Below are 121,896 nucleotides of genomic sequence, written 5' to 3'. Positions count from 1 at the left end.
CGAACGCCGCGGAGCTCGGCTGCTATGCCCCCGCGCTCCGCCTCGACAGGTCATCGCCGTCGGCGCAGATCAAACTCCCTCATCCCTCGAACCTCGAACGCGTCGCCAAGCCGAGCGTGGAGATGCTCCTCGTGTCGTAGCCGGACGGGACGCTCGGCCTGGCCGTGGCGAGGCGCCACGAGATATCGATCGTTGTCGTCGAAGGACGACAGCGCAGCGAGGCGGCCGCTGTCGTCGTCGTTGTCGAAGGACGACGGCGCGGCGAGGTGGACGTGCCGCGCCGCGGTGGACCTGGCGAGGGTGGTGGAGTCAGCCGCGCCGGAGGAGATGCCGCCGCCATTGACAGTGGACGAGGAGGTCCGGCTCGAGTGCTTCGCCAAGAGCAGCGGCGCGGTGCTCTTCCGGCTGTACCATGGCTGTCTCTTCGAGCTCAGCTTGGCGACAATGGAGGTCAGGTTCATCGGCTACTATTCCTTACCGGCGGGAGAAGAAGCTCGCCGCGCACCTCCGTGTCGTGAAGTAGCTCCGTCCCGCCGTTGTTGTGCGCGTCGGCCATGGATGCGAGCACGGCGGCGGGCGGCCACGAGCACGGCGGCGGGCAGCCATTGTCGTGTGCGTCGAACAGGCCAGCTGCTCACTCATCACGCAGTCTCTGGACATGGCGGGCTCGCGCGGCCACGGATCGAGCACGACGACAAGCTACTACCGTTGCATGCGTTCGTTGGGTTTGCGTCAATGTTCCTCCGCCGGCGGCGGCGGCGGTTTCATGTGGTCTCAGTCCATGGGTTTGAAATGGATTCAATCCACTTAGCTACAATGGTTTGGGTTGGGTTGGTTTCAAACATCCTGCGGGTTGGATTAATTTGGATGTTAGAGATGAGAAAGTGGAGCGGACTGGTTTGGTGGAGTGGTTGCAGAGGAGGTGGATTGGGGTGGATGCGGCCTGGATTTTAACCCATTAGCAGGCTTAATTATACCACATTCGGACATGTATTCTTCTGAAAAGAACAGGGAGACTTGAAATTTATTTACTCATGCTCTGAATGCGATCTGCCTGGGCGGTGGTTGGTTTGTTGTGATTGAGTTGTCATTTTCTTGGTCTTCACAAATTCTGTCCCAGCTTCGAAATCGCACGCATCATCTCCAAATGTTGTGCATCGAACAAGACATTCAAAATTTGTCCATCTATCACATATCAGGTCTCGGTATATATGGCAAGATAAGTGCTTGAATTGTTCGATGACATAATCGAGCTGAGATTAAGAGCTAGCCATATTGAGTCATTGAGGCAGATTAAGAGCAATGACATAGACATGTACCAGATCGATTTGCAAGAGATCAATGATGAACGAACTGGATGCTTGTCTCGATCTCAATTAAGATAGTAGTCGCACAATACTATTGATCGCATTACTTAAAGCAGGCTAATGCTAGATAATCAGAAACTCCTAATACTAGTAACTTGCAAGCAAGCACGAGGAGACGACAGCTAGCTACCCCCAGCAAGACGATTTAATTTTTTTTTTGGAATACGTAAAAGGATTGCGCACTTTTGTATTAAGAGGAATAAAATTTACACAAAAGGCAAAACAAAGAAAAGAAGGGGGTTTGGGAAGAAAAGAAGAAAAAAGTGAAAAACAATTACTTAAGCCTATTATTGTAATTACAATGGGAAGGACGATGTTAATTAACTCTGGAGCATAATTTTATGGGCTGCCATGTCAAAAGCTAGCTGCAGGCTTGCAACGAGTAGTATATAAGAGGCCAGGCAGCTAGATAGCGAGTGAGCATTGAGGCGTACGAGTAGGATGACTGTGAAGATGAAGCCGGTGGTGGCGCTGTTCCTAGTGACCGTCCTCATCGCCTCGCGTGAGTCATCTTAATTACTAATTATCTAGCTCCTCCCTCCTCCTCCTCAGTGCTTAACTATTAGTTTCAGTTAGCCTGTTCAATGCTTGACTATTAGTTTAAGTTATCAAGTTAGCATGAATGCATATACATGCAGCAATAAAAGAAGAAGATGGAAAATACTATTATTATTGCAAATGCAAACAGCTATAGCTAGCTAGAAAAATGAAAAGAAAGAAAAGAAATAAGATGGGATTTAGAAATGGAAATGCAGATGGTGCGATGATGCAGTGGGCGGCGGAGGCGGAGACGTGCAACTACCCAATCTACAAGTGCTAGGGGGTGTGCTACAAGAGAGGCAAGTGCAACGCCTGCTGCAAGCAGCTCGGCTTCCTGGGCGGCATGCTCTGCCTCTGCTGCCACGAGGACGACGACCAGCCGCCGCCCTCCTCCTCCTCCTCCACTCACCTCGCCATCGATCACGATCACGATCACGATCACGCCGCCGGCATGCCATGATCATCATTCATCCATCTATATATATTGCTCATTTGCTCGCGTCTATATACACACACACATACCTGCACTGCAGGTACCAATCTCATCTACTCCCATTTATAGTTGGAGTACATATATATGTTGGCTGGATCATGAGCCACCGGATGTGATGTGAGCAATTAATAATAATAACCACGGATTACTGATGCTGCAAATGATTTTTTTTTTCTGCTCTGCTGCAACTATGATTTTCGAGATACAATGAACAACACATCAGGCAGGCGCGCAATGAGAGGGAACTAGTTGAATAAATTTAATTTTGTAGAGAGAATCTATTTGGAATATCTGTTGCAGGTGCATCACTCCGGTCAAAAACATTTCACCTTTGGGATGTTGTTGCTGTGCTAACTGCTAAGGAAGATATATCATCTTATTATGCCCAAATTTTACAACACCTTGCCTTAATTGTTACTCCCTCCGTATTTTAATGTATGACGCCGTTGTCTTTTTGACTAACGTTTGATTATTCGTTTTATTTAAAATTTTTGGGTAAATATGAAAATACTTATGTCATGTTTAAAGAACATTTGATAACGAATCAAGTCACAATAAAATAAATGATATTTACACAATTTTTTTAATAAGACGAATGATCAAACATTGAAAAAAAGTCAACAGCATCATACATTAAAATATGGAAGTAGTATTAAAATAGCATCAGCCAAATTGTAGTACAGTAAGAGGAAATCATCATATCATTAGAAGGAAGCAAGATTTTTTTTTTTGGGAAATGTGATTAGTTGGCCCCTGTTCTGTTTTCCCTTTTTCTTTTCGGGTGATGACTGGTTTGGTTGCCACTTTGCCTTGACAGCTTAATGTTAAACAATTATAACCCCTTTTCTCTCTTAATAAAATTTGGTCGGTCAATCCTTCGGTCGAACTAGCAAAGAAAAAAGTTTTCATTTTCCAGAATGAAGGAGCATATATAATAAGAGGACAGCCTCTTAATAAGGCTGTGAATTCCTTGTCTGTTGGTAATATAAACGAAAGGCCGAATGGAGCATATACAGCATTTCGATTATTACTCTATTACAAACGAAGAAGATTATTATTGTAATCTCGCTCGAAATGAAAAGGAAAAGGGAAATATACTGGGTAGTTTTACCGGAGAGAGGTGTAAGTAAATTAAAAGAGTCGAGAGTAACCACAAACGAAATCGCCGTTTTGGAATTTGTAGCGTATAGATTTGTGCACGACGACGGCGGCGCCGTCACTGCCCACCACATCAACGCCGGTGAGAAGCAAGAACCTGTCGTTCTTGCTTTTTTCGCCGGCGACGCGGAAGAATGGATGAAGTGAGATGTTGTCCTTCTCCTCCTCCTCCTCTTCCATGAACCTGGCGATGCAGAACCTACCGGAGCCGAGGTGCACGGCGTAGGCCTCCATCAGAAACGATCGCTTGGGCGGCGCCGCCGCCGGCAGCCGGTCTAGGCCATCCAACCAGCGCCTGACCACCGGCACATCGTAGGAACAGAGACGGCAGGAGCAGAGGTGCAGCCCCTTCACCGGCGTGGAGGAGAGCCCGAACCATCCGCCGTGCTCCTCCACGTACTCGCCGCGCCCCATGAACGGCATCCGCCATTCGCCGCGCGCCCTCCACTCCCCAGCCTGCGTGTCGAACGAGAAGGTCCCGGCTCCGTGCGCCGTCACCCACAGCTCCGTCTCGTTCACCACCGCGGAGGCGGTGATGTCGTACTCTCGGCGATGGCGGTGGCGGTGGATGTCGCCGTCGTAGCCAACCTTGGCGAAAGGAGGCGGCGGAAGAGACCGCCAGTACCAGCCCATCCTGGAGGACAGTGAGTCGTCGTCGTCGGGGAGTAGGCCGTAGGTGAGAGCCTCGAAGCAGCCGGGGTTACCGGAGAAGGGCACCCTCTCGATGACGTAGAGGCAGCTATCGCCGGCGGTGGTGAAGGAGATTGGCTCCATCTTGGGCTTGCACGGGTCGGGCATGTAGCGGACGGCGGCGGAGGCGGCGTTGTAGAGCAGACCGCGGCCGTCGACGTCGAGGGCGAGAAGGCTGTCGTCGCCGGAGAGGCGCAAGAAATCGACGTTGCCAGGGCCGACGGACAATGAGGAGGGGTGGAAGGTGATGGCCGGAGGAGGCAGGCCGCCGGCGGCGTCCTCCACGTCATCCGGATCGAGTACGTTGGCTGCTTGCCGACGTGGTGGAGATGAAAAGAGGGCCGATGCAGCGACACGGTACAGCTTGTACGCCGTCGCGCCGCCGCCGCCGGCGTTGTCCACCACCAAATTCACAAACCGCCGCATCTGCTTCTACAATGGTTTTTTTTTGTTTGTTTTTTTCCTTTACACAACAAGAATTCAGGGGAAAATACGATAAAACACAACCGACTGAACGAGGAAAAACCACGGGCCCATCAAAGCCCAAAGTATTTTTCCGCAGGCAATTATTTCATCTATATATTTTCCTCTACAATGAATTATTTCACCGTTCCGTTTTCAAACGTATATTGTTAGTATATCATAGGAAGTGGAATTTTGTCCCTCGAGGGAATATTTTCTCGTTTTCTACATGTCGTTCAAAAAAAATTATAAAAAACATATCAGGATATATCAATATATGATATATCAATGTATGATATATCTTTTCGCAACCTGCGATTTTAAATTTGACTTATACAATTCGAAACAAAAATTCACAAATTTGTTATTTTTGTTTCTACTTGTATAAGTTGAATTTGTATTTGTATGTCTGTGAAGTGACATATTACATATTGATTTATCTTACTATTTTTTTTCATATTTTTTGATGACTTTTTAAGTGACATGCGAAAATAAGGGGATATCCCCTTGGGTGATGAATTGAGTTTTTCATGGTTATTGTTTTTTTGAATGATAGTACAAACATAAGATGGATACACATATGCACACTCTTTCTTTATAAGCACCATCAAAGACTCAACTGGTATATCTTGAGATTCACGAAATCACCGCGTACGTCTCGCTGCGGTTGACTCATATGACGATTCACCATTCATTTTACAAAACAAAAAACATGCATGTGTCATTCATATTATTACAACTTATGTGTACCCTATAATTTAAACATGATTTATGTTTTTTTATATTTACCCTAAATATTTAAATAAGACAATGATGAAATATTATTTCAAAAATCAACAGTATTACACATATTTAAACATAAAGTACGTATCATAAAACTACACATGCTTTTACAACCATCACAAAACTATCGATTGGCATGTTATTCTTCATGCATGATTCATCCATGGAAGCACGATTAGTAGAGGGAGGAGGGCCTTGGGAGGACGCGAGCACGGAGCGGGTGCTTCATGACGGTGGTGAAATCCAGCTCCTCCGCCATGTCCGCCGCCTCCCCCTCCGTCTCCGGCAGCCACTCCAGCTCCCTCACCAGGCTCCCCACCAGGTACTCCGCGTGCAGCGTCCCCACCGTGTACCCGGGGCACATCCGCCGCCCCACGCCGAACGGCATCATCGTTATCTCCCTGCTCCCCGTCACGTCCACCTCCACCTCGCCGCCGTCCATGAACCTCTCCGGCATGAACTCCCTCGCCGCCGTCCACACCACCTCGTCCCGCCCCAACTCCGCCACCCACACGTTCAGCTCCGCGCCCCTGGGCACCACGTAGCCGCCGACCTCCGCGTCGCTCTGCACGCCGTGCGGCAGCAGGAACTGCGCCGGCGGGTGCAGCCGGAGGCCCTCCAGCACCACGGCCTTGAGGTACGGCATCGCCTGCAGGTCTGCCTCGGTTAGCTCCGGCCGGCGTCTCACCTCGTCGTGGACCTTGGCCTGGATGTCGGGGCGGTTCACAAGCTCGGCCATGATCCACTCCACCAACGTCACCGTCGTGTCGGTGCCGGCGTTGAGGAACTCGGAGCAGAGCGCGATGATCTCGTCGTCCGTCAGCGGCCGGTCGCCTTCCTCGGCCACGCGCAGCTGGAGGAGGGAGTCCGTGTAGCAGGGTGGGTCGTCGCCGTCTCCGTCTCCGGCGCGCCTGGCGTTGATCAGCGGGACGTATATCTCGCCCACCCTCCGGCGAACGGCCACGTGAGCGGCCCACTGGTTGCGGAAGAGCCTCTTGGTGATCGCCGGGAAGAAGGAGAAGACGGGGAAGCTGGTGAAGGCGCGGAGCATCCATAGCTCCAGCCGCTCGACCTCCTCGAGCGCCTCCGGGGCAAGCCTGGCGCCGAGGCTCATGTACAGGAGCAGCTCGAACATGGCGCGCCGGAGCAACGGCCTCAGCTCGACGGGCCGGGAGCCGTCGCCGCCGCGGTCGCGGAGGCCGCGGACGAGCACGTCGCGCGCGCGCCGCCTCGCCGGCGCGAAGAGCGCGACGCGGGCCGGGCTGAGCGCCTCGGAGGCGAGGTTGCGGCGGACGAGGCGCCAGTAGGGGCCGTACGGGGAGGAGTTGATGTCGCGGGTGTCGGAGGTGAAGAGGCGGCCGAGCTCCGGGAGCGGCGGGCGGTCGGCGAAGGTGGAGCCGCCCTGGACGAGTGCGCGGTGGGCGAGGCGGCGGTCGGCGACGAAGACGAGGGTGGTGCCGAAGAGGCGGATGGAGATGACGGGGCCGTGGCGCGCGTGCAGGTCGCGGAGGAGCGGGCCGAGGTCGAAGATGGAGCGGCGGAGGCGGAGGAACTTGGCGAGGAAGAGCAGCGGCGACGGCCCGGGAGGGAGGCGCGCCTTGATGCTGCTAGAGCGGCGGCGGCGAGCGGTGGCGAGCAAGACGGCGACGAGCGAGATGGAGAAGAGGAGGAAGAGCCAGGTCTCCTCCATTGTTGGCTTGGCGTTGCTGCTGGTACCCTTGCTTAGCTTAATTTCCTCCAAGACTAAGTACTAACTCTCCTCATATTCTAACTTTACCTTGTGGATATTATTTTGGAATAGCAGTACTAGTAAAAAGTCCGTAATGACTTTTATTTATACTTGAGGCAATAATATAATATTATTCCATCTAGTCTTATCCATCATGTGTTTTTGTCAAGGTTTTTTTTTTTCCTTTCTTACGTACGCAAAGCAAACAAAACAAGAGTGCGCGTTGAGCTTTTTTATTCTCTGGCTTAGCTTTGGTGGTTTCGATAAGTCTCTACGTTGACTATTCACACAGTTAGTTAGCCCATGACCTCTTCACCTTTGTTTGGTTGTTAATGGAATTGCCACGTTCGATCTTATTTTTAAAAATCCAGTTATATACTATATCCTCCATACCCTACGCAAACAACAATAGTTGAGTTTGACATCCATACCCTACACAAACAACAATTAGTTAAGAGTGACAGTTTTGTATGTATGCATGCAGTCGAGAATCCAAAAGGTCCATGTGAGCAACAGGGTAGGGATTGACGGTGTACTGTACACTGCACAGCACGTCCTACTCCTAGTACATCACTTCTTGTTTCCAGAACAAGCCAAACCCGTTGCAAGCAGTTGCGCAACAATAATTATATCAAGCATTGGCTGGAGCAATCTATATGAACATATGAGATACAACAAATAATACGACCAAGCATGATCAAATGATGTAGATAGAATCAGGACATGAATGACTTGATTAGATGAAACAGGAAGACAAAAACACAACATGAAGGATGATCACAAGAAGCACATGCAGCCATAGGCTAATAAAGATCCCCAAGGCTGAGCACAAGTAGCAGCACAGGTGCGCATCAGTTACAATGAGAAAATGAACAAGATAGAAGCAAGTAACAAACAAATACAAGTGTGGATAGGATATTAATTAGTTAGTGTTTAAAGTTGATATCTTCTAGGAATTGCTACGAGCGTACAAGCAACCACCCAGTTTCATACACAACCTGGGGGCTGGGCAAAGCTATCATCCTCTTTCCTGCCTTGGGATCAATCCCCTCCAGCATCCATGACATCGACGGTGAACTCGTACTCCTGATCACGGCCCAGATAATAATCGGACATCAGGTAGATCATGTACTCCTTTCTCCCAGCTTCTGAAGCAGCGGTGAACTCAAGCTTCACTCGAGCCCTCTTCTGAAGTGCAACCCTGATTGGTAGAGCTATCACCAATTACCAGCCACCAGCCTTCTTCCTTGGGCTTTGGGTACCTGGGGGCATGAACTGGCCCCACCTCGGAAGGCAAGTTCGTCATGTCACGCTCCAGGGTCACCTGTACAGTTACATTGTCACCAGCCCTGATATCATCCACCCTCGCCAACTTCGTAAGCCATGTCGACATTGGGGAAACGCTTGAAGAATTCAATGATATCCTGTAGCTGAGGGTTTGATAGCTGCAACAGATCCCGCATCTCATCGATGCTCATCTCAGCCAGATCGAAGATGCTCTCAATGGGCCTCCCTTCATTCTCCTGGCATCTCCGCGCCAACTCCTTGGTGAAATGTGGAAGCTGTAAAAGAACAGAATCACGATCCCATATGCCTTGTGTCACCATTTGACTCAGCTCCATTGCATTAAGAGCAAGCGTAAGCCATCCATTGCTGGAGATAACATCAACCATTGCCTGGAGCAATCTATGAGCAGAAAGGAGTATCTCCCGCTGGTCGGCTGCCAAGATAGTGCGCCTTGAAAAATGAGCTTGCAGCAGCGCGTTGGCCTTGACATGTGGATCACTGTCACGCCCAGAAATTCACTAGTAATTTCTGAACTAATTTGTGCAAAAAATCCTCGTCCAGGAATCAGCCGAGGTACACAAACTGATAATTTAATATACAAATCCATCATAATAATAACGTTACATACTTACAAAAGAAAAAAAAAACAACAGCGGAATAACGATCTAGCGAAGCTCCGGCTCCACTCCCACAGGCAGCTCAACTGGGGTATAAGCCAAACGTCTTCTCCTTCTGGATCATTTTTCTTCAACTTAGGTTGATTGATTATTGCAAGGTGAGCATATGACATACTCAACAAGCCACACAGCAAATATGCAAGTGCACAAGGATACCAAAGGATGGCATAATATAGGCTCATTTGCAAAAGCAGCATTTAGCAAACATTTAGAAGTAAAACAGTAGAGTAATTATTCATCAATTTTAATCAACACTGAACAGCACACCCATGCTGCTCAGGCCCGACCATCCTAAACAACCATACCCGGCTGTACAGATCTAACTCCAAACCAGGAGCTAAGCAAATTATTACCAGTTATAGCACCAATAATTATTGTGAGAGGTGTGAGACTAATCACAAGAAACATTGCTCAACCCGCCCATGACCGCGGGCACGGCTATTCGAATAGTTTTACTCTGGCCAGAGGTGTACCACTGTACCCACAAGACAAAGCCTCAACATCATGTCTACCATGCGTCGCGATACTGGAAAGTACCCGAATAGAGGCTGTGACAATATCCTCTGCACAACACAACTCACCACAGTGCACCGTTCCTGGATCATAATCACCCCCTTATAAAACAAGGCATGGACTCCCCAGCGACCCCCACGAACTTCTCGCCGCTTCTCAGTCTGGCACCCCGTGATGAACCATGCTATACAAAAGGTAAAGCCGTTGCCCACGCTGGCTTATGGTTGGCATGGTTAATGTCTCACAACAGTAGCTCACGAACCGGTCCTTAATTGTCATGAGCACGACCATCAAAACCATGTGCTCACAACCCACCATTAATCAAATTTTAGTTGGCAAGTAATTAATTAACCAATCACGATTGACCATCATGGGTACCATTAAATATAATCATAAGTGATAGTGTAACATTAGTTATCCCAATCATGTGCTAATGTTTCTAAGCATGGCTAAGCAATTATGTCCAACATCTAGCTGAACCAAACCAATATATAAGGTTTAAGCTAATCAATTTATTACCATAGGAAAATAAAGTCATCTTCGGCCATAATTAAATGAGAAAGACTCACCACCCAATGACATTCGAAAATAATGCATATTTTAAAATAAAACAATAGCTTTAAATGGGTTCAACATGCTCAAAGGGTCATTTGGGATTTGTGTGACTTGCCTTACAATAATCGGTCTTCAATTAGTCTTCTTGAACACTTCCGACGCACTCGCGAACCTTCGCAACGATGAAAACGACGAGCTAACACGCAAAACGAGAAAAAAAAACTAATAAAAACCAAATAAACAGTACATATAAAGTAAACAAACATGTAGATCATGATTTTAGATGAATTTAGAGACTTGAACCACTTAATTCCGACTTCATATGAATTAGTTATGAATTTTACAAGATTAATTAAACTGATTTTAGCCTTATACAGCAAAGAATTCACGATTTATTAAATAGATAATGACATCATCGATGACATCACAGCCGACCATGCACTGGTCCGCGAGGTCGCCGGTGTTAGGAGGCTCAGCCGGGCTATCCGAGAGCACCAACGCGGAGAGGACGACGAGACGAACTCACCGGTGGTGACGGTGACGAGAATCGATGACGGAAAACGGCCGGCGACCGTAGGTGACGATGGGAGCAACGGAGGTGTGGACGGGCTTCGTCTTGGCGCTGTGATGCCGAGGAAGGCAACGGCGAAGCTTGGCGTTGACGGAAACAACGGTGGTGTTCGGCCGGAGGCGGAGTAGATCGGATTCAAAGTGACGAAGGGCTTCCGGCGAGTTTCGGCGCAAGGTAACCAGCGGCCGGGATGGAGATCAGCCTTTCGGAGCCGAGGGAAGTGGCAGCGCAGAAGGGCGTCGGCTGGAACGGCTGCCGGTGGCGGAGACAGAAGGCGACCGCGGGTAGGGCGCTACAGGCAACAGCGATGGCTGGGACTTGAGGCAAACGAAAGAGGAGAGGAAGGGGACTCTATTTATAGCCACGGGAGAGAGAGATCGGGCTTGGAACGCAAGGAATCACGCCGGGAAAACCTAGGGTTTGGCGGAGAGATAAACTCGAAAACGAATCCAAATTCGCGTCGTATTCAAGGGGATAAAATCGGATTTTAGAGGCAAGTGCAACGCCTGCTGCAAGCAGCTCGGCTTCCTGGCGGCAAGTGCAACCTCCTCCGCGGCATGCTCTGCCTCTGCTGCCACGAGGACGACGACCAGCCGCCGCCCTCCTCCTCCACTCACCTCCCCGTCGCCGCCATCGATCACGATCACGCTGCCGACATGCCATGATCATCTCGTCCATCTATATATATTGCATTATTACTCATTTGCTCGCGTCCATGAGCCACCGGATGTGATGTGAGCAATTAATAATAATAATCATGGATTACTGATGCTTTTTTTCTGCTCTGCTGCAAATGATTTTTTTTTTCTGCTCTGCTGCAAATATGATTTTTGAGATACAATGAACAACACATCAGGCAGGCGTGCAATGAGATGGAACTAGTTGAATAATTTAATTTTGCAGAGAGAATCTATTTGGAATATATGTTGCAGTTGCATCACTCCGGTCAAAAACATTTCACCTTTGGGATGTTGTTGCTGTGCTAACTGCTAAGGAAGATATATCATCTTATTATGCCCAAATTTTACAACACTCTGCTTTCTTAATTGTCAAAATAGCTGCAGTCAAATTGTAGTACTGTAAGTGGAATTCATCATATGATCATTAGAAGGAAGCAGGAATTTTTTTTTTGGCAATGTGATTAGTTGGCCTCTGTTCTGTTTTCACTTTTTCTTTTCGGCTGATGACTGGTTTGGTTGTCACTTTGCCTTGACAGCTTAATGTCGATCTTGTAAACAATTATAACCCCTTTTCTCTCTTAATAAAATTTGGTCGGTCAATCCTTCGGTCTAACTTGCAAAAAAAAAGTTTCTTTTTCCAGAGTCAAGAATGAGCATGTATAATAAGACTATAAGAGGACAGCCTCTTAATATAAACGAATGGAGTACCCAAAAAGTACCATTCATATACAGCATTATTACTATTATTGCAATCGAAAGGAAAAGGGATATATATATAAAAATGATATATTCACTCCGTCACAAAACAAAATATAGCTAGTTTTACCGGAGAGAGGTATAATAAGTAAATTAGATGAAATTAAAAGAGTCGAGAGTAACCACGAACGAAATCGCCGTTTTGGAATGGGTAGCGTATAGACTTGTGCACGAGGACGGCGTCGTCACAGGCCACCACATCAACGCCGGTGAGCAGCAAGAACCTGTCGTTCTTCTTCTTGTTGTTGTTGACGCCGGCGACGTGGAAGAATGGATGAACTGAGATGTTGTCCTTCTCCTCCTCAACTTCCTCCTCCTCCTCCTCTTCCATGAACCTGGCGATGCAGAACCTACCGGAGCCGAGGTGCACGGCGTAGGCTTCCATCAGAAAGGATTGCTTGGGCGGCGCCGCCGCCGGCAGACGGTCTAGGCCATCCAACCAGCGCCTGACCACCGGCACATCGTAGGAACAGCAGAGATGGGAGAGATCGCAGGAACAGAGGTGCAGCCCCTGCAGCGGCGTGGAGGAGAGCCCAAACCATTTGCCGTGCTCCTCCACATACTCGCCCCGCCCCTTGAACGGCATCCGCCATTCGCCGCGCCCCCTCCACTCCCCAACCTGCGTGTCGAAAGAAAAGGTCCCAGCTCCGTGCGCCGTCACCCACAGCTCCGTCTCGTTCACCACCGCGGAGGCGGTGATGTCGTACTCTCGGCGCTGGCGGTGGCGCCGGAAGTCGCCGTCGTAGCCAACCTTGGCGAAAGGAGGCGGCGGAAGAGACCGCCAGTACCAGCCCATCCTGTCCAAGTCGTGGGGGAGTAGGCCGTAGGTGAGAGCCTCGAAGCAGCCGGGGTTACCGGAGAAGGGCACCCTCTCGATGACGTAGAGGACGCTATCGCCGGCGGTGAAGGAGATGGGCTCCATCTTGGGCTTGCACGGGTCGGGCATGTAGCGGACGGCGGCGGAGGCGGCACTATAGAGCAGACCGCGGCCGTCGACGTCGAGGGCGAGAAGGCTGTCGTCGCCGGGGAGGTGCAAGAAATCGACGTTGCCAGGGCCGGACAATGAGGAGGGGTGGAAGGTGATGGCCGGAGGAGGCAGGCCGCCGGCGTCGTCCACGTCATCTGGATCTAGTTCTTTGGCTGCTGCTTGACGACGTGCTGGAGATGAAAAGAGGGCCGATGCAGCGACGCGGTACAGCTTGCACGCCGTCGCGTCGGCGCCGACGCCGGCGGTGTCCACCACCAAATTCACAAACCGCCGCATCATCGTCTCTATTGATATTCTTCTATTCAAAATTTTTCTTTTCTATATTTTTTTTTTCTTTTGACAAAGAGTATCTTCGATCTGGAAGAAATCACGCACCTTCTGGAGTATGCAGTCTCGCTCGTCCTCACGCGATAGGCGGACCGCCGAATCTCCTCTCCTCGGTGGCGCGTGATCTCGACGGCGGGGCGGGATCTCGGGGACGGCGGGCGAGATCTCTCTAGCGGGCGGCACGGGAGCTCGGAGCTCGGGGAGAAGCTTTTCTTTCTTTTCTTCCTTTTTTTTGTTGGGCAATTTACAGATATATACGGCCATACGGGACAGTTATCTCATCGGAGCAAATCGAGATGTTGTACTGTGGGGCCCATCGCCCGCCGAATTACTTTAGACTGAATTTTTGCCGTATAAACTGCGAGACAATTTATTAAGTCTAATTAATCATTATTAGCAATGTTTACTGTAGCACAACATTATCAAATCATAAAGCAATTAGATTTAAAAGATTCATCTTGTAAATTAGTCGCAATCTATGCAATTAATTATTTTTGTAGCCTACATTTAATACTTTATGCAGGTGTTCAAACGTTCGATGTGATAGGGTGAAAAATTTTAGGGTGGATCTAAACAAGGCCGTGGCAAAATGTGGCATGCATAGAGAACTGTTAATGCTAAAATTTGGTTTGAATATTTAAGTAAATTTCGTTAACGAAATATGACAAGATTTATACAACAGAGATCGAGTTTGAAAAGGAGTTACGAAGACCACGACATGGCAGATAAGTTTTGTATTTATGAATGTTTTTTTCTTTTATCTTTACAAATGTTTGTGTCATGTCTAAATAGAACTCTTATCGGTTTGTGTGTATAAATATGTATACCCAGGGTCCCTATAATTTATCTCATAGCAGGGTCCCTATAATTTATCTCATAGATAATTACAATTACTCTCGGCGCATTGCCATCATTCTTCCCGAGGTTTTTATTTATCACCGACAAAACTTGACACTTGACGCGAGGTTGCATCGACTTTGATAAGTTGCATCTCACTTTTTTGAGAGCCGCGTAATGGGATGCTCCGTTTGTTGTTGGATTGAAGGAATGATAATACTCCATTTCTTTTATATTTTAAGTCGTTTGATTTTTTTCTTAGTCAAACCGAAAAAAGTTTGACCGAGTTTGTAGAAAAATATGGTAACATTTACAATACAATACAAAACAAACATATTATTAAAATATACTCAATGTTAAATTTAATGAAACTAATTTAGTGTTATAGATGTTGCTATTTTTTTTACTTAAATTTGAGCAAACCTAAAGAACTTTGATTAGAAAAAAAAGTCAAACAATTTATAATATAAAACAGATGGAGTAACAAATTGTATTATTGATGGTTTGAAATTCGAGGATATTATTGATGTTTACAGAAACTGTACAATACTCGTATACAGTGTTGTGGAAAACGGTATACGGGTATCAGACAAAGGGTACCGCCAAATGATTAATCGGAATTTGGCGGAAATATAACGTTTTAAAAATATATGTACATTCTCCCTCCGTCCAAAAATATAAACATTTTTAGCTATCATAGCCAAAAGTTATTATATTTTAGGATGGAGGTAGTAGTTGATAATAGTTTTCCCTTTTTGATAAACAAATGCATATAACTAAATATATTCCTTCTATATATATCCTTAAATAGAATAACCATATATGACATTTAAATAAATTCATAATGGATAGCTGTTACTGTATATCTCAATTCTCACGTAGTGATGGGTTTTGTTCATAATGCATGAAATGAATTATCAAGAGAATGTTACATAGCATAAATGACCGTAATCAAAGTCCCAAATAACATGTGTATCGGTTACCTCGAAGAGCTTCATCAAATACAAACTCCAATAACGTGATCATCATCAAAATCAAGGAACTCGTGTTCAAACTTTAGAGGAAATCAGTTCCTTGTCATTTTACATCTTGCTGCCTTATGAGAATTCCGGAAGAGCAAACTCATCAAAATCAAGGAACTCATGTTCAAAACCTTTAGAGGAAGTCAGTTCCTTGTCATTTTACATCTTGCTGCCTTGTGAGAATTTCAGAAGAGCAAACTTCTAGTCAATAGTAGTAAACGGCACGGATTCGGATCAGATGCAGTCACTACTGTGACTGCAACTTTAGCAGTACCCATCATCCAACCATCCAGCACACAAGGGATGGTCTAGATTGGTTGCTCAATTTCCCCCAACTTTTCACCTACTCTCTGACTCCAGCAGATGTGTTTTGGAGGGAAAAGTCTGAGAGGGAGGTGAGAATTGGCGCCAATTCTACCATGGGAAGCATACTTTACCCCCTACTGCTGCACATCACACGCTTCTTTTTCTCTTCTCTGTTCAGCCATGACCGTTGAGAAGGCCATGGAGCAAAACCTGGAGAGGTACAGATCGCGATAGGATCCTTTGTCTTCTGATTTTTGTCTTCTTTCTTCCTGTTTTGTTCATGCATCAAACTTTTTATTCCTCTATACTGTAATGTAACAGATCTACTAAACCTCCCTGTTGGATGCCTCAAATTGGTATGACATTTAATTCCTATGAAGAAGCTTGGGATTTTTGGGTCAAATATGGTGGTCGTATTGGCTTTGATGTTCGAAAGAATTACACTAACAAAAGTGATCTTGATCAGTTAGTAACATCCAGTAGGTTTGTTTGTTCAAATCAGGGTTCTAGAGCAGAAGAAAAGAAATATGCTGTAGCAAAACGTAATCGAACTCATACTCGAACTGGTTGCCAAGTTCGCATGGGCATCACTTTACTCAGGGAAACAATGACATACAAGGTTCATGACTTAGCTGTAGAACACAGCCATCTTCTTCAAACTCCACAAACAAGCCGTTTGATGCCATCACAAAGGAACATTTCTAAACACCAAGCAGTCGAAATTGAGGTGGCGTATGATTCTGGTATTACACCTAAAGCAGCACATGAGTTTCTTGGTCGGCATGTTGGTGGGTCAGCTAATCTTGGTTACACACAGCGTGATCATAAGAATTATTTGCGTTCTAGGCGCCAAAGGGACTTACTTTATGGTGAGGCAGGAAGTTTACTAAAGTACTTCCAAGATAAAATTGTGGAAAATCCCTCATTTCACTATGCAGTGCAATTGGATTGCGAAGAACAAATAGCTAATATATTTTGGGCAGATGCTAGGATGATTGCTGATTATGCTCACTTTGGTGATGTCATCACCTTCGACACTACATTCGGGACAAATAAAGAAAGTAGACCTTTTGGTATGTTTGTTGGCTTCAACCATTTTAGAGAGACAGTGGTTTTTGGTGCAGCTTTGATGTATGATGAGACATTTGAATCATTCAAGTGGATGTTCAATACATTTTTATCAGCCCATAATCAAAAGCAACCTCAAACCATTTTTACAGACCAAGACATTGCAATGGGAAAGGCTGTGTCTGAAGTATTCACTGGTGCATGGCATGGTTTATGTACTTGGCACATATCACAAAATGCAGTAAAGCATTTGAGTCCTCAACAAACAGAAGGTTCAAGTATCCTAGCAGATTTCAGTGCATGTATGTATGAGTATGAGGAAAAAGAAGAATTTGAAGAAGTATTTGATGCCATGAGACAAAAGGTGCGTAAAGTGACTTGGTTGGATAGCATATACAATTTAAAAGAAAAGTGGGCTGAGTGCTACATGTCAGATGTTTTCACAATAGGGATGCGAAGCACACAATTAAGTGAAAGTTTGAATAGTAACTTGAAAGGTCATTAGAAATCAGATCTTGACATCGGCAGGTTCCTTAATCGTGTAGAGCGTGTTGTTGAAGAAAAGAGAGAGAAGGAATTGCAATCTGAATATGAATCAAGAAAGAATTTGCCAAGAATTATGATGATGACACCTATTTTGGTACAGGCAAGTAAGCTTTACACACCTGCTTTATTTGAAGTCTTCCAAGCCGAATATGAGAAATCCATGGCTGTTCCGCCATGGGGGATGAATGGGAGACTTGGATAGCTGCAGGTCTTGTTAGCCCCATGTGTCACTCTGTAGCAACTCATTCTGTGAGATTTTAGCTTTCATTTTATGTCTGAAATGGTGGTGCATTGACGCACCGCGCTACCTTGTACATTCCCTTTCTTACTCTTAATATACATCGGCCGGCTATTCGCCGGCCCGGCGAAAAAAAAGAAATCCATGGCTGCCTATACGAAAGGATCAAATGGAAGTAATGATTTCATAATTGCAATTGGCTCACTTGATGATCAGTTCATACTTGAAGATGAGCACAAGTTGACTGCCAACCCTTTTGATCAGACCGTGTCGTGTAGTTGTCGATTGTTTGAGAGAATAGGTCTACTGTGTAGACATGCCTTGAAAGCTCTTGATTTAGTGAACATTAAATTGTTGCCTGAAAAATATGTATTGAAGCGTTGGACTCGAGAAGCAAAATGTGGAGCTATTCAAGATATGCATGGCAGACAAATAGTGGAAGACCCCAAGCTGAGTACTACTCTTAGGTACAGATATCTGTACCAGCAATTTCTTCCTTTGGCTTCCAGAGCTGCAGACTTTGAAGAATGTTACTTGCTTGTGGAAGAAGCACTTCATGCCGTTAGTAAAAAAGTTGAGGACAAAATAAAACAAACTTACAGTGATGGCATTGCAAAGTCGAATGATCAGTCAACATCCCAGTTAGCTCAGAACTTGGCACATGTCTCTGGTCTGAAGAAAAAGGAGAGCCGGAAACGTGTAACAAAACGGAAAACAAATTGGATTGATAAACTGCAAAAAACAAAAAAGAGAAAGGTAAATATATTTGAGCGACTACTCAAATCTGTTATGCAGCTATATATATTGAGAACTATATATTGAGCCACTTCTCAAATCTGTTATGCAGCCTGAAGAAAAGGCAGAGGAGGAAAACATGCAAACTGATGTGGAAGAACATCAAGAATGTGAAGCAATTAGCAGCTATGCCCAACTTCTACTGGTATGCTGACCAGTTTCTTCAAAGATAAATATATGTGCTAACAAATTATTTTAATTTGGATATTATTTTTTTTTCCCTAGGGTTCTATTGACGTTGAAGATGTCATCTTATCTCAAAAGTTCATTTGAAGAGGTCAATAGAACTTAGAAGGCATCGTGCTGATTTGGGAAGCAGATGATGATCTACTTTTGGATCATGAAAGCTTTTGTTACTGGGTTAATCTAGCAGTAGCATGGCTAGTTGATTTTGAAAGCTTTTGTCTCAGTGGATGCATGACACCCAATTTCAGCGAAAATAGTTAAACTCTAGCTCATTTTGTCAATTATGCGTGCAAGATATTATGAAGTTCAATATAATGAAATGAAGTCTGTGTCTACTTTTCTTTAACAATATTTGGGTTTTCTGAAAGTTCAAGAAAATTCAGATCAAAAGGAGAGAAATTGCAGGCAAAATCTGAACTGAAGCTGTTCTGTGCTTGTTCAAATAGCTAAAATGATGCATGACACAGTTAAATCTGGACCATCCCTCATGTGCTGGATGGTTGGATGATTAGGTACTGCCAAAGTTGCAGTCACTACTGTGACTGCACTTGATCCGAATCCAAAGGGCACAGCTAATGAGCTGGATTGTGGAATCGACCTTTGTCATCACGCCGATTATACGTCTGATTAGACGGAGACGGACGATTTAATCGGTAATGATCGGATTTATGGGTTCGTTACCGACTAATAATGACCGGATCGGCGTGACGTGATGGACTGATCTCCGTATCCGTATTATCGGACGTATTAACGGCCGTTAACACCGTTTTCCACAACACTGCTCGTATATATGTCGGTCGTTTTATATTTTCATATGATTAAAATCTCTTTGCGGACTATTTTTGTGATGATGGGAACCATCATATATGCATACATTAGGCCTAATTGGACTGGCCCATCTGCATTTCCCCACGGCGAAAATAATGGTGGTTTTAAATTGGCAATGAATAACCAGTCATTACTAGTAATATGTCAGTGCTAAACGCTACACTGTATTTCTATTTGTCTTTAATAAAGTTTAAAATTTCATGTTGGCAAAATTTTTTTTTTGTGTTAGCATAAGACATGAATATAACCTCAATAAAATTTCATGTTAACAAAAAAATATTTTTTGTGTTAGCATAAGACTTGAATATAAGCTCAATAAAATTTCATGTTAACAAAAAAAATATTTTTTGTGTTAGCATAAGATCGTGAATATAAACTCAAATAACAGTTTGATATGATACATATATCAAATTAATAGTTTTACCATGTAAAACAAGATAACAATTGTTGGTCATCTCGTTAACGTCTTCTTTTAAGATCTACATGGAACGACAACGAAAATTTGCCGATGCTAAAGTACAAATTTAAAGAAATACAAGTGTTAACATATAGTCATATTATCAGCCCGGTGCAAACTGACACATCTAGAACGCAATAGTATGGAGAAGATAATTACACATTATTCCAATTAAATTGTGATGATGTGCTGTATAAAACAAGAGGACGTTGGTATCATTTATTTATTTTTTTTGCAACTTGGAAGTATAAAGCATAAACATGTATGTGAGCAATCAGATCACACCTCACCAAAGCCGCTACCTGTTGTTAGAAACCATAGTACATATACAGAAAACTAGCATGGTGGCCCGCGCAGATTGCGCGGCTAGCATTATTATATATTTTTATATTATTTATTTTTATTTCTGAATTTTTATATTATATTTTATATACGTGTTAGTTATTAATTATTTTTAATATCAAATTTTAGTTATTTGTAAATTATATATATTCTTATATGGACTCTAGACTCGTCTTTTAATATTTCTTTTAATATCAAATTTTAGTTATTCTATTTTTTTTCTTAATTGTATTTCTATATGGACTCTATACTCTATTTCTAATATTCCTTATTTTTAACTCCAAATTTCTTTCATTTCCTAATTGTATTTCTATATGAACTATATATTCTACTTCTAATATTCCTTATTTTTAATTCTGAATTTCAGTTATTTCCTAATTGTATTTCTATATAGACTCTAGTCTCCTCTTCTAATATTCCTTATATTTTAATTCCGAATTTCAGTTATTTCCTAATTGTATTTCTATATGGACTCTAGTCTCCTCTTCTAATATTCCTTATATTTTATTTCCGAATTTCAGTTATTTCCTAATTGTATTTCTATATGGACTCGTTTATTCCAAATTTTAGTTAGTTTTAAATTCCTATATGGACTCTATACTCTACTTCTAATAATCCTTATTTTTTAATTCCGAATTTGTATTTTTTTTCTTAATTGTATTTCTATATGGACTCTATACTCTATTTCTAATATTCCTTATTTTTAACTCCAAATTTCTTTCATTTCCTAATTGTATTTCTATATGAACTATATACTCTACTTCTAATATTCCTTATTTTTAATTCCGAATTTCAGTTATTTCCTAATTGTATTTCTATATAGACTCTAGTCTCCTCTTCTAATATTCCTTATATTTTAATTCCGAATTTCAGTTATTTTCTAATTGTATTTCTATATGGACTCTAGTCTCCTCTTCTAATATTCCTTATATTTTAATTCCGAATTTCAGTTATTTCCTAATTGTATTTCTATATGGACTCTAGTCTCCTCTTCTATTTTTAAATTGTATTTCTATATGGACTCTGCTTTTTCTTTTTCTTCTTTTTCTCCGATTAATGTGAGAATTTCTAGGCCATGAGAGCGAACGTGGAGGCTCCTTTTTTCTATTCATTTAATTATATATTATATAATAGATAGATAGATAGTACTGATTGGCAAAGATTAACTTCAGCACCATAGGTTTCAATAGAGGCTTACTTTATATTTATATCAATTGGTAGAGCAAAGTCCGATTTGGCAAGATATCATCTACTGTTTGATTCCTTCAACAACTTGACATGTAAAATTCCTAATTGCAATTAAATATGTCGCACATGTATTGTATAATATATACATTGACACCACATTAATTATGAGATGCCCTTATTTGACCAGTGAATCGTAGTAAGAGTAAAAACTTATTTTGTCGAAGGAATAACAATATTGGAAAATACAAGGTGCAAAAGATTAATTAATAGTTGAGGAATCAAGGACGCAAGAGAGTAATTGGATAATTTACCGGTAAATCTTAGTATGTAGTAAACAATCTCATAATTTTTTTTCCAGATTCAGCCAATCTGGTAGAGGAGCAATTTGAGAAATAACCAGGACAATACATACCACATTGGTTAATAAAATCCAAAATGGAGTCTGTCTGGCAATGGAAAACAAGCAGACATGCTTACAACACTTTCATTTTCATAATTAGAAACTTATAAGGAATCATGACAACTTATGATAATCTAAAAACAGTTTGTGAAATAGCATATGTTGTGCACTATACAGTACTAAATAGTACACTTTATTTTCATGGAAGGTGATAATATCTGCACCTTATGTTTCCAGGCCATGTGAAAATAAAGGATGGGTTTCTGTGCGACTAATCAATCCTGAGGTAATTCCTTTTTTTCTCAAATAATTGTGCAAATTGTTCAAATATACAACAATTAAGGGCTAGACAAATAATTAGTCTGATCTGATGCCAGATCGCCAGGTGAAAAACAAAAGGCCTAGAAAAAGTGATCAACCCTACAACAATTCAGAGGCTTAAAATGGTTTCCCAAGACTACAAAATTAAAATACAACATAAGCCAAATTCAGAAAATATGGTCAGAAACTCATATCACACACTTCATGGAGTTCTAAAGTGAGGATAAGATTGTCTCAAAGTGCTACTGAGCAAGTTATCATTGTTTTGTTTTGTTCCTTTATTCTTTCACCATATAAAAAGGAATCATGGTGAGATAAATTCTGCCATTGTACTTGTACCTCTACAAAACAGATCTTGGCAGCTGAGCAATTGTACCTCTAAGTTTATCTCTGAAATCAGACTTCAACAAACATACTAAACACACACCCATCAAGTTTCAGAAAAGCTAAGCTGCTAAAGTCATGTTTGCTGAAGTAATGTGTGTATATTATAGTTTATTTTTGTTGAAAGAGCAATTCAGAAATCTGCATATTCACCAATATGGTTTTAAAACAGCAAGATCCAAATGCTCCTCTTAAGTTTGAACATACTCGCATTCCAAACAGCGAATGCGCATTGAAAAGAGCCATAGCGGCACATAATTTATAACAAAATATACTGAATTATCTTAAGTCTTAAGCAATGTTGACTGAATTTAAAACTTGTTACAAAGAAATCCTTGAAGGTTAATAGAACAGATATTAAACAGGTACTCACATTAGAGTCCAGTTCTTCAGTAATTTATCTCCAAGGTCTGAGACTCACTGCACTTCAAAAATTAGTTGCAGCCCAAACACACTCTGCAGTAATGCTGAGACAGTTAGCATTTTTCCTGGCTTGACAAAAGATTAAGCCTGCTATTTGAATTAGGGAAGCATATGCAGATAATTAATAAGTTATTTTCTCACACATGCAGATAATAACTTTTTTTTTCTCATAGGTGGCATAATACTACTTACCAGCTTATTCAGAAAATAAGCAGAGAAACATATAGTGTGAATGATCGCATTGAGCAAAGCTCGAGTGAACATATCTGCCCAGTAGGATTTAGGAACTGTAAAGGGCACGGATCCTATGTACAATAAAATTTAACCTTTTTACCGCAAGAAATATGCCAAGACATATGTCGTTCATAGCTACCAAAGGTCAATTTTGGTACCACGGAAAAACAAAAGGCTAGTTCTGCATCATTAATTAACCAATCGTATCGATCACACAAGGAAAACAGGGGAATAAAATAGTAGAACCCACAAGTCAGAAAAAGCCCGACGTCGACGGGAAACAGCAAGGGGTCCCAAGAAGAGAAGCGGCTGGTTGCCCAACACCGATTTTTGAATGGGTAGCTTGTGCTCCTGCCAGATGACGACATTAGTGTGCAAATCAATCATGATTAAAATAAAAATGATTATATTCAAAATTCACTAAGAACAACCCAGAAATGATATCGCCAAATTCAGAAATATTCAGAGGAACGCTCGCTCTGGCATTTTTCATTCAGCCTTTTAATGATGATAGAAGAAACATGGTTTATAGTGCTGTTTCACAATGAATATCTGCTCAATCAAGAGGAAGCATTTCTCATTAGTTTTAGTACACATCATGTTTGGAGAGGCGATATACGTTTTTAGATGCTGAACTTCAACTGAAATAATGCATCGAGGGGTTAGAACTGCATTGAGTATATTATTTTTATTTTTTACCTATGCTGCAATCTAAACAGGCACCCCATTCTAAATAATCTGAAAACTCGACAATCTAAACAGGTTTCCCATTATGAAAATTATAAAAACTTGAAATTGCTTGTACCTTCAATTCAGGGAAGGAGGTTTTGCGAGCGCAAAACACCTGTTCATAGTGATATGGGAATCAGAAATGCTAGTCACCGGTATACCGTTTGGAGTCAGCCCCGGACGGGACAATTTCCCACGGATCAAACACACACCCTCACGGATCAGATACACACACTCGAGAAACATTGAGGGCCTATTTGGATTGCTACCATGCCAAATTTTTAGTAGTGCCAAATCTTAGATAAATTTTGGTCCTACCAATTTTTTGGTAGGATAAGATTATATTTGGTTTGGTACCAATATAAAGCCAACATGTGACTTCTAGTGAAGATTGTTCTAGATTGATGGCAAATCTAGCATGGGCATTACCAATAAATTGGTCTCAATCCAAACAAGCACATGTACTATTTAAACTACCAAAATATTGGTAAGGCTAAGTTTTGGTAGCAATCCAAAACGGCCCTGAGTCACTCCCAAACAGACACCTACAGCTCCCAAATCGTCACGAGCATGGCTGCGGCGGCGGAGCCGGCGGCGGTGGCGGAGTCGGCGGCGGGCGGAGCCGGCGGCGGAGCCTGCTTGCGGCTCCTCCTCTTCAGCGGCGCCGATGCGCACAAGGTCAGTAGTGCCAGAGAGGGAGAGTGGCGTGAGCGTGGTGGTGGCGGCTGTGGCGGCGGCGTCTACGGCGAAGCCGGTGGCGTCTGCGGCGGAGCCGGTGGCTGCTGCTGCGGCAGAGCCGGTGCGCACGATACCCCTTTCTCTCATTCCTCTTTTTTCATCGATTTCCTGATTTTGATTTAACATCTCTTCATTTTTGCATTTTCTAGGGTTTGTTGAATCACTAATTTGTGGATGGGGCTCATCATATCACATCCAAATTGAAATCAAAGTAAGTTAATACTCTCTCTCTTTTTTCTGTGTGTTTTTGTTCATTCACTGGGGGTGTTTGTAGCAGAGGTGAGGGATGTGTGTATGTGCTGAATCATATGATACTTGCAGCAAAATGTTCGAATTGGAATAGATCGCTTGAAATGCTTCTAGCTGTATATTGATGGGAAGGCAAATATTGCTTGGAGCAAGCAATTTTGCCGTTAACAAGTACACACTGTTTTGAAACAGAGAAATCTCCATTCAACTAGTAGGATTTTTTTTTGGGTGAACTGAAGTGTAAACAAAATCAGAGAAATCCGCATCAGTCGGTTGTTGGCTTCTAGTTCCGGGCACGCTTTGCTTGTCAATTGTTATCCTCTTTGTCATAGAGGGCAGTGCGTGGCGACAGAGATGGCAGATGCAGCTGAGTCATAGATGCAGATGATTTGGATTTTTTTTTCTGTTGATGTTTTGCATATCTTAGTGGCTACATGGGTGTTTTCTGTTTTAAAATGATTAGATACTTTTGTTCAATCGAGGATGAATCACCATTGAAATGATATTTTCTTTATCCGTTCACACATGTGCACAGAGTTGAAATGGCGTTGCCACCTGCTTCAAGCGAATCCGATTTCATGCATGTTTCAAAGAAGACAAGGTGCTCTCCAAGGTTGAACAACGGCTCAGCTTCACCCCACTTTGACAAATCTAACACTGCTCATTCTTGTCATCTATGCAGGACTACATGAAAGAATATCGTAGTGAGCTATGCAAAAGGTTGTTGTACCATCGCTTTAACGACTTACATCCAAAACGTCGTTTCTAAGCTTCAGAACCAATATGCTCATTCGGTTCAAGCAGTGTCGGATGTGTGCTTAGGCCATTTTTGTAGCTCCCTCCCTCCCTCTCCCCCAACCAACATATGTAACAAGTCAAGTTTCAGAATTGTGTATGTGGCTACTGTTTTTGTCTTGAACTGGAAGGTTGCAAGGGGCACAACAATCAAAGACATGAACTCTGTATGTGGCTACTGTTTTCATGTACATATATGTTGGTAAAGAAGTGGATTATATTGCGTAGACCTTTTCTGTGGACTATATATAGTTTGAGTACGTTGTACACAATGAAACCGAGTTCAGTATCATATGAAACCTGAGGAAATGATACTGAGGAGGATCATGATACCTCCCAGGGTTCACATGATCCTACTCAAGTATCATATGTGAAACCAGTAGGGAACCACTTTACAAGACATGATACTAGATAGGATCATGTGATACTTCACATGTATCAATCATAATGAAACTCATGTATCACATGATCCTACCTACCCATGTATCATGATAGATGATTTTCCTGGGTAGGATCATGTATGATACTTCACAGGTATCACACCATCCTACTAAAGTATCATATCTGAAACCTCACAGGGATCATGTTACCAGAGATGATACCCAAGTAGAATCATGTGTGATACCTGTAAAGTATCACACCATCCTACTAAGTATCATCTGTGAAACCCATAGGGATCATGTTAGAGGACATGATACCTAAGTAGGATCATGTTAGAGGACATGATACCTAAGTAGGTTCATGTTAGAAGACATGATACCTAAGTAGGATCATGTGTGATACCTCACATGTATCACACTTAATGATACTTTTTTTAGTAGGATCATGTGTGATAAGTATCACGCCATTAAGTAGCATTTGTGAAACCTATTGGGATCATGTTAGAAGACATGATACCTAAGTAGGATACATGATACCCAAGTAGGATTATGTTAAAAGACAAGATCCCTAAGTAGGATCATGTGTGGTACCTCACATGTATCACACTTAATGATATTTTTTTTAGTAGGATCATGTGTGATACCTGTAAAGTATCACACCATTAAGTACCATCTGTGAAACCCATAGGGATCATGTTAGAAGACATGATACCTAAGTAAGATCATATGTGATACCTCAAATGTATCACACTTAATGATACTTTTTTGAGGAGAACCATGTGATGCTACAGAGGTATCACATGATCCTACAAGATAACAAGAGTACCATGTGATCCTCAAGAGTATCACATGATCCTAATAGAGTATCATCTTTGAAAACCACAAGAATCATGTGCTACTTGTGTGAAAAATTTCAGCAATCACATAAGACGCCGGATTGCAGAGGAAATTGGCAGACAACGTGTGCGCCAATGGAATCAGTCGAGGAAACGAGCATGGAGGCACGCGATTCCGCGAATGAATCTTCGGGATGCGGAGGAGCTTGCGCCGGTGAGGAATCACGCACGGAGGCGCGCGATTCCGAGGAGGATTCGTCGGGTTGTGGAGGAGTTCGCGCCGACTCGGAATCGCGCGCGATTCCGAGGAGGATTCGTTGGGTTGCGGAGGAGCTCGCGCCGGCGAGGACGCGCGATTCCGAGGCTGATTCGTCGGGATGCGGAGGAGCTCGCGCCGGTGAGGAATCGCGATTCGTCGGGTTGCGGAGGAGCTCGCGCCGGCGAGGAATCGCACGCGGGAGCGCGATTCTGGAGGAGGATTCGTCGGGAGGATTCAGGCGGGGCAGCGAGCACTGGTACGATACGTTTCTATTCCTGTTTTTGTTGACGCACGCGCACGATATTGTGTTGGTTTCAGAATTATCCCTTTTTCGTCGGGATACCGGTATATAGCAGCCCTCTATGGGAATAGATAATTGGCGGCGGCCCCCTAGCCTGAGACGACGGCGAGACGGCCCTCTTGACAGCTGAGTCTTATACTCAAGCAATTCCTTACGCTGACAGATGAAACCAATTCAGGCAGAAAGCTTAAAAAATAAAATACTGATGACATCCCATATTTTAGTGGTGCAATTAATATAGTAAACATCATTATATTCATCAGAACTTGGACACAAATAATATACCATAATGATTGTTTTGGTCGTTGTATTTTGGTTGATTCTGGAAAATATTAAGAACCGTATGATGAAACGAGAGGAGGATTTATGTACCTTTGTGCGAATCAGAGATCCGTGGCTGTGTGGAGGCGGGTGACAGGGCGGGCGACGGTGTTCGGGTGGTGGAGATCAGGGGTGGCACGGAGGACGGGACGAGACAACCGAGGCGGGCGACGGTATTTGGCGGTGGAGATCAAGTGGAGATCGGAGCCGGCACGGAGATGGGCGTCACCGAGTCTAGCGACGCAGCTCTGGCGGTGGAGATCGGGGATCCGCAATGCCGGTGACAGTACTTTTTGTAAAATCTCCTCTGAGGAAGAAAATACTTTGAGCTATTATCTTCCTTAAGAAAACTAATCACATATAGCTTGACCTATAAACATCATATACATTAATGGCTACATATGTGTTTCTCATTTCTGTGTAAATTAATGACAGATAGTCAAATATTCAAGCTAGATCTATCCACTGATTCCTTCACATTATAACAATTAAAATATCCAAATTAAGAAATACCTGCTGGCGTGTTGCAACCTGCAGCTCGCTGATGTCCTGCAGGGAGGTCTGCTGGTGGCAATTACTTGAAAGATTGTGGGCGTACAGGAGCGGAAGAACCCTAAAAAGCCAGACATTCAGACAGGGTGCAGAAATTGAAGAGAAATAGACGAAATCAGGCTACCTACCTACGATGTTTTGAGCGGTGACGATGGTAGTAGAGCAGTAGCTCCTAGCACAAAGCAGGTCCTAATGTTGCCTAGATGCATGCGCTGCGGCCTTTGTCGGAGCTCCGACTGGAGAGGCCAAGGCCTTTCCCGAGCTGTTTGATGAACCAGCAAGCACAAGCACAAGCATCTCTTCTTTATGAGACTCGACAGATCCAACTGGTCCTACTGATAGTTGAGGGATAGCATTAACAACAAAGCATTCAATGAAAAATGCTATACAAGAAATCATGATATAAAATCACAGTATCAAATTTATTAGAGACAATACTATATGATCATAAAGAGTAGGCAGTTATGGATATTAGAATATACATAGTTCGAGATGGGCAGTACTATTTGATCAATTTGAGAAGAGGGATAATTAGTGATCCAGCATGTTGTACTTAAGCCCAGCATTTTTTTTCTAAAGCCCTTCAAAGCATAATCATGTATTAATCCCTTGAGACTTCACTTGATACTATCAAGTTTTTGGAAATCAAGTTGTGTAGATTAACTGAGGAGATAAAGTAATTAACCATGCGTTTATGCATAAGTGCGATTTAGCTTGCACAGAAACATACATCTTCCATGCCACAGTACCTATCTTTAGGGGTAGGAATGAAATGAAAAATTGAACACCACTTAGGTCCTACTGTAAATCAGTAAGATATAGTACAAACGTAGGCACCAAATGCGACGAGTTACATAATACAGAATCTGAAATACAAGAAAAGAGGATATCGAAACACAGTATTATTCCTTTTTGTTGAAAAATAATGTTCCGTAAAGGTCAAAGCAATCTGACACAATCATGGTACCCCTATAGTTACAAGCCCTTCCCGTCTATCTCTTATACATGCAAGCCATCGAGATGACACCATGAAAAGCTATTGGAAATGCCATACATGACAAGATATTGGAGGAAAAAGCTCTGATATGAAACATACTATTTATCAAACATACTTCCTTTAGCAAACAAGAATATGCCGATGACCATATAAAAAACAATACATTTCAAACTGCATCTTATATTTTTACACAAAGAATAGAGGAAGGAAGATTTAAAAAAAAGGGCCAAAAAAAACCCCACATTGATATTGAAGCACCATTCGAGATAGAAATTGAATATGTCACTATGCTGGAGGTAAAATTGAATCTGAGTTTTTGGTGGGATCTAGAACTCACTCTGTCATAGTAATTTCTTCAATCTACCTATGAGATGTATCATAAATAAAGAAAAATAATTTCATAATTGGAAAAGGAGATACCAGAAAGCTCATTTTCACACCTTCACACACTGCAGGATTCTAAAATGAAATTTCATCAGTTCTCCCAATTCTATTTGAATATTTGAAAATTTCAAGGATTTGGTTACACTCAGATTAGTATTTTGCATTACTGGTGGCAGATAAGACCACACTACCACAACCTGGCTAATGAATTTTTTCATAGGGAATCTGTGTGTAGGGACTGAATGAAACCCTGCGTGACATTGACATATAGTAATATTATCTACCATTTTTCTTCACCTGATGAAAATACTACTCACTGACAATGACTCATTTTGATTATTCAGTCACTCGAACTATCAATATAGTTTGCATATAAACGACAGGATAATAACACATGTTGTCTGCACGATAGATGGTTTTCACACACAGGGAGATCAAACTCACCTGTTGTCTGCACAGCTTATATGGTCTTTCACATACAGGGAAAATATGTGCAATGAGGTGCTGTTTTTGGATTAGAGCTGACAAACCTTTGCTAGCCTCCTGCTTGCTTGCTGTGCCCAGACTTCTCGTACCGCCGTGCTGATGAGGAGATGACTGACTGGGCTCTGTACTTGCAATTTCACACGTCATTCTGAAACAAGTGCTGGGAATCAAACAACGCACCAAGTTAACAGGAGCAATGGGATAAATAAATCGATGTCGTGATTGTCTGGGAGAGAGGGAGGAAGGAGTCCGTACCTGTAGGCTAGAACTGGGTCGCCCATTACCGGTAGGCAAAAGGGGATCGATTCTGGAGCTTGGTTCTAGGGTTTAGGGTCTCCCAACCGTCGACTTCGCTGCCGCTGGTGCTTGCTACTTCCTTCTAAAAGGTTTTTAGGAAGCATTATCACCTCTTGTCGAGGCCGCACGAATATATTGATCTCAGTTGGAAATAGCCTCCAACGTGGCTTACAATCAGGAAACAAAATCTGTTGTGATCCGGTTTTATCTCAACCAAATCAATCTCATTCATATCACATGCACCGGACTCCCTGCATATGCATGCATGCATATCTCTAAACTATCGCTACTTCTAACAGCCCCCCTCAATCATAACTTATCTAAGTTAAGATTGTGTCTAAAATCTCTAAGCTGTTAAACAGTAATTGGTTTAGTAAAACCATCTGCAACTTGATCTCCTGAAGCTATAAACTTTATCTCTAGTTGCTTCCTAGCAACTCTCTCTCTTACAAAATGATAATCAACTTCTATATGTTTTGTTCTAGCATGAAACACAGAATTGACTGACAAATATGTAGCTCTCAAATTATCACACCATAACCTTGCCATAGGAGGAACTTGAACTCCAATTTCTTTAAGAGTTTGAACCCACATTACCTCTGCTGTAGCATTTGCTACTGCTTTATACTCAGCCTCAGTACTTGACCTGGATACTGTAGCCTGTTTCCTAGCACTCCATGACACTAGATTTGATCCAAGAAATACTGCAAAAACCTCCTGTAGATCTTCTGTCATCTACAGATCCTGCCCAATCTGCATCAGAAAAAGCACTAACAAGAGTAGAAGAAGATCTGTTAATCTTTAGGCCAAGATCAACAGAGGACTTAACATATCTCAGTATCCTCTTAACTGCCATCCAATGTTGTAAAGTAGGAGCATGTAAAAACTGACAGACCTTATTTACTGCAAAAGAAATATCTGGTCTAGTCAAAGTCAAGTTCTGCAAAGCCCCAACAATACTCTTATATCTAGTGGCATCATGTTCTCCTAGTTCAGTACCATTATGAGCTGACAACTTCTCTGAGGTAGACATAGGTGTGGCAACAGGTTTACATCCTGACATACCTACCCTTTTTAACAGATCAGATGCATACTTTTCTTGGGTTAACAAAATACCATCGCTTACCTTGTTAACCTCTATACCCATAAAATAGTGCAGATCACCTAGATCTTTAAGGGCAAAATCTTGTTTTAAATCTCTTAGCAACGCTTCAGCTGCATCTTGAGTTGAACTAGCCACAATTATGTCATCCACATATATAAGGACAAAAATAGTCACACTCCCTTTACTATAGAAAAATAATGAAGTGTCAGCCTTTGATGACTTAAAACCAAGATCACATCATTTACTACTTAGTCTAGAATACCATGCCCGTAGTGCATGTTTCAGTCCATATAAAGCCTTGTCTAACTTGCAAACATAACTAGACTTACTCTTATTCTCATATCCAGGCGGTTATCTCATGTAAACCTCTTCTTCAAGCAAACCATGTTGAAAAGCATTCTGCACATCAAGTTGTCGAAGGCACCAACCCCTAGATATAGCAATAGACAAAATAGCTCTAATAGTAGCAGCCTTAACCACCGGACTAAAAGTATCCTCATAGTCAATACCATACCGCTGTTTAAAACCCTTTGCAACCAGCCGAGCTTTATATCTATCCAGGCTACCATCAGCTTTTCTTTTAATTTTATATACCCACTTACAATCAGTAACATTCCTACCATGTTGTGGTGGAACTAAATGCCAAGTTTTATTATGAATCAAGGCTGTAAATTCAGTATCCATGGCTTGTTTCCAATTAGAATCAGCTAAAGCTTCATTTAAACTCTGTGGCTCTTCACTAGAGGAAGCAAGAAAACTGTACCTCACTGTACCATCGGTATAGACTTTCTCCTTACGTATCCCCCTCTGCAGCCTAGTGGTAGGTCTAGTTTGCTGCTGTTGTACCTGCACAGAGTCATCAACCGACTGATTAGCAGTAACACTGCTACCTATTGCTGTACTGCTGCTACTGCGACTCGCAGACTTGCCACCACCACTGCCATTTGCAGGTTCGGCTGTGGTACTTCCAGCAGCAGTAGCACTGTTTTCATTTTCTGCGCCGTGTGTATTTGCTGCAGGTTCTGAACCACCTGCATTAGTACTATTTTCAGCTGAACCACTTGCATTAGCCTGTGTTTAGATTCAAAGTTTGGATCCAAACTCTAGTCTTTTTCCATCACATCAACCTGTCATACACACATAACTTTTCAGTCACATCATCTCCAATTTCAACCAAAATCCAAACTTTGCGCTGAACTAAACACAGCCTTAGTACTATTTTCAGCATCAGAAGCAACAGAGAAATCATTGCCACCATCATCAGGATTTTCTGTATCATGTGCAGCATATGAATTTTGCTCTCCTTCTTCTCCCTGTTCAGATACTTGCTCATCAAAAATATTAGACTCAACAGGAGGACTATTAAACATATAACCATTTTCTTGTATACCCCTACTAGCAACTTCAGGATTCAACAGTGTTGAGGGCAAGAGTAAAATTTCAGATTTGAGCCTAACTCCAGCATTGGAGTGGAGATTAGAGAAAGGAAAAATATTTTCATAAAAAACAACATCTCTAGAAATATAAACTCTGCCAGTTGCAACATCTAGACACTTGAATCCTTTATGAATATTGCTATAGCCAAGAAACACACATTGCTTGGAGCGAAACTGAAGTTTGCGAGTGTTGTAGGGTCTAAGATTAGGCCAACAAGCACATCCAAAAGTTCTCAAAGAGGAGTAATTTGGTTTTTGATGCAAGAGACGCTCTAAAGGCGTGGAGTATTGTATAACTTTGCTAGGTGTGCGATTGATGAGATATGTAGCTGCAAGAAAAGCCTCATCCCAAAATTTAAGAGGCATAGAAGCGTGAGCAAGTAAAGAAAGCCCAACTTCCACAATGTGTCTATGTTTACGTTCTGCGGAGCCATTTTGTTGGTGAGCATGGGGACATGAGACATGATGAGTAATTCCTATCTTAGTAAAAAAGGAATGAAGTTTTTCATATTCTCCCCCCCAGTCAGATTGCATAGCAATAATTTTGCGATTAAACATCCTCTCAACAAGTTGTTGGAACTCATGAAACTTATGAATAACCTCAGATTTTTTCTTAAGCAAATAGATCCAAGTAAACTTGCTGAAATCATCTATGAAACTGACATAATATTTTCTGCCACCAACAGAGTCAGGGGCAGGACCCCAAACATCAGAAAACACAAGCTCTAAAGGATTATTGGACACACTGAAAGACTTAGGATAGGGGAGTTGATGACTCTTACCCCTTTGACAAGCATCACACACACCTAATTCATTAATATCTCCTAAACATGGGAGATTATTATTGTTCACAACTTTTTGAACGATAGACAAAGATGGATGACCCAAACGACTATGCCACTTCGAAATAGTGGGTTTGATGGCTCCAAAAACTTGCTTGGATGAAGATAGCGACGACTGTGGAATGGGATAGAGACCATTGCGGCAAGGCCCTCTAAGAAGAAGATTCCTCGTGACCTGATCCTTAATGGCAAAGAAACGAGAGTGAACTTCAACAAAGGCATGATTATCAAGGGCTAAACGACGTGCAGAAAGGAGATTTTTCTTGGCCTTAGGAACATGTAAAATATTCTTAAGATATAAATTGCGAGTAGGGGTATGAATAACGGAATGGCCAATATGTTTAATGTCCATACCTGCACCACTTGCCATGTAGATTTGATCCTTCCCATTGTACTTCTCCCGGGTCGTCAATTTGTCCAACTCTCTAGTTATGTGATCCGTAGCTCCGGTGTCAACATACCAATTTGTGTCCACACCATAGGAGGCTGCAGCTGCCATCTTATTATCAGAAACAAAGTTCTCATCATACCTATACAAACAGTCAGCGACGACGTGCCCCGTTTTTCCACAGAGCTGACAAACAGGGCGCGGTTTGCCGCCACGGCCTCCATTGTTGTTGCCGCGACCACCACCACGCCCGCCATTGTTGCTGTTGCCGCGCCCACCATTGTTGCCGCTGTGTCCGCCGCGGTTGAAGGGGGTGTAGCCGCCCCTTCCACCACCACATTTGGCGCTGTTGGCGGAGGACTGATGCGCTGCTGCATGGCGAAGTTTCTGCCTTGATTCGAAGCTCAGAAGTTGAGAGTAGAACTCGGAGAAGGAAACTGCATCTGGTCTCCCGACGAGGGAAGACACCACTGGTTCCCAATCATCATCAAGACCGGCAAGGATGTAGGACATCAATTCCTCATCATCCATTGGCTTGCCGGCGGACGTCATCTCGTCGGCGAGGATCTTCATTTTGTTGATGTAGTCCGAGACGCTGAGATCGACCTTCTGGGTCGTCGCTAGCGCCAGGCGCGTGTTCAGAGACCGCGCACGCGACTGGGAGGACAGCATCTCGTTGATTGCCTTCCAAACTTGAGCCGCAGTTTCCATGTGGATGACTTGAGTCAAAATTTCCTTGGATAGGGTTGAGAGAAGAAACCCCAACACCTGCTGATCTGCCGCAATCCAGGTTTCAAATGCCGGATTGGATTTCTTGACAGTGGCTTCTCCTTCCTTGGCGTCAATCACAGCCGACGGGGCTTGTGTTGCACCTGTGAGGTAACCTTCCAAACGCGCACCGCGGATCACCGGGAGGATTTGCCCTTTCCATAAAAGGAAATTCGTCCTGGTTAGCTTCTTAGGGACGGCATGGCCAGAGAAGGGATTGCCGGCGCTGATGGAGGAACTCGCCATAACAGATGCGATCTGATTCTGGCGATTTCGGGCTCTGATACCATAAAAGGTTTTTAGGAAGCGTTATCACCTCTTGTCGAGGCCGCACGAATATATTGATCTCAGTTGGAAATAGCCTCCAACGTGGCTTACAATCAGGAAACAAAATCTGTTGTGATCCGGTTTTATCTCAACCAAATCAATCTCATTCATATCACATGCACCGGACTCCCTGCATATGCATGCATGCATATCTCTGAACTATCACTACTTCTAACACCTTCTTCCTTTCAACACCAGGGTGATGAGGCACAAGGAAGAGGCAGAGCAGCGAGAAGCCACGGCGGTCTGGCACCGGGTGAGAGGAAGGGGAGGAGATCCCGTCGTGATCCAGGGTGAGGTGGGGGCGATGCGGTCGGTGGGGAGGGGCGGCGTCGGTCTGGAGGCGATCAGCGGGGAGGGGTGCCGGTGGCGAAGGCTGGGCGTCGGAATCGACGGCAGCAGCGGCTGCGCTGCGGTTGGCGTGGGAGGGATGGAGCAAACAACGGCGGCGCTTGAGATGGCAGGGGCGAGGGGAGGCGGAATCAGCTCGTGACGTCTGACTTCAGCCCTCACGACGGCAGAGAGCAGTCGAGCAGATCCATCCGTCCACCTAGAAAGCGCACAACCGCGTCGTGAGTCTGGGCTAAGGCCGGCCCAACAAGCCTCGTCCCCCAGCGCCGTCTGTCTCGCTCCTATCCTTTTTAGGAAAAAGTATATTTAACCCCCTTAACCATCCCTTAGGCCCTTCACAGTGCTCCTAGGTAGAGCGTTGCCTTGTTGTGCTAGCTAGGAATTTCGCCGACGTGTCGCGTAGCACCACGTCCTTGTTGAGCCGCTCGCTCCCAAGCAAGGAAACGCGATTCCTCGCTCGCGCGAGGCAGAGGGAACGCCTAGAGCTCGCGCTGTGGAGGGCGTGCCTCCAACTCGTCGTCCCCTCGCGCCCTCTCCAGCGTCGACCTCGTTGCCGTCTCCCGCTCCGCGTCACTGACCTCGATGTCGCCGGGGAGCTCGTCGCTGCGCCGCTTCGATCCGTGCCGCCGCCACCGTCCTCGTCGGAGAAGCTCGCCGGCTCGATGGGGAAAGCGCGGAGAAGGAGAGGAGCTCGAGGTCGATGCCGCGTCCGACCTCGCCGTCGTCGCCTTGATCCAGTGGGCCTAGGCCGGATCTGGCCGCTCAGCCCAGCGTCGTCGCCGTCGCCGCTCGGGCCGCCGCTCCACCCGGCTTTGAGAGGAAGACAAGGTCGCGTGGCTCCGGTCGACGACGACCGTGCCGCCGCTCGTCGTCCGCGAGGAAGACGAGGTCGCGCGGCGACCTCCGCGAGGAAGACCCCACCGAGAGCCCGTTGCTGCGGAGCGGGGTAGGGGGAGGGAGGCGCCGGCGTCTGTGGCCTCCGGCCCCAACGATGAGAGGCGCCGCCACGCCGGCGTCCATGCCTTCTTGCCCGCCGTCCTCGCCCCGGGGCTTCCCGTCCGCCGCGTCCCCGGCATCGTTCGGCGCCACTGCCACCCTCGCCGGCTTCTTCCGCTTCGGGATTAGGGGAGTCGGCGCCGGCGGAGGGAGGAGGGGACAGCCGGCGCCACTCGGCCCCGAGGACGCCGCCGCCACAGGACCCGCTACCTCGCCATGCGCGCAGCCGTCCCACCGTCGAGGTCACTGCCGTCCGGCCCGACAAGGAGAGGAGGGGGCGGGCGGTTCGCCGTCGTGCGCCGCCGTGGAGCCGAGTGAGGGAGGGCCTCGTCGTCGTCCACGCTCTCCGCTCCGCGTCGCCGACCTCGGTGTCGCCGGGGAGCTCGTTGCCACGCCGCTTCGGTCCGCGCCGCCGCCACTGTCCTCGTCGGAGAAGCTCACCGGAGGTTGAGGCCGCGTCCGAGCTCGCCGGCGTCTGTGCCTTCTTGCCCGCCGTCCTCGCCCTTGCCGCTTGCCGTCCTGGTCAGTGGCATGCGAGAAGAATGGATAGAGATAGAGAGGGAGAGATGAATGTGAAAAGAGAGATGGTGGGACCTACTAACATGGGTGGGACCCACAAACATGTATTGTGCACTGTGAAGTGTGGTTCTTTACGGCATGTGTGTTACCCGCACTGCTATTGGCCTTAGGGGAAGATGGTGGCCTGGCCCCTGAGTCCGGGAAAAGAGATACTAATGAGGTCAGGTTGCTCAGCAAATCAACTTGCTGGAACACTCTTCCCAACTCGGTAGTAATATGAGCCCTTTGAGGAGAAGTGAAGATGGCGTGATTGCAACAAACAACTCTAATGCACAATCGGCGCTCTCCTTTGAGGAGAGTGACCGGGCACAATGAAAATACTAGCATGGAACTGCGGCGGGCAGTGCGAGCGCTTCTGGATTTACAGAGGCGTGAGAGACCCGATGTGTTGTTCCTGTCTGAAACACATTTGGGAACAGCTAAGGCAGAAATTTTGACCATCTCAGCATTTTCGAGAGTGACGGGCCAAGTGGTGGACTGCTTATGTTATGTGCAAGATGTCTCTGAATATTTCATTGATGTAATTGTTGATGATGGAAGGGAATGGAGACTTACTGGAATTTATGGTGAGTCGCGTTGGGAGCACAAAGGCAAAACATGGGAGGCCTTGAGATATCTTCATGGGATGATGGATAGGCCATGGATGGAGTTAGGAGATTTCAATGAGATTCTTTTCCATCATGAGAAGGAGGGAGGGAGACCGAGAGAACAACGTCTTTTGCAAGCTTTTAGTGATTCTTTGGCTGATTGTGCTCTCTCGGATATGGGCTATAGTGGTGACATTTTTACTTGGCAAAGGGGGAGAATAAGAGAAAGGCTTGATCGAGGTGTCTCAAACGCGCAGTGGAATGCTCTTTTCCCTACTGCACGACTGGAGAATGGTGGTATGCTCAATTCGGACCATAGTCCGCTGATTGTTGAAACTGTTGTGCGGGCAGATTCTGATGCCAATACAAGGCGAGGTCCTAAATGCTTCGAAGCACGTTGGCTCAAGGAAGAGACGGTAGTGCTGCGGCCAGAGGAGATGTGCCAAATTTCTCGCAAAAAACCAAGCAAGTACATGAAGAGCTCCACGTCTGGGATAAAAAGGTGTTGAAGGGACCTGTTAATCAAATAAAAAAGCTGCAAAAAAAACTTGAAGAGATTAGAAGGGGCCCCTCACTGATGATAGCATCGCTGCCCAAAAGGAGTTGTTGATCCGCCTGGAACTCCTAATGGAGCAGGAGGAACTGATTTGGTTACAGCGCGCCCGTGCAAATTGGCTAAAGCATGTTGACCGAAATACCAAATTTTTTCAACAATTTGCCTCTAGTCGAAGGAAAAGAAACATGATTACTGGGTTGGTTGATGAACAGGGGGTGAGACAAGAGAATAGCGACACTATGTGTTCTATGGTGCAAAATTATTTTTCCCATCTGTTTCAGTCTGAAATGCAGGAGCTTGATGAATCAGTTTTGGATTCAGTTAAGGTCAAGGTCACGCCTGAAATGAATCGGAGCCTTTTAGCTCCATTTACAGCTGAAGAGGTCAAAAAGGCACTTTTTGATATTGGAGATCTGAAAGCTCCCGGGCCAGACGGTTTGCACGCCATTTTCTTTAAACGGTTTTGGTCAATGCTAGGAGATGATCTGATAAAGGAAGTTTTAACAGCGGTAAATACTGCAACAATTCCTGAGGGCTGGAATGATACCACTATTATTATGATACCAAAGGTGTCTAACCCAGATATGGTGGCTCAATTCCGCCCTATCAGTCTTTGCAATGTGGTGTATAAAGTTATTTCAAAAATGCTCTCTCGCAGGATGAAGAGCATCCTTCCTGAGGTTATAAGTGATCAGTGCTTTTGTTCCAGGTAGATTAATTACAGATAATATTCTGATTGCGTATGAATGTATTCATACTATCAAGAGGAAACAAGGGAAAAGGGGGTTATGTGCGATTAAATTGGATGTGCATAAGGCGTATGACAGAGTTGAATGGGTTTTCTTGGAAAAGATTATGTTAAAATTGGGTTTTGATGATAGGTGGGTGTCTCTTATTATGTCCTGTGTGACTTCTGTAAGATATACTGCTCGGTTTAATTCAATGGAAACAGAAACTTTTACACCTACAAGAGGAATCAGGCAAGGGGATCCCCTATCCCCTTACCTATTTCTCTTTGTTGCAGAAGGCCTATCAAGTATGATCCAACAAGTGGAGGAGAATGGAGCATTGGAAGGGATTAGAGTATGCAGAGATGCCCCAATGGTTTCCCATCTTTCATTTGCTGATGACTCCTTAATTCTTATGCATGCTGATAAAAAGAATGCGGACTGCCTGAGGAACTTATTAGACAGATATTGCAGAACTCAGGTCAATTCTTAAGTGCAAGCAAATCTAGTATTTTCTTCTCTAGGAATACAAAGCCGGATATGAAGTTGGAGGTATGTGAATCTTTGAATATTATGACTGAGTCTCTCAATGATAAATACTTGGGTCTGCCTTCTTTAGTGGGAGCAGATAGAAGCGATTGTTTTCGACATCTTATTGATAGAATTGTTCAGAGAGTTAGTGGATGGAAGGAGAAATTGTTAAGCATGGGTGGTAAGGAGGTTTTAATCAAATCCATTGCCCAAGCCGTGCCAACTTATGCGATGATGGTGTTTAAAATCCCCAAAAAAATCTGCAAAGGGATGACAGATGCTATATCACATTATTGGTGGGGTGACGACGATGAAAAAAGAAGGATTCATTGGCAAGCTTGGTGGAAACTCTGTGTACCGAAGGGTAAAGGTGGCATGGGTTTTAGGGACTTCCACAGTTTCAATTTGGCTTTGCTCGCAAAACAAGTTTGGAGACTCTTATGTGAGCTAAATTCTCTCTGCGCAAGGATTTTGAGAGCAAAATACTACCCTGATGGGAAATTGCTCCAGGCCAAGATGAGAAGTGGGAGCTCATTTACATGGCAAAGTGTGTTAGCCGGCTTAGATTGCTTCAAAAAGGGATTTATATGGCGAGTGGGAGATGGCACACAGATAAATATTTGGGACGATAACTGGATCCCAAGCAGCCCCAACATGAAAGTATTGACTCCGAGAGGTAATATTCTAGTTATTAATCCAGTTGATGGTCGATGGGATGAAGCTTTGATAAGATCACTTTTCTGGTCTGTGGATGCGAACCGAATCCTCCAAATCCCGATTGCTCCTCAGCGGGAGGATCTGATCGCTTGGCACCTCAACCGAAACGGTTTGTTCTCAGTCAAATCTGCCTATCACTGTCAATGGAGTCACAGCTTTAGGAGCTTTATCCAGCAACCCGGGGCAACTGCCCCCCCTGGCAGCATCAGTATGGAGACAGCTTTGGAGGCTATCGATACCGAGCAAAATCAAAATTTTTGGATGGCGCGTGCTTCATGGTTGCATTCCTTGCTTCGTTACGTTGGCAAACAAGCATATTATGTGCAAAACAGAAGCTGAGGACGTGAGACATGCTTTGTTTGCCTGCTCTCGTGCTAGACAGGTTTGGAGCTCTCTTGGGATTGAGCAGGAGATTGAAGCGCTTCGTGCTTCAAGAAGCCATCAGAATGGGAGGGAGAGCTATGCATTGGAACAATATTGGTCTAGCGGACATTATCTTGACAGGGTGCTGGTATATATGGTGGCAACGGAGACAGAGTGTTCATGGAGAGGAAATTCAGTCACCACCACGATCGGCGTTGTCCATCGTAGCAATCACAACAAATTATAAACTGGTGTCAAAGAAAACCACTGAGATTAACAAGAGGTGGAGGAAACCTCCTGAAGGATCAATGTCGACGCGGGCTTTGATGAAACTAAAGGAGCTGGTAGCACGGGAGCGGTCATTAGAGACTCTGCGGGTGGGTTTATTGCTGCTTCACATAGTTATATTCCTCATGTGGTGGATGCAACCATGGCTGAAGCAGCAGCTTTAAGAGATGGATTATTATTGGCACAACAAATCGGTTGTAGTCGTGTGGAATTCCAATCGGATTGCATGGAAGTCGTCACAACAATGCAAGAGGGAGGTTTTTCTGCCACGGCAGCAGTTGCGATTTATGATGAATGCTCCCAGTACTAGAAAGATTTTCTTTCTATCTCCATTAGTCATTGTATTAGAGATAGTAATGTTGTGGCTCATGAGCTAGCTAGGCAAGCTTTGATAGGCAAAAATTCTTTTGTTTGGATAGATGATCCCCCTGCCTTCATTCCGCAACTTCTTGTTAATGATGTAACTATATTCTCGAATGAATAAAGCTAGCTGTGAGAATTTAAAAAAAAAACTACAATACGAGTATGATTCATGACCTCCAACCACAAAACCGGATATATTGACTCCTCCAACTATCAAAACCGGTGCAACATGTATCCCAGGTGGTTTTGGAAGTGGTTTTGGCTTACGTGGTGCTTACGTGGCAGTGTTGACCCGGTCTCCGTCCTACGTGTCGTTGACATGTCACTTATGTGGCATTTTAGAATAAAAAACAAAAACAAAAATACGTGGGACCAACATGTAATCCACACTAAAAAAAATAGTGGGACCCACCGACATGTGGGCCCCACATGTCATCATCTTCATCCTTTCTCCTTCCTCTCCCCTCTTCTCTCTCCTTTTCCCCTTCATCTTCCTCTTTCTGCGGCCTCCTCGCTCCCCTCGCTCTCCTTTCTCTTGGCCCAAGCGCGCCGCCGCCCACCGCCTGCGCCGCACCGTTTGTTCATCTCTATATATTCCTGTAATTTCTAAAGAAAAAGCTGGATATGAAAAGAAGGATATTCATATTGATGGTATTAGGCAGGGGTAAGTCTCGAACCAAGACCGACTAGCCCACCAACTTGTGGTGCTAGCCGGTAAGACTCCTGGTCTTTCTGACCATTTATGTTAAGCTTTCTAATCATAGGCCAGAAACAGCTTATATGTCAGTTTATCCTTTATAGTATGGCACGTCAAAAGTTAGCTTGGATACTTGGAGTCTTACTTTATCTTATTTTTACCTTCCTTTTTTCCTTCTACCAAACTTTAATGCTGTATGGAATACAAATACATAAGATAGTTTAGACAAGCATAATATGTTGAAATTAGTCCTGCATGTATGTATTTGCACAGAGCATCATGAGTATTAATTTAGTTATATAATGATTTCTCAGAGAGAAACGGGTTAACAGATCTTACAAGAATCAAAGAATAGCTACTCGGTCATCTGTGACAACCTTAAGAAAGTGTACCATGGAAAAGATGGGAATGCAAAAAAAATTGCTGTCAGAGGGCTATCTCTTTCTATGCCACGTGGGCAATGTTTTGGTGTTCTTGGACCAAATGGCGCAGGAAAAACCACTCTCATTAACATGGTAAGTATGATTTAATTTTAGATCTTAATAATAAAAGAAATAAATAATATATTTAGATAACCATAAATCTCTAGTATGTAAACCATTTTTTGCACAATTCCTCTTCCCAAGTACAGGCCACTTTCAAGGCCAGGAACAGGCATATACATTTCTAAAAATCTGAAACATGTCTAGGTAGTAAGAAATGATCCACATTTTCTGTTTATCACAAATGATCCCTATATAGATCACTTACAAATATAACTGATGTTTCATTTGGTCACATGACATTATTGGATTTAAGGGGGTTAATTCTTATCCTGACAACAGTTGACTGGATTTACTAAACCTACGTCTGGCACGGCGTACATTGAAGGAATGGACATACAATTCGAGATGAACAAGATTTATGCAGGAATCGGTGTTTGTCCACAGCACGAGTAATCTAAGCTCACTCTGATGTTTCTGAATTACAGTTTTGTTTAGTTTAGGACAGCCTTTAAATCAATTTAGTATTGGTGAACTTTAATTAACTTTTCCCCTTCTTTTTTTTTCTTGTTGCAGCTTGCTATGGGAAACACTGAATGGTCGTGAGCATTTGTTGTTCTATGGTAGACTTAAGAATTTGCAGGGTGCACCATTATCTCAGGTAATATGTGACCATTTGATAAATAATCGTACTATCTCTGTATTTAAATATATAATTTTATTGATTTTATCCAGTCTTAGTGCAAAACTTTAGCTACTATTTTTCTATTAGAATATAACGATAATATCTAACAAAATTATAATATTGTAAAAGCAATAATAAGTAAAATTCTACCCATATGATTTTTACGTTTTCAAACTAAATATCTTGAGAGCTATTGATAGTCAAAGTTTTAAAAGTTTGACCCAATAAAGTCAATAATGTCGGAGGAAGTAATATATGGTGATTTCTTTTCCATGGATGAACATGATGGATTCGACTTCAAACACTATTTACAAGTGAAAGATGAACTTATCATCTGCATATAAGATCCAAGACACATTATCCTCCAAGGCACTTTAGCACAGATTATTATAATACTAGTTCAACAAACATTTTCCCAGTGGTTATTCTGTTCTTATGTGATTATGATTTCACGAGAAATTATTATAAATACAAGTTCTGAAGCAATCATCTAAGATCTCCTATTTCTTATTTTTTTAGGCCATTGAGAAATCTTTGAAAAATGTGCGCCTGTTTGCTGGTGGCATTGCCGATAAGCTTGTAAGCAAATACAGTGGTGGCATGAAACGTCGTCTCAGCGTTGCAATCTCTCTAATTGGTGACCCTAAGGTACAATTCATATATGTCAAATTCAGGGAAATTTTGAACATTCTTGCATGTATAAATCATGCATTTTGAACATTCTGCAGGTAGTTTATATGGATGAACCAAGCTCAGGGTTGGACCCAGCATCAAGGAAAGACTTATGGAATGCTGTCAAGTCTGCCAAGCAGGACAGGGCCATAATTCTCACAAGTACTGCACTTTGCTTTCAACTCTGATACAACAGTATAACCTTAGTCCAGTTAATCACCATGGAAATCTTTTGCACCACATCATATTATCACATCATACTTTCACCTATTCCAGCGCATTCGATGGAAGAAGCTGAATTTCTATGCGATCGGATAGGAATTATCGCAAACGGTAGCTTGCAATGCATCGGGAACTCTAAAGAGGTACATCTACACATGTAAACTGATCACATTTTTCATATGTGGCCATTGATTCCAAATGCTAACTTAGTAACTTGAACCCCCATAATCTTGCCTTTTCAGCTGAAAGCAAAATATGGAGGCTCATATGTCCTCACAGTAACAACCGCGACGGGCGAGGCGGAGGAGGAGATGAGGAGACTGGTCCAGTCCATCTCCCCTACCATGAACATTGTGTACCACATCTCCGGGACGCAGAAGTTCGAGATGGCGAAGCCCATGGAGCATGCAAAGCGCAGGATGAACGTTCTTGCCTGGGGCTTGGCTGACACAACGAACGCTGGAGGATGTCTTCATCAGAGTTGCCAGGGAGAGTGACAATACATCATCCTCGTGGCCTGATCAGTAACCATAAAGAATTGTTCATCTCTTGGTTGGGGAACTTCTTGTTTTTTTAACGAACCAGACAACCAGTACTAAATGTCCCAATTTCATTGAATAAAGTAGGAGTAAAAATTTTGTATAAGTAAAAACGAGAACCGCACTAAAAGTAAAACCAAGGATGAGCTATGAGCAGGGGTGGAAAAATGTAATGGCTGGGTTCAAAAAGAGTTAGACTGAAATTTAGGACTCCCTCCGTCCCAAAATATAATAACTTTTAGGTAGATGGGACATATCGTAGTACTATAACATATTCCATCCATCTAAAAATTGCTATATTTTGGGACGGAGGGAGTACATTTTTTAGCTAAAAATATTTAAAGGCTGAAGTGGGTTGTGAAAGGACCCATTAATACTACCCCTAATTCTGAGAGACGTTTTGCTCTTGCTAAAGCTCAGGCCTTGACTTCCTCCTTGATTTTTGTCACCGCCGTTATTGTGGAGAGCTTTTTATGTTGGAAGGCTCTTTGGCTCATTTTCTTTTACAAATCCCAAGCTGTGAGGAGGATGAGTTTAAGCAGATTCTTTGTTTGGTATATCTTAGAGCAAATTTAATAGTACAGCTGACTGATGGCTCTAAAAATAACACATCAGTATAATAGAGATAGTGCTAAAAATTACTCCCTCCATTCCAAATTGATCTACATATAATTTTTTTGAGATTATTCCTAAATGATCTACATATTTGTGTTCATTTATTAAGTCTATTCGTTATTTGTGTATTGGAGTAAATGGACATTGATGCATGTATGCACATAAGTATTTATAACCCACATGCAATATCTTGATTTGCTATTGGCTAGGAAATAGTGGGATGGTGCATGCATCGAGTTTGTTGCTAGAGTAAATATAGTATGAGAGAGTTATTAGCTTTTCTTGGTCTTGGTGTACCTATGAAATATGTAGATCAATTTGGAATGGAGGGAGTAGTGTATGCAATAAGCTTACACAGTTTCCAACAACTCTTTTCTTTTCAGTTAGCGATTGAAAAGCTAGCCATCGCTCCGTCCTGCCGTTCGTGTGGACCCCATAACCACTACGTGGGCCAGGAGGAGGAGACCTGTGCCGCTTTGCTCGTCTTGGAGCTGCAGTCGGCGATTAAATAGTTGCCGGCTCACACCCTCTGTCCTCTTCAGCTCATCCGTAAATCCAACATGGCACTATTACCGCCGGCTTAAATAGCCTATTGTACCTGCTCTTAGGGAAACTTCAGTCTTCAGGCCTAATCTTTCAGTGGTCAGACGCAGAAGCAGTCCACTTGTTTGTCCTCTCAAAACAAGCATAATATTACTAGTATACATTATAATCAGAACCTGTGGCTGATTGAGCAGGATTTGACACTACAGTTCGAACTGTATACTGCTCTATTGAGTGATGGACTGCTCACTCCTAGCTGGCTAGCAAGTAGAGAAGCTGCATTGTCATAGCAAACCGCGTCGTTGCGTTTATATGTTATATATATATGGGGGCAAAGCCTTGGACGTGAAAACCACAGCCGAGTGCTACCAGCTTCAGATTTCAGAGAACGATTGATCAAGTATAGTAGAGCGAGCTCGATCTGCGGCCATGGGAGCAGCTCGTCGGCTTCGCTTCGGGCTACGAGCGGCGGCGGCGGCCATGGCGCTCCTACTACTGCTGCTGCCGTCGTCGCTTTCGCTCGCGCTCTCGCCGCCGCCGCCTCCGCCGCCCTTCTTCCCACCGCAGTGGGCGCCGCCGGTGCCCGGCGGCGGTGGCCCTTTCGCTGGTGAGGACGCACGCCGGTGGAACATTTCCTCTGATTTGCACTCTGGTTTCAGACGAAGTAATTGGTTTTTAACATTACTAATGGAAGTTTAAAATGGTATATTAGATTATTTTATTGTCTTTCATTTATATTTTACTATAGAAATATGGGAGTTACTTATGAAAGTAGTAGCATTTACGTGACAAGTATAAACTTGAAATAAAAGGTAAAATAGTGTATAGACGTTCTGAAACTACTTGCAATGCATTTCGGATAAGAGGAAATAGTCATATATGAACATATGCTACCTATTGGGTAAAGGAAAAATATAATATATTAATTCTCAAAACACAAACATGTTTAAAAGTTTACTGCATAAATTTATTTAAAGTGGTTGATTTTGTAGAAGCTGGAGGTGGATATGGAAGCGGAGGTGGCGGACCTGGGGGGATTCACGAGCCTCCAATCTCTTTCGTGTACAACAACCCGTACATATCTACAGGCAAGTGCATTTCACTTGAAACTTTAGATACTCATAGAAAAAATAGTTTATCCATCAAGAAAATATATCAGAGTTTTCTGTAAAATATGAGACAATTATTTTTGAAAGTAGTAGCATTTTGGAAAGATAACAAACATGGAATGGAAATAGAAAAGGTGTATAAAAGCTGTAAAACTACTTAACTGTACTGCATATTAGAACCAGAGGAAATATCTATATATAACATCGGCTAGCTATTATATAGTTAAGGAAAAATATAACATATTCTAATACGTGAAATTCAACTTGGTTTAAAATTCATATAATTGCTTTGTAGAACATGGAGTTGGATATGGTAGTGGTCCCGACGGGTCTCACAATCCTACAGTCTCGTCCGTGCATGGCAACCAATACATGCCGACAGGTAAGTGTATTCCACCAGAAAATGTAGTTACATGTAGAAAAAAGAAGAGCCTTTTAACCATCTTTCTTTTCAAGTACAACCCTTTAACCATCTTGGGTGCACAAGATATATATAATCCTATATACATATAACTAATATTCCCTCCATTCCAAAATATAAGACACAACCACCCTTAATCCAAAAACTAAGAAATAATTATTATCATATTGTAGTTTGGATCATCCTAATAAATACTAATGCATGCATCCAATAGGATTAGATAACATGGGAGTAGAGGATTTAAAAAGTAATAATTTAATGGAGAAGATGTCATAGTTAATGGTATGCTTGCATGTATGCCTTATATTATGGAACATATAAGAAAACTTATATTATGGAATGGAGGGAGTAAGATGTATCGAACTTATTTGTCTAAATATTAATTATAGAACTTTTCCTATGTTATAAATAGTACCATGTCTTGATACTATTTTTAAAGTTGACAATTAAGAAACCTCGAAAAAACATGGTAGGAAAATCGTCCGTTTGTACCCACAAAAGTATCTGTAAATATTCCTTCACTCCCCACCCCCCACCCCCCCCCCCTAAATTTATAGCAGCATTATTATAAACTGAATTGCTTTTGCTTCCATAGGTCGACACGGAATGTATCGTTGGCCAGGCCGCAGGACATAGCAAGCCAAGCTAAGTAGGACATAGATCACGTCTATTTTAAATTCTTCTAAAACTTGTTACTGTGTGTCCGTGGGCAAAGACTGGAGATATAATTCATTTTCATTATTAAAAAAATATAGCACATAGCTAGAAATTCATGCCCAAAAGTTTGTATTCAAATCGATGTAAATTTGCTCCAAACGTATCTGAAACTGTTGAACAAAGATGAACTATTTCCTCATACGTATAAAAATATTTGAAACTAGGAAAGACCGATATGTGGTGGTTCAGCTGGTTCAAATCATGCTGCTCATAAATATCACACGACGAAAATGCCTTCAATAAAATTGTAACTATATTAAGAGTGTTTCTTATAGGATGTGTTAAAGCGCACATTCATGCGTATATGCGCATGTGTATGACTTCCTTAAATGAAAAAAAAATATAATTTAAATAAACGAAATGAAAAAAAATGTTTGGAATTTACATGAGATTTTTTTGAGAGGAAAAAAAAACTTGCTACTCTCTCCGTCCCAAAATATAAGCATTTTTAGATCTTGGCACAGTCTTCACGATGTTACTTTTTTTTTGCGGGGATTCAAGATGTTACTTTAACCAACAATATACTCCCTCCGTACCATTAACTTTTTAGCATATGTTTGACCGTTCGTTTTATTTAAAAACTTTTGTGAAATATGTAAAACTATATGTATACATATAAGTATATTTAACAATGAATCAAATGATAGAAAAATATTAATAATTACTTAATTTTTTTAATAAGACGAACGGGTAAACATATTTAAAAAGTCAACGGTGTTAAATATTTAGAAACGAAGAGTATATAAAAGTAAAATATTTTAAATAAAAAGAGTTGCATATTAAGATAATTTGTTTAATGATAAAACCAGCAACATCAAATTTACATGATTAATCATTTTTATTTTTTTTGCTATTAGTTGTCAAAGTAAAAAAAATTAATTTAACATTATGTTAAAAATACTTATATATTAGGAGGAGGGAGTAATAAAAAGTTATTAAGAGAGAGAATGGAATAGATCTATGAGGACGGCCTGCGCAGCATCAACAATTTGTCACCCTCCCTCTCTCTCTTTCTCCAACCCTTCGACGGCGTCGAGCCTGTCGCGCCGCCGCGGAGCGGCGGAGGAAGACGAGACGATGGGCGGCGCAGGCGCGGCGGAAGATGGCAGGTTTGCCAGGCCGGCGCCGTCGTCTCCGAGGTCAGCGTGCTACTGCTTTTCTGACTTTTTTGCGTATGCCTGTGTGCTCGATTTCGTGTATGGACTTCGAACGCGCGTGGCGTGTTTGTGGAAATGCCTCTGAAAGTAGTAGCGCGCAGCACGCATTAACGCACTTGGGCAGGCGCAGCTGTGTGCCCGTTTTGCTCTATGCGCGTTATTATGCCGTTGTATGATGTGAGTTGTGCCGCTGACTAACTACCGTGGAATTGTAACCATATCTTGGGTGTGTCGACAGCCTGCTAACATTGCATTTGGTGCTGTCCTAATTCCAAAACACATAATAGATTCATGAGGTTATTTATATACAGTGGCGAACACAGAACCGTTTTTTTTTTTTTTTGCGGGGAAACACAGAACAAAATTTTTGGAGGTGTTAGTTAAAAAGACCAATACGAGATTATCATTAAAGTAAATAGTACCATTGTGTTATGAACACTATCGAAGCTTTTGTTGTTGATTTATACTGTCATGAGCTAAGCTAAGAAAAGTTAGCAAAAATGGATGTTAATGGCCAATACTAGCATCAATGGCTGTGTTGACATGTGTCTGCTTGCCTGCCATTAACGAGTGGCTGCAGCCTATACGCAATATCGCACCATGAGACCATGAGATTGGCTTGTATTAGTGTGGACTTGGTTGCTGAATAATGTATGGTTTCCAGGGGGCGTGCCGACAGTAGAGGGTGCCCAAGCCCTCTTTGCCCCCTGCTGCGTCCACCCCTGTTTATATATAGACTTAGTTATGGTAATAGAAGTAGCCTTACACAGTAGTTGCAAAGCAACATAGCTTTGCGCACCACAGGGGAGTGGGCACTCTACCAATTTGGAAAAATAAGAAAGAGAGGGCATACTAGCTAGGTTTATTCACACTACTTTTCCTCCACTGGAGAGCTCAAGGAATGCTTGCTTGATGGAGTGTAGTTCAGTGGAAACTTGTGCCATCCCTAACCGGTCTTTTGGTGATGCCATGGAGCACATGAGGGCCACCTTAACCAATGGGAGGAGACAACTTTGCATCAGTTCGGAGTTTCCACCATCCAAATCATTGTGTAGCATGTTGGGGTCTAAAATCTCAGTTACTCTGTGGGGAAATGCAGCATCCACGCGATCGTGGAGGCTCAAACCATCATTGAATTTTTCATCAGTTGGACGCTTTCCAGTTAATATCTCTAACAACAGCACTCCATAGCTGTAGACATCACCCTTTGTTGATATTTGCCCACCCATTCCATACTCTGCATTTTCATTTGAAAACATAAGAAAGGTGAATGGCAGAAAACTACAATCCATGTAACATTGGATAAGTTAATAAGATGGCTGAAGCATACAGGTCAATAAATCAGTATAAGTTTCCAATTTCTCTCACCTGGTGCAATATATCCAATGGATCTTTTTAAGTCAGCCAAACTTGTAGAGTTACCAGGCGCTGCTGTTGAATTAGCACACATAAATCTTGCCAACCCAAAGTCACTGACATATGCAATCATTTCAAGATCCAAAAGAACATTGCTTGGTTTGATGTCACAATGTATTACTGGGGATACACACTGGTTGTGAAGATAATCTAAAGCGTATGCAATGTCCAAGGCTAAGCTAATCCTTTCACCCAAAGTTAGGAATCTCTTTTTACCATGCCCATGGTCCTCTGGATGTAGCCACATTTCTAGACTTCCATTTGGCATATACTGAAAGACAAGTGCTTTAAAATCATAGCCATTTGGATCAATCGTAGAGCATAAAGTAATGATTTTGACAAGATTTCGATGGCGAATATATCTTAATGCCTCACACTCCGCATTGAAGCTTGTGGGTGCTCCGTACTTGTTAAGATCGGAAACCTTAATAGCAACTGGATTGGTCTCAAACGGCAACATGCCATTGTAAACAGCCCCAAAGGATCCCAAACCAACCAAATTTGTGGGAGAGAACCCATCTGTTGCTTTGGCGATATCTTCATATGATATCTTCCTCATGTTCACACTGGATTGCTGCAAACATGGTTTTTGTTTTCTTCTTTCGATAAGAACAGCCATTAAGCATAACAATGAAATTACAACAGACACTGCGATTGGAATTACTATTTTCAAAATAGTAGACTTGTGTTTACTTTGTGATCCTGATTCAGGGCAAAGGGGCAGGCTATACCCTGGATCATTCGCACACAGTCTGTAGTTTCCGGCCAAGATAACCCTGCTAGCATTACCAAAGACACCATTTGATGGTATTGGCCCTTCAAAATCATTGAATGAAAGGTTGAGTTTCTGCAAAGAACTTAAGAGAGTGAGGAACTCTGGAACTTTTCCTGACAAGCTGTTACAAGAGAGATCCAGCTCCTTGATGCTTTTTAAGTTCATGAAAGATCGTGGAATGCTTCCAGTAAGAAGGTTCCCTTCCATGTGAAGGTATTCCAAAAGCACACACTTCCCTAGAGTTGACGGTATTTCGCCAGTCAAGCGATTGTTTGAAATACTGATGCTTCCAAGATTTATGAGGTTGCCAATTTCTAGTGGTATGGGCCCAGTAAACAAATTGTGGGACAAGTCCAAACTTTGTGACAGGGAAGAGATGTTGAAGACCTCACTTGGCAGGCTTCCACCAAATGAATTGTGGGAGAAATCAAGCTTCTCTAATTGTCTCCACTGCCCTAAGTTTGAAGGTATGCTCCCGTTGAAGTTGTTCCCATCTAGATGAAACTCGGTTAGTTGGGCAAGGTTGCCAATAGAATCAGGAATAAGGCCCGAGAGGTTATTTTGTGCCAAGCTTAGAACCAGTAAGTTGCTAAGATTTCCAATGGTTGGTGGGATGCTCCCACTAAACATATTCTCATCCAAATACAGAACACTGAGACTCTTAAGGTTACCAATCTCTGATGGAATTGTCCCAGAAAGTTTGTTTTGCCTGAGCCACAACCAGTTGAGCTGTGAGGGAAGATTACCGACTGAGCTAGGCAAGGTTCCTTGGAGAAAATTGGCATCCAAGGCCAACTTTTTCAGTTGAGTGCAGTTTGCAAGGGATGAGAGGAAGCTCCAGTCCCCTGCTTCAAGCTGGTTGTATCCAAGATCAAGGTCATGCAAGTTTGGCAAGGATCCAAAAGATGGCACTATACCAGTGAGACCAGCAGCAGCAAGATAAACCATTTCTAGCTTGGACATATTGCGAAGAGAAGCTGGGATCGGCCCATTTAACTGTGTTGTTGATAGGATTAAGGCTTCAAGGTTTGGAAGTCTGTTGCCTATATCTGGTGGTAGTTGGCCGATGAGTGAGTTATTGGCCATGCTAAGATATTTCAAAGATGATATGTTGAAAATAGCCTGTGGCACATGACCAGTCAAATTGTTGTATGTGAGAACTAGCCTCTCTAGGGTTGGGATCTTACTTAGGCTCTTAGGGATGCTCCCCACCAAGTTATTTGCTTTTAAAGAAACATGAACCAAGGAAGAAAGGTTGCCCAGTGAGGCTGGTATCCCTCCTGTGAGTTTATTCTGCTCTAAACTAAGGTATTGAATAGGTGCAGCAATTGCTGTAATAGGTGGTATGGAACCAACTAAGTTGTTACGGTCCAGGTAAATGGTTGTCAATGTGGAGCTGTTGAAGAGGGCTGGAGGGATCTCTCCTGTAAGACTATTTTGCGTGAGCCTAAGCACTTGAAGGGATGAGCTATTTACCAAGAACTCTGGGATTCCTCCTGTGAGCTGATTGCCCCCAAGATCAACATATACAAAAGACGGGCTACTGCCCAACAATGGTGGTATGTCACCTCTGAGGGCGTTGTTGGAGAGATCCAAAGTTTTCAGCTCAGGAAGCGTTCCAAATCTGGTGGGTATACTGCCTTCAAGCTTGTTGTTGTATAGTATAACTTGCTGGAGGCGAGTGCATTGGGTTAAGCTTGGTGGTATCTCACCTTCGAAGGAGTTGTTCGATAAGCCGAGTACCTGGAGATTGCTGCATGAGGACAGCTCATCTGGAATACGGCCTTCAAGAGAGTTGATGCTCAAGTTCAGGTAGCTGATTTGTCCCAAGCGTCCGAGCTCACTTGGAATTTTTCCAAGGAATGCGTTTCTTGATAAGTCGAGGCTTGCGATGGAGCTCAGATTGCCGATGCAAGGTGGTATTGAACCACTGAGGCCTTTGGAGCTGACGTTGAGCACCATGACTCGGAGTTGGGTCTGGGTGTTGTTGCATGAAACACCCTGCCAGTTGCAGAAGTTCTGGGAAGTGTTGCTCCATGAGCTTAAGGATCCGTTTGGATCAGAGATTTGAGACTTGAAGCAGAGCAGGGCTTCTCTATCAGTGTCAGTGTCATCGCTGATTGCTAATGGCAGAGAGCATGAGATGATAAAAACAGCCAAGAGTGGAATGAATTTTGGGAATGGAGCAAACAAGCGGATCATCTTGCTGTTCATGCTGTGGCTTTCTCTTGCTTATGGCATTTTAAGTGCAGGCAGGCACACACTTGTCTTATATTCGTATATTCCAATGATTGTGCCTACTGCTTTTTGCCCCAAATGAAAACTGCGTTCTAACTCTGAATCAGCTGCTGCATTGTTTCTTAGCCAGAACCTTTGAGTTGACTTCATTTTCTCAGGTCAATCACATATTATGTGCTTGGTTACTTTATTTTTTTTTAATATTGCTGGGTTACTTTATACTGTCGAGTATTGGTGGAGATGCCTAATGTGATGTCCCCATTATTGACTGAAGGATTACAATACATATAATTATATATGATTTTAGATGGGAGAGTGGTGCCTAACTTGTATTTCAAAGATAGCCGACAGTGAATATCTTATGTGTGTGATCATTTCACATATGATGGTGCCAGTTGAGTTTGGTGGTGAAAAATGACTGCAAAATTTGCATGCTGATAAATGAGTTGGATGGGTAGACGCACAACACTAAAATAAAATCTACCATTGTTGACTAGAATCCTCTTCTTTCAATATGCTTCTTTCTCACGTAACTGACTTTTCGCATGCTATCTAATATCCAGTCCACAAGGTGTATTGGTTCCATGTAATTTCTGAATATGCCCATGCAGTGATCGACCTATGCTATTTGGCTGCTTTTTTTTTTGTTTACTGAATAGCAAGGTAGGGGAAGCTAGAACCATCAGCTAAAGATATGCTCCGGTGCCTTATGTGGTACTCCCTCCGTAAAATTATATGCCTACGTAAAAATATATTTAACAATGAATTAAATGATAGGAAAAAAATTAATAATTACTTAAATTTTTTGAATAAGACGAACGGTCAAACATGTGCTAAAAAGTCAACGGCGTCAAACATTTTGAAACGGAGGGAGTATTTTTCATATGCGAGTGTGACTACAACCTGGTTAGTACGGGTATTTTACTTCTGTTGAGTTGGTCATCAGGCTAATCAGAAATATCAGATGGGACCTGATGGCTTTTGAGGCTGTGAGCTCAGAGTGAAAGATAGCACACAAAATCTTCAACCCGGAGCTCAGAGCTCGGTTTCTGTTGCTGTTGGTGCTGTGGCTTGCTTTCGCTCATGGCATTTTTAGTGCTGACAGGAACACACTTGTCTTAGGCCTCCTCCAACAAGGGTGAGTCAGCTAGCTCATAAATCTCCACATCAGTTTTTGTATGATGTGGAAGAGAGAGAAGATAAGGAGAGAGAGTGCACTATCTCTTCTTCAAGAGCTAAGCTCCTAAACAAAATGTGAGAAGGGTTGTGGAAACCAAAGCATTTTAAACAATGTGCTATGAGACAACCTATTAAAAAGATAGACTTTTTGCTATCTCTTGTATGAGGTGGACAAGCATAAGCTAGTGCACTAGCTCAACCATTGAAGGATGCCTTATACTGCTTCTTGCCCCAATACGAAAGCTGTGTTCTAACTCTGGGAAGGAAAATATGAATTATTGCTGCATTATTTCTTAGTCAGAAATTTTGAGTTGAGTTCATTTTCTCAGGTCGATCATATATTATGTGCTTGACTACTTTTATACCGTCTAATATTTGAGGAAGCGCCTAATGTGATGCCCTCTATGCAGTGCTGAGTGAATTATATGTTGTGCATCTCGCATGTCATGTGTGCAGATGGTAGACATGCGGCCAATTAAACAATAGGCTAACTTGATGTTATAAGTAAAAGTAACCAAAATTAAATATTCATATACTTACTGTAATAAAATGTGTGAAAACAATAAAAAAAGGTGCCATTGCATACGCACTGCCTTGTTTCTTTATTGAGACTTAAGGTTTCTAATAAATGAGAGAAAATTCCAAGCATCATGTTGGGTTTTAGCGAGCACAGCTGGACTTGAGTTCCATGGGTCATGCGTGTTACTACTAACACCCTGTCTCCGGCATCTGCATTAGTTGTAATAAAAAATAGTCATATGTTTCAATCTATTAACATTCTTTGTTGAGTAAATTTCACAAAACTACGTATTTAACTCAGTGTATCACAAAACTACACATTTAACACCAAATTTATCATAAAACTACACATTTAAGATGAAGTGTCACAAAATTACATGTTTAGTAACTAAATTATCATAAAACTACATGTTTAGAACCAATTTAATCACAAAGTAATAATGTTTATAGCTCCACCATAACAATGGTGCTAGGGATTTAAACTCCAAAAGTTGTAGTTTTGTGATAAGTTCAATATTAAATATACATTTTTGTGATACTTAACCTAAAATATGCAGTTTTGTGATAAATTTGGTGCTAAATGTGTAGTTTTATGATACAACTTCTTAAATCTGTAGTTTTGTGATAATTTAGTCAAAATACATGTAGTTTTGTGAAAATTACTTTTCTTTGTTTCATACGTAATAGCGATATGTTTCAATGTGTATCTTCAATATGTTTCACAAAATTTCTAAAATTAACTGCACTACTCTCTCTCTCTCTCTCTCCACCTCATCCATACATGCATGCATGCATGCATTTTAACAAGTTTCAAAAAAAAAATTTCTCCTAAACTAATTATCCGATCTACGATCCGATCACACCGTTGTATTCTTTGTAATTAAATCTTTACAACAAGATATCACATGATTATATTTTGATGAAAGAAAAACATATGTTTCAATCCATTAACATTGGTTGTTTTATATGTAATAGCGATATGTTTCAACGTGTATCTTAATCATGTTTCATAAACTTTTTAAATGTTTCAGTTGCTGATTTTTTTTCACACTAAATAACTTGATGTTTCACTCGTTAGTTAACTGGGACATTTGTCTGACTGATTTTTTTTTTGCATGCTGCATACGCAGGTGGTGTGATGACGCGCGGCATCCAATATTTGGTGGAATATCGGATGTCCGACGCGGAGTCTTCTCCCAATTTAAGGGATCATTGACAGCTGGAAAAAGCCAAACAGTTCACGTTACAGGTAGAGGATACTCAACCACGTTTTTTTTTAGGTACATGGGGGTCAGGGGACTCCCCACCTCAACCACGTTTTACATTATACCATTTGTAACCATCAACTATATTATCGTTCTTCTTCTAACTATCATTTCTTTCTATATACTCCCTCCATTCCTAAGTATTTAAGTATTTGATGCCGTTAACTTTTTTAAATATATTTAACCGTTCGTCTTATTCAAAAAATTTAAGTAATTATTAATTCTTTTCTTATCATTTCATTCATTGTTAAATATACTTTTATGTATACATATAGTTTTACATATTTAACAAAAGTTTTTGAATGAGACTTATGGTCAAACGTGTATAAAAAAGTCAACGATGTCAAATATTTAGAAACGGGGGGAGTAGTTGGTACCCACTATAAGCATTAACTCCTATAAAACAAGCTCCACGTTAAGCCACATCATCAGCGCATTAGAGCCGACGGATCTAGCACATTGGAGCCATTAGATCAATTGCCATGTTGGTTTAACAAGCATATGCATGAATTGTCCAAGGCCTCAAGGGCCATTCATAATCTATATCTATATCTATACTAATATAAAAAGGAGGAGTTTACCCCTTTAATCCTACAGGCTAAATCTCTACCGTCCATCCGTAGATCAAGTATAATCCGTACCGTCCACCAATCTCCACCGCATGATCTCATAATCTCCACGCACAACGACTACGCCTCACCCTCTCCAGGCGTGACTGGGGGCTCCTTCTCCTCGCTCCTCCTCACATGTACTGTTGCCACCGTCTCGCTCCTCCGCTGCCTTCTCTAGAGCCGACTTCTTCCCCAGCCGCCGTCCCCGGAGCCGAGGTCGTCCCCTTCCGCTGCTGCCACGCACTCCACCTACCCACGCCGGAGCCGCCGTCGTCCCCAGCGGCGGCCGCCGCCGAAGCCCACCGCTACCCTCGCCGGAGCCGACTTCTTCAGTCGCCGCTGGCGCCGTGGTGGTTCCTGACGGCGAGGTCTTCCCACCTCCGCCGCACTACACTGCAGCCTCCCCTCGCCGACGCTGTGGTGGTTACCGCCGGCAAAGTCCTTCCCCGCCGCCGCCGCACTCCACTGCCCCTGCTGGCACCGTGGTGGTTCCTGACGGCTAGGTCCTTCCCCGCCGCCGCCGCCGCACTCCACCAGTTGGGTTGATTGCCGATACTCTCTTGCTTCTAGCTACCTCAAATCATGAGAGAGCAGGGAAATAAAGGCATTCGTCCAGCGCTAGCGCCGATAGCCCGCTTGCCTTACCTCCACCGTGTCAATCCCCTCAACGATCCCCTTCGCCCCCATCGTCTCGTCCCGCTGGTGCTCACCTCCTCCTACTCTGCCACACAACTCGGTGCTCTCTCTATTGTCGCATGTTCCCCTCTCGCCTTGCATGGTTAACGCTGAGGAGTACTAATGTTTTGGATGCTATAGATTTTATACCAGAAGTCCAGAACAACATCCATCGGCATGAATATAGTTGTTTCAGGTTGTTGAATTGCTTGTCAATCCCCTTTCGATTTTCCATATGAAATATACTCAGATCTTAGATCCATCCCCTCATGTTGGTTCATGTGTGATTGTCCGTTGCAGAGCATAGCTTCATCAAGCCAAATTTAGGGCCTATTTGGATTGTTACCCTAACAATTTTTTGGTAGTACCAAAATGTAGGCAAGTTTTGGCACTACCAAATCTTTGGTAAGGTAAGATTGCATTGATCATATTTGGTTTGCTACCAATATATAGCTAAAATGTAAAATTGTAGTGAAGAATGTTCTAGATGATACCAAATCTAAATTAGGTATTACCAATGAATAGGCTTCAATCCAAATTAAACACAACTACTATTCAAATTACCAAAATATTGGTAGGGCATGTTTTTGGTAGCAATCCAAATAGGCCCTTAATGTTTGATTGGGACCAAACCAAGACCTTCTCCAAGTTCACTTCCATCTCACCACGTCACTTTTGATCCATATAAGACAAGATATAAAGTTCTACACGTTTTGGATTCGGATTCAGACCTCCTGACAGCATCAACTTCAAACGGACCTAACCGCTGATATAGAAGGAATTTCGGGGCCCATGAGTACTTGTTGGAAAGCTTATGCAGTCTACTTTCAGATGATTTTGGTTCCACATCAAAATTCCTACCGAGCTGCCGGGAATATGCAAAACAAGCCACACACCTCATCCAGTCCGAATCTGATTTTGGTTTTGGGCCTTGTAATTGTGTCATGGGCTTAGGCCAAAGGGGTGTGCGCCCTAGGGCAACCCTAGGACGTTCCTAATCATATTTATTCAGTAGCCTGTTTAGATTAATCTGTCAAGAACAGTTTTGCCGCTATATCGGTTTGTGGAACTCCAAATTTGTGTGCTTAATCATTCATATGCAACTGTGTTGTAATATATCTTGTTCTTGCTTGTGTTCTTCGATTCATATTCAGGGATTAGCCTTCTCGGCAAGGTCAACTGGGTTTCGGCACAGTTGATAACTAGAGGAGACGTGGTGTTGTGATTGTGGGGCTCAGTAGCACGCTCGTTCAGAAGCCGGATCGAGTTGCGTCACGACTCCGCTCAAATCAATTGTTTATCAATACCTATTGATAGATCGGGATCTAACATCCTTATCACCAAGTTCCGCTGGTGATAAATAAAAACCTCGGAGAGAATGATAGCAATGCGCCAAGAGTAATTGTATTTATCCGTGAGATAAATTATAGGGATCCTGGATATACAAATTTATACATATAGACCGATAAAAGTTCTATTTAGATACGATACAAACTTTTGTAAAGATGAAAAAAACATTCATAAATACAAAACTTACCACCCATGTCGTGGTAATATTAACTCCTCAAACTCGATCTCTGTTGTATAAGTCATGTGATACTTCGTTAATTAAATGTACTTAAAAATTCTTACCAAATTTTAGCATGCCAAATTTTGTCTAAGGCCCGGTTTAGTTCCCACATAAAAACTTTTCACGCTGTCATATCAAATGTTTGAACACATGTATGAAGTATTAAATGTTAAGCCTAATTACGTCATGGTTTGACAACGTTGTGCTACAGTAAATATTTACTAATAACGAATTAATTAGATTTAATAAATTCATATCGCAGTTTATAGGCGAAATCTGTAATTTGTTTTATTATTAGACTATATTTAATAATATTTTTAATATATATTCATATGTACCATGTCTCATGTGACACGCATAAAACTTTTTTTCGGCGGACGATGGGCCCAACACAACATCTCGATCTGGTCCGATGAGATAACTGTCCCGTATGGCCGTATATATTGCCCAACAAAAAAAAAAGAAAAGAAAAAAAAATTGCTCCCCGACCTCCCGTGCCGCCCGCTAGGCCGCTACCGAGATCTCGCCCCGCCGTCCCCGAGATCCCGCCCCGCCGTCGAGATCACGCGCCACCGAGGAGAGGAGATTCGGCGGTCCGCCTATCGCGTGAGGACGAGCGAGACTGCATACTCCAGAAGGTGCGTGATTTCTTCCGGATCGAAGATACTCTTTGTCAAAAGGAAAAAAAAAGGGTATATAGAAAAGAAAAATTTTGAGTAGAAGAATATCAACAGAGACGATGATGCGGCGGTTTGTGAATTTGGTGGTGGACACCGCCGGCGGCGGCGGCGACGCGACGGCGTACAAGCTGTACCGCGTCGCTGCATCGGCCCTCTTTTCATGTCCAGCACGTCGGCAAGCAGCCAAAGTACTAGATCCAGATGACGTGGAGGACGCCGCCGGCGGCCTGCCTCCTCCGGCCATCACCTTCCACCCTTCCTCATTGTCCGGCCCTGGAAACGTCGATTTCTTGTACCTCTACGGCAGTGGCGGCGGCAGCGACGGCGACGACAGCCTTCTCGCCCTCGACGTCGACGGCCGTGGTCTGCTCTACAGCGCCGCCTCCGCCGCCGTCCGCTACATGCCCGACCCGTGCAAGCCCAAGATCGAGCCAATCTCCTTCACCGCCGACGATGGCCGCCTCTACGTCATCGAGAGGGTGCCCTTGTCCGGTAACCCCGGCTGCTTCGAGGCTCTCACCTACGGCTTACTCCCCGACGACGACGACTCACTGTCCTCCAGGATGGGCTGGTACTGGCGGTCTCTTCCGCCGCCTCCTTTCGCCAAGGCTGGCTACGACATCACCGCCTCCGCGGTGGTGCAGTTGAACGAATCGAAGGAGCTCTGGGTGACGGCGGCGCACGGAGCCGGGACCTTCTCGTTCGACACGAATTCCAAGGTTGGGGAGTGGAGGGAGCTTGGCGAAAAGGGGATGCCGTTCATGGGGCGCGGCGAGTACGTGGAGGAGCACGGGCAATGGTTTGGGCTCTCCTCCACGCCGAGGCTGGGGCTGTACCTCTGTTCCTGCGATCTCTCCTATCTCTGCTGTTCCTACGATGCGCAGGTGATGGTCAGGTGCTGGTTGGATGGCCTAGACCGGCTGCCGGCGGCGGCGCCGCCCAAGCGATCGTTACTGATGGAGACCTATGCCGTGCACCTCGGCTCCGGTAGGTTCTGCATCGCCAGGTTCATGGAGGAGGAGGAGCAACACAACATCTCACTTCATCCATTCTTCCGCGTCGCCGGCGAAAAAAGCAAGAACGACAGGTTCTTGCTGCTCACCGGCGTTGATGTGGTGGGCAGTGACGACGCCGTCGTCGTGCACAAGTCTATACGCTACGCATTCCAAAACGGTGATTTCGTTCGTGGTTACTCTCGAGTCTTTTAATTTCATCATCCCCTAATTTACTTATTACACCTCTCTAGTCTCCGGTAAAACTAGCTATATTTTGTTTTGTGACGGAGTGAGTATATCATTTATATATATCCCTTTTCCTTTTCATTTCGAGCGAGATTGCAATAATAATAATGGTACTCCATTCGTTTATATTACCAACAGACAAGGAATTCACAGCCTTATTAAGAGGTTGTCCTCTTATTATATATGCTCCTTCTTCATTCTGGAAAATTTAGCTGCAGCTATTTTGACAATTAAGAAAGCAAAATGTTGTAAAATTTGGGCACAATAAAATGATATATCTTCCTTAGCAGTTAGCAGAGCAACAACATCCCAAAGCTGAAATGTTTTTGACCGGAGTGATGCACCTGCAACAGATATTCCAAATAGATTCGCTCTACAAAATTAAACTATTCAACTAGTTCCATCTCATTGCGCGCCTGCGCCTGCCTGATGTGTTGTTCATTGTATCTCAAAAATCATATTTGCAGCAGAGCAGAAAAAAAATCATTTGCAGCATCAGTAATCCATAGTTATTATTAATTGCTCACATCACATCCGGTGGCTCATGGACGCGAGCAAATGGGTAATAACGCAATATATATAGCTGGATGAGATGATCATGGCATGTTGGCGGCGTGATCGTGATCGATGGCGGCGACGGGGAGGTGAGTGGAGGAGGAGGGCGGCGGCTGGTCGTCGTCCTCGTGGCAGCAGAGGCAGAGCATGCCGCGGAGGAGGTTGCACTTGCCGCCCAGGAAGCCGAGCTGCTTGCAGCAGGCGTTGCACTTGCCTCTTATGAAGCCTGATACTGTGCTGCACTTGCTTTGATTTCTGCTGGACTGCAACTGCAATCTAAACAGTTTGTTTCAGTCTCCCAGATGATCAGCTTGCAATTGACCAATCATTCAACCAACCGTGTGTGCTGATTCTGGTCATCAGAATATATACTCATATCATATTTGTGCTGCATTTTGTTTCTAATCCTGAAAGATCAACATTCTGTGATCTCTGCAAGACTGCAACCGCAAATCCAAATGGTTTTGTTTCAGTCTCTCAGATGAACAGCTTGCAATTGACCAACCATTCAACCAACCGTGTAAGCTGATGACCGAATGAAATCCAGTTGTTCAGGACACAGCAAGTTGGGGAAGAAACTTTGCAGAATTGGATAAAGGGGCATTGATACTAGTATACCTTTGCTTGATGCAATCAAAGGGTTGACTCAAATCGGGCTGCACCTAACTCTTGACAGCCAGAGGATGGTGCTGACCAAAGATTTCAATGGGCAGAGATGTGCAGGCCATCAAGGGGGCAGCAGGCAGCTGAGCTGGGGATTAGCTGTGAGACCTTGGCACTTTGTCAATTGACAATTGTCACCGCTTCACTGCACAACTGTATCAGCTGTATGTACTCCTAGTTCAACTAATTTGTCCTGGACCCCATGGATGGTAGTAAGATGATGGGCCTGTTCACTTTGATGTCAAAAAAAACCTTAATAAGGTCAAAATTTTAGCAAATTTTGGTAAATTTTGGCATGATTTCTTATATAGTTACCAAAATTTAGCAGGAAACTAAATGTAGCCACTTTTTTGGTAACTTTACCAAAATTTGGTAAGTTTGAAAATGGCATCAAAGTGAACATGCCCGATACTACTACTACTAGTATTTTGTGACTAATCTTGCAGCAATCCTGAAGCTGTACTACTGTCTGTGAATATTCTAATCCATCATTATATCCTTTCTGGAAAGGAAAAAAGAATGTGTGCGCTTAGCTGCTGCTGCTCTTGTAGGAAATAGAATCTTCTTTACTTATGTTATCCTTATGATCAAAAGTTGACTCCAGTGGCCAAAGGATTTGTGGTATCAGAACACTAGTGCACGTCCACTATATATATATGTCTCAGAGGGCAATTAGTTTCTTGTTTTTGCTTCTTGACAGGATCATATCAGCAACTGTTCATTCAGCATTTAGAATTGGATTTGATACAATTACAGCAGTGCATAGTGAATGTGCAAATCCTTGTTTTCTTCCAGCAGATGATCCTCGTGGTCCTGATCAGTAGAGTGATCTGGATGCAGCTGCCTTGAGCAGAATAGAGAAGAAGAACAACACCGCTTTACATCTGAAGACTGTAATGAGCAATGTTCAGTCTCAGCTATTTATGAGCCCTGGAGCCTTATCATCCATCTTTCCTTCCATCACTTGCTGGGGTAGCATTGACGAAGTCATGTGGTAATAACTCATTCATCAACAAAAGTACTGGTGGCCGTGCTGTTTGACCCTTGCACAGTTGCAAGGTCACACAGATACACTACACCGATGTGCCAGCCAAAAAAGCTGATGCACTCCAAATTGCATTCTGAATTAATTTTTTCTGATGGATCGTCCGGTCCAGATTGTCAAGAAATTGGATGTATATGGCTGGAAGGAATAGATTCTCCACAGTTTGTCAAGCAGTAGAAATGACCGGATCAAATCAGGGCCGAAAGCTCCAAGCTTTCCAATTTTCAAGCCAGGAAGGATGAGAAGAATCAGTCAATCCACCCCCCTGTAAATCAGCTGTCTCTCTCCAAAATCCAATAGGAATCCTGCATCTTCAGAGTCATCTCATCTTGTCGATGTTGATCTCAACTTGTGCATGCAGATTTCACTTGGGTAGATGCTGCAGGAAGGATCAGCAGCTTATGACAATCCATTCACAGAAGAGAGCAATATGACAACTATCTGTATCTTGCAATACTCCATGGGAATGACCCCATTCATGTTACTGGACTCATTTCTATTGTCCATATTGCTACTAGCTAGCGTTAACAAGATAAACAAAACTTATTAATCCCATCAGGGCGCAATCAGAACCCAGGACTGAGTAAATAATTTAGAAAAAAAGAAGACATAATGTCAAAAAAAGAAAGAAGACACGATGTACATGTAAATTTGTTCGTGACGAGCACCCGAACGGAGCGCAGCAGAAAGTGAGCGGGTTTATACTGGTGAGATACTGATCGTCTAATGTTCCGGTGGTGCTTACAAATGAAAAGGCGGTAAGAATTGAAAGCAATTCATGCCATGTTTAAAAGCTCAATTTAAGGGATCATTGACAGCTGGAAAAAGCCAAACAGGTCACGTTACAGGTAGAGGATACTCAACCACGTTTTTTTTAAGGGAACACCGGGGGGTCCCACATGTCAGTGACTCAGTGTCACCGAGAATCTCACTGAATCTGCGTCGGGGGGGGGGGGGGGGCTCCCCACCTCAAACCACGTTCATTTGTAACCATCAGCTACGTTATCGTTTTTCTTCTTCTAACTATCATTTCTTTCTATATACTCCCTTCATTCCTAAATATTTGACACCGCTAATTTTTTTAAATATGCTTAACCGCTCGTCTTATTCAAAAAATTTAAGTAATTATTAATTCTTTTCTTATCATTTCATTCATTGTTAAATATACTTTTATTTATACATATAGTTTTACATATTTCACAAAAGTTTTTGAATAAGACTTACGGTCAAACGTGTGTAAAAAAATCAACGACGTCAAATATTTAGAAACAGAGGGAGTAGTTGGTACCCACTGTAAGCATTAACTCCAATAAAACAAGCTCCACGTTAGGCCACATCATCTGCGCATTAGAGCCGTTGGATCTAACACATTGGAGCCATTAGATCAATTGCCATGTTGGTTTAACAAGCATATGCATGAATTGTCCAAGGCCTCAAGGGCCATTCATAAACTATATCTATATCTATACTAATATAAAAAGAATGAGTTTACCCCTCTAATCCTATAGGCTAAATCTCTACCGTCCATTCGTAGATCAAGTATAATCCGTACCGTCCACCAATCTCCACCGCATGATCTCATAATCTCCACGCGTGAAGACTACGCCTCACCCTCTCTAGGCGTGACTGGCTCCTTCTGCTCGCTCCTCCTCACATGTACTGTTGCCGCCGCCTCGCTCCTCTGCTGCCTTCTCTGGAGCCGACTTCTTCCCTAGTCGCGGTCCCCGGAGCCGAGGTCGTCCCCTTCCACTGCTGCCACGCACTCCACCTGCCCACGCAGGAGCCGCTGTCGTCCCCAACGGTCGCCGCCACCGAAGCCCACTGATGCCCTCGCCGGAGCCGACTTCTTCTCTAACCGCTGCTGGCGCCGTGGTGGTTCCCGACAGCGAGGTCTTCCCACCTCCGCCGCACTACACCGCAGCCTCCCCTTGCCGATGCCGTGGTGGTTCCTGCCGGCGAAGTCCTTCCCTGCCGCCGCGACACTCCACTGCCCCCGCTGGCATCGTGGTGGTTCCTGACGGCTAGGTCCTTCCCTGCCGCCGCCGCACTCCACCAGTTGGGTTGATTGCCGATACTCTCTTGCTTCTAGCTGCCTCAAATCATGAGAGAGCAGGGAACCGATAGAGGCATTACTCCAGCGCTAGCGCCGATAGCCTGCTTGCCTTACCTCCACCGTGTCAATCCCCTCACTGATCCCCTTCGCCCCCATCGTCTCTTGCCACTGGCGCTCACCTCCTCCTACTCTGCCACACAACTCGGTGTTCTCTCTATTGTCGCATGTTCCCCTCTCGCCTTGGTTAACGCTGAGGAGTACTAATGTTTTGGATGCTATAGATTTTATACCAGAAGTCCAGAACAACATCCATCGGCATGAAGATGAGTTGTTTCAGGTTGTTGAATTGCTTGTCAATCCCCTTTCGATTTTCCATATGAAATATACTCAGATCTTAGATCCATCCCCTCATGTTGGTTCCTGTGTGATTGTCTGTTGCAGAGCATAGCTTCATCAAGCCAAATTTAATGTTTGATTGGGACCAAACCAAGACTTTCTCCAAGTTCACTTCCATCTCACCACGTCACTTTTGGTCCATATAAGACAAGAGATAAAGTTCTACACGTTTTGGATTCGGATTCGGGCCTCCTGACAGCATCAACTTCAAGTGGACCTAGCCGCTGATCTAGAAGGAATTTCGGGGCCCATGAGTACTTGCTGGAAAGCTTATGGAGTCTACTTTCAAATGATTTTGGTTCCACGTCAAAATTCCTACCGAGCTGCCGGGAATCTGCAAAACAAACCACACACCTCATCCAGTCTGAATCTGATTTGGGTTTTGGGCCTTGTAATTGTGTCGTGGGCTTAGGCCAAAGAGTGTGTGCCATAGGGCAACCCTAGGACGTTCCTAATCATATTTATTCAGTAGCCGTCATCGTTTAGAGTGTGGGTTTTGCTTAGATTAATCTGTCAAGAACAGTTTCGCCACTAGATCGGTTTGTAGAACTCCAAATTTGTATGCTTAATCATTCATATGCAATTGTGTTGCAGTCTATCTTGTTCTTGCTTGTGTTATTCGATTTGCATGCAGGGATTAGCCTTATCGGCGAGGTCAACCGAGTTTCGGCACGGTTGATAACTAGAGGAGACGTGGTGCTGCGATTGAGGGGTTGAGTAGCATGCTCATTCGGAAGCCGGATCGAGTTGTGTCACGACTCTGCCCAAATTGACTGTTTATCAATACCTATCGAAAAATCGGGACCTAACATCTTCATCACCAAGTTCCACCGGTGATAAATAAAAACCTCGGAATGAATGATGGCAATGCGCCAAGAGTAATTGTATTTACCTGTAAGATAAATTATAGGAATCCTGGGTATATATATTTATACACATAGACCTATAAAAGTACTATTTAAACACGATACAAACTTTTGTAAAGATAACAAAAACATTCATAAATACAAAACTTACCAGCCATGTCGTGGTATTCTTTAACTTCTTCTCAAACTCGATCTCTGTTGTATAAGTCATGTGATACTTCGTTAACTAAATGTACTTAAAAATTCTTAGCAAATTTTAGCGTTAACAGTTCTCCATGCCAAATTTTGTATAAAGCCATTTTCACGCTGTCACATCGAATGTTTGGTCATATGTATAAAGTATTAAATGTTAAGCTTAATTGCGTCATGATTTGACAACGTTGTATTTACTAATAACTGATTAATTATGCTTAATAAATTCATCTCGCAGTTTATAGCCGGAATCTATAATTTGTTTTATTATTAGACTATATTTAATAATACATATTTTAAATATATATTCATATGTACCATGTCTCATATGACACGCATAAAACTTTTTTCGGCGGACGATGGGCCCAACACAACATCTCGATCTGGTCCGATGAGATAACTGCGAGATACTCCAGAAGTACGTGGAGGAGCACGGGCAATGGTTTGGGCTCTCCTCCACTCCGAGGCTGGGGCTGTACCTCTGTTCCTGCGATCTCTCCGATCTCTGCTGTTCCTACGATGCGCAGGTGATGGTCAGGTGCTGGTTGGATGGCCTAGACCGGCTGCCGGCGGCGGCGCCGCCCAAGCGATCGTTACTGATGGAGACCTACGCCGTGCACCTCGGCTCCGGTAGGTTCTGCATCGCCAGGTTCATGGAGGAGGAGGAGCAACACAACATCTCACTTCATCCATTCTTCCGCGTCGCCGGCGAAAAAAGCAAGAACGACAGGTTCTTGCTGCTCACCGGCGTTGATGTGGTGGGCAGTGACGACGCCGTCGTCGTGCACAAGTCTATACGCTACGCATTCCAAAACGGCGATTTCGTTCGTGGTTACTCTCGAGTCTTTTAATTTACTTACACCTCTCTCCGGTAAAACTAGCTATATTTCCCTTTTTCCTTTTCATTTCGAGCGAGATTACAATAATAATCTTCTTCGTTTGTAATAGAGTAATAATCGAAATGCTGTATATGCTCCATTCGGCCATTCGTTTATATTACCAACAGACAAGGAATTCACAGCCTTATTAAGAGGCTGTCCTCTTATTATATATGCTCCTTCATTCTGGAAAATGAAAACTTTTTTTTTTGCTAGTTCGACCGAAGGATTGACCGACCAAATTTTACTAAGAGAGAAAAGGGGTTATAATTGTTTAACATTAAGCTGTCAAGGCAAAGTGACAACCAAACCAGTCATCACCCGAAAAGAAAAAGGGGAAACAGAACAGGGGCCAACTAATCACATTGTCAAAAAAAGTTCTTGCTTCCTTCTAATAATATGATGATTTCCTCTTACAGTACTACAATTTGGCTGCAGCTATTTTAATAACAATTAAGAAGGCAAAGTGTTGTAAAATTTGGGCATAATAAGATGATATTATCTTCCTTAGCAGTTAGCACAGCAACAACATCCCAAAGATGAAGGGCCCCTTTGAATCAAATGAATTACGAAGGAATTTTATAGGATTGAAATCCTATATGAAATTTTCTTATGTAGCCCTTTGATTCAAAGGATTGAAGTTTTCCAAATTCTACAAAATTCCTATGGAATGGCTTGTTGCATATAGGTTTTGGAGGAAACTTAGCAAGAGGTCCAACCTCTTGATAAAAATCCTTTGAGTCTATCTCTCTTATTTGATTCCTGTGTTTTTCCTGTGGTCCAATCAAACAATCATTCCTGTGTTTTTTCTGTGTTTTACAATCCTCTGTTTTACATTTACATTCCTGTCAGAATCCTATGTTTTTCCTATTCCTCCGTTTTTTTATTCCTACAATTCAAAAGGGCCCGAAATGTTTTTGACCGGAGTGATGCACCTGCAACAGATATTCCAAATAGATTCGCTCTACAAAATTAAATTATTCAACTAGTTCCATCTCATTGCGCGCCTGCGCCTGCCTGATGTGTTGTTCATTGTATCTCAAAAATCATATTTGCAGCAGAGCAGAAAAAATATTATTTGCAGCATCAGTAATCCATGGTTATTATTATTATTATTATTATTATTATTATTATTATTATTATTATTAATTGCTCACATCACATCCGGTGGCTCATGATCCAGCCAACATATATATGTACTCCAACTATACATGGGAGTAGGAGATGAGATTGGTATCTGCAGTGCATGCAAATAAGCAATATATAGATGGATGAATGATGATCATGGCATGTCGGCGGCGTGATCGTGATCGTGATCGATGGCGGCGACGGGGAGGTGAGTGGAGGAGGGCGGCGGCTGGTCGTCGTCCTCGTGGCAGCAGAGGCAGAGCATGCCGCCCAGGAAGCCGAGCTGCTTGCAGCAGGCGTTGCACTTGCCTCTCTTGTAGCACACCCCCTCGCACTTGTAGATTGGGTAGTTGCACGTCTCCGCCTCCGCCGCCCACTGCATCATCGCACCATCTGCATTTCCATTTCCAAATCCCATCTTATTTCTTTTCTTTTCTTTTCATTTTCTAGCTAGCTATAGCTGTTTGCATTTGCAATAATAATAACAAGGAAAAAGTACGTTTTACCCCCTAAACTATTTGGGTCGTTCGAATTACCCCCTTAGACTCTAAAACCAGTTATTTTACACCCCAAAATTTTCAAACCGGCCAAATTACCCCCCTAAGTCAATCCGGGGTGGTTTTGGTTTGACGTGGCGCACACGTGGCACTAGTTTGATTGATGTGGCAGTCCAACATGGAAATAACAATAATAAAAATGGTGGGCCCTACCTGTCAGGCACCTATTCTGATTATACGAGAGAGTGAGAGAGGGCAGAAGGGGTGTGGGCGGCGGAGCTCAAGGCTAGAGGCCATGGAGAGCGGCCGCCGGCGTGGATCTCGTCGCACCGGCCACCGAATCTCTCTCACCTCCTCTCTCTCATCTTCCTCTCTCTCTAACTCTTCCTCTCTCTCTTGCGCGTGGCAGCAGGCGGGCGGTGGGCGGCAGCAGGCGGGCGGCACGGAGGCGACGGTCTCTCCCGCGCCATCGCCACTGCCACCGCCACCGCCACCGCGGCTACGGTCGTACACCACCCGCGCGATGGCTTACTCCAGCTCGGTGCAGAGGAGGTCGCCACCCATGATGAGGCCCATGCCGAGCGCACGGAGGGCGGCTCGTCGGTCGTCGTGCAGCTGCTCCCACGCCATCTCCCTCGCCGCCTTCGGCCGCCGTCCTCGACTCCTCGCCCGCCGCCCGCAGCTGCCTCCGCCCCCTCCGGCCGCAGCTGCCTCCGCCCCCGCGCCACAGCTGCCTCCTCTGCTCACCGAGAGAGAGAGGGAGAGAGAGGCAGAGAAGCGCTACCTCTCGGCGACGCCATAGCCCGCTGCCCGCCGAGCCGTCGTCGGCTCCAGCTCCCCCTCTGCCGCCGCCAACCGCCCGGCCCCGCGCGCCGCCATCCCCCGCACACCACACACACCTACTCCCGCATCGCCGCCGCCCTTCACCACGGCGTTGTCGGTCGCCCACTCCGCCTCCGCCTCAGCCGCCCGCCACCCGCAGCGGCGCAGCCCGAGAAGCTCCGCTTCCGCCGCCAGCCACCCGCTCCGCCTCCGCCTCAGCCTCAGCGGCACGACGCCCGCCGCACAGGGACCTCCGCCTCCACCGTCGGCCGCCCGCTCTGCTTCCACCTCAGCTGCCCACCGCCCACCGCCAGGGGAGCTCCGCCTCCACCGCCCGCTGCTCGGGGAGCTCCGTCTCCGTCGCCGGTCGCCCGCTCTGCCTCAGACACCCGGCCGCCCGGGGAGCTCCACCTCCGCCGCCGGTCACCCGCTGCCTTGCCCGAGCGCGTGCGTGAGAGAGATGGAATGGTTGAGAGATTGGCAGATTGGTTTGAGGATAGGTATGACAGGTGGGCCATGTTTTTTTTTATTTTTTTTGCTGGTTAGATTGCCACGTTGGCGCCACGTGTGCGAGGTTAAGTCAAAACCACTCAAAACAGTGTTAAGGGGCCTTATTTGTCCGGTTTCAATAGCTGAGGATATAGAATGTCTGGTTTTTGAGTTTAAGGGTGTAATTCGGTCGACCGTGATAGTTCGGGGGGGTAAAACGTACTTTTTCCTAATAACAATAATAGTATTTTCCATCTTCTTCTTTTATTGCTGCATGTATATCAGTATATGCATTCATGCTAACTTGATAACTGAAACTAATAGTTAAGCACAGAAACTAGCTACTAGCTAATTAGTAGTAGTAATTAAGATGACTCACGCGAGGCGATGAGGACGGTCACTAGGAACAGCGCCACCACCGGCTTCATCATCTTCACAATCATCCTACTCGTACGCCTCAATGCTCACTCGCTATCTAACTGCCTGCAGGCCTCTTATATACTACTCGTTGCAAGCCTGCAGCGAGACTAGCTTTTGACATGGCAGCCCACAAAATTATGCTCCAGAGTTAATTAATTAACATCGTCTTGCAGGGGGTAGCCAACTGCCCAACTCTACTTCCTCTATGAATCATGAGAAATTTAATCACAAAATTTTAAACAGCCAAAACAAAAGTACAAGTCAAAACAGTCACCTGGGCCCTATATTGCAAAAGGGGACTTGTTTCAACACTGTCTCGCATCCCACTAGTGCTACTTGTTTCCTTCTGCTTTGAACTGACCTATTTTACACAGGGACATTCAATTATTTTGAAGATGTCAGACATGACATAATTAGTAAATGTTGTTAAAAAGCATGATAAAATACTAAGAGTTACTATCTGATTCAAATTTACTGGTTGTGAAGCCACAACACCAGGAGTAGTAATGCTACAACAGATTATACGCAGTAAGAGGTATGTTAAATGCACATCACATACCACTGCTATGATAATAACAAGATCATTCCAGTGTGCCTCATCAGCAAGTTGTACAGCTATGCTGTCACTTCCATCATTATTCTGTAAGTATAGTATAAAATTTATCATTACTCGCTAGAAAGGATATGCGATAAATTTCACCAAGGCTGTTCCTCTGTCATAGCATCAGATAACTCACTTTTCCCATACACCATTTCACGAATCCCCCATATATACTGCGGCATGCACTTCCAGACCCTTGCCTGCATTTGAATTTGTCAGTTATACCAGAAGGAGAAAAGAAGCAGTTCCATAGCATACTGATCAGTAAAGATGGAGTACTAGCAACAAAATACCTTGCTATGGAAGAAAGTTCACCATAATCTTCTTTCACATTCATTAGATTTCCAAGGGTGAAAACTACAAAAAGCAATCAGGTAATAAATATGTGCTTCCATTCACCTATTTAGATTTTTTTAAAAAAAAATCACCAATAAGATGATTGAACCATTGTCTGATCTTGGGTGGCATTATCAAATTTCAAAATATTTTAGACAATAAGTAGGGAAATATCATTGATATCAGAAGTAATAGACTTTACCAAAACAAACCAAGCCAGCAACCGAAGAGGCCAAACCAGCAGCAGTGGGGAAGTTGTTGTACGATGCTATGTGTACATGTAGCTTCCCCCAGTCCTCTTTCTTGATCCTGATCCCCTTCTTCTCATCCTCGACATCTTGAGCACGCTTCCGGATCTCCCTGAGGCAGCTCTGGAACCTCCCTCCTGACAAGGAGATCTCCTGCACAATTCCAAACCAAAAGCTAGCTTAAGACATAGTGATCATCCCTTAAGGTCTAGCGTGGTGGTAGATCACAGCTTTAAGTTTCACACCGTGTAAATATAGGATTTGACAGTTCGTAGTTAGATAGGATCAGTGACTGTAACAGCAACAAAGCTAGAAACACATACTAGATGCTAGTGCATATGAAATCAGAAATGTGATTCTTATTAAAATAACCAAAAAAAAAACTAGAGCTCCACTGCCTGTAGAATTTGTAGATGGGAAGAACACTGGAACCGAATCCCATTATTCAGATCTAAGCAGCAGTTGTCATCAGTTTGATGAACAGAGTCCCATTATTCAGAGGGGACAACAAAGCATAAGCATCAATGCGAAGCAACAACAAAAAAAAAAGTAGGAAGCAGCAGAGCAGAGAGATGGAAGAGTAGAGAGGAGGAGGACCTTGCCGTTGAGCCACATCCGGTCGGAGGGGAAGGAAGGGCTGACGGCGACGGTGGTGGTGGCGGAGAGGTGGTCGGGGTCGAGGGTGACGCTGATGCTGTCGTTGACGGGGAGGATGAGCGCCTCGTCCCTCTTCCCCCAGTACTTGATGACGGCGATGTTGGTGGGAGATCGGCCGGTGGCCATGAGCACCCACTGCCCCTCCTCCGCCGCCGCCATTGAAGGAAATCGATCTGCTGCCGCCCAGAAGAGCGAGCAACGCGCGTCAGGGATTCGGACTAGCAACCTCAACTAGTACAGTCCCAGGCAGCTTACCGGAACGGAAGCAACGACGGGGAGCGGGCGCGGGAGCAGTCGCCGGCGGCGGAGGCGGGAGGCGGGAGATCGGTGACGGCGGGGCGGAGACACCGAGAGGGAGGAAGACGAGAGTGAGACCGAATCTTGATGCAAAGCATGGAGTATTGCAACCAACAGATCCTTCGTTCTGAACAAGATGCAAAGCAGTCATACAACATACTCCGGGAGATTTACAATAATAACACTGCAAACATTAACCTTTACTGTAATGATACTGGGTCCATATTTTATAGACACAGATGGGCCCATTTGTCATCGTACATGCTTACAAGATTGGATTTGGCATTAGAACGAAGAGGCATGTATGCAACGCAGATGTCAGTGTGGCTTCTGTTGAGCTCGCATGTGCATGCTAGGCATGAATTTAGACTGCTGAAGCTTTGTTTTTCCTTTCCCATTTCAGAAAATTACTGAATTTTTGTTATTTGCTCTCAGTATATTGCATCATGTCCTTCTGTATACATACAATATCTGAAGAAGAAAAAATGGCTGTGAATAAGAGCAGACTCTTCAAGTGATGACAAGAGTATCTGTAATTCTTCAATCACCTTGAAACATTGTAATCGAACTATTTGTTCTCTACGTACAACTGAAATTTTGGTAGCATAGGATTCAAGTGCCAAACACATGGTTCATTGGTCATGGTCACGCAACAGCACAATTTACATGGTCCAACACTCATGCAGTCCACAATTTGAATCGAGTTTTTCTTCACAAATCAGAATGAGTAATATTGTGCACCACTTACGTCAAAACAAAAGTGATAACAGAAACGAAAATGATACCAGAAGTGCAAAGCAAAAACAGTGTTAAGAGCCTAAGAAACATTTCAAACATAACCATTCCCAGTTAGCATTCTTGCTATCCTCCCTCATCGTTGCTAGGCCGATCAGTGCCTATATGGACTCTTTCAGGATGTTGGGTGGGGTAGGGGAAAATCTTCTGCTCTCTTGGTGGTATAGGCAAATAATCTTGCCGGGTCCAGTAAGTGGAGAAGACCTGCCCTCATGAGCTTCAGGTGCAGATCAGGTAGAACCAAGGGATTTTTACCATGGATTAGAAGGTGCAGCTGTTCCCAAGTGTACATGCAAACACCCTTCCTGGCATAGTCATCCGAATGACAACAAAGCACTCTGTGGGCCCACAAGAACTCAATACCAGTGGGTACTTTGATTGTACCATCATCATTCAGCCATTGTTTGTCGCGGAACCACTGTCGCAGGAAGTTGTTCCCGTGCAGAACTTGCGGCCACTCCGTCCTATGAGGCAATTCACAAGAAATCCAAGATGCATATCTGAAGTTCATCCTGTTTGTCAGCAAGTTAAATGCATCAAGTAGAGCCTGCTGCCTCGAGTGGAGGGGTAACAATGATGCATGATAAGGTATGTTCATGCCCTTTGGTTCATATCGGTTTTCCATAGTATTGCAAAGGTGCAGGAAGTCAGGTGGAAGATCGAAATTATGTGGATTTGCGTACGCAAGCATTTGTTTCAGGAGCTTCATAGCTTCAAACCAGGTAGAATTGATGATTGCAGCTCTGCGAGACTCAGCTATAGGCCTCATAAGAATTCCATCTCTCAAATGAACTCTGCCAAGGGCACTGACTACCATGTCATCCATGCTAAGAGGTTTGTGAAGACATTTTCCTTGTAAAAGCATCACATAAATCTCCTCAAGATATGACTGCGCAAACACACTTCCCCTGCCTGTGAACATGAGTTGTTCTTTCGGTGAAATCAGCATTTGCCCCTTTGGTAGGTAAGTTTCACCCAGAAGTTGCACGTCCCCTGGAATACTAAAGAACACTGCATGACCCTGCAAATACTCTATCGGGTGCACAAATGGAATAGCAGAACGGGAGGATTGTAGAATGCTATCGTATTTTCTGCAAATTAATTAACTATTTTCAGTTCAATATAAACAAACTTGCTTTCAAACAGAAACAATAACTTTTTCTCTCTTAATGATCGGAGATGAATACTAGCACACAGAGTAAGCATTGAACATGAAGCAAAGGCAAAGCAGGAAAGAGTCATACAGTAAACTTATACTTCGATTCATCATAAACGAGTACTGAATCTGAAATATTAAGCAAGTCACACTTCAACTATAGAATCTGAAGTATTAACCAAACAACACTTCTACTATAGATACATGTTCCCAACTAACATAAGAAATATCAGCATACATGTAAACATCGAACATGAAGCAAAGGCAAAGCAGGAAAGAGTTCTTATACTTCAGTTCCTCATAAACAAGTACTGAATCTGAAATATTAAGCAAGTAACACTTCTACTATAGATACAGATTCCTAACTATTATGAGGAATACAGTTAAGCATCAAACATGAAGCAAAGTGGGAAAGGGTCATACACTAAGTTATACTCCATTCGCACACAAGTAATGAATATGAACCATTGGCAAGCAAAGCAATACGTGTACTATTCCCAACTAATAAGAAGCATTGAACATGATGCAGAATTACAGAATGAAGTATTTCACACTGAAAAACTGCACATAAGCAAAAGTGTTAAAGACTGTATAAACATACAAACTTACATCACATCTTCAGGAAGTTCATCCTGTGTTGGTGCATTGCTGCTGCTGCTGCAATACGCCTTGTTCTGGAGCCGCATGGAAGTCATCGATGTAGCCGAGGATCTTGTCCAAGTAGATCGCGGCGATGGTGAGAAGACAGCAAGGGCCCTGTTCGGTGGCGGTGTTAGCGGCCACGACGACGTCCAGGGCAGAGAAGATGCCGAGAGGAGTGAGGCGGGCGAGGTCGCCGCGGACGTCACCGACGAGGAGGAGCTGCCGGCAAGAGTCGCCGCTGTAGAGGGCGCGGTGGTGAAGACGGAGGCGAGGAAGGCGGGAGGAGTCGCCGCCGACGTCACCGACGAGAACGCGTTGGCGGTGAGAGTCGCCGCCGCAGAGAGCGAGTCGGTGACGATGGAGACGAGGGAGGAGCGGGAGGTCGCCGACGGGGAGGCGCGGGAGGTCGCGGAGGCGAGGGAGGTCGCCGCGGACGTCGCCGACGAAGAGGCGCTGGCGGTGAGCGTCGCCGCTGAAGAGGGCGAGGTGTTGACGAAGAAGACGGTGGAAGCAGGAGGAGTTGCCGCGGGCGTCGCCGACGAGGAGGCGCCGGTGAGAATCCGGGCGTGAGGGAGCGAGGAGACCACCAAACGGCGGATCATCTTGAACACCGCCATGACTGCAGCGGCAGCGAGGACGTACGCGGAGACCGGAGAGGGGGCCGATGCTTGCGACCGGTGGTCGGTGGCGTAGGATGTCGCGCTGCTTGGACCGAATGGCGCGCGGAGAAGCCCAACGGCGCGCGGCGAGGACGCGGAGAGGGTGGCGGCGTCGACGCGCCGTAGCGAGCAAGCGATCGTCGGAGAACCCCCTCACCTCTCACCGCCTCGCCCTCACGTTGGCGAGGACGACAAAGCAGCGCGGGACCCACCCACTGCCCTGGCAACCGCAACGAGAATCAAAACTAAATGAAGTACTCTGCAATGCCATGCAGGTGAGAAGATCACATACGGCAGGTGAGATGACGTCATCTGGGAATCTATCCGGGGGATCCCTTTTTTTTCTCCCTGTCAAAAGTTTGAATTCAACATTAAAAATTGATTTTCGAATTGAAAAAGGTTACATTCCGAGCCTTAAAAAAAACAATAGGCTAGATATAAATGCGATTACAAACACATAAAAGTGTGGATATTACAGACAGATAAAGGAGAGTTTTGAGTTTGTATGTATATTGTCTCTCTGACTTGTCCAAAAGCATATTTTAGCAACAGTGGATGTATGAACAAGTGGACCCGGACTCCAAAGGGAGTCATGCAGTAGTGGTTTATTATGACCACCATTATTCACGGACTATATCAAATCTTAAAATCATTTAGCATTATGCAGCACATGTACACTACATCACTACTTGTTTCCAAAACAAACCGGTTCCAAGATTGCTCAACAATAATACGCTGGAGTATCAGGCATTGCCTGGAGAGGCTGGACTGGAGCAATCTATGAGCAGAGTATCATATGAGATGTAACAATTAATACGGGCCAAACCAACGGCATGATAAAATGATATAGATAAGAATCAAAACGTTAGTGACTTGCTTTGATGAAACAGGAAGACAAAAACACAATAAGAAGGATGATCACAAGAAGCACAGCCATAGGCTAGCTAATAAAGATCCCCAAAGATGACCACAGGTAGCAGCAGAGGTGAGCATCAGTTACACTAAGAAAATGGCTAAAGATAAAAACGAGTACAAACACATACAAGTGTGGATAGGACATTAGGAATTGCTACGAGCGTACAAGCAACCACCCAGCTCCATACACACCTGGGGGCTGGGCAAAGCTTTCATCCTCTTTCTGGCCTTGGGATCAATCCCCTCCAGCATCCATGACATCGACGGTGAACTCGTACTCCTGATCGCAGCCCAGATAAGAATCGGACATCAGGTAGATCATGTACTCCTTTCTCCCAGCTTCTGAAGCAGCGGTGAACTCAAGCTTCACTCGAGCCCTCTTCTGAAGTGCAACCCTCTTGATTGCAAGCAACTGATTGGTAGAGCTATCACCAATTACCAGCCACCAGCCTTCTTCCTTGGGCTTTGGGTACCTGGGGGCATGAACTGGCCCCACCTCAGAAGGCAAGTTCGTCATGTCACGCTCCAGGGTCACCTGTACAGTTACATTGTCACCAGCCCTGATATCATCACCCTCGCGAACTTCGTAAGCCATATCGACATTGGGGAAACGCTTGAAGAATTCAATGATATCCTGCAGCTGAGGGTTTGATTGCTGCAACAGATCCCGCATCTCATCGATGCTCATCTCAGCCAGATCAAAGATGCTCTCAATGGGCCTCCCTTCATTCTCCTGACATCTCCGTGCCAACTCCTTGGTGAAATGTGGAAGTTGTAAAAGAACAGAATCACGATCCCACATGCCTTGTGTCACCATTTGACTCAGCTCCATTGCATTAAGAGCAAGCGTAAGCCATCCATTGCTGGAGATAACATCAACCATTGCCTGGAGCAATCTATGAGCAGAAAGGAGTATCTCCCGCTGGTCGGCTGCCAGGTTCCCTAAGATAGTGTGCCTTGAAAAATGAGCTTGCAGCAGTGCGTTAGCCTTGACATGTGGATCACCATACTTGGGCTTCTCGATGGAAAATCTCTGGTGGCGAACAAGCTTCTCAATGAAATCCTCCTCACCAGGGCGACTGGGAAGCTCAGCATATTCTGAAGCAGAGGCTAGAATCTCCAGGAGCCCTTTCATCTTAGTCTTTTGAGTTAGCATTGAACTGAACCTCTCAATAGTTGTGTAGCTAATGTAGTAGTACGAAGCAATCAGACCAAGGTTGAGGGGCTTCAGGTACATATCCTCCTCTATAGCCACACACTTGCTTGATTCTAGGTCATTCAATACAGTCTCAACCAACTCAGATAAATGGTCCGACAAATGCCTGTGGCTCACGCCCTGCAGATTGTAGTAGTTAGGGTTCTTGGTCAGCCGCCTGTACATGAAGGTCCAAGTAAGGTAATCCACAGCATCTTGCTTGTTTTCTATGACACCAACCACCACCTCAGCGTTCATATGATCATGCAAGAAGTGGTGAAGATGGCTCTCAACAGGGAAGGCCTCAAAAAGGAACTTCTTGTAGTATTCCTTGCGAGGCGCATGACACAATATAACACATTTCCCTGAGTTATCTTGAAGAGGCCTGCTAGCATGACCCATCATTTGGAGTAGATCAGTGATTGGATAATCAGTATGAGCATTCTCCCGGCCATCATAATACTGGGTTCCCATCACAACCACCAGATGGGCAGGCAATGATCTTCCCCAGCACACAGTGCTACTCGCAACACACACTTGGATCCTCCCACCGAGAAACAGCTGCGTTACAACTTCCTGTTCCAGATCACTTAAACCTTCATGCAAGTAGCCTACACCACATTTCAGAGTATATTTAAGTGTTTCATCACTGATACCACCAGTGAAAGCATCCATCTCATCTTCTGAACCAAGAAGGAAAGGTGTTCCACCACCCTCAGCACTCGAGTATGCACACAAGTCCAATGCAGTCAACCTTGCATGCTTCCGTGTAGGCACAAACACCAGGGCAGGTTTACCATTCTTTGCATGTTGGGTAATAGCAGTGTATGTCGGCTTCGTCATTGCCTGCATCCTTGCCTCAAAATTTGCTATATCCACACCCTGAATGTGTATTTCTAATGGCACCGGCCGGACAGCTGGAGGAAAGTTGAAAAGGCCATGAGAGGTAGCACCAATCCATTCTCCGAGATCTTTAGCATTTGCAAGTGAAGCTGAAAGAGCCACAATCCGGATGTTACTGCCGATATGACTTGCAATACGCCTCATCCTAGAGACGATGACTTCCAGAACATGTCCCTTTTCAGATCCAATCAGATGAAGCTCATCAACAATGAATAGGCTGACCTGTTGGACTTGTTTCCGCTGTTTCCACCGGCGAGAGAGTGCATCCCACTTCTCAGGAGTACTAATTATAATCTCCCCTTTATCCAGAAGCTTCAAGTCAGCTGCAGTTTCACCTGTTAGCTCAACTACCCGAGCAAATTCTCCAAATTTCTGCTCCCAATCCCTGTACCTTTCTTTTGCAAGGGCTTCAATAGGAGCAATATACACAACTCGCATGTTGCTCTCACCAGATACAGCCTTCTGATGGTTTCTTAGTATAGCAAACTCTGCACAGATGGTCTTTCCACTGCCTGTTGGCGCAGCAACCAAAACACTGTCATCAGTGTTGTACAGAACAGTGAACACTTGAGTCTGGATTGGGTTGAAATGTTTGAAGGCACTATAAAGGCCTTCGTATCGTGCATTTCTCAATGCAGTAACAGGCAGTGGCTGCAGATCAAGCAATTCAGTTGGCGGAGCATATTTTTCTGGAAGAATTAAGTGCCTAAAACAGACAGGAAGAATTGTCTGAGAACCAAGCCACTTATCAGATACAACACGAATAAAGTATTGAGGGGGCAGTGGCTCGTATATTGGCACTGTGAAGTTGAGTGTATGATCTTCATCTACGTATTGTTTCTTAACCATGAAGTACTCATGGTGAAGAATGTTCTCGCCATCGTTGTCCTCAACAATAACCCAGAAAGGCTCCACATATCCATGTACCTTATCATCCCATTGGAAATCAGGAGTTATAGTCAACTCAAAACCCAAAACCGTACGAGTAATTGGCTGAACATGGGCTGAAAGATTCAACTTTGGTAACTGGTGGATGCACTTGTGCAGTTGCCTGCCCATCTTCGGGAACCGAATTAGTTCACCAATTTCCTGAGATGATAGGTCGTAGTACCTCTCCCAAGCCAATTCTTTTTTCTCCAGTTTCATTAGGATTTCCTTCGGAATACCAGGGAATTGGCGCAGGGGAGTTTGGACATTCCACATCTGCTTATCTATCATCTTACAAAGATTCAAAGCCTTCTCTGCTAGTTGGGCCCATCCTCTCTTCAGAACTATCTCAAACAACGCTCGTAAGAGACGGCCAGCACTCTGTGTCATAAAACAGATAATAATAAGCAATCAATTGTCATAAAACAGATAATAATAAGCAATCAATTCAAATTCAGGAAGCTTATTCAGCAGGGAGAACATGTTACCTGTCTGATGTAGACCATATCGGAGCTAAGCGAAAGACCCTCCAATTTCAGCCTAGAAATATATGCTTGCAGCAGAACATTGATCTTTGCACTGGGCTCCTCCAAGCTTTCTTTCACAGGAATAGGCACACGATCCAAAAGCTTAGCCAGCTCCATTTTCTCATCTTGTCTAACACTGACATACTTGAATTCTTCACTGAGTGAAAAGAGCCGACATAGCTCAATATCACCCATTGTAGGCTTCAGGTACTCATTGTAAGTTGAAATAGTCCCGTGGCTAATATAGTAATAACTAGCAATCCTTCCTAGGTCAGTAACCTGGAAGTATCCTGTTTTCCTGTCATACTTTATCAAATTGTTCCTATCGAGCAGATTTGCAGCAGAGTGCACCTGCAGAAGCACAGAAGTACAAGAATCAACAATTGATTGAGCATGGACTAGAAGGGGTAACAAAGCAGTTAAACATCAAGAGAGCATACAGAGAAACCATACAATATGAACAACACAAGCATGAATCAATTGTCAACTAGATGCTTCAGCTATGGAATTCAGCCAACAAAAATAATGAGTTGAAGTTGCGCACTTTTTACGCATTTTTTACATGCTACCTTACCCTGTAGTTCGAGTGCTAAATTGATGCACAATGCTACATCGGTAGTCAAAGATGCGCATACATTTCAATAGAAGAGACTGGCTTGTATCATGTTGCTATTGGTCAAAGAGAGCAAATATACAACTATTAAGTGTCCAGCAACAAAATATAAAGCTACACTGCAAAGAGCATTCGGACAAATAAAATCCAAGGCCATTATCCTATTTCTATTATACACTAGTACATGCTAATGAGTCTATGATGCTAGTGATGATTAAAAATACCCTATTCCAGTGTGAGGGAATTAACTTTCTGTAAACAGCATTTCAATACTGAGAATTGAGTACCTCAGTAAATGCTATATTAGATTCATGTAACTCTTGAACACCAATATTCAGATAAGAGTTAAAGAAAACTTGGACAATGAATTAGAGAACATTGTGGCAATTAGTGCATATGTACAAGGATAATATGTGAACAAACGCTAAGGATGAAGGGATAAGTATAACAACTCTATAGAAGATAGAATATAAGTATGGTATCCTCTTACCAAGTCAGCTCTCCTTTCATCTAGTGTTTTATCAGTCTCCATGATATCTGCCGGTAGACCATACAATGTTGGATTCCGGAGCATCCGGATGTAGAGGTAGGTGTAGCCAAGCCATGAGCATGCCTCCCGAGCATTCTGAATAGTCCCAAGAACAATCTCTGCATTTAATTGATCAGCCAATCTGGATATGAACTGACTCTCAATAGGCAGTTGTTGATTCATTAGAGACAGGTAATATTGCAATTCACTGTGGCCAGTTAGGATTATTCCCTCTCCATGTGTATCATACTGTGGCCTGCCAGCACGGCCAAGCATCTGCATGACATCTAGAGGACTCAGCTCTGTCCACGCACCCTTTTCAGGATTGTAAATCTGGGTACCCTTTATTATAACAGTGTGTGCAGGCAAATTGACACCCCATGCAAGGGTGGCTGTTGAGACAAGGACCTGTATATGCTTATCGGCAAAAAGCTCCTCTACAAGCTCACGGTCTACCCTTGCCAACCCAGCATGATGAATAGCAAACCCATAAGGCAAAAGGTCTTTAAGGTCACTGCTTTTTACTAGTTCTGCCTGACTCCCAAGAATCTCTTGGCTTGCACTATCATCCTTCAAGAAGCGGTTTAACGTGTCATTAGCCAATGCAGTATCTCTGATGGCACGGGCAGTTTTCGCTGTCTCCTTCCTCGAGTGCACGAATATAAGCACTTGATGCTTTCCAGCAGATGCCATAACCTTCTCGTAGCAAATCTCATTCATCAGCTGAAACCTCTGTAGTGGCTTCCTCACAGTGATCCCAATGTATTGCTGAGCAAGGGGGCAAGGTCTGTAGCTGTTATCGAAATGGAAGAGGCCATCAGAGCGAACACGCAGGAAAACCGCGACATCTTCATAGTTCGGAAGAGTTGCTGAGAGACCAACTAGACGGATATGTTCTTTGGTCGTCTCAATCTGCCGGACAGTTCTAGAAACAATGCTCTCCAGAACAGGCCCTCTGTTGTCATGAAGTAGATGGATCTCATCAATGATTAGAAGCTTTACCATTTGAGTATAGGTTCTGTCACCTGATTTTCTTGTGACAATGTCCCATTTCTCAGGTGTGGTGACAATTATCTGTGTTTCATCAATCTGCTGTTTGGTCAGGTTCTGGTCTCCACTGAGCTCTCTTACAGTAATACCATATGCACTCAGCCGAGCCGACAAATTTCCAACAACTTCGGCAACCAAAGCTTTCATTGGGGCCACATAGACAATTTTGTACTTGGTATTGTCAAACACTCCATCCTTCATATGCAACCCAATCTGCTGAAGGATTGTGAGCACAGCCACATTGGTTTTCCCAGCACCTGTTGGAGCACAGAGGAGAATATTATCTGGTTTGAAAAGGGCAGTCTCATAAACCTTGCTCTGAACCCTGTTCAGCTGTGTCATCTTAGCAAAAGCTGGTTGAGCCCACTCTGGCATATCAGATATCTTGACAATCTTCTCTCCAGTTTCATATGGCTTAGCTTTTAGCGCCGGCACATGGACTTCCTCATACCCCTTATGAGGGGTTCTGAATGATCCTGGAGGAAGCTCACATTTCTTGTTGGCCATCAAGAGACCACCTTGGTGGAAGGACAGGCTGTCAAGATCAAGCAGCTGCCTCTGGCCTTTCAACCATCCACTCTCCATATCCCGGTCAACTGCCCTACGATCCCTCGCACCATCAATGCCAGTGTTTTCGCTTTTAGTAAGCCTCTTGGCCTCATCCCTGATACTTTTCTCTAGATTCTTCTGCCTCTCCTTTGCAGATGCCCTCGTTGCATGTAGCTGCTCCAATATCGGAGTTAAAGTTGGGTTACCCATCATATCTTCCTCAATCTTCTTCCGCTGTTCCTGATCTTCAGCCCTTGCTAAACGGGTACACCAAACAATCTTGAGTCGGTTGCGTAGTAGCAGTTTAATGAGATCAAACTTTTCATAGTCCAACAGCATGACAAGCCGATTCTCGACATCTCTGTCATCACCCTCAGCAATTATCTTCAAGATCTCCTCAGCAAGCTTCTGACTGTGCTGCGGATCAATATCTTCGTATGCTTGCGAGACCTTCCTCTGAAGCCAGTAAGCATCAATGTCTTGTACATTTATGGTCAGCCCCTCGTTGGAGTTCTGCATATCATCATCATCTAACTCGCCACCCATTTGCATAGCACCAGGGGCATTCGACTCAGGCAAGTCATCATCTTCATCTTCATCCAAATCATCTTGCACCTGACGAGGAGAAATAATGAAGGCCTTGTAAGTAAACACTAGCATAACATGCTTTAGCCATATGCAGGAAAAGAATTGTAAAGAGAAACACCAAATGTACCTGATCGAAATCGCTCTCCTCGTCATCTTCGTTCTCTTCAAATTCAACAGCAACGCCGATGTCATCATCCAGCGCTGTGTCCATGCCATCACCAGATGGCGCAGCAGCTGAATCACCAGCCGAGGCATCATGGAAATCCGTGATGAGCTTCCCTATGGAGACGATCTGGTCGAACATCTGGTTGGAGATAGGGTTGAGGAGCTTCTCGATCTCCTTCTTCTTGTCAGGGCTCTTGATCTTGTCATTCTTGAGGACGGCGAGCACCTCGTCGGCAGCGCCGCCGAGCACGTCGAGCGGCTGTCCGCCGAACTGCTGCTGGATGACGCTGAGCAGGGCCTCGTAGGCGGCGCGCGTCTCCTTGGTCTGGGGCTTGTAGACGACGTCGTCGGTGAGCGAGAGGACGCTGACCTCACGCTGGGCGGCTGCGGCGCGGCGCCTGCGCTTGGCGTCGCGGCGGTGGAGGTCGTCGGGGTCAGCGGCGGCGGCCTTCTTCTTGCGGGACTTGGTGAGCTTCTCCTCGAGCTCGGGGGGCTTGGCCTGGACGGCGCGGTCGCCGAAGCTCCTGGGGTCGATCCTGCCCCAGAGCGTCTCGGGCTCGCCGGTGGGCTCGTGGGTGTCGCGGGGGCGCGAGTCGGTGGTGAGGACGAGGCTGGAGTTGGCGCGGTACTCGTACTGCTTGAAGCGCGCGTGCGCCTCGGCGCCGCCGCCCAGGTTCGCCATGGCTGCAGATCGATAGGGTTTTTCAGTTGGTTTTTTCGTGCGGAAGCGGGAGGAGAAGCGGGAGGAGGAGGAGAGGGATAGCTGGGGGTTACCTTTTGGCGAGCCGAGGGAGGGTCGGCGCCTCCGGTGATACCGCCGCCGCCGCGCCGGAGAAGGGGGAGAAGAGGAGGTTGGATTTGGAGGAAAAGGAAAAGGCGGCGATGGGATGGGAGGGACTGGATTTTCTCGCGGAACGAATCGAGGCGAGCCCTAACTCTAAAAGATGACGACATAAGCTAAGCTCAGGTCGGTTCGTTCGAGAGACGACGGTTTGGGCCCATAAGCCCATCCACAAAATAGTACTGGGCTGCTGGATTAATGTCGGTTTCGGCCCATCAAGTTGTAGCCCTCAGGCTCTCTCGAAAGGAAAACAATTTGGGCCAGGTGGGCTCAACTACCGCTCAAACAATTAGGCCCAGATTTCACCCGTTTCTCTGGGCCATATATACTCTGCACAAGCACCCTACTGCTCTCCTCATTCGGTCATTAGAGTCATGGAAATGTAAAATGGCATATATCAACGAGAAAAAAGTTTTGGAGTAAGTATTTTAGTAAGGTTTTTGTTTTAGGGTGCTACTTTTTGAAGAGGCAAGTTTTGCCCTAAAAAGGAACTGGAGATACTCTACTGAAAGAAAAAAAAATACTACTCACTCCGTATTTTAATGTATGACGCCATTGACTTTTCGACCAACGTTTGACTATTCGTTTTATTCAAATTTTTTGTGTAAATATGAACATATTTATGTCATGCTTAAAAAATATTTGATGATAAATCAAGTCATAATAAAATAAATTATAATTATATAAACTTTTTGAATAAGACGAATGATCAAACGTTGAAAAAAAGTCAACGGCGTCATACATTAAAATATGGAGGTAGTATCATTTTCAGGGTGGAGCAGGAATGATCACTCAAAATTGTTACTCCTCTATCCTAGACTGTGAAATAGGGTATTCCTTTCAATGAAAATGTGCGTCGCATTTTATGAACAAGAATTTTCAATACAAAAGAGTTTGAAAAATAAATTAAAGTCAGTATGCCATTCCTATAAGGAAACTCAAGAAAATTATTCTATTGTTAACAACTACTAAAAGACAATTGGCTTTTACTTTTGGGGACTGCTTCCAATTAATCCCTGAGACATAGTATGATCTTCTAAACCTAACCAACGATTATATTGATTGCTTAGATATACTCCAGGTACAGTAGTAGCTACTCCACACAAATGCACTCAAAATCTGCTGGATTTGGATATGCAGGATCTTTAGGGGGGGTTTTGTGTGCTTCCAATATTTTGAGCTAGATTAGGTTCTTCATAGCAATTTATTATTTGGTTGCATTGCTCTAAAGCAGGTAGGTTTGGAAGAGTGTCACTTTAAATTAGCCGTCCCTTTTTTTCCTTATTAATATCGCTTAAATTTGATTGTGTGATGTTAGCATCAATAAATCAAACAATATCATGAAAGGGAAGGCGAGTAATTAAGCGGTAGAAAACTTGTGCCAGGTTATTGTCGTCTTTGAGTAAGCTCCTTTTTCTCTTATCCTACTATTTCAATCGATTAATTAGTTCGGTTAGGTTTTCTCTTTGCTTTATCAAGGACTTGTCTTTCTTTTTGTTTATGCATGATGAAGTATGACAATCGCAATTCTTTCTGTTGGCATTATTACTTGGGTCCTAGAATTTTAGTTGGGCACTGACTTTTTCTCCCCTTTTGAATATGTGAGGTAATAGCTATGTACTAACTAGAACAAGAACCTGATGGTGTGTATATTGATCTTGATCTTTTTGGATAGATACAGTGCAGCTGCTATGACAGTGAGAGTAGTAGGAAGTAGGAACGAATCAATCAACTGGTTCTTAATTAATTACATTTAGCGTTAATTACTCCGTTCCAAACATGAGTGACTTATATTCAGAATTCAGTCTATTCACCCTGCAGCATAATAACAAATCTACTATCCTTTTTTTCCCCATCTGTAAGCAGTTTGAGATACCAGAAGGTCCATTGAATCAGCTAGCTGGCTAGTTGTACATGTGAGCAAAATGGATCATCAATTTGTCTGCAGCCTAGCTCGTATTGCTTATGAATGACTTTGTCAGTATGAAACCAAGAAAGCGACGCTTCACCAAAAGTCCATAAAGATCAAGCATGCGATGCGTTTTTTCCCTTGTCCACACGCATGCAGCAATATAATGCAGCTTCTGAACACAGGGGACAGATTTAATCCACAGAAAAAACTGAAGCAGCCAGCCTACAGCTGCTGACAAATCCACAGATAAATCCAACCTAACCTCTTTGCTTGCATTGCATAAGTGCATAACTAACCCAACAATATATATATGGAGTATACACATGATGCAAATTAAACCTTAAATGATTGGCTCCAGCTTTAGTTACGACAAGCTAAAACAGATCAACCTTAATCAATCGTTGGGTTTTCTTAGCTAGCTAGATCGTACCACTAGGTGAAGAGCGACATGAGTTACTTCGAGCTGGATAGATAGAGCTCATCAATGATAGGATGTAGTAATTAGTACTACTCCTGCTTAATTAGCTAGCTAGGCATATCACAGTTGCCTCACTCACACGGCTAAATTAAAATCAAGGCAGTACCACTCTACACTAGCTATACGCCGCTAATAAGTTGGTTTGTGATTCTCTTGTGTTTAATTAGGAGTACTAATTAATTGTAATTATCTGGTAGTTCGTTAGATTTGTTTGTTTTCTGTCTCTTGTCACGTTCTATGCCTAGTACACCTCTAGCTTGCGTGCAAGATACTCCCTTTGTTTTCTTACGTATCACATAGGAGTTAAAAAAAAGGAAAGAGGGAGCATGTGTTTAAATTTCACTGAAAAAAATCGTGTTTAACTAGCTAGCTTGAAAAACCATATCAGTATAAGATAAGATTGTTAGCACTTTCACGAAATGAACACACTAGTATGTTGTACTTTATGAAAATAAAATTTAAATTATGGATGTTACACGTGTGTATGGAAATCAAAATGATTCATGACACTGTGTTGGCTGGCAGAAGAACAGTAGTCGCAGGTGAAGAAGTAATTAACACAAGTATTGCACAGTAGATTAACTGCAGGGCATGGGAGAACCCACCACTCATTAACTCATTGGTCGTAAGCTGTCGTCCTCGTGGAGTCCGTTAAACTGATCGATCGTCGCTAAAATACTCCAAAAACAACTCAAAATTTAAATTCGAGATTACTTGCGCTGTCCAAATTAACAACACTGAGTATTTGGAGGAGTGTTTATATATTATAATGCGCCGTCCACGCAAACTGAGTACAAACTGCTGGTACTGACAGGAACAACATTAACTGGAAGCACTGTTCATTCTCGATCGGCAAATTAATCCCAAATTGATTAGTAGTCGCTAACTCGTGGGGATTTGATCCAACCAACTGCGTATACGCGTACGCCGTGCATACGTGTCGGCGTGTATATATCTTTACTCACTCCCAAAATTTAAATTTCATATATCTGTATCCGTACATCGTAAGGACCCAGAGATTTTCAAAATGTTGTTGTACTGCAAAATTATTTAATGCATCCTACTATCCCTCTCTTTAATTTTCATGTGATGCTGTTGACTCTATATTCACCGTATGGGAAGGTACTACTCCTACTGTAATAAATAAATAAATTAAAAGAGACAGTGTAATTATTCACATTATGAATTAAAAACAATTTTTAACAGCAACCATGTATATACAGAGACCAGATGAGACCATGGTGTTAATATAATCATTCGTTGACCAGAATTGAGGGGCTAGCTTAATATTAAATTCCCACAGGGGGAATCAAGATTAGGGATTAATAAATCAAATCAAATCAAATCAAAGCTGTGGTTAAGTAGTAAAACTAAACTGCCACCTGTACATTAATCTGGCCATGCATACTTATTATGAACCCATTTTCTGCTCTGCTCTTGCTTTGCTTTGCATTTCTTTCCCAAACTGAAGAAGCTAAGCTTAGCGCGGCGCCATGGACGTGGCCATGGCGCTCGCCGTCCTCTTCTTCTGCCTCCTCCTCCTCTCCTCCGCCGCCATCACCTTCCTCCTCCTCCGTCACTGCCTCTCCGGGCTCCGGCGCCGCCACCGTGCTGCCGCCGCCGCCGACGTCGACGCCGAGGCCGCAGAAGGCGGGGCGGGAGCACGACAGCTGATGCCGCCGTGTTCTCCTCCTCCTCAGCAAGAGCTGCCGTTGTTGCGGCCGGCGGCGAAGTTGGTGCCGTCGACGAAGGAGGAGGGGGAGCCTTGGAAGCTGACGTGGCGGGAGGTGGAGGCGCTCACCGGCGGCTTCGACGAGGCGGCGGTGGTGGGGCGAGGTGGCTCCAGCACGGTCTACCTGGCAAGCAGCTGCAGGGTCGCCGTCGTCTCGCCGCCCGTGGCGGTGAAGGTGCACCGGTGGTGCGGCGGCGAGCGGTGGCTGCGCGCGTTCCGGCAGGAGCTCGACCTGCTCCGCCGCCTCCGCCACCCCCACATCGTCTCCCTCCTCGCCTACTCCGACGACCACGGTACACGTCACTCTCCTCTCTCCTACTACTCCAACTGCTTGAATTATGTGTGTTTTTTTTCCTTGCACAAATTATTGAAGCTTTGACTCTAAGCTTACGTTACCTCGTCTCGGTGTGGTTAAAAGTCTTAAAAGGGAACATCTTTTTTCTGTTCTTCACTTGCTTTACACTGCATCTGCATGCAACTCTGATGCTAGCTACTCCAGCTTGCTGCTTGCTATGTTCTTCACTTTCTTATTTATTTACTTTGCTTAATTTCTTTCTCCTCTTAAGATTTGTTATTAAGTTAGTTCAATATGAATACTACTAGTATGATGTTACATTTCACCTCACAAATTAAATTTCAAATCGACCGAATAAAACATGTGTAGAGAATGGCATGCGTACGTCGTACGGGGGGAAAACAATAAGAAGAAGAAATGGAGATTACCTCCTACCTACCGATCGATTAAGAACAAACGTCACTTCACTGTTGCCTATTTATGTCTAGTACGTTAACGAGTAACGACCTGTGTTATTTTCGTCCCATTTCGTCGTCCAAAACTTAACTCAACACGATCGCTTTCGATCGTATATATCATTTTAATCCTAATTCTAATTCAATTTTGATCCCCAGATGAATGAAATTGCAAATCCCCCCAAAAAAGAAAAAGAAATTGCAAATGATTTTATACTTCATCTAATTAACCTGCTACCCCTCCGTTTTATATTATAAATCATTTTGATTTTTCTTTGTTAAACTTATTTAAGTTTATATACAAAACATAAAACAAACTTGTTATCAAAATATATTTAATTTTATTTTAATAAAACTATTTTGGTATTATATGTATGTCAAAATGATTTATAATATTATACGTTTGTTACTAAGAGAGAGATTTTTTGTTAATTAAAGAGATTAATTAATTAAAAGAAATTTTATTACTGCGTGCAGAGGAGGGAGGTGCACTGGTCCTGGAGTACCTCTCCGGCGGCACCCTCGCCGACCGCCTCCACGGCGGCGCATCGCCGCCTCTGCCATGGCGCCACCGCATGCGCGTCGTCCACGACGTGGCCGGCGCGCTCGAGCACCTCCACGACGGCGCGCCTCCGGTGGTGCACGGCGACGTGTCGGCGTCCAACGTGCTCCTCGACGGCCGTGGCCTGGGCGCGCGGCTCTGCGACCTGGGCTCCGCCTGCGAGGGGTTCTCCGCCGCCGTCGCGCCCACCAGGGCGGCCGTCGGCTCGCCGGGCTACGTCGACCCCTTCTTCCTCCGCACCGGCATCGTCTCCAAGAAGTCCGACGTCTACAGCTTCGGCGTGCTTCTGCTCGAGGCCATCACCGGCTCGCCGGCCGCCGGGATACCCGGCCCGGATGGCGGCGCCGGCGGGGGCAACCTCACGGCGCGGTTGCTGCCGCGTGTCAGGACGGAGGGGGTGGACGGGCTCGCCGACCGCCGGCTGGGCGACGACTACGACGCGGCGGAGGCCGGCGACGTGGCGAGGATCGCCGTCGAGTGCCTGGCGGCGCAGCCGGGCCTCCGGCCGACGATGGCGCAGGTGCGCGCGGCCATCGCGGAGAAGGCGGCGACGTCCATCTCCATTGCTCATCACGACCTGCACGATGCCTCCGATTCCACATGATGGATATCGGATTGCAGTTTATTTTTATTTTGTAGATGATTTACTTAGTTATTTTTGTGTCTGTGTGTTTTATTATTGGCAAGGTAATTAATTAATTGTAGGAAACGATGAACACTGCTTAGGAAAGAACTGGAATCAATTGATTAGAGTGATGAAATACTGGAATGTAAATATTGATTTCTAAATTAAGAGTGCAGCTTGTGCATTTGGATGCTATGATCTTGGGTTTCAGGTGTGGAACTGACAAACAAAAACTAATCATACAGAGATGAGATGGGCTCAATGATTCAATCATGATGGTGCATGTCATTGGATGGATTGCATATGATTAGACACAGTAGTTGAAAGAATTTGAGGTACTAGAACAGAGGCTACCGCAATCAGAGTGATACACAGTAGCGAGCTCCGTTGCCTTTTGCTTTGTCTCAAGCACTGATGATTGGCAGGTCTGCAAACTTGCAAAGGTTTCTTGCTGGACCACAGCATGGAAGATATTGCCAATATGCAAGCTCATAAATGCAGAATGTATTCCCAATAGGTACAACAGTATGTCCAAAACAAAATTCCATTGTCTAAAAAATGGGGAACAAAATGGTTATCACACACTCCTGACTTTTCAACCAACAGGTAAAGGGTTTACAAGCTGCCAATTCTTCTATGTTAGTTCTATGGATTAAAGACCAACCAGAGGTTGTAAGAACACAGATCATACTGATGAGTTACAACTCTCATGTCCAATCAGACCAAATGATTTCTATTGATGTTTCTCTATATCACTGGGTGTTCTGCATGGAACCCTTCAAACACAAAGATAGAGGAACACAAATTCTGATGGCACTACATAAAAAAACCTGTGAAACATTCAAACTTTGGACAAGACTCTGAACACGATTCTAATGCCACTAAATAGAGCCACAGAAGCATTGATATGGTCTGAGCTGTGGACTGTTCATTTTCAGCATGTTACTAGCTCTCTGCAATTAGAGCCACGGAATCTACTGACTACTGACATAATACATTATTGTTCTCTGCAATTTTAGGCAAGCGCTGTTAGCACATACAAATCACATAAATTTAGCGTTCCCATCTGTGGTAAAGTTAACAGTGTTTTTAATCGTGCATTGACCGTAGAATATGAACTTCAATGTGAAACAATTACCAAAACACAAAATCATGGGCAGCCAAAACAGTTTATGGATTAAGGGATTTACAAGAGAGATGGTGTGTCAGCATTCGCTGTTTCCAAGCATGGAGTCACCATTATGGGTCACTTTGTCAATTTTGGTGTTGGCGACTGAGATCCTGCCTGCTCTTTGCTCTTTTCATTTTTGCTTTGAACCTCAATTTTAACATCAAAGTCTCCATCGTGTTGACAAAGTTGCCGACTGCCATTACCACCAGCAAGATCCCACAAACTACAACCTGGCAAGTGAAAAATGGCAGCGTTATAAATTATCAGTTGAGGACAATCAGCATCTCAAGGATGCTTTGGGATTGTTTAGCTTATAGCTTCATCAGCACATTACATTTTCTAAAAAGTTCTTTTTCCTTTCAAATATTACGGAAATGCATTTTATGCAGATGACTGAGCAAAAAGGCCAAACAGCAGTAGATTTGAGCAAGGAAGCAATCTAAGGCTGCATTCGTTTCTGCTGGTTGGAAACGTTCCCCTCCGGCACGGAAAACGGAGCAGTTCATTAGTACATGATTAATTAAGTACTCCCTCTAGTTTAATTTTAATTGACGTTTTGGACAAAGACACGGTCTACAAGATATATCTTTGACCTTATCTATTATATAATTAAAGGAATAGAAAAAGGAGCTTCCACGTTCGCTCTCATGGCTTAGAAATTCTCACATTAATCGGAGAAAAAGAAAAAGCAGAGTCCATATAGAAATACAATTTAGAAATAGCTGAAATTCGGAATTAAAAAATAAGGAATATTAGAAGAGGAGACTAGAGTCCATATAGAAATACAATTAGGAAATAACTGAAATTCGGAATTAAAAAATAAGGAATATTAGAAGAAGAGACTAGAGTCCATATAGAAATACAATTAGAAAATAACTGAAATTCGGAATTAAAAATAAGGAATATTAGAAGTAGAGTATAGAGTCCATATAGAAATACAATTAGGAAATAACTGAAATTCGGAATTAAAAACAAGAAATATTAGAAGTAGAGTATAGAGTCCATATAGAAATACAATTAGGAAATAATAGAAATTTGAAATTAAAAATAAGGAATATTAGAAGTAGAGTATAGAGTCCATATAGAAATACAATTAAGAAAAAAAATAGAAATTCGGAATTTAAAAAAGAAATACTAGAAGTAGAGTATAGAGTCCATATAGGAATTTAAAACTAACTAAAATTTGGAATAAACATAATAAAATTAAAAGTAGAGTCTAGAGTCTGTATAAAAAATACAATTTACAAATAACTAAAATTCGAAATTAAGAAAAATATGGGAAGAAGAGTTTAAGGTCAACATAAGAATACAATTTATTAGTAACTGAAATTCGAAATTAAAAATTGAAGAATATTGAAAGATGAGTTTAGAGTCCACATAGAAATACAATTAGAAATAATAAAAATTCAGAAATAAAAATAAATAATATTGAAAAAAAAGCATAGTCTATATAGAAATACAATTTACAAAAAGTTCGGAATTTAAAAAAGAAATATTAAAAGACGAGTCTAGAGTCCATATAGGAATATATATAATTTACAAATAACTAAAATTTGATATTAATAACTAACACGTATATAAAATATAATATGAAAATTCAGAAATAAAAATAAATAATATTGAAAGAAGAGCATAGAGTCTATATAGAAATACAATTTACAGAAAATTCGGAATTAAAAAAAGGAAATATTAAAAGACGAGTCTAGAGTCCATATAGGAATATATATAATTTACAAATAACTAAAAATTGATATTAAAAATAATTAATAACTAACATGTATATAAAATATAATATGAATATTACACATATTGCAAAATTTAAAATTATGTTGTCATTTTAATATATTTGAATAATATAATGAGAAAACATATATGCTATTATATGATAGAAAATATAATGATGCTAGCCGCGCAATCTGCGCGGGCCACCATGCTAGTTTTTCTATTATAATATATACAATAAATAAATGCATGTTTACTTTTATTATAGTGCTTTGAAAGACAAATTTATATATATTGTTCTAGTTTCTTTAAACTAAATATTTTTAAAGTTATTGATGGTCAAAGTTATAAAAGTTTGACCTCAACATTGTTCAAAACGTCAATTAATATAGAACCGGAGGGAGTATTAGCTAAAAAAACGTGAAAAATGGATTAATTTGTTTTTTAAAGCAACTTTCCTATAGAATTTTTTTTGTAAAAAAACACAGTTTAATAGTTTGAAGAGCGTGCACGCGGAAAATAAGGGGAATTGGGAACTCTAAGAAACAAACTCAGCCTAAGTCTCATGAAGATCTGATTAACTATCAACTGCAAACATTACATAGTTGATAATTCTTGCCTGCCATTCCGATGCAAGCCCGTGCAAAGCCGTCTTAAGAAGTAATACTCCAACATATCCTTCGAAAACCTGACAACACATAGCATCCAAGATTAAGCGCATTAGTGCAGAATATGGAAGATATATATAATGGTTAATTAATCATCTTTGTGCTAACATCCAGAAATCGGAAGCAAACTTCATCAAGGAAAAGAAACAAGTGACTAAAATATCAAGAACCAACAACGTGAGACAACATATTCTGGGTGGGGGGCTACAATTACTAACAACTTGGATCTGCCATGCTTTCAGCTCACAAGACACATTTACACATACCTGTAATGTGAAAAGGACCGGGTAAAGTAGCAAGAGCTGCCCTTCCACACCAGCTGTTTCTCCAGCAACAACATCCATTCTTTTAGCCTGCATGCAATTAAATATGAAACAGAATAAATAACAACACCGATAAAACTTGAGAAAGGTACATAGATGATACAATATACAGCATCATTTCAACAGTCTATTGAGCTGTATGAACAACCATTGCCTATAAGACTTAGTTTGATTAAAAGACCAGAGCATCTTCTCTAAATTAGTTTCAGTGATATTCCGAACTCTTAGCTGATATGCAAATATCAACAAACATCAAGCAAATTAGTGCATTAAATTGCTTTTGATAAGCATCTGCATTGTATACATATCATTTGAAGATGATACTCATTTGAATCTTATTATTGGAACATGTTGTACACCTTCACTTGGCACTAAAAGAATATGTTGTTGAGTACTGTCTTGAAGCAAGACGTGAACCACAGAACCTTACCTTTCCTAGAGCTATCCGGGTGCGCAATCTTTGACGCTGGTACCTATTCTGTAGATGCATTGCAATTCCTTGCATGATTGCCCACCGCAGGAAAAGTTGTACCCCCCTCTGAAAAGAAAGCCATAGTGTCTGAGTTCAGCGTTCCAAAAATTTGAAGGTTTGATGACAAAGTGAGTGCTAGTTTTCTCTGAAAAATGATCATTTACCTGCTTGCTGGAACAATCAGGCTGTCCTTTTATCTCCCATGTAAGGCTAACGAGAGCCATTAGCATTGCTAAATAGTGGTGGTATATCCACCTGAAAAGATGATAATGCATTCTAAGAAAGGAATTGATTTTGCTAGATTAAGTGAACAAACGAAACATGGGTTTTACGAATATCATTAAAAGATGTTTTGATATAAGATCTTTCCCATACCAACAAATTATAAGTCGCATATAGTAAAAAAATCAAGCACTTTTGTCTGTCCGTGCATTAAAAATGGGTATTTGCCATAAAATTGTTGAGTGCTGCAGTTGACAGTTTCTGTAAGCAATGAAATTCAGACACATACCAAGGACGAATATCACTTCCATTTACAATCAACACATTCTCCCGCAGAGCAAAACTTGTGTAAAGGAATAGTAGCCAAGCCTGTTAAGTGGAACAAATAAACTTTAGATCGTTTCTGCTGGACAGCAAAGTCATACATAGAGAAAATATATTCAGGGTCAATCACTGCACGGCACTAAATACCTGGTACATCTGAACTGCCAAGGCTGGAAGGCATCCATCCCATATCCACCATCTAAGTAGGAGGAGAATGGATGGGAACAATAGAAACATATAGGCAGCCCTATCCTGCAAATAAATGAAACCATCAATACTGTCAGGCATGACATAAAAATTTATAGTAGCGAAAATTATACCAAGTATACTCTACCAGTTAAGCCACTATGTTCAATTTAGAAAGGACTGCTTGAATTCGACATGAAAAGGAACACTTACATAACCTTTCAACATGATTTCTAGAGTATTAGTCCAGAATTGCATGTTTCCCGTATTTACTAATTAAACCATATGACATACAAAACAGGTTCAAGGTTTTATCAGCATGCTGTCTGAGATTGAATACACACCATACTCGTTGACCTTGATAATCTGAAATTTACTTAGATTTTTGTAGAAAATGGTAGTAGTTCTCTTCAATAGTGATTCTTATCACAGATCAAAATTTAAAGAATACACCAATTGGAGTAATCATTGGAAATTTAGAATGCTTAAGTCATCAAAATAAAAGTAATAAAAAGTACAGATAGCTTTATTAAATTGGTCCAAGAAATCATATCCAAAGTAAATGCATAAGCTTTCTAAAAAAAAATTATCGAAGAAGCATCTAAAATCTACCCTGTAGTTGTTGTACTCGTCCTTCACTCTGAGCTTATCTTCTTTTCTCGCCACCCGCACATTTACAGGGCCAACAAAGGTCTTGAGGAACTTCCCTAAATTTCAAGGAGAAGTGAATTCCATAAATAACAGTTATATTTCCCCGAGACGGGCATGGGGGGTGAGATAAATCATAGCATACCATTCCGCTTGCTTGGGAGAAATGCAGCCACGTCACTATCTGAGATTGTTACCCTGGCACGCTCCAGTTCCTCCTCAACCTATATAGATAAATGGCAGAATGAGACAATTCTCACAGATGACACAACAGAAGTACAGAAGAAAACTATATATTAGAAAAGAGGTACAAAAGGTAAGTAGAAAATCTAAAAAGGAGTGCGATAAACTTGGACATGCGGACGGAGACTCTTATATCAATTTAGAAACAGGTCAAATTTTGTCACTTGTGCGTGCTAAAGAAATGCATGGGAGACAGTGGAGATTAAATCTAGATAGGTTGTAATAATTCTCTAGGTTGAGATTAAACCTTTTGGCTTAGCAACGACGGAGCAGTGGACAATGTTTCTCAATCCAGGTACTGAGCAACCTAGTGGATGCATTACAAATTTGCACAAGCATGAGGGAGAGCGAATATTCCAAGGATCTCTAAACGGAGCAGTAAAGGATGGGGACAGATTTCTGACGGAATCTATAGTTTGCCTAAACTGCCTCGAGATTTCAATACAAAAAACAACAATAATAATCGTTGGCCATGGCCAGCATCCAGCTCGATGCACACGCCTCAGATTCCTAACTTTGAAAACCAATAGGAAGCATGTAAATTGGAGACATCTCCAGGGAGATGGCGCAACAAATCCAGTGTTTGACGAGCACCAGATCGCGGGCGTGCAAACTTTACATCTCAATCCTCCAGGCGAAGGCGTGAAGCGCGTAAGCGTTCTGCTTTGCGAGATAATCACGAAACGAATCACGATCTAACGTACTAGCAGCTCGTAGGTTTCAATTCCAAGCCGCCGAAACCCGTACGAGGCGACGCGTGAGTGAGAGAGAGAGAGAGATCGAATTGGAAGCAAGCGCGGGGAGAGGAAGAGGAAGAGGGAGATGAGTAGAAGAGAAGAACGAGATGCAGTCACCTTGTCGAGCGTGGTGGGGGCGAGGGTGGAGAGGGAGGCCTGGAGGCGGCGGAGGTCGGCGTCGAGCGCCGTGGCGCGGCGGCGGAGCGCGTCCTCGTCGGCGGAGCGGCGGGCGACGAGGGACGCGGCGGCCTCGCGCAGCTCCCGCGCCGCCTCGGCCGCCGCCGCCGCCTGGGACTCGAGGGCGTCGCCGTCGGTCGCCATTGCCTTTTTGGGTTTCGCTCGCGGTGGAGACGAGCGGTGGTGGCGTGGTCGTCTTCTTTCTCTATTCTCTTGTAAAGAGAAGACAAGAAGCTCCCGTGAGGATGACGCGTGGGCCCATGTCTCCCTAATATCCTACTGACCAATGGGGCCCACAGAGATAAGCCACGGTAGCCTCTCTTTTTCGTGATTCTGTCATCACCTGCTATCTCAACATAAAACATTATTGTCCCCCATTATTTGTTTCAAATTATATATTTTCTAAAAAAATATTGATTGCTTAAATTCATTGATACGTCTTTTTCGTGATTCTGTCGTCATCTACCATCTCAAAATAAAACATTATTATTGCTGATTGTTTGTTTTAAGTCTTTAAAATTATATATTTTCTATAAAAAATTCTATCGATTGCTTAGATTTATTGATTTAAGCTATTTGTTAAGTTTATTTATTATAATAGTTAATTTATGTATATAATCGTGTAGATAATTTAGTATAAATAATCTGATCAAATGATCTGTTTCAAACTGCTCAATGAAAGGAAGAACAATATTACATAGTGTTAAATTGCTGGTAAATAGAGTACACTGCTGTCTCCACTACCACGGTTTGAGTAGTTAACTACCGCTGTCACCAATAATTAATCAGTAACTATCCTCGTCAGGGATTTAATTTCAACGGCTACATTATGCCTGCCTACAGGAAGAGTTGGACGTGCAACTAAATTGCTCTTCTTCTCAAAGCAGAAAAATACTAGTAAAAGCTTTATATTTACACGCGTGTGCTCGGCTCCTTAAATTCGATCGAAATTCCAAAGATAGAATATGGTCGTTTTAGTAGAGAACCATATAATTTTCAGAGATTTTCTGTGTACCACACAGCATGGATAAAGCTCTAATAATGCTAAGGATATCTTCATAAAAAAAATGAATGAAGCTGACAGGGTCTTTAAAAATGAGAAAGAACGCTGAGTAGTGCCGTGGTCTAGAGAGTGCGGCGGATCCTGTTCGTTTGTGGAGGCTGGTCTAAAGAGTGCAAATTATTTTCTTCTCAATTAAATATGTTTACCTCTTAATCTAATGACACAAGTAACTGAACTTATGCTGGGACGCTACAAAGACAGCTAGCTTAAAAATATACCAAATCCCAGTTCCATACCAGATATGACATGGTCAATCGAATTGGGCTTAGCAGCCAGAGTCATTTGCTGGCACTCATTTACTTTCTGCCAAGTGAAATGCTGAACTAATGTGAATTACTCCCTCCGTCCCTAAAAAAAATGAATCTAGAATTGGATGTGACGTATTTTTAGTAGAATAAATCTGAACAGAGATATGTTTAGATTTATAATACTAGGATATGTCACATCTAGTACTAGGTTGATTTTTTGTGGGACGAAGGGAGTGGACCTCAAAATGGATCTGAATTTTGTCAGCACTTCTGCATGACAGCATGTACCACTGTCAAAATATTATATATCGGCTATCTGGACTGTTCATCCATTACAGTGAAAACTGTTTTACTAGTAGTTTACAAAGGCAAGAAAACTATACTAACAATGACAGCAACAAAATACTATACTAACAATGACAGTAACAAAATTTAGTTTACTATGCTCCGCTCAATATGACGAAAGTTGACAAATGTCGGTACAAAATAGTGCAGTTCTATGCACCAATATTAGTGGAAATTGCATGATCTCCCAACGTATTTCAGACAGGGAAAATGAGACCTCAAGGGAGAGGGAAAAAGGAAGATCAAAGGTAGACTGCAAATTGTAAGCACCGAAGATGAAAAGGCGTCGAGAGAACATATGCAGAATGGAATATTACCAAAGTCACGTTCAGATGTTCTGTTTCACATAATAAAAGAGCTACTATCTGCCAAGGAATATTTACCAAGGCGGCATACATTCTAACAGAAATGACAACTACAGATCTTGTCAAGGTTCAGATGACCTGACCAGTTTCAGACAATCTATTGGGACCGATCACCTCTCGATTTGCTATTGGAATCTGATCTTGTAACTAAATGCAACCCCAGTGTTCAGAATCAGATGCATTATGAAAGTCGCCCACTTCAGTTGAACTGGTTGTGACTTGTGAGGGTCTCCAAGAAGGCATCTATAAAATAAAGGCAAACACTCTATGCAGATCAATTCACAACTTCAGATAGTACATGGTAATTCACAGAATAAGATGCAAGAGCTATGCACTGGAATAAGCAATCTGAAGACATTCAGCCTACTTCACAGATCATGTAAGCAGCAGCAATCCTGCCAAAGCATTTCTACGTAAACTGCATCTATACCACAGTAAACAGTTCCAGAATTGGCATAGTAAGGTTCATGGTAAACGCATAATGCTCATGTAGTCAGTTTTGCCAGCTTCAACTACCAGAACCATACAGTATATAGATCCATGAACAACCAGGATGCAGTAAGGAATATTCAACAATAAAGTTAAGAAGTTATACATAGACACGTAATAATACTGACATGAATGTCAGTTGAATGCACATAAAAGTAAAGAATAATGTAAATAGAGGTGAAGGATTGTAATAACAATATGTGCTTACCAATTATCTTCTTAAAGTTCATTGATTCTCATATTTATACTCCTACTTCTTAGATTTGCTGAAATACTGTATCAAAATTGTTCTTATGTTGCTGATTTTCTAATATTTTCACCATGCTACTTGAATAGATAAATTAATTTATATAATCCTAGAATACAAGAAAGAAACCAATGGAACTAAAAAAGAGAGAACAACCATAGATGGAACAAAACTCTAAAGGAAATAATATACATAAAGCTAAAAAAACAATGACTTTAAGGGCATCAATGCTCAGTGTCCGGATAATGTTTAAATAAGTAGGAGCAAAGCAAAAGGAAATTATTGGACTTCTCTATAGAGACAAGCATGACAGGCCATACATACATTATAAAACCCAACGCAGAGCTCAGCAGTCAGCAATGCATCAATGGTCCACGTTTCTCCAAGCAGGGAAGAGCATCCCAAGCCTTGTAGTCTATGTATTCCCCTGTCTCCTCCATTTAACAAATGTTTGCATAATTAGATAAAGACAATTGAGACGACCAATGTTGAATGTCAATAAGTAGGCCAAAATTACTAATTCGTATGAAGCAACAAAATACAGGTATGTAAATCCATTGTTATTTTGCATAAACTTTTCATCAAGTACATCATTGATTATCTTTTGACTTTTCATATACATGAGCGAGCAAACTGTATCATTTTCCTCTATTAGCATGTGACAAAGTAAGACACGATTACTCATTGTACGCACCAGCATTCTAGAACCTGACCAGGATACTATCAATAGTTTTCAGCTGCTCCATTTCTTCTGAACTAGCAATTCCAGGATCCACATAGCACAACTGAAAAATCGAAGGCATATCAGAATTGTATGAACTGCACAACCCTTTCAAAGTTCATAAATTTTGGGTGATTTGATGTACCTGATACTGTGGCTTCCTAAGAGTGTGGACACCTCTTTTCACTAGACGCTGCCATCCTGTCTTGCTTCGAAGAGCCCTCTCCAAATCTGACGTTCTCTGTAAACCGTTAGAGCAAAGTTTATATCTTAATTTGGCAGAGAAATGTAGAACAAATTTTCTGGATGTTTACAGAAGATTGAATAATAAAAAATATGCACAATTGAACAAAAATTAATGATATACTACAAAGTGAATAATAACAACTTTCTTTTTCCTTTTTCTTTTAAAAAAATGAATAGTAGCGACAGCTTACATGGCCAGGGTCCAAAATCAAAAGGGTAAATCGATCTTGATTCCCATGTTGACCATTTTGCTTTTGGATCCCAACTATGGTTCTGGAATGACCTTGATGTTGGAAATACAATGGGCTGCGAATAACACACATTAGTCAGTGTACAACATTCTTAAGCGTAGTGTTAACATGCACTTACGAAAGCTGCAAGCATTTCAGATGGTGAGATTGAACATTTCTGAGAACATCCCTTACGTTTTATCACTCACAAGCACACGCCTTGAACTGTCCGAGTTATCAGAATGCCTGCTAGCAAAGTAGTTCCAGATCCAGTCAACAAGAACCTGTTGGCCTCTCATGTTTTCAGCATCTTCTCGACAAAGTTCAGAAGATGTAGATGTTGGAGAAACATTCTTTATCAAGAACTTGTCCATTGGCCCTTGTACTCTTTTTGGTGCATGTTTTCCGTTCTTACTGTGAGGACCTGATGATTCCGTGCTATCAAAATCTACAACCCTTGCACGCAAACCAAAAGAGCGGAGAAGGGCAGCACATTCCGTGGTCCCTATCCACTTCTTGGCGCCATAAACTTTGTTATGAAAATGGCTTGAGCCAAGGGTATCAAATTTCTTATCCCAAGCAATCTCAAGCCACCTCTGAAGTGAAGGGATGTCAGGAACAAATCCAGAACCACCAAATAAAGCCTCCCTTGCTTCCGGCCTTTGCTTCAGCAAATGAGAGCTCAGCATCTGGATATTTCTCCACCCACATCCCCACCCCTTATCTTCTGATGAAAGACTCTGATAGTGATCAACATGTCCTGATATCATACTTGTCGATGAACCAGCTTCTGATTCCAGGCAGGCTCTCAACAAGTTCATAACACCTCCTTGTATTTCCTGAACATTGCTTCGGAGTTGCGCTTGGAGCAAGCAAGATACTTGCTCATCCAAAACACTTCCCTGAAGTGATGAGCTTCCGGCGATGCTTGAGGAGGCTCCTTGAGCATGAGGATCACCAGCGAACAGATTGTTACATTCTTGATGAGTGTCCTGCAAAAGAGGACAGCTACATGGGAATTTTTTTCACTCCTTATAGGAGAAACAGATGAAGTAGTAGGACAATGACAGCAATATTTAGCTAGTTGCATAATAGGCGGGACAGGAGTGTAATTGTTACTAGGAAATGTTTGCAGCATAGGTTAAACTTAAGAATGAGAAGGCGAGCAGCAGAATAAGAGTAGTGGGGAGGAGTACAGACCAGCAGCAGGGGATTGGGCGTGGATTGAGTGAGGGCGATTTGGTGGGCCAATTCCATGTCGGTTTGGAGTTGATCATCGTCAAAATGGGCATTCGCATGCCTAGCAAAAGATGAAAAGAATCAGTTTGGTGAAGCACAGACCACAATGGAGGTAAGTAAAATCGCAGCAGTAGCATAGCATACTGTACGTTATGTAGAGAGAGACTAGAGAGGAGAAGAAGAAATCAAGAAAGAGGAAGAGCTATACCATTGGAGCTCAGCCGTAAGAACCTGGACGTTGCAGATGGGGCAAGATGAGATCATCTCCTCTCCCTCTCCTCTCAACGGGCGGGCGGCCGAATTGCTGCAGGCTGGACGTACTGCAGCAGATCGAGCAGCTCCGGCCCGGTCGGCGACGAGAGGCGGGCGACCTGGTTGGTAATCGGAGACGTACGCACGGGGGAGGGGAGGGGAGAGCAACAAACAATAATAGACGATACTATTGGAGTGAGTCCCTCCTTCTCCTCCGATCCGTATCTATGGCGGAGAGGGGAGGAGGCGGCGGCGAGGTGACGGCGGCGGACGGTCGGAGTCGGAAGGGAGGGGGGGGGGGGGGGGGGGAGGCCTTGTCGATGGTGTCATGGGCCTCATGGGGGACATTAGGTGGGCTTCCATGTTAGGCCCATCTTCTCTTCTGGAGTGAGAAGCCCATTTAACTGAGGCCCACAGAACAATCTTGTTAGGCCCATATTTATCCAACTAGCAGAAAGAGCTGGCAGTAAATAAGCAGCAGCACGCATGTATATTGTAACTCTGTTCGTCCCGATACATGACATCCAAAATTGTAGGTCAAATCCGATACTGAGTTGTTGTAACCTGGGAATGGGATGGATGTACTGGTCTTTTTAGCAGGTGAAGCGGGATCGGCATAACTGCAGGAACATACCATACCATAACCATGTACAATTAGCAGCAAAGGATGCATGGCATAGAGGTAGATAGCTGCCTGCATCGATCAGCTGCAGATGATCGATATATAGATTTGCTGGTCCATCATACATTCGTACATACAGATACAGATACAGCAGTTACAGTAGTGGATGGATGGATCGGGTAACAGCTAACAGTGCCAAGCAATCAATCAGTCTATCTATATGTATCATTTTCCTGAAATGCATGCTTCCCTCATCCATACGGCAACCAACCCAACCAAACTAACCAACGCCCATGCACCATATTCATTCATATCTATCTATCAGCGATCGATGAGCGATAGATACGAGTAGATTGCAGCAGCAGCAGCAGTGCAATCAGCTGCTATCAGTTTTGAGTGGCGTAGCCCAACCTTCTCTTCTCTTTGGTTTTCTCCTCCTCCGGGCCGGGCACTCCATTCAATACACCCACACCCAGGCCGCCCCCCTTGCTTGCATATAGGCCGATTGCTTCCATGCCTGCAGTAGTCCAACCGTCGATCATGATAATGAGTGGTTTTCTAATTCGCAGTTATAGACTTTCTCTAATAATTAGTTGTAGTTTTTTTTTAATCCAAGGCCAGAATAAATTTTATTATCTAACGCAAGCAAGTTTATAAAATAAAAAAATGGTAAGATTTATCCGTTTATCATGGGAAAGATAACCCTTTACCCGTCTGTAAGAGAGAGCTTGTACTCGACTATGCACATTCAGTTTTATTTTTTTGAAAAGAAAACCTTGTCCCTATCATGTACTGATCTATTTGTTTTATGTTGTAAGGTTGCGTTCGATACTATGGTTAGAACTTGTTACTTTCTCGTTTATCATAAGCATGCTTTTCGAATTGACAAATATTGTGTTTCGTGCAAAACGAAAATAATTATATAATTCTCTTTAAAGAAATAAAAAAACCCATTATCAAGTTTTTAAATAGTTAAACCTTAATCAATCATACACTAATCACCCACACTTTGCTTTCTATGCAAATAGACTAGCCAAGCCAAAATCAATATTTTCTGATTTTGATCGAGTTTTATAGAATAATATACCAGCATCTACAATATCAATTTAGTTTCACTAAAATCACCTAGAAGTGTGTCTTGATAATATATTTATTTGTTATCACACATGTTGATGTATACGCTTGATCAAATTGTTAAAGAGGTTTGATTTCAGAAAAAACTTAAATAACTTACAATACGAAAGAAATGAAGTACTATCTCCGTTTCACAACAAAAATCATTATAGCATTTTCTATATATCTATATAGATTCATTAACATCAATGTGAATGTGGAAAATGTTAAAATGATTTATATTGTGAAACGGAAAAAATATTATATATATGGAGTACATCATAGTTTTGCTAATATATATTTGTACTAGTTTACGATGAAAAGAATTGTATTACTCCAAGAAAGAAAAACCGCTTGGGCAGAATCTGTGGTCGCCGCGAAATAGCTATAGATAGAAGATAGGTGTGTCGTTAGTTGGAACAATGAATGGATGGCCCCGGCAGGTGTGGCCTCCTCGATGCATGCATCGATCGTCTATACTCTCACTCATGTCTATCTTTGACGATTCGATGATTGCTTTTGTGAGCTTCTCAGTTTGCTGCTGGAATGGCACTCCATGCCCATCATGCATGTACACTTCTACAGTTCTACTCGATCACTTCTGTAGGTTAAAAATATACTTGTTCTGTTTTGTTAGATTAATTTTTTGACAGTTACTCTGTTACAAAAGTAGTACAATACTTTTGAATATGAGTATAATAAATTTAATCATTTTATAAAAGTTATATCCTAATAGAGCAATTTTGTTAGTCAAAGAGACAATTAGACTGACATGCTCCCTTGTTAGTGATTACAGTACTACTTGCTTGATTCATTTCGTTCCTTCCAGCGGCCCGATCGATCTAGCTAGAACAATCGATCGGGCAATCAATCTCGTTCGTCAGCTAGCTAAGCTAGCCATGTTGCCATCAGGGTGTACGGCGTCTTCGTCGTCCTTGTTCCAGTACGATCGACCAGCGCAAAAATGAAAAAGAAATCATAAAGGGAATGTTGATTGATCGAGTAATTGGGCGATTTAAGTCCGGACTACATACGCAACCAAATCACACGCTAATGAAAACGTACGATTCCTTCTTAATTTTGTTCGCCCATTGGAACGATTTTGCTGCCTGGTAGGACTTTACTATCATATTATCATACAAAATATATAGGGTCCACTCCCGATACCCTCTTATTTTAGGTAGGCCCCCTTTAATTTAAAGAAAAATCTAGAAATTTTAGAGGTTTTTTTTCCTATATAGCCATTTGAATCAAATAAATGAACACTATATGATCATAGAAAATAACTCATTTCATATAAGTTTTGGAGGAAATTTAACATGAGGTACAAACCCATAGAAATATTCTTTTGAGTCTATTATCTCTCCTCAAATTATCTTGTTTTTTTATGGTCCAATAAAAATATTATTACTATGTTTTTTCTTTATTTTACAATTCTCTATTTTATATTTACATTTTTGTAAAATTCCCGTGTTTTCCTTACCCCCCCTCCATTTTCCCAATTGAAAGGGTCCCTTATTCTCTCTTAATTTCTTGTCCTGTTCTTTTATCTCTCTATCTTTCTTTTTCCCAAATGCTGTATAGTCTCCTTGTTTCATTACAAGTAATAAATATCTTATACTTCATTAACCTTACATGTAACTCAGACAAGACAAGTAGCTCTAGTTGATCATGTATATGAATTATATTCCGTATAAAATCCTCCATCATCAGGTACCATAACGTCGACGCATCATTTTTCTCAAAAAGAAATGTGAAATGCAGGACATCAAAAAGCAGTAGGCCCCAATGTTTCTCTGTAGCAGTCAGTCTAGTGTCCCCCATCTGAAAGGAACTGATCTAATAAAAAAGGTGCATATATATACATGTGTGTGTTTGTGGGTTAGGCAGCTTTACCCATTTGGAACCTTTCTTTCTATCCCAAGAACAATTAATCTAGCATTTATATTTTTCGTTCCATTTTTCTCTATTTTTCATCATCAGGGTATCTCATATTCTGATATTCAGGTATACGTGGGTGTACTGTAGCTGTAGCCGACAACAGAATAGAAGAGAGCACAAAGGATACTTACAAGCGGCCTGATAGCTACAGCGTTGCATTGCGCCATATCGGCCGTGAACTTAGCTGATAATGATATAGATCTCAGATGATACTCTTTCAGAAAAAAAGCAAACATTCAGCTGTCCATCCTTGGGTTCAGAGTTCAGACCAGCAGGGCTGCATGCATGCATTTTGCCACTTGCTGAATGCGTGAGAATATCATCTAGCTACACCAAATGTACTACTCCTAGCTCCTTAATGCATCCTTAATTAACTGTATACTCCAAATGAATGTCTTATCATCTATCTGATTGAGAAATCAGAATTTCAGATCACCAAGAGCTTAATTACTGTATGTCCTTCCTGACCTTATCTGAGCGATCGAGCTGACTGACGACCAACCGGCAGCTTATACAGAAACAGTGAGAGCCTGAAAACTGTAGTAATACAGTTCTAGTAGCTAAAAGGACTTGACTTTTCTTAATTAACCAGTATATGTATATGTTTTCGGATGTATACAAATTCTCCTCATGCCTGCCAGATCGATCGATGCACAGTTTGAAGATAGATAGGGGATGTATAGGACAAGAGAGAACACATGCATTGAAGTGACAAAATTAAAAGGAGGGACGCAGCAATCATCAGATGATACTACAAGCAAAGGAACACTCCACATGTAAAAAGGCTGCATGCCACATCACCCCCTCTGCCTGCTCTTGGCTCTTGCTGCATCCGCATGCCTCCAAAATCAACCGGTTTATTAATAACATTCACCAAGCATGAACAGAAATTTACTAATGGATCGAACCAGTGCTTGATTTTTATGAAAATGGATTTAAATCCGGCCACTACATTTGAACCGGAATGTACGTGGCCAAAGGATTTGTGCTCAGGGTTTTAAATTTCGAAACTTGGTTTTCTGCCAGAGGTGAGCGAAAGAACCGAAATTCAGATTTTTTTCGTACGAAATTATTTGAAATTTTGACTGATTTTGAATGAATTTGAATAAAGTTTGACTGAATTCACAAAAAATTGCAAAAAACCGAAAGTTTCGGGCGAGATGTGAGCATTTCGGTGGGGGCGAAATTTCGAACCGAAATTTCAAACCCTGTTTGTGCTTCACGTTCTTTACAATCAAGTTAATAATATTGTAATAAGTAACAGCTAAAGTAGAGGATGGGATTTTCATTGCATTATCAAAAAAATGTATATATATATTCGACGAATATTTCCACCGGTTTCACCTCACAACATAAGCTATAGCTATCTATCTTCATCAGCAGCAGAGGCAGAGGTGAGCTGAGCACAACACATCTCCCCTTGAGTAGTTGAGTACTGCACTTGAGTGATATAAAGCTTAGCTAGTATACTGACTGCACTAAGCTTAAACCTCACTCGACTACTACCACAAAAGTGAAATATTCTTGGCTAGTCTAGTCTACTCGAGAACGCCACCATCACCATGGCGATGTCGCCGCACGACCAGCACGAGCACGAGCCGGACCACGCCCACCGCTCGCCGTCCAACGGCACGGCAGCGACCAGCACCATCGCCACCAACAGATGGGGTCCCTACTCCGGCGCCGGCGACTTCGCCAGCAACATGGCCGTCATCCTCGCCGCCCTGCTCGCCGCGCTCGCCCTCGCCCTCGCGCTCAACGCCGCCGTCAGGTACCTGCTCCGCCGCCACCGCCGGGCCAGGCAACAACCAGCCGCCGCCGCCGCCGCCGCCGAGGACCCGGAGAAGCCGCCTGTGCAGGAGGCCGACCCGCCGCCGCCGCCCCCGGCTCTGGTGTACTCCGCGGCGGGCACCAAGCTGGCCGGCGCCGCGGAGTGCGCCATCTGCCTCGCCGAGTTCGTCGACGGGGACACCGTGCGCGTCATGCCGGTGTGCGGCCACGGCTTCCACGCGCGCTGCATCGAGCGATGGCTCGCCGGAGGCCGGCGCTCGTCGTGCCCGACCTGCCGCGCGCCGGCCGCGACGCCGCCCGGCGCCACCGCTACCGAGCCCGCGGCGGTGGCGCCTTGATGCATGCATGCGGCCAACTGATTTGGCCCTTGTTCTTGGCAAGCTCTCCTCTCTCGCTCTCTCTCTCTCTCTCTCTCTCTCTCTCTTTCTTCGCTTCTTTCTTTCTTGCTTGCTTTCATGTGTAAATATTCGTCAAGATCGAGATGATGGATTTGATCCAACTGGATGGATCATTTGGTGTCTCTCTCTGTTTTGTTTGGCTGTTCAAGGAGATGTATGAACTGAGAGTTTTAGATTAGGCTGAAAAAGTGAAAATGATTCATTACTCTCCTGTTCGATTATCACAACATCTGTTCAGTTATTGGCTTCTTTTTTCCCATGTGAACTAGTGTTGGTGCCAAGAAATTCCTCTGGAATCTGGGCTCAGATTTGCACAGATAAAGGTTTATCAGACAGGGCCTTTCAATGTAGAGGCTGCAAATTTGCTTCCAACTCCGGGAATTTGCACAACCTGCAGATTTGTTTACAGGGGAGTGGTGAAACATCTTCATTTTTTATATGGAGACTGGAGAGACATCCTAGCTTGTTTTGTGAAGGGAAAGAAAAACACAAACAGTTAGGTGATCATTCAATCTCGAGTATTCAATATGGTGTTTATATCGTTGGTTTGTGGTCACTCAATGTGTGGTGTGCCTCTTGAATGACTGAAATCGGGAATTCAGTATGCATGTCTGCTTGCTTAATTCTGACGGAAAGGCAAGTGCCACTAGTACTCTAGTACTGCCTCCGTTTCGAAAATGTTTGACGCTGTTAACTTTTTAGCATATGTTTGACCGTTCGTCTTATTAAAAAAAATTAAGTAATTATTAATTATTTTCCTATCATTTGATTCATTGTTAAATATATTTTTATGTAGACATATAATTTTACATATTTTACAAAAGTTTTTGAATAAGACGAACACTCAAACATGTGCTAAAAAATCAACGGTGCCAAACATTTCGAAACGAGTAGTATATAAAGTTGCATGATTCTGGCAAACTTTGGTAATATCTAGATTGGCAAATGCATGATAATCAGTGCTACTTTACTATTACTACGCTGGATATTTATACAGAAGCTTAGGTTGTGCTTAGCCTACGCCTAATTTGGCAAAGTGGATAATGCACATCAATCTATCCTGTTGTTACTATCCGACAGTGAGTTGTCCTGTATTTCTACTCACATCGATTGATTCAGAGTGTGGCTGCCTTTGATGCCTTCAGTCATTCAGATAGACGATAGTTACTGACTCTGTGTTCAACGTGGTTAGTTCTCCACCCAAACGACAATGCTTCCGGTTCCAGACCATTTCATCGCGTGAAAAGGTTAGCACTAATTAGTGGTGGTGTTGTGCATGAAGATGCCTGACCAAAATTATGGATAGTCAAACAGTAGTCAAATTGATGCGTCCTCCCGGGTGTTGGATAGGAGTACATTGCTCTTTTTTCCTTTTTTGTGTGTGTATGTGTGAATGGAGGAGTATAATCAAGTGTTTACCGCAAACCCGCTCTGGCCTATACAGAAAGGCAGCCCGCAAAATATGGGCTTCCCACGCGGCCTATTGCTTCTTCCCGCTTCCTCCAATAGGCCTACAGTGGGCTGACGATCAATATGGGCCTAAATCTTAGGGATCGTAGCTGGCCCGGCCTTTTGTCTGATGGGCCTGAATTAAATCAGGCCCAGTAGTAACACATCCATAGTACGAATTTTTTTTATTTTTAATTTTTTTTATTAAAAGTTTTAAAAAATAATTTTCCATTTTGAAAATTGACGGAAGTAGTCGCCTACCGCCCTCTGGGAAGGCGATTTTTAAAAATCGCCCTCCCAGAGGGCGGCGAAAATGACGTGGCAGACGGCCGTTCGCTCTCGGGCGACGGCCGTCAACGAAATTTGCAGGCGGCCCCCTTGCCGCCCTCCGCGAGGGCGATTTTGTACTGTGCGGGGGGCCGCCTGCAAATGGGCGGCGAGGGGGGGCATGGAAATTTGCAGGCGGCCCCCTTGCCGCCCTCCGCGAGGGCGATTTTGTACTGTGCGGGGGGCCGCCTGCAAATGGGCGGCGAGGGGGCATGGAATTTTGCAGGCGGCCCCCTTGCCGCCCTGGGGGAGGGCGATTTTGTACTGTGCTCTATATTTTTGTATAAATATCAATAGTTATCAAATCTTTTTATATTGAAAACTATACAAGATTAAAATCTCCAAGACTGGTAAAATACAATTTTATTATTTTTTAGGGCATATTTGGATTGTTACCGTACAAATATTTTGTTACCGTACAAATATTTTATTAATTTTTAGGGCATATTTGGATTGTTAGTGCCAAATTTTTCTTCACGACCAAATATTTGGTAAGGTAAAATTGCATTTGATCATATTTGGTTTGCTGCCAAAATGTAAAATTGTAGTGAAGAATGTTCTACATAATCTCAAATCTAGATTACGTATTACCAATGAATAGGCTTCCATTTTCGTGTGTTGTGTGCTAGTGGGAAAGAAGATATGAAGAGGTTGCCTTCAGATTGTCAATTATATAGCGTCGTTTTCACTGCAATATATGTGAACTCAATGAGATACATTATGCATTAGATGTGACAAGACGATCACGCGTGGGCGTGATTCACTTTATGTAAACAGGCAGCGCCGAAAGTTGATAGTGATAACTCGAGCTGCCGCTTTTCATGTGTGCTGTTGTGGACTATGCGCGCTACTGGATCTGACACTACCGTGCAGCGCCGAAAGTGTGTTGTCGTGAGCATAAGTTGTTCTAGCACCATATGAATGAAAAGAACTATGTAGACGAGACAAACACAAGTAGTACTGCAGTAGTAATAGCAAAAGTAGTACTGCTTTACAAGTTTGTAAGCCAAAAGAAACGGTCACATAAGGACTGAAGAGGTAGAACACTACTGACGAGGCCTCTTACCCCTGTCCCTCCTACCCTGCGCCCTAATGTGCCCGTGGGAGTACGTGAGTCGGTCCGGGGGTACGGCACGGCCAACCCGTCCTGCCTGTACAGGTGTGACCTCTGGCTGCTCCTGAGTGTGCGCCTCTGGAGCTCCTCCAAGCTGAGAGGAGCCTAGTACGTCGTGGTGGTCTGCACCGTGCAAGTCGTCGTCGTAGAACTGGCTAGTAGGACCAGTCCTACCGGCGTGAGATGAAGAGGCCCCAGTACCGAAGATCCCGGCTGCAAATCCTGCTGGACAAGGACCATCAGTTTCGTACAGGTATTTAACAGTATTAATAAAAAGTAAAGTACCGTGTGGGCGAGGGATCGACGCTCCGTGAGAGGAAGAGCTGGCGAACGCGCCCGAAGAGGTGGCGAACGCCCCTGCGGAGCTCGTGGAAGCGCCGGTCGTGCCTGCGAACGCGCTCGAAGGCAGACGAGGTCCTGCGATGAGGAAACGTGCAGTTAAAACATGGTGACATAATCGTGCAAAAGCTGAAACAAAAATGAACTAATATCTGGGCTGAACTGTACCGTGCGAAACCGGTGTTGTAGGTCGCACTGCTCTGAAGCTAGGGGCGCTCGAAGGCAAACGAGGTCCTGCGAGGATGGAACATCAAGTTACCGCGGGGTGATGTTTTCGTACAAAAACAGAAACAAAACTTAAGAAACCTCTGGGCTGAGCAGTACCGTGCGAAATAGGTGCCGTAGGTCGAGGTCCTGCTCCGACGGTAGGCGCGCGAGGCCGTGGTTGTACCGGACCAGCTGGAGGTACGACGTCCACGGCGCTGCGACAGGAGAAGACGCGCATGACCGAACGCATCTTCTCCTGCATCCGGTCGAAGGTCACCCTCTGCTCAACGTCAGTCAAGTGCAAACCTCTGTTCAACCTCACTTGGACTGCGGTGATATCGGCACTGATATCCCGTGCGGCATCAGCCTATGCAAGATGGAAATAACAAATTCAGTAGTTGTCCTATATTATGCAAGATAAATGAAATAATTGTAAGAAGTAATACAAATGGGACGTACCGCCACGAAGTAGTCTCGGTCACGGTGCGTGGGATACGCGTCCGTGACAGCGGCAACGTGCGGCTCTGGGGCGTCTGGAGTGAAGGTCACACGCGCACGAGTGCGAGGAAGGTACCAGCGAAGGTAGTCACGGTAGTTCTCCTCCGTGTGTGGGAAGAGCTCGTTGATCACCTCCTCTGTAGCTAACACCCAGTCGTCAACGTACTGCTGTACACGTGGAGCCCAAAGTGCGCCTGCTAGCTGTCCCCGTCGAGTCAACCTGTGAAGAGAGGTAAATTATATGGCTCGATGAAGTAATTATCATAAAAATTTAGAAATGAACAATCCGAACTCACGAGTGGTCGGCAGGGAGGACGGTCGGCTGCACGTTGCCCGGAAACACCTGCCTAAGTCCGAACTGTCTCATCACACGCTGCGGGCAGTGAGGCTCAACGAAAATGTCGAACACCATCGGCAGGATGGTGAGCCAGTAAGCCTGGTCGCGTGTGCACAAGGACGAAAGTCCTAGCGGTGCTCTCGCAGCGACGGCCTCTTCTGTGTACGGCTCCCAGATGACGTCGCTCGGCTGGAGACGGTCAAACTCGAACACGAAGTCCGGGTAACCACGTCTCACCTGGACGTGAGCGTAACGACGCTGCAATAAACATGATCGGAATTAGACATGTTATGTGAAGAAAAAAAAAGACGACTGATAAACTTATAACGCAGCGAAGTTGCACTAACCCCACGTCGACACCAGTAAGTCCCCATCGTGGGACCGTCCTCTGGCCACTGCGCGCTGCGACCAACCCCGTAGGGTGCGCTGTCCACCACTGTCGACCTATGGCAAACCTCTCGGCTGCCCAAAGCTGAAGCAACATAGGGCAGCCAGCGATGATCGCTCCCGCGTCAGTTGTCACACCCCGAAGTTTTCCTCCCTAGTCAAAATTGTAATTTATAATTGACCCTAAGAAAATGCTGGTGAAATCAGGAGAAAACCCTAAGAAAGTAATGCAAATAATAATCGGATTTGACATGTGGAATTTTTCTTGAATTCTACATGTCGAAATTCATTAACAGGATTTTTAGTGGAATTTTCAGAGCTCTAGAAATAATTTTAACCAATTAAAAATCACTAAAGTGCAATTGTTAATTCCAGGGAAAATCCTTTTTCCTTTTCTTTTTCTTTTTCCTCTCTTTTCCCTCCTTTTTGTCAAGTGGGCCGTCGGCCCACTTCTCCCTTCCTTCCCCTCCCTTACTGGGCCGGCCGCAGGCCGAGGCCCAGCCCGACAGCCGGCCGCCCGCCTCCCTCCTCTCGGGGTCGCCGACAGGTGGGGCCCACCTGTCGGACCCGTCTCCCTCCTCCCGCCGATCCCGCTCGCGCCGCCACCGCCGCAACCGACGCCGCGCCCACGCCTCCGTCTCTCCCGGGCCACGTCGACCACGCCCGCGCGTGCGCCGCCTTCCCCGCGCCCGTTCCCCTCCCTCTCCCGCTCGCGCCGCGCCCGAGATGGCCGGGATTCGAAAACCGAATCCCGCCTCTCTCTCCTCCCCACTCCCCCACGTCGGCCGTCGAATCCCGCCGCTCCCGGCCACGTCCGGTTTCCCCATCCCCTATTTAAGCATCACCGGCACCCCCTCTCGCTTTTTCCCCATTGCGCCGACCTCTCCCGAGCTCCCCAACGCCTCCGCGCCGTGCAACCACCCGCCGCCGCCGCTTTTGCTACTCCGGCCGCCGCTAGCCGCCGCTAGGCTCGCCGCCGTCTCACGCCGTCGCCGCCGTTAGCTTCGCGTGGCCGAGGTCCACCTCGTCCGCCCCTCCTCCGTCGAGGTTCGTCGCCGGAGCCCTCATCTCCACGCGCACGGGTGAGCGCCACCTCTACCGCCGCCTTCGGCCATGGATCCCGATCGCCATGGTCCATCTCTCTCTCTCTAATTCCTCTCTTCTCCTTCCTTAGGGCACGCCGGAGCTCGTCCGCTAGCCGACGCCGTCCTCCCGTGGCTTGCCGTCGCCGTCCGCCATCGCCTTCCTCCGCGCCGGCCACCCTCGGTGAGGCATCCCCTCCCTCCTTTTCCCCTTCCTCTCCTCCTAGAGCCGCTAGCCGCCACTCTCCGCCGCCGGACGATCGCCGTCGGTCGTCGCTTTGCGCCGCTGCCGCATGCGCGCCGCCGCCGTGTGAGCGCCGCGCCGCCGGCGCCATGGTCGCCGCCGTCTCGCGCCGCGCCCGCGCGCCCCGGCCGCGAGGTCCCGCGCCGCCGTCCGATCTACCCTTGGGTAGATCGGGGCCGTCGGTTCGGCCGCCACGTGGCGCCGCCGCCCCTCCTTTTCCCCGGGTCGCTGACCGGTGGGCCCGCGCGCCGCCACCCCCCTTCCTCTCTCTCCCATGCCGCTGACCGGTGGGTCCCGCATGTCGGCGCCGCACCCCCCCCCTCGCTGACGTCAGCCCTGGTTAATATTGCGCAATAAATTATTTAAGGATTTCTTTTATAGTATTAAACACAGTGAATCTTCTAAAATTCATAACTAATTCATCCGAGCTCCGTTTAAGCCCATTCAAGTCTCAGTAAATCAAGAAAAATGTGTAGAATCCATTAAAAATGGTTTTGTTCTCTGTTTCAGTAGTCTTATAGCCTGTTTGCAATGATTGCTTTGTATGTCGCTAGATTCCGGTTCCTTCGACGCTCCGGTGTACTTCAAGATAGTCGCCGAGGTTCCCCCAGCAGCAGAGCAAGGCAAGTCATGCTTGTCACTTGAACATGTTGATCCTATATTGCAAATGCTCTATTGTTTTCTTTCAAATATTGCATTGTTTTATAATATCACTATGGGATGGATACCTATTGTTACAGCCATGCTTTTGGATATCATGCTCCTTTGTTAGCTTGGGTTATAACATGATTAGACTTTGGACTAGGAATTGCTTAGCCATGCTTAGTTCAACTAGCACACATTGGGGATCTCATTTAAAACCTAGACTATAGGTTTATATGATAATGTTGCTGGTGTTGGTTAAATAAAGTGAACCACATGGTGGGCTGTGGGTGCATGGTTTTGCTAGTCGCACCCATGGCAGTTAAGGACCGGTTCGCGGGATGCCCTGGAAGAATTTATCGTACTTACCACAAGCCAGCGTGGGCAACGGCTGGGCTTGTAGTGTAGCTTTCCTCTAGCCGACGCATCCAGGCAAGGGTGGGCGTGATGGAGTTTGGATGGGCCCTGCGACGGTCTATGCGGCTTCCGGATTCACCTAGGCACGAGAGGGGACTGCCCGCTGCCTTGCGAGGAGTGGGGGTGAAACCTGAGGTGTGGTGTGCTTGGTTAGAGGGGGTTATGCGAAGGGTCCTGTCACGGCCTCTTTCCGGTATGTCGTGGTGACATGTCGGCGCACGGAAACGTGTCGTGGGGCTGTGTCTTGTGGGTACAGTTGTACACCTCTGATCAGAGTAAAACTATTCGAATAGCCGTGCCCGCGGTTATGGGCGGTCAACCAGATTCACCGTGATTAGTCTCACCCTAGTGTAATCTGTTGAACTTGGATAGTTTAGGTGGATGGTTGGGCCTGTCGCAACGTGGGTTAGCGTTGGACAGCGGATGTTTAATACTGTTTAATTTTTTTTACAACTGTTTTTGCATTAAATTCCTGTTTATAAATGCCAGTATTTATGCAAATGAACCTGCTTAGCTATCCCTTGTTAAATCCATGCATCATACCCCTATTCCGGTATGACTTGCTGAGTACAGTGGGTAGTACTCAGTCTTGCTCTACTTTTCCCCCCAACCTCAGAGCTCGAGTATGTGTCCGATGGCGGGTTCTCCGAGGAGTAGGCTTCGTCCGTGCCGTCGAGGATGCCTGTGGAGTGGTGTTCCCGCTGCCGTTCAAGTCAAGGCTTAGCTCCAGTTTCTTTTGTTTTCCGCTGCATCTCTGTAAGACTTTTATAATGTTTGTAAGACGTGGATCTGTATGTCAACATTGTCGTTTGTGTACCCCGGCTGGTCCTGGACGGGGGTTTTAATACACATTCTGCTTGGAATTCTATTCGGGAATTTCTGGGCGTGACAAGTTGGTATCAGAGCCGACCTTGACCGTAGGACAAGCCAAATGGAAAGACCTAAGAGCCCTCTGAATCCTTTTCATTGCATATGTTCTTTGCAATTGGATTTTGTTCCGGGAAAACGGGGATCTGTTCTTGTGGTTCAAGGGAAAAATCTTGGTCGCTCGTTTAAAGTGAGTTTTCCAAAACGAGTCAGTCTAGGGTTTTAGTAAAATTATTGGGATTTACTCGTCAGTCAGTTGGGATTTGATGGGTGAAATGCATTCGGTCCTAGCTCGGTATCATGGGTTGCAAGGTGTTTATGCTTCGTTTGTTACTACTATTATGTATCTAATTTCCCATTATTTTATCGTTATGTGAGTCTGTCTTATTTATTCGCGCTCATGTAAAATGATCTATGCATAAAATTTTGCTCTTATTTGATTCCTTTATTTGAGTCTTTATTGCTTTATTTAAATTTGGATTTGAGCATACATTGATCCTACTCCTTTGTCTTCTCTAGATGGCCGGTCACCCACCCAACCACCGCGGAGAAGGCATGATCGACTTCGTGGCAGAGCTGGCACGCATGACACTGGTAGTGGGCTACCCCGACGCGCCGGAGTACACGACCATTCCGCCGCTCAGTGGCGAGCTTCCTCACCGTGTCCGCTTGGAGGTCCATGGCTACGTGGGGACTTGCCTCGCTAACATGGCGGTCGAGGCATCTGGAGGCACAGCAGATCACGCCTGTCAGGAGGCAGCCTACTTGATGATGGCCAGACTACGGGAGCGCCACGACTACATCTTCCACGACACGGCGTACCGCTACCACCCCCGTCGAGCCCATGGTGATGGCGTCAGCTCCTTCCGTCCGACAGCTGGCGAGAACGACACCACCTTCGGTCACATGTGTGCTGTGATGAGGGGATTGGACCGGATGCACTCGGACCTGCACAAGGCGACCAAGGCCTTGAATGATGGGAAGCTCATGAGGATCGTCGCTCTGAAGGACGAGGTAGCGCGCCTGAAGAAGGAGAATGCTCAGTTGAAGGGTCTTCCAGCGCCAGGAGGAGTCCGGATCCGCACTACGCCCCGTAAGAGGACGACTACACCTGTGCGCATCCAGCTGGCGCCCAGGAACCCACCTCCACCAGCGGCCCCCGCAGCAGCTCCAGCTCCGCCCGCAGTTCCTGCAGCTCCAGCTCCAGCTCCCGCGTTCACTCTCTCCTTCGCTCCAGCATCAGCCGCCGGAGGTTCAGCCAGTGGTACCGGAGGATGGCTGTCTGCTACTCCCAGTGGCAGCGGCGAGACTGATCCGTCAGGCTCCAGGAGTCGCTCAGAGGGACCGGGTGACGAGCAGGAGGACGCTTTCGACTCCACCGACCGCAGGAGCCGTTCCGAGCATTAGGCTCGTTTTTCCACTAGTTCATCGACTGTCTAGTTTTTGTTTGTTAGTTTGTGTGTTTAGGTTGCTTGTTTGGGGTCAGTTGACGGTCGATATCATGTGTCTATGATATGGCTGTCTTAATAAGGATTTTTGCTTGCCTTTTTAAGTGTTTTAATTCAGATCAGAACAATTGCAGTTTTAATTCCTATATAATAAAGCTTAGTTCTTGAGCATCTGTTTTTCTTCTTTTCCCCGTCTGTTCTTCCCTCCAGATGGTCTACACCAGGACTGGTAGCCGCGCAACAGGCGAGGGCAGCAACGGTGAAGAACGCGCTGATGGTGTGCACCCCAACGGTGATTCTGGCAATGGTCCGCCACCACTTCCCGAGAATCCGACGCTTGCCCAAGTTATGGCACATCAGACTCAGATGATGGCCGCGATGATGCAGCAGATGCAGCAGCAGCACCAGCAGATGCATCAGAGGATGATGCAGCACGCCGAACAGCAGCACCAGCAGTTTGGTCCCCCTCCCCCTCAGTCCAAGTTGCCTGAGTTTCTACGTGTCAGGCCACCCACCTTCTCCAGCACCACCAACCCTATGGAGGCAAATGACTGGCTCCATGCGATAGAGAAGAAGCTGAATCTCCTGCAGTGCAATGATCAGGAGAAGGTCGCTTTCGCCACACACCAGCTTCAGGGTCCTGCGTCAGCTTGGTGGGACAACCACATGGCCACCCGCCCACCGGGTACGGAAGTTACGTGGGCAGAGTTCTGCCGTAGCTTTAGGAAGGCACAGGTGCCAGACGGGGTTGTAGCGCAAAAGAAGAGGGAATTCCGGGCGCTCCATCAGGGCAACAGGACAGTGACAGAGTACCTCCACGAGTTCAATCGCCTCGCGCGATATGCACCAGAGGATGTCCGCACTGACGCCGAGAAACAGGAAAAGTTTATGGCAGGCCTGGATGACGAGCTGACCAACCAACTGATATCCGGGGACTACGCTGACTTTGAAAGGCTGGTCGACAAGGCAATCCGTCAGGAGGATCAGCGCAACAAAATGGACAGGAAAAGAAAGGCGGCGCAGTTCCGATCCAACCAAGGTAGTCAGCACCGACCGCGCTTCACTCCCGGACAGCAGGGTGGACCTACCACCATGATCGTCCGACAGCACCGCCCGTTCCACTCTAGCAACTTCCACCAGGGCGCTAGCGGCAGTCAGAACCACCAGGGAGGCCAGCCCAACCGCGGTGCAGCTCCACGCCCACCAATGGCACCGGCACAGTCAGCCCAGCCCGCGCAAGCCAAGAAGGAGACGGGAGCAAAACCAGGGTCTTGCTTCAACTGTGGCGAGCTTGGCCACTTCGCTGACAAATGCCCGAAGCCCAGGCGTGCCGGGCTAAGGTTTATCCAGGCTCGTGTCAACCACGCGTCTGCGGAGGAGGCACAAGCAGCACCAGAGGTCGTACTGGGTACGTTCCCTGTTAACTCAATCCCTGCAACAGTACTTTTTGATTCTGGTGCAACGCATTCTTTCATTTCAAAGAAATTTGTGGGGATGTATGGGTTAAGGAAAGAAGAGCTTAGCACACCAATGAGGGTTCATACCCCGGGAAATAGTTCAACCTCAGTCAGTTTTAGCCCTTCAGTGCTAATAGAAATCCAAAGATCACCATTTCTAGCCAACCTCATTCTTCTCGAATCCAAAGACCTAGATGTCATTCTTGGGATGGATTGGCTGACCAAGTTTAAGGGAGTCATCGATTGTGCGAATCGCACAGTCACCCTGACCAATGAGAAAGGAGAAACCGTGGTGTACAAATCTCTAGTCTCGCCAAAGAAAGGAGCCTCGTTGAATCAGATTGAGACGGAAATCCCAGTGGACACCGAAGAGAAGAACTTGAGAAAATTGGAGGACATACCCATAGTCTGCGAGTATCCAGAGGTGTTCCCCGAAGACCTCACCACCATGCCACCCAAGAGGGAGATTGAATTCCGGATTGATTTGGCACCAGGAACCGCTCCAATCTATAAGAGACCGTACAGAATGGCGGCCAACGAATTAGCGGAGGTCAAGAAGCAAGTTGATGAACAGCTGCAGAAAGGGTACATACGACCAAGCACTTCACCTTGGGGCGCTCCGGTCATTTTTGTGGAGAAAAAGGATAAGACGAAGAGGATGTGCGTCGATTATCGCGCACTTAACGAGGTCACAATCAAGAATAAATATCCTTTACCGCGGATCGACGATTTGTTTGATCAACTGAAAGGAGCTAAAGTGTTTTCTAAGATAGACCTGCGATCAGGTTACCACCAGTTGAGAATCCGGGAAGAGGATATTCCGAAGACGGCCTTCACCACTCGGTACGGGCTATACGAGTGCACGGTTATGTCTTTCGGACTTACTAACGCACCCGCATTCTTCATGAATCTGATGAACAAAGTGTTCATGGAATTTCTGGACAAGTTTGTTGTGGTATTCATCGACGACATTCTTATCTATTCAAAGTCCGAAGAGGAACATGAACAACATCTCCGTCTGGTACTCGAGAAGTTGAAGGAGCACCAGCTATACGCCAAGTTCAGCAAGTGTGACTTCTGGTTGACGGAAGTCAAATTTCTGGGTCATGTCATTACAGTTCAGGGTGTAGCAGTTGATCCATCGAACGTGGAGTCAGTTACAAAATGGACCCCACCAAAGACCGTGTCGCAGAT

At 44.0% G+C, this 121,896-nt stretch overlaps 15 protein-coding genes, 3 long non-coding RNA genes, 1 other non-coding gene and 2 pseudogenes across 38 annotated transcripts; 8 read left to right on the top strand and 13 right to left on the bottom strand.

Moving 5' to 3' along the window:
- Positions 1-1,663: 1,663 nt before the first annotated feature.
- On the top strand, positions 1,664-2,561 carry LOC107280088 (uncharacterized). Its single transcript, XR_001543140.3, has 2 exons — positions 1,664-1,869; positions 2,123-2,561. It is a non-coding gene; the product is annotated as an uncharacterized lncRNA (long non-coding RNA).
- A 771-nt stretch (positions 2,562-3,332) lies between these two features.
- LOC9271388 (uncharacterized) lies at positions 3,333-4,690 on the bottom strand. The gene has a single exon (XM_015769577.3). The coding sequence runs from the start codon at positions 4,672-4,674 to the stop codon at positions 3,532-3,534; it is 1,143 nt and encodes a 380-aa protein (XP_015625063.1). The 5' UTR covers positions 4,675-4,690; the 3' UTR covers positions 3,333-3,531.
- Positions 4,691-5,507: 817 nt separating this feature from the next.
- Positions 5,508-7,281, bottom strand: LOC4328033 (cytochrome P450 89A2). The gene has a single exon (XM_015767935.3). The coding sequence runs from the start codon at positions 7,181-7,183 to the stop codon at positions 5,669-5,671; it is 1,515 nt and encodes a 504-aa protein (XP_015623421.1). The 5' UTR covers positions 7,184-7,281; the 3' UTR covers positions 5,508-5,668.
- A 715-nt stretch (positions 7,282-7,996) lies between these two features.
- Positions 7,997-13,801, bottom strand: LOC4328030 (uncharacterized). Of its 4 annotated transcripts, none has more exons than XR_010739653.1 (3): positions 13,625-13,801; positions 10,370-10,450; positions 7,997-9,241 (listed from the first exon to the last, which is right to left on the bottom strand). XR_010739653.1 is itself a non-coding variant. In XM_015771774.3 (2 exons), exon 2 carries the CDS (start codon positions 13,526-13,528, stop codon positions 12,365-12,367), a length of 1,164 nt encoding a protein of 387 aa, XP_015627260.1. In that variant the 5' UTR covers positions 13,529-13,533; positions 13,625-13,801; the 3' UTR covers positions 12,164-12,364. The 4 variants fall into 4 exon arrangements, 1 of the variants encoding a protein (XP_015627260.1); XR_010739654.1 differs by lacking the exon at positions 13,625-13,801 and adding an exon at positions 10,781-11,465 and having other exon boundaries at positions 8,111-9,241; XR_010739655.1 differs by lacking the exon at positions 10,370-10,450 and having other exon boundaries at positions 7,997-9,007.
- Positions 13,802-16,099: 2,298 nt separating this feature from the next.
- LOC136355056 (protein FAR1-RELATED SEQUENCE 5-like) lies at positions 16,100-17,557 on the top strand (annotated as a pseudogene).
- Positions 17,558-23,141: 5,584 nt separating this feature from the next.
- Positions 23,142-30,276, bottom strand: LOC112937896 (uncharacterized). The gene is made up of 5 exons (XR_003240743.2): positions 30,223-30,276; positions 28,440-28,646; positions 28,273-28,372; positions 27,811-28,066; positions 23,142-23,502 (listed from the first exon to the last, which is right to left on the bottom strand). It is a non-coding gene; the product is annotated as an uncharacterized lncRNA (long non-coding RNA).
- LOC112937895 (uncharacterized) lies at positions 24,367-25,889 on the top strand. Of its 3 annotated transcripts, none has more exons than XR_003240741.2 (4): positions 24,367-24,679; positions 24,768-24,829; positions 25,403-25,468; positions 25,550-25,889. XR_003240741.2 is itself a non-coding variant. In XM_026023068.2 (3 exons), exons 1-3 carry the CDS (start codon positions 24,451-24,453, stop codon positions 25,406-25,408), a joined length of 297 nt encoding a protein of 98 aa, XP_025878853.1. In that variant the 5' UTR covers positions 24,367-24,450; the 3' UTR covers positions 25,409-25,889. The 3 variants fall into 3 exon arrangements, 1 of the variants encoding a protein (XP_025878853.1); XR_003240742.2 differs by having other exon boundaries at positions 25,403-25,480; XM_026023068.2 differs by having other exon boundaries at positions 25,403-25,889.
- Positions 30,277-30,565: 289 nt separating the features above from the next.
- LOC112937839 (uncharacterized mitochondrial protein AtMg00810-like) lies at positions 30,566-31,817 on the bottom strand (annotated as a pseudogene).
- Positions 31,818-34,641: 2,824 nt separating this feature from the next.
- On the bottom strand, positions 34,642-34,780 carry LOC112938015 (small nucleolar RNA Z247). The gene has a single exon (XR_003241063.1). It is a non-coding gene; the product is annotated as a small nucleolar RNA Z247 (small nucleolar RNA).
- Positions 34,781-42,373: 7,593 nt separating this feature from the next.
- On the top strand, positions 42,374-44,872 carry LOC107276389 (ABC transporter A family member 7). Its single transcript, XM_066308051.1, has 7 exons — positions 42,374-42,612; positions 42,922-43,031; positions 43,156-43,240; positions 43,784-43,912; positions 43,993-44,098; positions 44,213-44,301; positions 44,401-44,872. Exons 1-7 carry the CDS (start codon positions 42,544-42,546, stop codon positions 44,653-44,655), a joined length of 843 nt encoding a protein of 280 aa, XP_066164148.1. The 5' UTR covers positions 42,374-42,543; the 3' UTR covers positions 44,656-44,872.
- A 1,337-nt stretch (positions 44,873-46,209) lies between these two features.
- LOC9269397 (uncharacterized) lies at positions 46,210-53,994 on the top strand. 3 transcript variants are annotated; one of them, XR_010739730.1, is made up of 5 exons: positions 46,210-46,462; positions 46,848-46,943; positions 47,260-47,346; positions 49,015-49,241; positions 51,387-53,994. XR_010739730.1 is itself a non-coding variant. In XM_015769510.3 (4 exons), the coding sequence occupies exons 1-4, from the start codon at positions 46,285-46,287 to the stop codon at positions 49,056-49,058; spliced, it is 405 nt and encodes a 134-aa protein (XP_015624996.2). In that variant the 5' UTR covers positions 46,210-46,284; the 3' UTR covers positions 49,059-49,479. The 3 variants fall into 3 exon arrangements, 2 of the variants coding, with proteins under 2 accessions (XP_015624996.2, XP_015624997.1); XM_015769510.3 differs by lacking the exon at positions 51,387-53,994 and having other exon boundaries at positions 49,015-49,479; XM_015769511.3 differs by lacking the exons at positions 49,015-49,241; positions 51,387-53,994 and adding an exon at positions 47,981-48,243.
- LOC112937978 (probable LRR receptor-like serine/threonine-protein kinase At3g47570) lies at positions 49,899-53,664 on the bottom strand. Its single transcript, XM_026023487.2, has 2 exons — positions 50,628-53,664; positions 49,899-50,496 (listed from the first exon to the last, which is right to left on the bottom strand). The coding sequence occupies exons 1-2, from the start codon at positions 53,662-53,664 to the stop codon at positions 50,126-50,128; spliced, it is 3,408 nt and encodes a 1,135-aa protein (XP_025879272.1). The 3' UTR covers positions 49,899-50,125.
- A 5,962-nt stretch (positions 53,995-59,956) lies between the features above and the next one.
- Positions 59,957-61,554, top strand: LOC4328027 (uncharacterized). The gene is made up of 2 exons (XM_015772043.3): positions 59,957-60,145; positions 60,242-61,554. Exon 2 carries the CDS (start codon positions 60,247-60,249, stop codon positions 61,393-61,395), a length of 1,149 nt encoding a protein of 382 aa, XP_015627529.1. The 5' UTR covers positions 59,957-60,145; positions 60,242-60,246; the 3' UTR covers positions 61,396-61,554.
- Positions 61,555-69,153: 7,599 nt separating this feature from the next.
- On the bottom strand, positions 69,154-73,695 carry LOC112936091 (diphosphomevalonate decarboxylase 2). 6 transcript variants are annotated; one of them, XM_066307951.1, is made up of 9 exons: positions 73,530-73,695; positions 73,215-73,450; positions 72,572-72,770; positions 72,327-72,390; positions 72,170-72,233; positions 71,992-72,072; positions 71,707-71,793; positions 71,392-71,635; positions 69,154-69,597 (listed from the first exon to the last, which is right to left on the bottom strand). In XM_066307951.1, exons 2-8 carry the CDS (start codon positions 73,431-73,433, stop codon positions 71,627-71,629), a joined length of 723 nt encoding a protein of 240 aa, XP_066164048.1. In that variant the 5' UTR covers positions 73,434-73,450; positions 73,530-73,695; the 3' UTR covers positions 69,154-69,597; positions 71,392-71,626. The 6 variants fall into 6 exon arrangements, with proteins under 6 accessions (XP_066164048.1, XP_025878906.1, XP_066164046.1 ...); XM_026023121.2 differs by having other exon boundaries at positions 71,392-71,626; XM_066307949.1 differs by having other exon boundaries at positions 71,392-71,528.
- A 557-nt stretch (positions 73,696-74,252) lies between these two features.
- LOC4328025 (uncharacterized serine-rich protein C215.13) lies at positions 74,253-77,174 on the bottom strand. 3 transcript variants are annotated; one of them, XM_066307946.1, is made up of 3 exons: positions 77,116-77,174; positions 76,132-77,038; positions 74,253-75,457 (listed from the first exon to the last, which is right to left on the bottom strand). In XM_066307946.1, the coding sequence occupies exons 2-3, from the start codon at positions 76,779-76,781 to the stop codon at positions 74,482-74,484; spliced, it is 1,626 nt and encodes a 541-aa protein (XP_066164043.1). In that variant the 5' UTR covers positions 76,782-77,038; positions 77,116-77,174; the 3' UTR covers positions 74,253-74,481. The 3 variants fall into 3 exon arrangements, with proteins under 3 accessions (XP_066164043.1, XP_066164044.1, XP_066164045.1); XM_066307947.1 differs by lacking the exon at positions 77,116-77,174 and having other exon boundaries at positions 75,200-75,359; positions 76,132-76,921; XM_066307948.1 differs by lacking the exon at positions 74,253-75,457 and having other exon boundaries at positions 75,789-77,043.
- A 564-nt stretch (positions 77,175-77,738) lies between these two features.
- On the bottom strand, positions 77,739-85,695 carry LOC4328024 (DExH-box ATP-dependent RNA helicase DExH12). The gene is made up of 5 exons (XM_015769697.3): positions 85,559-85,695; positions 84,747-85,468; positions 82,394-84,646; positions 81,252-81,641; positions 77,739-81,144 (listed from the first exon to the last, which is right to left on the bottom strand). Exons 2-5 carry the CDS (start codon positions 85,464-85,466, stop codon positions 77,974-77,976), a joined length of 6,534 nt encoding a protein of 2,177 aa, XP_015625183.1. The 5' UTR covers positions 85,467-85,468; positions 85,559-85,695; the 3' UTR covers positions 77,739-77,973.
- A 3,759-nt stretch (positions 85,696-89,454) lies between these two features.
- Positions 89,455-91,879, top strand: LOC4328023 (salt tolerance receptor-like cytoplasmic kinase 1). Its single transcript, XM_015771606.3, has 2 exons — positions 89,455-90,040; positions 90,975-91,879. The coding sequence occupies exons 1-2, from the start codon at positions 89,509-89,511 to the stop codon at positions 91,661-91,663; spliced, it is 1,221 nt and encodes a 406-aa protein (XP_015627092.1). The 5' UTR covers positions 89,455-89,508; the 3' UTR covers positions 91,664-91,879.
- An 834-nt stretch (positions 91,880-92,713) lies between these two features.
- Positions 92,714-98,771, bottom strand: LOC4328022 (uncharacterized). Of its 2 annotated transcripts, none has more exons than XM_026023249.2 (10): positions 98,518-98,771; positions 97,566-97,644; positions 97,385-97,479; positions 96,734-96,838; positions 96,552-96,631; positions 96,205-96,295; positions 95,999-96,127; positions 95,512-95,598; positions 95,197-95,265; positions 92,714-93,085 (listed from the first exon to the last, which is right to left on the bottom strand). In XM_026023249.2, the coding sequence occupies exons 1-10, from the start codon at positions 98,719-98,721 to the stop codon at positions 92,939-92,941; spliced, it is 1,086 nt and encodes a 361-aa protein (XP_025879034.1). In that variant the 5' UTR covers positions 98,722-98,771; the 3' UTR covers positions 92,714-92,938. The 2 variants fall into 2 exon arrangements, with proteins under 2 accessions (XP_025879034.1, XP_015627093.1); XM_015771607.3 differs by having other exon boundaries at positions 95,999-96,106.
- A 1,748-nt stretch (positions 98,772-100,519) lies between these two features.
- LOC4328021 (uncharacterized) lies at positions 100,520-104,318 on the bottom strand. Of its 5 annotated transcripts, none has more exons than XM_066307942.1 (8): positions 103,979-104,318; positions 103,732-103,831; positions 102,727-103,523; positions 102,493-102,607; positions 102,201-102,296; positions 102,029-102,119; positions 101,659-101,761; positions 100,520-100,841 (listed from the first exon to the last, which is right to left on the bottom strand). In XM_066307942.1, the coding sequence occupies exons 1-6, from the start codon at positions 104,032-104,034 to the stop codon at positions 102,036-102,038; spliced, it is 1,248 nt and encodes a 415-aa protein (XP_066164039.1). In that variant the 5' UTR covers positions 104,035-104,318; the 3' UTR covers positions 100,520-100,841; positions 101,659-101,761; positions 102,029-102,035. The 5 variants fall into 5 exon arrangements, with proteins under 5 accessions (XP_066164039.1, XP_066164038.1, XP_066164042.1 ...); XM_066307941.1 differs by having other exon boundaries at positions 101,659-101,765; positions 103,979-104,305; XM_066307945.1 differs by having other exon boundaries at positions 101,659-101,768; positions 102,727-103,539; positions 103,979-104,304.
- Positions 104,319-109,178: 4,860 nt separating this feature from the next.
- On the top strand, positions 109,179-110,146 carry LOC4328020 (RING-H2 finger protein ATL79). Its single transcript, XM_015768733.2, has one exon. It carries the CDS (start codon positions 109,261-109,263, stop codon positions 109,825-109,827), a length of 567 nt encoding a protein of 188 aa, XP_015624219.1. The 5' UTR covers positions 109,179-109,260; the 3' UTR covers positions 109,828-110,146.
- Positions 110,147-112,605: 2,459 nt separating this feature from the next.
- On the bottom strand, positions 112,606-113,241 carry LOC136355447 (uncharacterized). The gene is made up of 2 exons (XR_010739699.1): positions 113,063-113,241; positions 112,606-112,999 (listed from the first exon to the last, which is right to left on the bottom strand). It is a non-coding gene; the product is annotated as an uncharacterized lncRNA (long non-coding RNA).
- Positions 113,242-121,896: the final 8,655 nt, after the last annotated feature.

The sequence above is a fragment of the Oryza sativa genome, chromosome 2 (genome assembly GCF_034140825.1).
Source record: "Oryza sativa Japonica Group chromosome 2, ASM3414082v1".
NCBI classification, from domain to species: Eukaryota; Viridiplantae; Streptophyta; class Magnoliopsida; order Poales; family Poaceae; genus Oryza; species Oryza sativa.
Note: the sequence above shows the minus strand (reverse complement) of the source record. Positions and strands in the feature narration are given on the sequence as shown.

Coding starts and splice junctions, on each gene's coding strand:
- LOC112936091 (XM_026023121.2), bottom strand. CDS start 73,433: ATGGCGGCGGCGGAGGAGGGGCAGTGGGTGCTCATGGCCACCGGCCGA. Junction 72,391..72,571: donor TGCTGGCTTGGTTTGTTTTG/GTAAAGTCTATT, acceptor TGCTTTTTGTAG/TTTTCACCCTTGGAAATCTA. Junction 72,234..72,326: donor GAACTTTCTTCCATAGCAAG/GTATTTTGTTGC, acceptor ATTCAAATGCAG/GCAAGGGTCTGGAAGTGCAT.
- LOC4328030 (XM_015771774.3), bottom strand. CDS start 13,528: ATGATGCGGCGGTTTGTGAATTTGGTGGTGGACACCGCCGGCGTCGGC.
- LOC9271388 (XM_015769577.3), bottom strand. CDS start 4,674: ATGCGGCGGTTTGTGAATTTGGTGGTGGACAACGCCGGCGGCGGCGGC.
- LOC4328021 (XM_066307942.1), bottom strand. CDS start 104,034: ATGATCTCATCTTGCCCCATCTGCAACGTCCAGGTTCTTACGGCTGAG. Junction 103,524..103,731: donor CGCCCAATCCCCTGCTGCTG/GTCTGTACTCCT, acceptor CCTCTTTTGCAG/GACACTCATCAAGAATGTAA. Junction 102,608..102,726: donor GTGCTTGTGAGTGATAAAAC/GTAAGGGATGTT, acceptor TGTTATTCGCAG/CCCATTGTATTTCCAACATC.
- LOC4328023 (XM_015771606.3), top strand. CDS start 89,509: ATGGACGTGGCCATGGCGCTCGCCGTCCTCTTCTTCTGCCTCCTCCTC. Junction 90,041..90,974: donor CGCCTACTCCGACGACCACG/GTACACGTCACT, acceptor TACTGCGTGCAG/AGGAGGGAGGTGCACTGGTC.
- LOC112937978 (XM_026023487.2), bottom strand. CDS start 53,664: ATGAACAGCAAGATGATCCGCTTGTTTGCTCCATTCCCAAAATTCATT. Junction 50,497..50,627: donor CATTGGATATATTGCACCAG/GTGAGAGAAATT, acceptor ATGAAAATGCAG/AGTATGGAATGGGTGGGCAA.
- LOC4328033 (XM_015767935.3), bottom strand. CDS start 7,183: ATGGAGGAGACCTGGCTCTTCCTCCTCTTCTCCATCTCGCTCGTCGCC.
- LOC4328022 (XM_026023249.2), bottom strand. CDS start 98,721: ATGGCGACCGACGGCGACGCCCTCGAGTCCCAGGCGGCGGCGGCGGCC. Junction 97,480..97,565: donor TCTCCCAAGCAAGCGGAATG/GTATGCTATGAT, acceptor CTTGAAATTTAG/GGAAGTTCCTCAAGACCTTT. Junction 95,266..95,511: donor CGGTCCTTTTCACATTACAG/GTATGTGTAAAT, acceptor ATGTGTTGTCAG/GTTTTCGAAGGATATGTTGG.
- LOC4328027 (XM_015772043.3), top strand. CDS start 60,247: ATGATGCGGCGGTTTGTGAATTTGGTGGTGGACACCGCCGGCGGCGGC.
- LOC112937895 (XM_026023068.2), top strand. CDS start 24,451: ATGGCTGCGGCGGCGGAGCCGGCGGCGGTGGCGGAGTCGGCGGCGGGC. Junction 24,680..24,767: donor CTGCTGCTGCGGCAGAGCCG/GTGCGCACGATA, acceptor TGCATTTTCTAG/GGTTTGTTGAATCACTAATT.
- LOC4328024 (XM_015769697.3), bottom strand. CDS start 85,466: ATGGCGAACCTGGGCGGCGGCGCCGAGGCGCACGCGCGCTTCAAGCAG. Junction 84,647..84,746: donor AGGAGAGCGATTTCGATCAG/GTACATTTGGTG, acceptor TCTCCTCGTCAG/GTGCAAGATGATTTGGATGA. Junction 81,145..81,251: donor ATATGGTCTACATCAGACAG/GTAACATGTTCT, acceptor TTTATGACACAG/AGTGCTGGCCGTCTCTTACG.
- LOC107276389 (XM_066308051.1), top strand. CDS start 42,544: ATGCCACGTGGGCAATGTTTTGGTGTTCTTGGACCAAATGGCGCAGGA. Junction 43,032..43,155: donor GGTGTTTGTCCACAGCACGA/GTAATCTAAGCT, acceptor TTCTTGTTGCAG/CTTGCTATGGGAAACACTGA. Junction 43,241..43,783: donor AGGGTGCACCATTATCTCAG/GTAATATGTGAC, acceptor TTATTTTTTTAG/GCCATTGAGAAATCTTTGAA.
- LOC9269397 (XM_015769510.3), top strand. CDS start 46,285: ATGGGAGCAGCTCGTCGGCTTCGCTTCGGGCTACGAGCGGCGGCGGCG. Junction 46,463..46,847: donor CGGCGGTGGCCCTTTCGCTG/GTGAGGACGCAC, acceptor TTGATTTTGTAG/AAGCTGGAGGTGGATATGGA. Junction 47,347..49,014: donor CAACCAATACATGCCGACAG/GTAAGTGTATTC, acceptor CTTATATATTAG/GAGGAGGGAGTAATAAAAAG.
- LOC4328025 (XM_066307946.1), bottom strand. CDS start 76,781: ATGGCGGTGTTCAAGATGATCCGCCGTTTGGTGGTCTCCTCGCTCCCT. Junction 75,458..76,131: donor GAACTTCCTGAAGATGTGAT/GTAAGTTTGTAT, acceptor ATTAATTTGCAG/AAAATACGATAGCATTCTAC.
- LOC4328020 (XM_015768733.2), top strand. CDS start 109,261: ATGGCGATGTCGCCGCACGACCAGCACGAGCACGAGCCGGACCACGCC.